This window comes from Cyprinodon tularosa, unplaced genomic scaffold, assembly GCF_016077235.1.
Source record: "Cyprinodon tularosa strain WSP-4 unplaced genomic scaffold, ASM1607723v1 ctg879, whole genome shotgun sequence".
Taxonomy (NCBI): Eukaryota; Metazoa; Chordata; class Actinopteri; order Cyprinodontiformes; family Cyprinodontidae; genus Cyprinodon; species Cyprinodon tularosa.
The window spans coordinates 31,014-175,192 of NW_024039650.1; the positions used below are offsets into that span (position 1 = coordinate 31,014).

General features: G+C 38.5%; 1 protein-coding gene, 1 long non-coding RNA gene and 1 pseudogene across 4 annotated transcripts; 2 read left to right on the forward strand and 1 right to left on the reverse strand.

Moving 5' to 3' along the window:
* Positions 1-13,279: 13,279 nt before the first annotated feature.
* LOC119775563 (zinc finger E-box-binding homeobox 1-like) lies at positions 13,280-105,832 on the reverse strand. 2 transcript variants are annotated; one of them, XM_038273582.1, is made up of 8 exons: positions 105,693-105,832; positions 42,836-43,015; positions 25,838-25,996; positions 24,569-24,771; positions 23,842-23,959; positions 19,791-21,544; positions 19,547-19,703; positions 13,280-14,139 (listed from the first exon to the last, which is right to left on the reverse strand). In XM_038273582.1, the coding sequence occupies exons 1-8, from the start codon at positions 105,748-105,750 to the stop codon at positions 13,568-13,570; spliced, it is 3,201 nt and encodes a 1,066-aa protein (XP_038129510.1). In that variant the 5' UTR covers positions 105,751-105,832; the 3' UTR covers positions 13,280-13,567. The 2 variants fall into 2 exon arrangements, with proteins under 2 accessions (XP_038129510.1, XP_038129511.1); XM_038273583.1 differs by lacking the exon at positions 105,693-105,832 and adding an exon at positions 96,437-96,620.
* Positions 16,181-17,288, forward strand: LOC119775564. 2 transcript variants are annotated; one of them, XR_005279667.1, is made up of 5 exons: positions 16,181-16,195; positions 16,294-16,357; positions 16,534-16,587; positions 16,790-16,816; positions 16,914-17,288. It is a non-coding gene; the product is annotated as an uncharacterized LOC119775564 (long non-coding RNA). The 2 variants fall into 2 exon arrangements; XR_005279668.1 differs by lacking the exon at positions 16,181-16,195 and having other exon boundaries at positions 16,339-16,352.
* A 24,700-nt stretch (positions 105,833-130,532) lies between the features above and the next one.
* Positions 130,533-130,650, forward strand: LOC119775567 (annotated as a pseudogene).
* The last annotated feature ends 13,529 nt before the right edge of the window (positions 130,651-144,179 follow it).

Genomic DNA, 144,179 nt, shown 5'->3' on the forward strand with positions numbered 1-144,179 from the left:
TAGATGAAGACAATAATTTTGCTAATTCAGAGAGTTCAACTGGATCAAAGCAGTCTAAACCCGGTTCAGATTCCATGACTACCTCAGGTACAATCGCGGATAGAGGAGTGCTTATGATCTTATTTTTAATAAGATCAATCTTATTTATAAAGAATCCCATAAAATCATTGCTGCTAAGAGCAGGTGGAATGGACGGTTCAACAGAGCTATGGCTCTGGGTGAGTTTGGCAACTGTATTAAAAAGAAATCTAGGATTATTCTTATTCTCCTCTATTAATGAGGAGAAGTATGCTGCTCTTGCTTTACAAAGGGTCCTCTTATACAGCAGTAAACCATTTTTCCAGACTAGGAAGGACTCTCGCAGGCCTGTGGAGCGATATTTTCTCTCCAGTTTCCTAGCATTTTGCTTCAAAGTACGCAGCTCTGCATTAAACCAAGGAGCAAGCTTTCTATTTTTAACGGTTTTCATTTTCAAAGGAGCTGCGTTGTCTAAGGCAATACGCAGAGAACTAGCAACCCCATCAACAAAATCATCAACCTGTGAAGGGGAATAAGCTAAGCTTTTGCACTCTGCAGCACTGCTCAGTGACACAGAGCAGAGAGAAAGTGAAGCAGATTCTTTAAAATTTATAACTGCACTATCTGATGAAGATCTACTAAAATTGAACCTTCTTTTGGGGGAGGAGAACTCTGTTAAAGTAATCCTGAAGGTTATTAGAAAGTGGTCAGAGAGGACAGGGTTGTGAGGAAATACTGTTATTTCTTCACATTCTATGCCGTATGTCAGCACAAGATCCAAAGTATGAAGATGAGAATGCGTGGGACTATTCACATTTTGAACAAAGCCAATAGTGTCTAAGATAGCATTAAAGGCTGCTCTTAAGCTATCGCCTTCAATGTCAGCATGGATGTTAAAATCTCCCACTATGATGACCCTGTCAGTATTTAATACCAAATCAGAAAGGAACTCTGAAAACTCATCTAAAAATTCAGAGTAAGGACCTGGTGGACGATACAAAGTTACAAAAAGAAGAGGTTTTCTTGCCTTGAAATTTGGATCAGGGAAATTAAGGGTTAAATGTTCAAAAGAGTTGTAGGTATTAATTGTTTTGGGAGTAATCAGTAAGTCAGACTGGAAGATTGTTGCTACTCCTCCTCCTCGCCCAGAACTTCTGGGGATGTGAAAATTTAAATAGCTTGAAGGAGTTGCCTCATTTATGCTCACATAATCCTCTTGCTGCAGCCAGGTTTCTGTAAGGCAAAACAAGTCAATGTGATTATCACAAATCAAGTCATTAACTAGTAGACTTTTAGAGGAAAGCGATCTTATGTTAAACAGACCGCATTTAATTGTTTTAACTTTTTCCCCAATTGGAGTTATTTTGATTTTAATTAGATTATCATGATTTACTCCTTTGGGAATCTTTGCTAATTTATTAGATTTTGGTCGTGGGCAAGACACTGTCTGGATGGAGTAAAGAGTGGGTAACAGTAGAGAAGCTGCAGAGATGTGTGTTAAACTACAACTCTGCTTCCTGGTCTGCACCCTGGGTGGTCAGGGTTTTGGAGGACTAATAAATGTGGCCAGATTCCTAGAAAGAAGAGCTGCACTATCCAAAGTGGGATGGATGCCGTCTCTCCGAATCAGACCAGGCTTTCCCCAAAAGGATTGCCAATTATTAATGTAGCCCACGTTGTTTTCAGGGTACCACCTAGACAACCAGCGGTTGAATGACGACATGCGGCTAAACATGTCATCACTGGTCAGATCAGGGAGGGGACCAGAGAAAATTACGGAGTCCGACATTTTTTTGGCAAACTTACACACCGAAGCAACACTAATTTTAGTGACCTCCGATCGGCGTAACCGGGTGTCATTACCACCAGCGTGAATAACAATCTTACTGTATTTAACCTTATCCTTAGCCAGTAGTTTCAGGTAGGATTTGATGTCGCCCGTTCTGGCCCCCGGCAAACATTTGACTATGGTCCCTGGTGTCTCTAATGCCACGTTTCTGACTATGGAGCTGCCAATCACCAGAGTGGGCTTCTCAGTGGGTGTGTCAGTGAGTGGGGAAAACCGGTTAGAAACGTGAACGGGTTGGTGGTGACCAGTGGGCAGAGATCCACGACTACGCTTTCTGCGTACAGTTACCCAATCGCCTGGCTGCTCAGGCACTTTTGGAGGACAGCTACGTGGGGGGCCTACTTCAACAGCCTGAAGCCTGGATTCTAACTCTGACACCCTCGCCTCCAAAGCTACAAAAATACTACACTTATTACACATCCCATTATCACTAAAGGAGGCAGAGGAATAACTGAACATCTGACACAGAGAGCAGGAGAGAGGAGAGGAAGAAGGAAGAGTTGGAAAAGAGTCAAGGGAGGGAGAGAGAGAAGCCATAGCAATGCTAAGCTAGCGCTAGCCTAGGCTAGCTACTTCTTGCTATCAGAAATAAAACCGTGTGAAACTGACAAGTGCTCAGTAGAAAAGTGCAGCAGAAGGTGCTATGTTTTAAAGTAGTCAGTTAGAGTTACTTAGATACAGAGATATCACAGAGAAAATAACTTAAAGCTACAGTGTGTAATAATTACAGGCATATAAAGTCAGAAATTTAATATATTATACATAACTATGTTATTTATCATCACCTATGAGCTCAGCCTTTTAACCATAATATTTGCGTTGCCTTAGAATTCGTTATTTATAATTACATAGGAGCGGGTCTCGCAGCCATGGAGGCTGACATCTTTGCGCTACGGCAAGCGCAGAGGCAACAAACTAGCGATTGCGAGATCTCCCATGACGCTCAAAAATAACTACCGCAAGTTGAGAGAGATTAACTGAGACGGTACTGAACAGTAGATGGCAGTATTATGCCTGAGAAGCGTTTAGTCTGCCTGAAACCAAAGAAGAAGAAGAAGCAGGTATACTGCGCCTCAGTAACAAGAAAGGTGAACAAGGCGGCAGGCGTGAGTGACTTTGCAAACTGTTTGGCACTGTGTGGCCAAACATCAGACGAATGGAGGATCATGCCTACTCTGTATCACAACGAAAAGCGGCGGACACCGAACCCCCGTCATCTAAGAAGCGGAAACACGACGAGAATAAACGCAAGCGTGACAAGAAACGGCAAAAAACACGGATCAACATTGGCACGGCATTTACACGATGGAAGTCACTGATGGAGGAAAAAGGTTTTCAAAGTGACGCTCAAGTTGCCAGTTTTCTCTTGGACAGGTAATTAATCCTACACACACAATTGTCTAATATCACTGCAGTTTTTGGAGTACAGGATGCTCAGACCTGTCTAAAACAATAACATGCTGCGTGATGATGCTGTTACTCTCCAGTATACTTATTCAGCAACGTCCCTGACGTTTCACAGGTAATGATTCAGTAATTTTCTGTAAAATAATTTTCTGGATATATACCTCGGTTACTTCTCTCCGGCTCCTTTGGAGATCTTCAAGCCTTTCCTCCTCTGCTCTCACCCCGCTGGCTCCCCTCTCTCGCCTGGCCCTAGCTGCACGGCCTCCCTGCCTTCGCCCTCGTCCTCTCCCTCTCCCTCGCGTTGTAACCCCCGTGCCACCAAAATGACTTGGACTCTGTAAACGGGGAATATATATTCTTCCAGCGAACACAATCTCGCTGTTAAACTAATGACTACAATTACTTCGTCTGTTTATATCACCATGCAAAGCAGCTCACCAAAACGTCACAACGATGTAGAAAAAATAACGGGTATATTTATTATCTTAAGTCTACATGAAATCTATACCCTACACAGACTAATGAAATACTATCTGTAAAATTATCTATGTAAACAAACCTCATCACTTGAGAGGGTAGGTGATGTGGACGTCGTAGAAGAAATTTTGTCCCGTAACGCTCGCCGTACTGTTGGGGGGGAGAAGCGGTGGGGGGGAGATGTTCATGTTGCTGCGGTCTGTAGTCTGACCGCTAGATGTCGCTGAAAATTACACACTGTAGCTTTAACTTCAGATGGAGATCCTCTGAACAGCTGCACACTCAGTTGCACACTCAGTTAATCCAAACAGGAAGTGAACCAGCACGAAGTGAATCCATTACTTTTAATTTAATAAAATGTATCTCTATATGGGCACAAGAAACAGTACATGCATCACTTCATACCCCATTTCAGATTTTTTTCACCAAATTATACATGTAATGAAGTATATATATCATTTATTGTAAATAATGTTATATGTGTTCAAATGTTAATTTTACTGAATTGTCTGAAACAAAGTTATCAATTCAAACTCAACAGATTATAAAGATTTGTTTTGGTTTCTTTCTTAAATAACACAATTCTTGTGTTATTTAAACGACTGAGCAGTTCTCTAAGTGGCTGGTCTCAGATGATCTTGGAGGTGAACATCCTGGATGTGGAGGTCCTGAGCAGGTGTGGTTACACATGCTCTGCAGATGAGAGGCTGGTTGGATGTACTGCAAAATTCTCTGAACGCTTTTGGAGACGGTTTATTGTAGAGAAATGAAATGAACATCCAATACGCGAGCAAAAGCCCTGGTTGACTTCCGACGGTTAGCATGCCAATTGCACACTTCCTCAAATCTTGCAACATCTGTGGCATTGTGCTGTGCCATAGAACTGCACCTTTCAGAGTGGCCCATTATTGTGGGCAGTCTAAGGCACACCTGTGCACTAATCATAGTGCCTAATCAGCATCTTGATGTGAGGTGGGACGGATTATCTCAGCAAAGGAGAAGTGCTCACTTTCACAGATTTAGACTGGTTTGTAAACAATATTTAAGGGAAATGATGATATTGCGTCTGTGGAAAAAGTTTCAGATCTTTGAATTCATCTCATAAAAAATGGGAGCAAAACCAAAAGTGATGCGTTTATATTTTATTGACTGTATATCTATCAAAGATCATGTCATGCAGGTTATATGATGGAGAAGGAGAGAAACGGGTAATTCTAGGTGGAAGTAGGAACAGCCATTTGATACCTTAATATTTGTTCAATTCAAACCATTAGCAAAATGTGTCCTTTTACCCCAAATCTATTAAATAATGCTTGTCTGACAATATTAGTGGTGAAGAACAAATTATTTTTTAGGATATATTTTTTGACAAATTACACATTAAAGAGTGGTTGTCATGTAAAATAGGTTTTATTTGTACTTAAGTTATATTATCCTGAAATAACAATAGTCTTAAAGTAAAAAGATGCGGTATTGGAACCCGTATTAGAATCTCAGGTAATTTCTTGGAAACATTTTTACCTCCGCCAAGGGGAGGTTGTGTTTTTAGTTAAGTTTGTGTGTGTTTTTCTGCTTGGTTGTCTGTGTACAGGATAACCTGAAAAGTTATGAATGGATTTTAACGTAATTTTTTCACCCAAGGTTTAAGGAACAATTACATTTTCATAATGATCCACATCACAATCCAGATGCAAGAATTTTTTTTAAAGATATTTTATCTTTATTTGTTGGAACAACCACTTCCCGCCTAAACCAGAGGGTGGCAGCAGTGACTACTGACAGGTTCAGCATCGCACTCAAAAAAGTCCAGAAGTGAACTGAAAACAATAACACAGGAAATGTGAGAGAGGCCTTGCTCAAAGTCTCGATCTGCTAATCAAACAAAAAAGCAGAGTAAATGAAGCGTGTGTGAGCAGAACAGACACCAGAGGCTGCAGACACACGCTGGGCCTTATTTATAAACTTATGAAAGGATTTCAAGGAAATTGTTACCAAGGGTGCACCTCATGCCAAGGAACAATTCATAAAAAATCGGTAATAATCCAGGTCCAGGTCATATGCCCGGGGCACCAAAAGGGCTAGGAATGCCTCTTAGCGCTGCTGCATCTATAAGCCTGTAGCCTATATTTCTTGATTTACTTTGGGTCAGAAGACCATGCTTTAGGGGGTGTGTCTCAAGTACAGATCACATAATTCTATGTGTTGTGAAGAGCATCCATGTTAAAAGGTCCGACCCAGTCTACAATTGAAGCGTTATGCTCCAGATGGATTATTTGTTTACTCAGAAGCAAATGGCACCCAGCTCAAGTTAGAAAGCATGACAACTTGAGGTGAAAAAACATAAAAATTTGAAAAAAAATCTACGAGAACAATCTACAATAACAAGCAGTTCAACAAGGGTGGTGGAGTTCTTTGTTTTGGCCAAAGGTGGCAGTGTGATTAGAAAACTCTGTGATGCTTCTTTTATAAATTATCTATTCACGTTTTTATAAATGGTTAGGATGTAATTTATTAAGGAATCACACATTAATAAACTATCTGTTAATCATTAATCAATTGTATCTTTACCATTTCTAAATGATGGTAGTTATTTGTATTTTGGCTGTGACTCCATCCTGTAGAGAAATATCAGCTGTGCTGCTGCCATCAACACCTTTGTTTCTAGATGTTGGAGATTGGCCTGTTTTCCAGTGTGGTCCTGTTTCTCTGACTGTGACTAACTGGATGTGCTCTCTTCATGTTTTGACATGGGAGTTGGCTCGAAGCTCATCTGTCTGACTGTGTTTCCTGGACGGGCCAGCCTTTTACAGCTGCTTTTTGTAACTCTGCTTCTTTCTACTTGAACCCCAGTCGGCCTCGGCAGATGGCCGCTCACACTGAGCCTTGTTCTGCTGGAGGTTTTCCTGTTAAAAGGGAGTTTTTCCTCTCCACTGTCACTACAAGCATGCTTAGTGTGATGGATTGCCTTCAAGTAAATAATTCGATGCAATCAACTGGTTTTTGTTAGATAGAAAACTTTGAATCAATTTGACTGAATGATCTGGTGAACTGTAATGGGCCTTGAGATGTACACCCCTGAAGCGGGCGTGCCAACCTTTTATAAAACCCTAAAGTGTTTACAGTTTGATGCTTTTTGTTCATTCTGAGACTGTGTTTTTATCTGGCATGAGCCTCAGTGCTGATCATTGTAACCATTTCTCTGCTTTTAGAATAAAAAGAGTTAAAGTATAGTCGAGTCATCCCTTTAGTCCAGGGTCCGAATCCGGACCCAACCTGATTTAAAACATTTGTAAATTACAGCATGTTTTACGACAGCAGTTTCCTATTCACTTGTGCTGCTTCTCCTAAAAGAGGGTAAAGCCCTCCAGAGCATCGGGCACCAGGCCACACATGATACAAATACTACTTTTAGACACAGCAGGCAAACCTATGGCAAGCCGGGCGATGGGAAAGAAGGAGAAGACGATGAGAAAAAGAGAGCAGAGAAAGTGTGGACTGCTGGAAGAACTGTGGTGAACTGGTGACAGAAAAGTGAAATGGTGCTCAAAGATGAATCAGCACTTTTAGAGGATGTTTGGCTCAACCTGCTGCTGTGAAGCAGGATTCTCCACCATGAACAGAATCAAAAATAAATATGGATCCAGGCTCAAAATGAGCACCTTGATATGTGCTTTAGAATGGCTTTGTCTCCATTCAAACCCAGGTTTAAAGCCTTGCAGGGCAGCATAAAGCCCACTGCTCTCATTAAGCCAGAAAAAAACAAAAAACAAAACAAATGATCAGTTCAGGTGTTTTATAAAATATTTGAATCAGAAAATTGTCTATATACCAAACTGAACAATTCAATTCAATTCAATTCAGTTTATTTATATAGCGCCAAATTCACAACACATGTCATCTCAAGGCACTTTACAGTTCAACCAGATCATACAGTCAAATTGATACAAAGTTTCCTATCTAAGGAAAACCAGTTGATTGCATTGACTCATTGACTCAAATACAATCCCCCACACTAAGCATGCTTGTAGCGACAGTGGAGAGGAAAAACTCCCTTTTAACAGGAAGAAACCTCCAGCAGAACCAGGCTCAGTGTGAGCGGCCATCTGCTGAGGCCGACTGGGGTTCAAGGAGACAGAAGCAGAGATACAAAAAGCAGCTGTAAAAGGCGGCCCCGTCCAGGAAACACACAGCCAGGCAGACGAGCTCCAAGGCAGCTCCCATGCCAGAGGACGAAGAGAGCACATCCACTCAGTCACGGTCAGAGAAACAGGACCACACTGGAAAACAGGCCGATCTCCAACATCTATTAACAAGGGTGTTGATAGAAGCAGCACAGCTGATGTTTTTTTTCCAGGATGACGTCACAGCCAAACAGGAACAGACGAGGCAAAGCTACTCTGAGGAAAAGCAGAGAGAGCAGAAGGTTAGAGATTGAACTAACAGATTCTGCAGAATAGGAGAACAGAGAGAGAATGAAGCAGAATGATGAAATGGGGGTCCCTATGTCCTCCAAAAGTCTAAGCCTATAGCAGCATAACTATAGAGATAGCTCAGGATAACCTGAGCCACCCTAACTATAAGCTTTATCAAAAATGAAAGTTTTAAGCCTAGCCTTAAAAGTAGACAGGGTGTCTGCCTCACGGACTAAAACTGGTAGTTGGTTCCACAGGAGAGGAGCCTGATAACTAAAAGATCTGCCTCCCATTCTACTTTTAGAAATTCTAGGAACCACTAGTAAACCTGCAGATTGAGAGCGAAGTGCTCTGTTAGGAACATAAGGAACAATCAGATCTCTGATATAAGATGGAGCTTGGCCATTTAAGGCTTTATATGTGAGAAGGAGGATTTTAAATTCTATTCTTGATTTAACAGGAAGCCAATGAAGAGAAGCCAGGATAGGAGAGATATGATCTCTCTTTTTTATTTTCATTAGAACTCTGGCTGCAGCATTTTGGATCAGCTGAAGGCTTTTAACTACAGTTTGTGGACTTCCTGATAGTAAAGAATTACAATAGTCCAGCCTTGAAGTAACAAATGCATGGACTAGTTTCTCAGCATCACCCCTGGACAGGATATTTCTAATTTTTGCAATGTTCCTCAGATGAAAGAAGGAAATTCTAGAAACCTCTTTGATATGGGATTTAAATGACAGGTCCTGATCAAAAATAACACCAAGATTTTTTACTTTATTATCTGAAATCAGTTTAATCCCATCCAAATGAAGTGACTGGCTAATCAGTTTCTTTTTCAGAGACTCTGGTCCAAAGACTATAACTTCTGTTTTGTCTGCATTCAGAAGCAGAAAGTTAAGAGTCATCCAGGTTTTTATGTCTTCAAGACATGCCTGTAATCTATGTAATGGGTTAGCTTCATCTGGATTTATAGACAGATATAGCTGGGTATCATCAGCATAACAGTGGAAATTAATCCCATGCTGTCTAATAATTCTACCAATTGGGAGCATGTATAAAGTAAAGAGAATTGGTCCTAGCACGGATCCCTGTGGTACTCCACAGGTAACCTTTGAGCGTGTTGAAGATCTATCATTAACATGAACAAACTGAATTCGATCAGATAGATAAGATTTAAACCAGTCTAGTGCTGTTCCTTTAATTCCAACAAAATATTCAAGTCTTTCTAAAAGAATATTATGGTCAACTGTATCAAATGCAGCACTAAGATCCAACAGGACGAGCACAGATACAAGTCCATTATCTGAGGCCATGAGAATATCATTAGTGACTTTCACCAGAGCTGTTTCAGTGCTATGATGAGCTCTAAAGCCAGACTGAAACTCTTCAAAAAGTTCATTATGGTGGAAGTGATCGCAAACTTGTTTGGCAACTACTTTCTCAAGAATTTTGGATAAGAAAGGAAGATTGGATATAGGTCTATAATTGACCAAGTCATCTGGGTCAAGAGACGGTTTCTTAAGCAGAGGTTTAATTACAGCAATCTTAAAAGCTTTAGGTACATATCCCTGTAACAGAGATAGATTAATCACATCTAAAATGGAGGAGGAGATCAAAGGGAATACCTCCTTAAATAACCTGGTTGGAACTGGATCTAACATACAAGTTGAAGGCTTAGATGAAGACAATAATTTTGCTAATTCAGAGAGTTCAACTGGATCAAAGCAGTCTAAACCCGGTTCAGATTCCAATTGTTGTCCTCTACTTCAAAAAATACTTACAAGATGTAAAAATACTTTTTTTATTATTTAAAAAGTCAATGTATAACATGGCTGCATAAACACCTCATTTTATTTCTGTGTTAAATTCTGTTTAAAGTAACAGATTATAATCAGATGCTGATTCTTTTAAAACAACCATATAACAGGTGATGCGCTGCATTACACTGGATGTTTAAGAGCCTTTTGACCAAATACTGAAACTGTGCAATCTGTTTTTTTACCTTTTAAATAGATTTAAATAATTTTATACCTTATTCAACAAATTTGATCATATTTTATGTGAAACCCAAAGGCCTGAGAGCAAATATTTTCTTTCCAGATTACTACAGAGCGGTGTTTTATTTATTCTGAAGCTTTTAGTGAAACTAAAACACTAAAGCACAGATACAGACAGGAAATCACTCAGTGATGCTTTCTTACATTTTATTGTGATGGGGAGTCATAAAAATGGAGCAAACCTAAAATAAAAACCATACAAAAAGACAGTGGATTTACAAAGGGTTGTATAGACAAATGTTATGCAGCCTTCAACAGTACAATGGAAATTACAAAGTTGGCACAGAACAAAAGAAGGGGCGGCGGAACGATGCAGATTTGGCTTCGTGAAATAAAAAGAGGGAGGATTAACGACTTTGTAACAAGATCCTTCATTAAAACGGCGACCACTCATGCGTTTAAAGTCACAGAATTCAGTAGCTTAATAACGACGGATGCACATGTAACAGTTTCTAGTTCTCACTTCATTCCTGTCTTTTTTCCTTTATTTACTCAGCTTAAAACAAAAGTCAAGTTTACAGAGTAAATTTTTATTCATTTATTTTTTTTTTCTATTTTTTGTTAAAACAAACTTCATCTCCCAGAACCACATTTTGGGATTCTTGTTTGTCTCTAGAGTATTTTTCATACTAAAATATATTATTGTATCAATTCAAACTAAAGTAATGTACACTACAATGTGTAATAAATAACTGTAAAAGAAAATACAAAAATAAGACACATAAATATAAAACAAAAATGTTTTCTTTAAACTGAACCAGAACTTTTTTTTTCTTCTGTGAAAAGGGTTCAAATACTGCCGTTATTGACAAAAACACATGAAAAACGAAACAAAAAGAAAATAAAAAGGTTAAAAAGGAACACAAAAAAAGCAAAAACTCTTGAGAGACCACATTCACCAATGTTTGTTACCTGAAGTGCAGTGCAGCTTGTCACATTTATGTCTGTTTTGAGGGAAAACAAGTGCACAAAAGAAACTGCTTTTTTCATACTAAACTAAATCAGAGCAACATAAACCTATCAAGAAACGCAAAAATAATTTGAAGTTTACAGCTTTAAAGGGAACAGTACACCATAAAGTGGCTATTTGCTCAAAGTATTTCCCAACAGCAAACCCTTAATCATGTCTGCAAACAGAGTTCGGCTCATTTTATCCACCTGAACCAGATGCAAGAACTTTTGGGACCAGAAATGAGTCTAAATGTGTTTTAATAAAAAAAAAGGACCAATGGGATTTATAGTTCTTATATTTCAATCCTTTTAGAAAGAATTTAATTCAACATGGATCCTCCTATCAGTACTGAAATGAACACTGGGTATAAAACCAAATATAAAAAAACTAATATGAATTTAATTCATGCTTTGGCCTCTTTAAGACGTCAGCACCAAACACGACCAAATGGAAATAAGAAAATCCTCAAACCTGGCTCCTCCTTCATCTCTACACTTTGAAATATAAAACGTCTTTCATAGAAAAATAATTTGGTCACAATCCATAAAAAAATACTAGTTAACAGGAGAAAAATTTAACCTTTAAGTTCTTTATGTATAATATGTTATTTCTATATACAATTCATTCAATTTAAAATTCATTTGTTAGGATGTCCTTGAGTAAAAACATGATTGTTTGACAGTATTAAGACAAAATCATTAAAATAAAGATTGAATATTAATATGAAAATTCTGAAACAGCTATTAGTTACATAAACCTTTATTTTTAACTTTATGTTAGAGGCTTAAACACAAGTAGAACCAGACTGCATGAGCTGGTTAATTAGTCAAACTACCTGGTTAGATTAGATTGGCTGCAATCGGCTGCTTAACAGACCGACTGGGGTTATGAAGCCGTGTTATTTTGATCAAATGGAAATGGACGTTGCTGCTTTGGATTTGATTGTAATTTTTCTGTATTTCAGGAAAAGTTTGGATCAAAGGTGTTGCATCAGGTCTAAATGGGTTTAAATGATTTAATACAAAGCTGCTTGGTTTCCCTCTGAGCAAAGATCCACATCATAAAACCTGTTCAGTTATTGCGTTACTCTACTTTGCCAACTAATTTTTTTAATTTAGAAAAAAAAATACGGAGTAGAAGTAAAAGTAACTGTGATACTGCAATGGTGAAAACATTTAAAAATACTTTATATTGTGACATTTAGCCGCTCTATGCAAGTTAACAAACATTAACCAACGTGGGTTCCGTGTAAATAAGAGGAAATTTATACTGGCTACATGTAAAGAAAAAATAACACTGTTCAATGGCACTTTTAACAGCACACAGGTCTTGCATAAGGCTGGAGGCATCGGGGTGGAGCAGGAAACGACCTGATCCTTCACATACACTTTAACTTCACATATAAGCTGATAACACTGACATGGAAAATAATGTCAAACCGAAAGCAGGAGAAGCTTGGTAGGTTGAGCGTGTGTGTTTCGGACCCGTAGCCGAGCCTGGAGGCAGACGTCTGCTCTGAAACATCCGGCCCATCCAAGCTTCGCTGGGCTGCAAAACAGAAGCACTGATGCTGGCTTTGAGGTTGTGACCTTTCCTTCCCTGATAGGACTAAATTTGGTTATGGCAAAAAGAAGCCGACTTCTCACACCCAGGCACCCCCTGTCCCGTCCCGCCCCGCCCACAACCCCGTCCCCAGGAATACCACGTTTTCCTTAAGGCTAACAGTTGGAACTGAAAACAAACATAAAGCTAGCTAGCAAAGACTAACACTAACACAGACAACATCTGGCCAGCTAGCGCACATATATAACACTGACGGGCATACGATGCATGAGGCATGTATCCGTAGGTAAACTAGGAATACTGTAGTGCAGAGGTTTTTTTTGTTCGTAGAACTCAATTCAATACTGATTTAGGAAAATTCATTGGCAATAAAAAGGTATAGAAATCTTTCTTTTTACAGGTTAAAATGTTTTTCAGGAACAGGAACAAGTTAGTAACACTGACTGGCTGAGGAAAAAGAAAACAAAAAACAAAAAAAACCCTGGGAAGTCTCAGTAACAAGTCTAACAGAATGATAGATAGTACTACTTCAAATCTGAACTTCTATAAACACTTTAAAACATGAATAATTCATTTTTCACAAATAGAAAAGTCACTGTATTGTTTTTTTTTTTCTGTTTATGTTCAGGCACACCTGGGTTTTTGTACACAGTAGTGGACCGTTAAGATTAGGCAACTTCCGAGACTTGCTGCTTCTTGACGTGGTTTATGTCTAAAAAGACTTTGATGACAACAAATCCGAGGCCGTCGTTTCCTTCATTTGTTTGTCGCCTCTTCCTCCGACAGTTCGCTGCTGTCCATGAGCTCCCTGATTGCTTTGTCCCTCTCTACTTCAGTCTGCCCCTTTCTTCTTTCCTGCACCTCCAGATTCCTCCGTTTCATGTTTTTTCTCCAACGTGTTGCCCTCCATGTGTTCGTTCGCCAACTCCACTTCTACCACATCGCAAAACAAATCCTGCGCATGCCCAGTCTCAACCTCTTCGTCCTCCTCGTCATCAAAGTTACCTTCATAGATCTCGCACTCACCGTCATCCACCTGTACCACCCGGATGTCGTCCACACACATGGCCTCTTCGTCCTCATCCTCACTCTCCCTCTCGTCTGAGTCCATTTGGGATTGTGGGGTGGTGGTGCGGCTGTCTGACAGAGCTCCTCCGCTGGGGCTGCTCAGATCCAGCTGACCTCTCAGTGACTCCAACCTGGAGCTCAGGGTCGACCAGTCCTTCTTGCAGTGGGAGTAGCGGTGGTTCATGTGTTGAGAGTAGGAGCCCGAGTGAGAGAAGCGCTTTCCACATTTGTCACACTGGTAGGGTTTCTCACCGGAGTGCAGCCTGGAGTGTTCGATCAGGTGGTGTTTGTGTTTGAAAGCTTTATTGCAGATGGTGCATTCGTGGGGCCGTTTTCCTGCAGGAAAAACAAGAGAGAAATGTTGAAAACACCAATGGTTTTAAAAGGGTTAAAAGCTAAAATGGTGAAATACATTTTCAGCACTTTTGTTCATCGTGGTTTCAATTCATTTCCTGCAACATTTAAAAGAAAGATAAACTTGATATTACTTTGTATTGAATAATTATTTTAATGCAAACTTGAAAAACCTTCAGATTTTGTATGTTTGGGGGAGTGTTGACCTAGCGGTTAGAGCAGTGCACTTGTGCTACTTCACTACTGTACTTAAGTATATTTTGGAGTACTTTATACTTTCCAAGAGTATACATTTTTGTTGAGAACTTTCACTTTTACCTCACTACATTTACGAACTTAATTGCATACTTTTACTCCAATACATGTTCAATGTTTGGTTTAGTTACTAAGTAAAAAAAACAAAACCAAAAAAAAAAAACAAATGAGAGAGCGAGAGAAACGCAAGTGTTTTGGTGTTTTGACCCCACCTACTGACTACAAAGTCGGGTCTTGCCTGGGCTTGTTCATCAGCACCAATAGGATACGCCTGTTTCGCAAAGCCAGTCTAAATTTATCCTATATTGTTTATATTATTTTAAGTGAATTTAACTTTCAAAGTTTACCAAAATGTAAATTCAAACTGCACATCTATTTTTACAGTAATTCTTATACTTATGTACAAGCCATTTCAGATACTTTAAGACTTTTAGTGGAGTAACATTTCAGTCAGTGACTTGGACTTTTACCAAAGTCATATTTTGGAGAGGTACTTATACTTTTACTTGACTCTGACAACTTTACAACACTGGACTCCACTGTGGAGATTTTTTTTTCTTGAACTGAGCATGTGAGACACTTTTCCAAAGGAAACAATACCATTTACATTTAAAATAGAAAGAAACAACTGCAGTTTTTTTTTCAAGTCCATAAAATCTGATGGTGCATTCACACCGAATGCATTGTGGGCATCAAAGCATCTGTTTTACATGCAAAGTCTATTGGGGACCGTGCGCAGGGGTCCAGCGGTGCGTCTGAGCATCAGGAGCAGTGGATAAGAGTGTTTAATGCTGGAGTTCAATAATTTTAACTTTTTACCAACCAGGAAAGTTTATCTAGGAAATAAATACATATAAAGGGGTTAAACTCCAAAGGTTTAAAAAAAGAAACAAAAAGAAAAAAACGGGAGAACTGATTGGTATGTACAAGGAAAAGAGAGCGAGCTCTGATCATTGTTTAATTTACTAAAACATTTTACTGAAATTAACTAAAAATGTTAAAACCTGCTGAAGAAAAATATTCGATTGTATATTATGGTACTTGCTAGCCTAGATAACTAGCCCCACCCGCCAGCGGCAAAAATCATTTTTGCCTGTGATTGGTCTAGCCTCGATCAATGCCCCAGGCCCTAGAACTGGCGGGCCAATCACAACGCAGATATGCGTTTTGAGTATTTGGATGCAAAGTGGGCGGGGTTTTAAGGGCATGACGACAAAGTTGCGCAGAGTTTGAGAAAGCACAACAAGGAAGACGGCGACAACTATTGAACAGTTCTCGTTTGACTCAGCTTTGGAATCAGTTTTGGAAGGATTAGACTTTGGGTTTTCGTTGAAACGTGAGCAGAAAGAGGCTCTGCTCTCATTTGTTTTTAAGGACGGATTCGCCATTTTACCGTCAGGCTATGTACGTTTTTACCCCACACTTAAGAACTTTATATTCACTTCCAGCCACTACGAACGGCGGAGGGAAATCCCCCACAGGCGGGCCGCATCAGAGAGTCTTCAGTGGGGATTTCCAGAGCTGCCAGCCAGTAGAGAAGGACCTCGCTGCAGCAAACAGAAAGGGGCGGGGACGGACCTTTCCGTCAGTCCCATACCTTATTTGGAAATGGGACTATTGCATTCCGGAAATGAAGGGGGCGCTATTTTCATAATCACTAGTATAAATGCCTTAAAGACGCGGGGTTAAGAGGAAAGGAAGAAGAAAGAAAGAAGTTTGAAAAGTTTTTGCACTGGTGTTCGGCACACGATCCAGAATGCAAAACCCACAAAATCAACAAAAGGTAATTTTACCTTCTTAAAATTTTTTTCACATAGTAAATTAATACGCTTTTCTAGATTCAGTTTTTTAAGAAAACCTTCAATTTGTCCTTTTTAAAAGGTCCAGAGAAGAACTACAAAAGGAGAGAAAGCGGAAAAAAGTTAATGAGAGGGCAAAATGTGAGGTAAGCTGTAGCTAAAATTCATCACTTTGTTGTTTTAAGTCATAGAATTTGTATTATGTCCATTTTTTTAAGTCTGAAAGAAAATCAGTATAGAAGAATTAAAAGGGTTGAAGCAGTTTTGATGTTATTTGGACTTGCATTCATCTTTCACTTAGAACATATCTGTATTTTTACAGACTCTGTGTGCTGATGACCACACCTATGCCAAAGGAGCCGAGGCACAAATTGAGGTTCATTTTTTAAATTTACACATAACTAGTAATTTTGATTTGTGTATCTTTATGTGCAAATGAGACTAAAACCCTAAATGATTTTTTTTTTTTATTAAAATTCATTATTTGGACAACTTTTTTTTATATCATTAGAGATGAAAGGATAAGATACTGAGAGATATAAAGTATTAATTATTGTTTAATGCTCTTCACCATGCAGGTAGAAAGGATACCGCCAATCTTACAGGTAAGATTCATTCATAATCATATGTATCATCCATTCTTCCTGTATTACACTCTTGCAATGCACCTGTTTTTTATTTTGTTTGTTTTTTTATTTTCAGATGCGGAGGAGAGGAGAGTACCCTCGTTACTACTGTGATGGCATACCTGGACTTTGCCCTGAGTGCCAACATTGAATTCAAAGAAAATATAAGTTGCTTTCCACAATCTGTCACATATTGTTAGTTTTTTTGTGACATGCCATTTGAAATCGTTTCTGATAAAGAATATTTACCTTTTGACTTGTGCAGTCCTCCTTTTTCATAATGTGTTCTTTCAATATTATTTACATTTTTGAAAGTTCCTTTTGTTGTAGCTCAGTTGATTTACATCATTTAGTTTTCATAGAAATGGTGTCGTTTCCACAAAGTTACATTGTGGCTGTAATTTGTTGGAGAGACAGTAGAACCAATAAAGTAGTTGTAAATATATTGTAACAGCGTTGTTTAACAATTGGAAAATTTTAAATGCAAGCAAAGCTAATAACTTGCAATATACAATGTTTCCTATACATTTTTGAACAATGACTGGAATCAATACAAATTTTCTTTACAAACCTGACATACAGACAAGTTGTTTATGTTTTAACAGTTAGAATCAACTTGTTTTATGTAATAAAAAATAAGTTGCAGAAACATATTGTTCAGATACAAACATAAGATTAAACGAGCAAAGCGAAGGTGTAATCAGGGTGGAGGTGATGGAAGCTCAGGTGAGGAGCAGTTGCACACATCAAGCTGGACTTTATGAAGGGTGAAGGACTTGAGACCGGCGCCGTTAGGCTGGGAGGGAGGCACCTGAGCAGGTGATTGGCTGAGCAGGTGAGATGAAGACAGACTTTATTCAAAAAGGTTTTCATGTAGAAAAAAGATCATTCTCTCTGGTGGTTACCAGTACAGTGTCTACTGCCGGGATCAGAAAGTTGAAGATTATTGCCAAATGAACTTTCTAAAACCTACTTTCTGTGCGAGTCTTTCCAGGTTGAAGCTACATTTAAGGTTTTAATTAATCACTTTGGGTTTTGCTACAATTGGATATTCATGTTTTTGGAGTGCAGTTCATGAATTTATTGCAATTGATAAAATTAATATGGTATTTCTAAATGGAATAGTGGGACACCAGTCAGTTTACTAGTTGAGCTGGAGTCATTATAGGAGATAATAATTGAGCCAGGTCACCTGCAACCAAGTATATTCTAGTTACCGAATGGCACTTGTTAAAAGTTCAAAAGTCCTTTGGTTTGTTTGTAAATTATATTCACAATGAGAATAATAAGAAAAAAATATTTGGCAAATAAACAACAAAAGTGCACCGTGAATGGACGTACTAAGTTGGCCAAAATTGTCGACTAAATGTTTTACAGACCAAACCTCTTTTCCATCTAGTTCTTATTAAATAAGCCAAAGGCTATTATATTTTAGATTTTAACTTATTTATTTTAAGAGTACCGTTCACAACATCAAAATATATTATTTGAACTTCAGCACCAGCATGTATTTGTTTATATCTGTTTTCTTAATCAGCGATGGACTGGGGATCTGTCCAGGGTCAGCAGCCTTCATGACCCCACTTGAGGATAATTCATAAAAATTAATGGATGGATAAATGTGCTCTTAATGTAATGTACATTTGTCTCCAAAATATTGATTTTATCTTATTTTTTATGACTTTTGTTAGAGATATATAGGGTGTAAGGATAGATAAATACATCTCCATAATGATTCCTTATTGTTGCTTATTTTAGATTGTTTGTTACTAAGATAATTTTAAATAAAGATTTCAAAATAAAAAAGGGACATATCACGTGAAAGACATGCCACGTGACATATCACGTTTTGTAGCCTTTTCTTTACTGTTTAATTAGTATTTTTAATGTTGAAAGTGTTCTTGGGTGTTTTGAAAGGCGTTGTCAAATAAAATACGTTATTATTATTATAATTATTATGAAACGGTCGGTACAGAAAATAGTGTCACTAGCGCCTCCGTCAGTTCCGGAATGAAATGGTCCCATTTCCATATAAGGTATGAGACTGACAGTGGTCCGTCCCCGCCCCTTTCTGTTTGCTGCAGCGAAGTGTACTTCAGCCAGTACGCTGGAGGTCTGGCGCTCCGAACTAGAAGTATAGGATCATAATCCTGATGAACTGACTGCACAGAGAATGCTTGGAGGTGGACTTTCTCACTTAAAAACATCTTAAAACTATTCTTCAAACTTATCAAAGTAAATAAAGCCAATCTGCCCTCTAGCTTGTTATGACAGTAAGGAGCAGATAAACAACTAGAGTTTAGAGGCGTCACAGCAACTACACCAGTGTTTGATTTTTTAACACCCAGATCGCGTTCGTTGTGAATGCACCACTATCATTTTACTTTAAGGGTAAAAGCACTAAATCCATTGGCAGATTATCTTATTTACAAATTAAAATTAAGGGTTCATTCTCTTATCTTAAGGAATCTATTTTTGCAGTTTTAAAACAAAATCTATAATTTCCTCTGTATCAGAGAGGAGAACACAACTTTTTGTTGGTTTGTAACATAAACTCTAAAAGAACAGCTTTAAAGGCCATGCCATGTTCTACATGCTCTCAAAGTTAGCTGTTTTAATGGAAAATAAAAAGTCGTTTTTAGGATGGCGCCTTAAGAGTTAAGGTTGGTCCATTTTGAATGTAAAGTGAATCTCAGTGTGAGGGAATACCTGTGTGTTCATATTTGTGTCTGAGCAGCGAGCTGCCTTTCTGGAAGACCTTGGAGCACAGATCACAGGGATAAACGCCGTTTTCCAGACGTCGTTTCTTGGTCTCTTGCTCCTCTGCCGAGGAGGCGCCGTCTGTGTTGCTCTCTGAACGTTTCTCCTGCAGAACAAAACACAGTTCCTACATAACCCCACAGAAGTTTCTGTTTGCACACAAGATCCAACTAAAAGCTACAGCAGGACCAACCTTATGGCCGTTTAGTACAACAGTCTTGGCTCCAGTGGCGTTGCCGGTGTTAGCAGCGTAGGTGTAGGTGAGCTGAGGGATGAGGATGGTTCGTTTTGTGTTGGTGTTGATGGCACTGAGGCAGCCCACTGTTCCCTGACCTGCGATGGCCACTAGGGTTGGCAGCTGGGCAGCAGTGACGATGTTGACAGGATTACTGCTCTGAGGTGTGGTAACGTAGACCGTCTGACCGTCCTTCCTCAAGCAGGTCAGGTTCAGTGGCTGCTCTTCCTGCTTCACAACAGGCGTGTTTTTGTTTTCTAATGGTGTAACATCATGTTTGGGAAGAGACAGGTCCAGAGGCTCTGCCTGGGAGTCCACTTCCTCTGGGTCTTCTGGCTCACTTTTGACAATAACAAGATCCCCACTGAGAGACGGGGAGTCCAACGGGGAGCTGATGGGTGGCAGAACTTTGTCTGATTCCTCCTGGGTGATGTTCTCCTTGTCATCCGAGGTGTCCTCCGAGTTGGAATTTGTGGTTTTAGTCTCTTTTGGGGGATCCGCCTCCTCAGTGCAACATGTACTCGTGTTTTTCCCAGAGTTCATCTTGATAAACCACTTCCTGACCACTTCCACAGGAATACTGACGGACCTGGAGATTTTTGCTAGCTCATCTTCACTGGGATTGGCGTTGGAGGAGAAGTAAGTCTTGAGGAGCGAGAGGAGGTCGTCCACTGGCGGCTCCTCCAACATCACGCCGGCTTCGCTGAGCAGATCGGCAAAAGACGGGTCCAACGCCGCCGAGTCCACAGCCTCACCATTGGCTGCTTTGTGATGCTGCAGTAGATGCAGCGCCTCCAGGTTATCGGGGCAGTCATCACACAGTAAACAAGTACTGGCGCTGTTGGCTTTAGGTACTTTAGCGGACTCTGACTCTCTCCTAGCCTCTTCAGTTGCTGCCTCTGTCTGAATGTCTTTGATAGGCTCCGCTGCCGGGGTTTTCTTCACACTGAGGTCTGTCACCTCAGGTGTTTGAGGTCGATCTGGCTTTGTTTGGGCTGGGGTGGCAGCAGTTGCGGTGGTGACATCTGGAGCAGAGGGAGGGTTGTTTTTGATAAGGATTGGTGTGGGCAGGGTGGTAGCATTGGTGCCGGCTGCAGGACTGATGCTGTAGTTGATGATTATCTTGGTGGTACCGTCGTGATCTACAAAGGCCGGCAGGCTGATGATTTGCTGCTGTGGCTGCTGGACAACGATCCCCTGCTTCCCCTGTGCCACAACGCCATTGGCTGAACCCAGCACCTGGCGGAGCACATTTCCATCCATCGCCACCTTAAGCACGCTCTGCAGGTCATTCAGATTAATGCTGACCGGGGACATGAGGCCCACCGTTGGTACCACCATGGCCACGTTTGGAGGGAGGGCCGTTGCCGGCTGCACCGTCCCTCCGTTCACAACTCCATTACTCCCCGTCGGAGTTGCTGGTGCCGGCATGACCGGCTTACACTCGTATTCCACAGGTTCGGATTTGATCTGTGTGACGGGCAGCTGCTCCTGGAGGGGTTTGCTTTCAGTCTTTTCTTTGACAGCCACCCGTGCTGGAGCGATTGCAACAGGTTTAGTCTGAGTGCTTGGAGACGTGGTCTTAACCACCGTTACAGTCACACTGTTTGGAGTCGTTACACTCACACACTTCTTGCTACTGATGTGGGAGCTGTAGGAGCCAGAGTGGGAGAATCGCTTCTTGCAGTTTGAGCACTCGTATGGCTTCTCACCTGGAAGAGACAAAGATGGCAAATCATAAATTGGTAAAAGGTGTTTTAATGGAGGTTCTTAATTGTTCATTCAGCCATCAGTTGCCCTTTGATCCTGCTACTACTGGACTGGGACAAAATATTGGCCCAGATATTTTTGGTGCCAGTGGCAACTATAGTTGGATGAAAATAAATATCTCTGTTTATATTGATGTAAAGATGGCAAATATTGCAAAACAATCATTTTAAGCCTCTTTGAATGTCGGTTGCTAATGTTAATTCTTGGCTGCTTTAGCGGTGCAGATAAAGAGTTCATGCAAAGTGAAGAACTGTAAATGGTCAAATGTTTCAGCATTCATTAATACCAGGAGGAGGGTCGAAATTTGCATTTCTTACAAAACTATACTGATTTGAATAAAAAAACAATAGTTTAGTTCTCTTGCAAAAGTGGTTTTGCTTTCACATTCGACCTTGTAGTGATCAATAGATCTGTAAATGGAACGAGGGTCATGTTCATTTACAGATCCCCTGTTTCTGGAGCGAAAACACTCCAAGAGAAGAGCAAATCAAGTTGATGGCAACTTAAAAAGTTAAAGGGTCATTATCTTTCTTATTCAGTTGATTGGTTGCAACACGACATTACACTTATGTTGTTTTATATATTATTAAATGTGAATATGTCAACATTGTTTCACCTGATATGAAGACAATACATGCAGTAAAACAAATCCATAAAAACACACTATTCAGTCAAAATCTACAAAATGGCTCTACTCTGGTTCTGCTTCGGCTGGACAAAAAACGAATAAGCTAGTCTTTGATCGGTTCTTTCTTTCTGTCTCCGGTTTAAATAGATAAGTCGCTGCTACACAGTGGTACTGGGGAAAAAAACTGCAGCAGGAAGAAGTTTGTGTGTACCAATAAAAATAGCAACAAAAAAAAATGTTTTTTTTTTGTGGGCTACGTCTCAACCTGTAGAAATAAACAAAATAATTGCTCTTAAAAAAAAAACAGCTGAAGGGCTTAGTCTGCCTTCGATAGATTTGTCCAATCGCCCAATCTTACAGTCTACGACTACACTACCTATACAACTGTGAGCCTATAGCTCCATTTACATTAGCCTCTGAAAGCCCATCTGTGTTGAGCTTGTTTCCCTGCTGTCATTTGCAAACCACGCTAAGATGGTTCCTCGCCTCCTAGTGGCCATCTACAGTACTACTGCTCCCTAGAGGTAAACAAGCAAACCAACATGGAGGCGCCCGTAACATTCAAGAAGTTCGTTTAAGTTGTTTGCGGAGAGTCAGACAAAGAAGGCAGCCTTTGGTGAATTTACTTGACAGATTTGGCTTTTGGGAAGAGGATACGACAAACAATATCAATGAATCACAGCCGCAGGAAAAAACGATAGAGGTTGAGGTTCATTACACTGCTAAGCAGAATCATTACTGGAAATCGTGATGCACGGATGGGAAGCTAGTATTTTTCTGAATGTCTGAAGTTTCCTGATTACGAAGACTGACTGTAAGGAGATGACGCGGTCTGTTCACGCGCTCTTTGTTATCTGAGAACTATGCAAGAACGTAAAGGCGCCGAGCCCTACTGATGAACTAGTACCATTTTAGCGTTTTTCTGTTGTGTCTGGCACGGTCCGGTTCAGTTGTTCAATTCAATTCATTTCTGTTTATTTATATAGCGCCAATTCACAACACATGTCATCTCATTTACACAAAACAGTTACCTCGGTCACCGTGCTCGGGCCGATCTCGGCATGGTTTCAAAAGGTAAGTGTAAATGGGGCTTATGTAGCAATACGAAGAATCACATTGGTTTTTGGAATAAATATTAGATAGTGCTTTTTAAACCTCATCCCTGCCATTTAATATAAAGGTGCATCCATTTATATGACTCCATTTTCTTAATTCTGGCCGATACTTCGATGTAAATCTGTTCTTTTCCACAGATCTTTTCTACCTCTGCAAAGGACTGAAAACCAATGCTCTAAACATAGAAAAAGATTTTATCGTTTCACAGGTACTAACTAATGCCTTTCAGTAAGATGATATTAAAATGTTTAAAGAGTTTTGTGATCATATAACAACTGACTGCTAAAAGAAAAATCTGCACTGATCAAATCAGAATCAGTATTTTAGGCTTTTAAAAGATCCAGAATCAGTGATTAGCAAGAAACCTGCAACCGGTTCATATGTAATTAAATAAATTCCCCTTCTTTAAGGAGGAGTTGAAAAGAATCAGCCAGCATCACTTAGCAATAAGAGCTAAAGCGAACGTCGATTCCTGGGATCTTGTGAGCTCCTTACCACTGTGAATGCGCAGGTGTTCCTTTAGGTGGTGTTTGTATTTAAAGGCCTTTGAACATTCGGTACACTTGAACTTGCGGGTTCCTCCTGATCCCGCTGAGGACTGGGAAACGTGACGCTGGAAGAGAAAACAGACATGCTCAGAGAATCCGTTTGCATAAATATTTTTTTTTTTTCCTTTTTGTGATGCATTTCTGTATTTTTTATTAGTTAAAAGAAAAAAATACAGAATAAACTTGATGTGAAAGACGTGATGATTGAAATGATTAAATCCATGATGTGGCACATTGTTGGTTGATGCTGGACGTGTTTCACAAGGTATGAACCATTTGATTACTGATTAGCTGGCTTCAGATGAATGAGAAAGTGGGTTGAGCCTAAAGATGGTCGTACTTTGTCATGTCAGGCATTGATTGTTTGGACCTGGTCAGTCTATGTCTCAGTCAGGACAGAACAAAACTAATAAACATAGTTGATCCAAAAGTGGCCTGCAGTTTCTTTTAAGCATGTGTCAGATTATATCGGAGTGCATTTGCTGCATAATTACAGTTTATTGTGGGAGGAATCGAGATTTAAAATGATTAAATAACAATTACTGACTCATGAAAAGATCAAATCCTCCTGAAATTAGATGTTATTCATTTTCCAAGCTGCTTTCAGTCTCCCTGTGGCGTCCTGTGCCTTGTTAAAAGGTGCGAGTTGACAACTTGGGGCTGTGAGGTGTTACCTGCTCCCTGTTGCCTCGGTGGTGGCTCATGTGCCTCTCCAGCTGCGAGCGGTAGATGAAGGTGTAGCTGCACTGCGAGCAGCTGTAGTTGTCCTCACTGGTCTCGTGGCGATACTTAATGTGTTCCTTTAGCGAGGCGTTGCGTTTGTAGCCCCGAGAACAGTATGGGCAAATGTGCAACTGGGAGAAGCTGTCGGGCGTGCCTAATGAGAAGAAAACATGAAGTGAGACGTTCTTGAGGTTTGCCTTTCTTTATCTGATGAAGCAGCCTGTTCTTCTCTTTCCAGAAGAGCTGACAAACATTTTATTATGTCAACAATGCTCCAGCAAATTGGTGTCAAATATAAAATGGCTCATTTCTAGTTTTGCTTCTGCTAAAGCTGTAGTTTCCCTAAAAACAGAATTAGTTTTTCGTTAAAGTATACCCCATAATTAAATCACTGAAATCCCCTCTATTTCAAAATCAAAACATAAACTTGTCAGTTGGAAATCAGATTACTCTATAAGTGAGAAATAATTATGGTATTAGTTTGATCTCTGTTTTAAAATGTCGAAATTAGAGTGCATTAGAAGCACGCAATCTTTATGGATCTTAAAGATGCTTTCATTCATGGCTACTTACAAATAGACACAAGATTGCAGTTTATACAAAAAGTTAAATATAAGCTACTTGAACAGAAAACCAATAGTTATGTTCTTTTAGGAGGGACAGACTAAAAATAGAGCAGTCATAGATGGAGGTTCAGGAAGTTGTAGAACAGCAGAGGAGTTAGGAAAGTACAAGGTAATTAAAATTAAGATGGATTGATGCATCTATTTCTCTTTGAAATTAAGAAGAACAGAAAAAATCTTAAACGGAGCTTCTTAGTAATTTCAAAACCCAAATGCCTGACATGTTAAAAGCAAAGTTTTGAGGTGGCAGGTAAAAAATGACTTGGAAGAATAAATCCAAAGCTTTGAACTCCAGGTTCCACCATAGTTTTACTGTAATATACAGAGCTGCTTTATGCACTGATTGGACAGCAGCAGAGGTAAAGAGCCTCACTTTGATCTCCAGTTGAACCCTAAATGACACTAAATTGATCTCTAGTTGATCACTAACACTGCGCTTCATTACCCACTCTTAAATTAGTAGTTAACAGTTGCTCTCTCCAGTTGCTCAGTTCATCCTATTGATAAAGAAGTTCTCGTTTTGTTGGAATAGTCATCAAGCAATCAAAAGGTTTGTTATTTTTTATGTAATCATACTGTGTTACAGGGTTTTGTTACCGTTTTCATCTGCGTCTGCTGTCTCCGTCGGACTCTGTTCGTCTTCTGGGGCTTCAGGATAAATGATGGCTGTATCTCCCTGCTGGAGAATCTTCTCCACAAGAGCATCCTTCACCTCCTCTTCCTCCTCCTCCTCCTCTGACACACACTCCTCCTTCACTGAAATGCAAACAGAATGGGAGTTTTTCAGCAGGAGTTTATCCAACAAATGTTTAGACATGATCACTCGGATAAAAACAGCTGGATGGAAGTTCATTTCATCTTTGAGCTGTGTCTGTGCCTACCTGATAAATAAAAAAAAATAAATAAAACTATTTCACTGATGTATATAAAGGTTTAAACCTTTTACTTTAGCTTTATTTTTTTTTCTGGCAAGGATCCAACAATAGCAACAGTTCTGATTTAATGTTCAATTGAAAAACCACCACTAGGGGGAGCCAAATTACTATGAATAATTTCCTGAGTTGAACATCAGTCAGAGGTTAAAAATTAGCCTTTTACAAAACGTACTCTGATTAATATTTTCAACTATCAACAATCATTTTAAGGATGATTTAATAAATAAATAAATAAATAAAAACGGTCTCATAAACATAAAAAACTCAGAAAGTCATGTCTTTTAATTTCTTAATGTACAAGGCAATAATGTGCCTTTTATACAGGGCAATAACTACTGAAATGTAATTAAACATTTTGGCAAGCTTTAAACTTTACATTTTTTAAAGCTATTGAATGGATATAATATCCCAAGTTAAAAATTGCTTTTAACAGAACCACCTGCATGTGGAACTTGTTAAGATAAGGAAAAATGTCGCTAAAACATCTTTTATTTTTATGTTACCCTTTAAGTAGATCAGAGAGCTTTAGAAAGTTAATTTACTAATCCAGCACTACCTGTTTCTCTGATGTTTATATATGTTAACACAGAGACCCATATCTCTAAGCCAATCCTTTAAATAAAAAGACCTCATTTTAATAAGGCCAATTTTTTTGGGGGGGTGATCTTAGTTTTTGTGATCTTTTTGATTTGGCATTAAAAGTGAAGTCTGCAGTAAAAAAAACATCTTAAAAACTCGTAATTTTGGGCTACGCTGTATTTGATTCGTTCAATTTCTGCTCTAAACCATCAAATACTGAAATTTGGAATCGTTTACTATGTTCTCTTTAAAAAGTTTACTTTTATGTTAATCCAATAAATGACATGTTTTGACAAACTACAGGAACATTTGGGGTTTGAATATCAACCATAATAATTACAATGTTTTCTAATAATCTTTAGCAGGTAGCTACATTATTTTAGTTTTTTAGGTTTGAAAAGCGATTAGGAAATGAGTTTAGTGCCACAATGCTAAAAAACTAAACTTCAGCTTCTTTTATAAAGATCTCAGCACTTAAAATCAGGACTTGCATGATCTCCTTTTAAAAAAAACAACCATCTGCTTTTAACTACAAGCTGCAGCCTGGAGCAGCGGATGAAAAAGGAACTGGGACAGAGAAGCTACTTCATGTTCTGTGTGAAAACACTGATAATGAGCAGTGAAGTGAAACTGCCACAACTGCTGCTATGGAAATGATGCATTATAAATGCAGGCAGAAGTGGAGCTGAGGGCCACGCCTCTTCCTGCTGAGCTGTGTCAGGGACAGGTGCAGATGTGCGTGTGCATCGAGGTCTATAGAACCTGTTTATGCTGAGCCCTGCTTGTGAGAACCTTGATGAAGAGGCAGGATCAGGCCAAGCCCTGTTAAAGCTGGTTTTTAAACACTAATCTTAGCTTCCCATGATCTCATCCAAAAGCTTTCTAAATCTCATTTCCCCCCTGAGACTCAGTCAGTCTACGTTTCTGGGTTCCATCTTTACCTAAGTGTATTCACTCCTCCATCTTCCCTTATTACCCTTACTCTTATATACCGTAAAATATTCTTTTTTTTTAATAAAAAAAAACTATGTAATGCTTGTTCTAAAAATAAAACATCAGAATAATAGTGTAGTTCTGGTTATATGCACTTATAACTTATGCACTGGTGAGGAAATAAAGAGGTTGACTGGCTTTATGATGCAGGCAGTCTAAATCAGGGTTCAGCAAATTATTTAAGCCAAAGAAACTTTTCTGCTCTTATAATCTGTGTCTAGAGATATGAAAGACTCTTAAAATGATAAAATAATGAGTTAGAAGGAATCCCAAGGTGTTAATAGATGCTCCAGTGTCTCTTTAGTCTTCAGCAAAAGGACAGAAATGTTGGACATTCTCCACTCTCTTACCACCATGTATTTAATAGCCTCTGCATATTATTGAACTTTATTTTTCTGAGAATGTATGCTAAGATCTCCTCCACTGTCATTATATTAAAGCTTTTCTTTTCCATTTTTTTTTAGAAAGTAGGTCAGAAATGTTCTCTAGGGGCTATATTCCTCAAAACATGAGGAAAATTATGCTTATAAGCAAAATTTTGGATCCATCAAAGTGTAAAGAATCTGTTAGTTCAATCTCTAACGTTATGTTCACTCTGCTTTTTCTCATAGTAGCTTTGCCTCGTCTGTTCCTGTTTGGCTGTGACTCCATCCTGGAGAGAAATATCAGCCGTGCTGCTGCCATCATCACCTTTGTTTCTAGATGTTGGAGATCGGCCTGTTTTTCAGTGTAGCCCTGTTTCTCTGACAGTGGATGTGCTCTCTTCATCCTCAGACATGGAAGCTGTGTGTTTCCTGGATGGGGCCGCTTTTTACAGTTACCTTTTGTATCTCTTCTTCTTTCTATGTTTTTCTATCTCTGCTTCTGTCTCCTTGAACCCCAGTCGGCCTCGGCAGATGGCCGCTCACTCTGAGCCCGGTTCTGCTGGAGGTTTCTTCCTGTTAAAAAGGAGTTTTTCCTCTCCACTGTTGCTACAAGCATGCTTAGTGTGAGGGATTGCCTTCGAGTCAATGAGTCGATGCAATCAACTGGTTTTCCTTAGATAGAAAACTTGGAATCAATTTGGTGAACTGAAAAGTGCCTTCAGATGACATGTGTTGTGAATTGGCGCTATATAAATAAACTGAATTGAATTGATGGAAGCACTAAATGGGCCTGTAAAGGGGAACTGATAATATCAAACCCTGTGAATGGAAGGGCTGATTTTTTTGTCAGCTTTCCCACTAAGAAATTATGACCATCTGATATAACAAAAGCCTCTAAGCTATCAAGCTGGTTAACTTCTAAGTATTTCAAGGAATACAATTCCTTGACCTCCTCTAACAGGTCATGCAAATGTTACCAAACCAGCCAGATAAGTTCCTTAAGTTTGTTTAGTTCCTTTGTAAACCAGCAGTTTTTTCTTCCATCCAATCTTCTGTCTAGTTTCATCATATCCGTCCAACACAGTATCAACCCGTCCTCCTCCATGCTCGGATCTTACCCCCTCCATCCTGCTGACCACACCTCTCTGCATATTTTCCCACAATGGCCCACAATTAAACTTAATGCCTCACAAAAGTTGAGGCATTAATGACAGAAACACACAGTATGACATAAGAATGGAATGAAAACAGGAAATCATGTGGTGGACTTAAACACATGTGCACACACATTCTTAATAAGCGCACACACTAGAGGACTCACACACCCTGCACTCGCGTACCTTGCCAGAACCTGTCACTGAGAGCCGTTGTTGAATTTATAAAGCAGGATGGATTAACGCTGCAGTGCTGCCCAGACTGCAAGGGGGAGTAGTGTACGCTAATCTCTCACCAGAGGATCGATTCAACAGCAGCTGCTCTCCGTTTTACCTCCAACAGGGAGGGAGGAAAGTGAAGGAAATCCAAAAATATCAAGCCAGGCTTTTCAAAGCTTTCCACCGTGGCTCTACAGCACAGCAACGTTCTCATGACTCTTCCATGACTTCTCCCTAAACGACCACCAGAGCTCCTCCGCATGCAAAAACCTCCACTCCTTCCTGGTTTGTTAATGTTTCTCTAAAGGAGGGAACAAACTGGACTTTACTGCAGGTGCAGCTGGAAAACTTCAGGTAGAGCCACAAACACGCGACTCATTTCCATATCAACTGTGGAAGACAGATAAGAAGAGTGGAAAGAAAAAAAAGTGCACTGCCTTTAACTTTTCAAGAATTAACTAAATCTCTTTATTCAAAATGGGAATTACAGGGAACTAAAATATAGCAACACTTTTGTTGCTTCCATATTTCATGAGCTAAATCCAATTATCTAAAACTTCTTAACTACGTACATAAAATGCCTATTTCTCTCAAATATTGTTCCGAAATCTGTCTGAATCTGGATCAAACTGCTTGTGATTTACAAGACCTTCCTCCAGTCAGTAAAACTACACAACCTGAGGGGGCGTTTGTTGTTGCCAACTTAATCTATGGGTCATTTCACAGCTTCCTGTATGGCTCATCTGGTCTTTAGAAATGTTCACGTATTTCTCCATCATCTTTCAAAAATAGATGTGATCCCCATTTCTAAACCATGATGAAGGAGAGATCTCTATCACATTGCAGCACCAAAAGGCCAGGAGAACTACGGCAGTGATTTAAATGGTTTCTATCAGCGATGGAGAGAGAACTGCACAGATAACCAAATCTGTAAACTTGGGGTATAAGGACACCTGTGCAAAAATCACACTAGTCCAAGCAGGCAGTGGCTTTTTCTATGCCTCAGCAAAAAGCCTATTCAAGAGCTTTTATTCAAAATGTCAACTTTAGTGTTTATTTGATCTGTTTAGTGCTTCCCCAATGAAATGTTCTTACAAACCAAACATTTCAATTTTATTTAGTCTATTTATATAGTGCCAATTTACACATGTCAACTCATGGCACTTTGGGAGACAATTCCACCAGATCATACAGTAAGATTGGTTCAAAGTTTTCAAAAGAAAACCATCGCCACGCCCAGGAAACACACAGCCAGGCGGACGACCTCCATGTCAGAGGATGAAGGGAGAACATCCAGCCAGTCACAGTCAGAGAAACAGGACCACACTGGAAAACAGGCCAAGCTCCAGCATCTATTACAGACGTGTTGATGGCAGCAGCACAGCTGATATTTATCTCCAGGATGGTGTCACAGGCAAACAGGAACAGACGAGGCAAAGCTACTATGATGAGAATAGGCAGAGAGAGCATAACGTTAGAGATTAAACTAACAAATATTGCAGATTGGGAGACTAGATATAGAATGATGAAATAGGGGTCCCCATGTCTTCCAGCAGTCTAAGCTTATAGCAGCATAACTATAGAGATAGCTCAGGATAACCTGAGCCACTCTAAATATAAGCATTATCAAAAAGGAAAGTTTTAAGCATAGCCTTAAAAGTAGACAGGGTGTCTGCCTCACGGACTAAAACTGGTAGTTGGTTCCACAGGAAAGGAGCCCGATAACTAAAAGATCTGCCTCCTATTCTACTTTTAGAAATTCTGGGAACCACTAGTAAACCTGCATATTGAGAGCAAAGTGCTCTGTTACAATCGGATCTCTGATATAAGTCGGAGTTTGGCAATTTAAGGCTTTATATGTGAGAAGGAGGATTTTAAATTCTATTCTGGATTTAACAGGAAGCCAATGAAGAGAAGCCAGGATAGGAGAGATATGATCTCTCTTTTTAATTTTCATCAGAACTCTGGCTGCAGCATTTTGGATCAGCTGAAGGCTTTTAACTACAGTTTGTGGAATTCCTGATGATAAAGAATTACAATAATCCAGCCTTATAGTAACAAATGCATGCAATAGTTTCTCAGCATCACCCCTGGACAGGAGATTTCTAATTTGTGCAATATTCCACAGATGAAAGAAGGAAATTCTAGAAACCTCTTTAATATGGGGTTTAAATGACAGGTCCTGATCAAAAACATCACCAAGATTTTTTACCTTTTATCTGAAATCAGTTTAATCCCATCAAAATGAAGTGACTGACTAATCAGTTTCTTTTTCAAAGACTCTGGTCCAAAGACTATAACTTCTGTTTTGTCTGCATTCAGAAGGAGAAAGTTAAGAGTCATCCCAGTTATTATGTCTTCCAGACATGCCTGTAATCTATGTAATGGGTTAGCTTCAGCTGGATTTATAGACAGATATAGCTGGGTATCATCAGCATTACAATTAATCCCATGCTGTCTAATAACTCTACCGATTGGGAGCATATATAAAGTAAAGAGAATTGGTCCTAGCACTGATCCCTGTGGTTCTCCACAGGTAACCTTTGAGCATGAGTAAGAGCATGAGCATGTCATTAACGTGAACAAACTGAAATCAATCAGATAGATCAGATTTAAACCAGTCTAGTGCTGTACCTTTAAATCCAACAAAATATTCAAGTCTTTCTAAAAGAATATTATGATCAACTGCATCAAATGCAGCACTGAGATCTAAAGGCCAATTTATGCTTCTGACGCATAGCCTCTGCAACCGTCAAATCTGTCTCCGTGCGCGACCACCCCCCCGCGCAGAGGTTCTGCAACCATCGTTGTGCATCTCAAAAAACTCCTGAATACGTGTCGGAGGGTCGTAAACCTGCGCAGACCTCAAGTGGAAGTGCGCAGACAAAAAGCAGCTGTAAATGGTCCTTGGTATGCCTTTCCGGCTGTCTCTGTGGTCGTCCTTCTTGATTCGGTGCCGGGGCTCACCCTTTTTAAAAACAGAGGAGTAATAACAACAATGGGTAACCACGGCGAGGTTCGGAAGTACAACCAATTGTACAATGCCTCAGACATGTTGCTTTGGAAAATAAACACTCTCGCCGACGCCCCTGAAGAAGTTCTCGCGAGTTCTTGAATAGGCTCCCCCTAGCACTTTGGCAGGAAACTGCTGTGTGTCCCTAGAAATTCCAGACAGATGGTGCAGAAGCATACCAGCAAAACTGGTTCGCGACCAGACGCAAGCAACATCTGATGTGTGCCTTTACAGAAGTATAATCCGCCCTTAGTCGATTATCTGAATATCTCATTAGTGACTTTCAGCAGAACTGTTTCAGTGCTTTGATGAGCTCTAAAGCCAGACTGAAAGTCTGGTAGGAAAAGCAGAGTGCTAATAAATCAAGAGCTACATGAGAGCTTTAACAGGAGGCTCTTCTAAGAGAATTGGGACAAAATAGGTGGATGTCCCATCAATTTATCATTAAATAATACAGAAAATAGCCTATGATTGTATCAAACCTTCCCTGTATTGTTACAATACTTGCAACACTGAACACAAAGGTTTAAAGGTTCTCCTGCATGGAAAACTACACCTTCTGCAATTGAAAAATAATAAACTAAAGGCAAAACTTTTTTTGAATGCTTTGCAGATACTGGTTATTTACCTTTTTATTTTGTGGCTGATTATAGCTCAATAACTAAAAATGGTTTGTTTAAAAAAAAAAGGGGGGGAAAAGAGTTGATGGCGGGAAACTGGTTCAACAGATTATGCTACAGTCGAGGCCTACAGAATGGGGGTGCAAAGTCTAAACATAATTAATACCCCAAAACATTCACTTTGTATTTGGATCATTCACAGGAAAATAATCCCAAAAGGAAAAGGCATTCAAGGAAAGAAATCTCACTGTAAGAAAACAGCAAACTGAAAATAAATCTCTATTTGAACTGTGAGCACACAGAGGAGAGGATTGAGCTAAGAGGGTAAGAGGGTATGTTTGAGAGGGAGCAGCTCTCAGGAGCACAGCTCCCACCATGTAAGGCTTTATTCAGCAACAATGAAACAAGGCTTCAGAGAAATGAGTGTCACATTCTCCACGTCTCCATGGTTTTCCAGTGTTTCCTGTCTAGCTGTAACCAACTGCAGCCACAATGAAAGCAGATGCTTGCATAGGCTGAGAAGTTATAGGAGAATTGAGAATTAAAAAGACAATGAGAAATGATAAAAACCTAAAACCAAACCCTAAGCCAGTCAAACTTTGCATGTGAATAAGTCAATGGTTCTGCCTCTGCTGCTTAAATATTATGTCACTCTTTCTCTGCTAAGGTAATCAATTAAAATGTAAACTGTTAGGATATTTATCATTCATGATGTGTGAGTTTTTTACACCTTAATATTAGCTGCCTGTTGCATGTCAGAACTGATGTTTTCCACAATAGTTTATCTAATTAAGACAGTTATAATCTTAATTTTGGTACATAGCAAATATTTGGATAATGGAATGAGAGTGGTGTCCTTCAGCTAACAAAAATGTGTAATATTTTGATAAGGCTGGAGCCATGGATGTCTCCTCATCTGCTAACGAGTATGACGTAATGATGTGATGATGTGGCAGACTGGAGATGTATAAAATGCCTTTTTAACTGTTTATCGGGGCCACTTCCCAAGAAGTGAGCCCGGGGCTATGCAGCTGCCTTCTGTAATTCTAAGCCAGGGGACCCAAACGTTTTCCAGTCCACAAACTGATGGCGAGATGGAGCGTGGACCCCCTAATTATATATATTCTATGAAACTGTTTTATATCAAACTGGTCCTATAGTCACTCTATTACAGATGGAGTAATGTAACGAAAGTAATTCCTCCCTGAGATTATTAAAGTCTTTATGATTCTGATTCCTGGTTGATGGGACAGGTGTTGTGAATGAAACGGTGCCCAGCTTGAAAGAGCTCCTGTGTGTCGCTGAATGTGTGCATTGATGACTGAAAGACATCTTCTGCCTCCATTTATCTGTTTAGTGTGTTGAATTCATGTTAATGTGCATTTAAAGCCATTTAAATTAGTGGAAAAAACTGCAGGGGGAATATAAAAAAAAAAGTCTAAGCAACATAAAACTTTCGTGACCCTCATGCAGTACCTCATGGACTCCCTAGGGGTCGCGGAGCCCCTGTTCTAAGCAACTTCTCTGATCTGAGTAAGATTACAATTTCTATCAAAATCCTGCTGTCATGTTTCAGGGTAATTTAATACATATAAGTTATTAAGTGTCATTTAAAGAGTTTTTCCCAAGTGAACTCTTTTAAGGAAAAAGAACCGGAGAGAGAAAGCTTCAAGATGTAAACACACAGAGAGCCTATCTTTGACAAAACTCATACATGGAAAGAGTCCTTGTTCCATATCTGAAAATCTAACAGCTGCCTGGAGTTCAAAGCTGTACATAAAGCAGACATATCGTAAATTCATGCTCATCATGTGGCGCAAAAGTATTTATTTAGGCACTTTTTTTTAAATACTTTATTACTAAAATCTTTAATTGTATTAATTTTCATGCAGAAGTGCAGCTTAGAGATACCTCTTTGCAGAGATGAACAATAAGCAGCAGCACTGGTAATGATGGCGCTCATTTATGAACGTCATTATTAGCTCAGTCAACACTTGCACTCCTAAAAAGCATGTAGATGAAACTACACCTGGATGAATAATTGCATTTGCAACATTATCACAATAGGGTAAAACGAGATTTTCTAACTGCAAAGGCCACAATTTGAAGGGTCAGGTGATCGGGGGTGACTTGCTAACAAAATACCACAGAGGGAAAGTCGATACTCGTATGCAAGTAACCTGCTGAACAATGGCCTCAGACTCAACAAAAACCTTCCCTCAGGGATTATTAAAGTATTTCTGATTCTGAAAACAAATGAAGGTCTGGTACCAAAGAGAAACAGTACGTCACTTTTGTGGAAGACGCTGCACAACATCAGGTGTTGTGCAGGTAAAAAGACATTTGTTTGCTAAACTTTTACTGCACTTTTGGATGTGTGATGCAACTGATTGGAGATCAGTTAATAATATTTTGGTTTTATTTTGGTATCTTATTTTGTTTCTTTGTTTATTTATAGACTGTCCTGTTAAAATCCGGCTGTGCTTTAGGAGTGCAGTCCATATGTTTATGTATCATGAAACATAAAAAGATGATGATAAGGTAAAGCCACAGATTTGTTTCCATCATTGTTGTAATCTGAGCTTTAAATAAATCTGATTATTATGAAACAGATTTGTTTGTATATATTTAAAAATATTATTGCACGTAATCGCAATATTAAGCTAAAAAATAAAAACGCAATTAGATTATTTTCCAAAATCGTTCAGCCCTAGATGAAACTGGATGCATCTGTCAACCAAACATAAACAAATATTTAATAGACAAATCTCAGACTATTTGTTGCACAGTGATTTTATTAATGAGGAAAAACAGGATCCATGATCCATCCGTTGTTTATGAACATTAGGTCCCAATCAGGACCATTGGGAGCTGGTATTGGAACATCCTGGATGGAAGATAGATCATCTGAGGATTAAGATATACAACTAATGAGACAAACATACACACACTTCAACCTGGAGGCAATGTACAATCTGTAATTAACGGTGCATGTGTTTGGACGGGGGGTAGTAAACCAGATTAGAGCGCTGTGAGTCTTGGTCGTACCTGCCTCAGCCATTATTGGCAAATCAGTGAAATTTGAAAATATTTTAGATCTAGTAATGAGGAAACTGAATTTTTAGGGGCTGGTAGGGCAGAGGAAGGAAATTATAAGAAGTCATCCTGAAGGATGTTTGTAGTTTGCCTGATAAATAACACTGTGATAGTCTTGATAGTTTGATCAGGTGTCAGAATGAGGTCTCCCAGACGAAGGTTTGAAAGTAGGAGACAGAAAAGGATGAGCATCTGGCTGCTTCTCCCTGAGGCTGAGAGGAGGAGGATCTGTTGATCTGATCAAAGACCGCACAGATAAACAAACTCATACCACTAGGCTCTAAAGCATCCGTAATACAGCTCGCTCACTGGAGCCTAAATGATTGCATTAAATCATGGTGCAGATATAAAAAAATCCACGCAGTCCTCATTTAGCATATTTTGTGTGTTAAACACGTGTGGCAAAATATATTTCCTAAATCAGTGTATGTCCAACTCTTTACTTTAGATACTTGAGGTTTTAAAACAAGCGTTTAGCATCTTTTCTGTTTGCACTGCATGTCAGTGTAATACAGAAATACATACTGCCGTTTCTATAATTTATATATATTATTTATTATTTATCTGAATGGTACGTTGGTGTGTGATTTATCATTGAATACTAGGGAGGCTAAACCTCCCCAGTATATTTAATAATTATTAATAATTATTGGTAAAATATGTATCGTAAAATTTCCTATTAAATATGTGCTAAATGAGCCTTAATTCATGAGTATGTTGCTCATTAATTAGCTGTTTATTCCGCTTTCTGAAGCGATCTCCCCTGCCGCTGGCGGTCGGCCTTTATGAGAAACTGGCGTACACCCCAGCAACCCAATAAATATTTAAATCCACATACTGGTGTATATAGTGATAACCCTAACCTATTTTGTAACAAAAACATGAAAAACTGAATTGTATTATGAATATCTGCAAGCTTGATTAATAAGCCAACTATTTTTCTAACTTCTTAAGCTTGCCAGTCAAAAAAGGCATGCTTATAATTCATAAGGCATTTTTCAAATTGTCACCGAACTGCTAAGCATGTTATCAACTTATATAAAGGTCCTGGAAGATGATGTGGAAATTGAAATCTGAAAGTAAATTATCCTGGGCTTAAGTAAATTAGATTTAGATCTATAAAAATAAATAAAAAGATAAAATTAAAAACTTCCCACTTTTCCTGTAATGAAGAAAAATAAAGATAATGAACTAACTAAAATATCTTTGGTTACCTATGTCGAGAGTTCGGAGTCCATCCAAACAGCGACTGAGCAGTAATAGATGTTTAGATGGAAAGTAAATCCAGCCGGACTCCTATTGCCAATTGGGCACAATTTATGAAATCTCGAATTTATCCTTGATAGTGAAAACTTAGAATTATATATTTGGTCACAGAACTACAGTTTTCCCCCAAAAAACCTCTCCTTATTTACATAGTCTAATCACACAGTATATATACAAAGCTAAGTGTTAGATAGATGCTTGAAGATTTCAATAACCGGTTGTCCAATCAGGGAGCTTCATATATTTTTGAAAAGGCTGCATTCTACAGAATCCAATAATATGCATTCTTTTGAGATAGACAGAAGCTCTCGGGGATCACAGGCAAGCGTAGCAGAGGTCATTGTGAATTACGCACAGGTAGAGTTTTAATATATGGGAATTTATGTATGGGAGCAATATTGTTGCAAAATTATTTGCAAATGTGTGTGGAGAGTTGTGTGTCTGCATCTAGATTTGTGTGTGTGCAGTGGGATTTGAAAATGTGTGAGATTTGTCTGTCTCTACGAGTATCTGCAAATGTGTAAAACAACTTGTTTGTAATTGATTTGAGAATGTGTAAAAAAATCCACAAATTTGTATTCAGATCTACAAATGTGTGTTAAGATTTGCATCAATCAATCACATTTTGGAGAGTCAAAATGCCTTTTGAGATATCTCAAAAGGCATCACCTGATTCCTCATTTAGAAGTAATGATGGTCAGAAAAGCTGATTTGATGATAATTGGCCGCCATAAGCCGGCGAGCCTGCCCTTAGGTCAGCAAATTAGGATATTACATATACGAATCCTCTTTATGCATTTGCAGATCTCTACGGAAGAGGATTAGGACCACTGAAAAGATAAAAAAAAAAAACTCAACTGATTTTTAAATATTTCAGTTTGATATTGGAAAATAAGTCAGAATTTTGACTTTTTTTCTCAGAATTCTGACTCTAATCTCAGAATTTTGTAGATGGGCACCATGAAGGAAGAGATGTGGGAGCACTCAGCTTCACTGACAAAGATGTCAGTTTTTTGGGAGGGCCAGTAACACATTGGTGGAAAATGATGGAATTAGGATTATTTACATGCCCGAGGGGTCCCTGGTGATGCTATTTCATTAATGGAAGAGCAGAAGGTGATTAAAACTAGAGAGCTAGCTACAGCTTGATGCTAACATGTTTGTTAGCTGTCAGAATTCTGAGATTAAAGTCAGAATTCTGACTTTTTTCTCATATTACACTAAAATAAAATTTCAAAAACTAATCCTCTTCCGTAGATCTCACACGGCAGAAGTGTAGCAAAAATCACATGTGTAAACAGAGCCAACCGAGAAACTGCTTGACTTGTAACCAATGATTTGTCTATACTTCTGGGTGTTCAAACAAAAATACTTCAGACTTAAGTGACTGTGTGTTTACAGACTGATCCACACATTTGTAGATTTTAGTACACATTTGCAAATCTTAACATATATTTGTAGATCTGAATACAGATTTGTGGATTTTTTACACATTCGCAAATCAATTACAAACAAGTTATTTTACACATTTGCAGATACTCGTACGGACAGACTAATCTCACACATTGTCAAATCCCACTGCACACACACACACACATATGTAGATACAGACACACAACTCTCCACAAACATTTGCAAATAACTTTGCAAGAGTATTGCTCCCATATGTATGCTGATGAGACTAAACTTTTACCTAAATAATAGGCTGGATATATTCCAGAGACTGACTTTTATTCAGATGGAAATAGGTTTTGATGAAAAAACAGCAAAGGTAAGATATATTTACTTTGCTTTTTTGGGTTTCGCTGATGTTTCTGGAGGACTTTTTTAAGTGATCAGCTGAAAATGATCAGAGCTTTGCTAATGAGCTTGACTTTGATGGATTCGGTGTCCTGTGGCCTTTATATAAGCAATGCATCACTGCGCTGCTACAAGCCCACAGAAAGACAAACTGGGTCATTAACTGCATTTTGACTGTCTGAGAGCTTTTCGGCATGGTAGAGCTGAAGTCAGTGGATATTACTAGTAGAGACAAATGATAACTGTGTGTAAGTCTCAGGGTTAGTGAGCTACAAACTTATTATTGTTTTAAAATAGCTCCATTCCCCTTTAAACTGGGTGCTCTTGCTTACTAATGTATTGCTCATAATGAAGTATAAGAAATTGGGCCAATGAAGTACAGATGCTTACATAAAAAAAAAGTTGGTGTTATTATTTTGACAGTCTAAAAGTGAAACCAGCTAATGTTGCTATAAGGTCCATTTGGCATTTAAAACCTGCTTTTGTAGTTATTCAACACATTTCATACATATTATCTTTTCTTCTCTACTTTTATTTTGTTGCTGCTAATTTTATTGACAGCTTGTGGACACTATTTTATTTCTGCACCGTTACTGAGCCACTGCAATGAAACCTGGTCCAGATATATATGTTGTTGAATCAAATCTGGATGACAATAAAGACAAGTTTAAAGGGATAGTTCGGTATTTTTGACATGAATCTGTATGGCATCCCCATCACCAGTGTCATGCAATCACACTGACTTACCCCTGGCAGCGTCCTGTGAGCAGAGTTATCGTCCAGTTTTGGTCAAGCCGAAAGTAGTCCGGCAGGTTTTTAGGACCAGCGAAATAAAACTTTTCTCTTCCCAAAACATTATGTGTTCAAAAGAGTGATATTTTTGCATCCCAAAAACATTGTAGTGGAAAAAGTCACACGTCGTTATCAATTGGTCCTATTTTCTCTCTGTTCGTATCACTGCGCGCCGTCATTCAGACCGAGCGGACCGAGACATGCATCTGGCTGTTGTTGAGCTCGCTGTCTGAATGACGGCGCGCACTGATACGAACAGAGAGAAAATAGGACCAATTGATAACGACGTGTGACTTTTTCCACTACAATGTTTTTGGGATGCAAAAATATCACTCTTTTGAACACATAATGTTTTGGGAAGAGAAAAGTTTTATTTCGCTGGTCCTAAAAACCTGCCGGACTACTTTCGGCTTGACCAAAACTGGACGATAACTCTGCTCACAGGACGCTGCCAGGGGTAAGTCAGTGTGATTGCATGCCACTGGTGATGGGGATGCCATACAGATTCATGTCAAAAATACCGAACTATCCCTTTAAGCTCAGTGTCCATATAAATGACCCTATCTCATTTTGTTACCTTTATGGTGAGTTTAGGCTTAATTTCTTCCTCCTTCAGGTATATGTTCATCTGGAATTTGAATGCTTCTTGTAATTATTGCAGCTATATAATGTACAGTATAAGGGCATTACTTTCCATTCAATGCAATGAGAGGGATCAATTACCAGACTAATGCGGGTTACAGGTGAAATGATGCATGGAAACAAAAGCGATTTTGCTTGTTGGAAGGTGGTGTTTGTTCCTGATGAGGATTTTGAAGCACGTAATGGCAGCAGCCTGATGGGCTGTCATTACAGGGAATGTGAAGAGGATTTATGAAACGTTTGAAGGTTTTGAGCAGATTATACAGGAAAACTGCCTCATGACTGTCAGCTAGATTATGCTTTAGAGTATTACTGAGGTGTGTGTTTCCAGTGTATATTCCCAGTTCCTCAGTTTACCTCTTAATCTTCCTTCTTCCAAAGTTCTCACTTCTGTTTGCTCTTTATTTTTCTGATGTGGAAATGCAGCAGAACAGCTGTGATTGTGCTGATAAACAAACCTTTGAGCACATTAATGTACAGAACCCAGTGACCATACTGTGCTTGGCAAAGGGGAAACATCATATGACAGAGCTGCCATTAAGTGTGCCGACCTATGATAATGTCTTTACCCATAAACCTTAAAGATTCATTCAAAGCTGTAATATGGATTAATTTGCTACTCCTTTGTTTGGGAACGAATAAGAAAACTGGTCCATGATAAATACAACTTGTATAGTTTTAACATAAAATATGAACCTGTGCAGTTTCTAGATACGTCTTTTGTGGCTTTCTGAGGAAATGTTCTACAATATTGCACAAACTTAACCCTAAACTCGTTTCCCCAGTGCAGCACACTTAGACAACATTTATTAACGAAATTTCATATAGTACAGCTTTTCAGACAGTACATGAACATTTCCATTCCATAAAGTGCAGCAGATATGAAATCTAAGCCGTGTCGGTCGAAAAAAAAAAAAAAAAACATGATGAAAAAAACATTTATTAGTTAGTTAGTTCAGAGCATTAATATACATGGCAGGGCTCGATGTTAACCATTGCCTGATCGCCCGGGGCAAGTAGTTTTTATTGTGGGGAGAGTACAAATTTCATTGCATTTGCCTGCCGGGCAAGTGCAATGATCGCAAAAAAAAAAAAAATTATCACTCAAAATTTCTTTAAAATCACCAACATCCGATGAAAGCGACCCAGATGCGTTGCCGACGCCATTTTTGTTGTTTTGTACACATTCTCGCGTGATTTGAAAAAGCTGCGTGATTTTCCGCCAGATGACAAGATTTTTGTCCAGGAATTGGCTTGAAACAGACACATTTGCATTTGCACTTAGCAGGCTAAAAAACAACAACAAGGCAAAAAAATGTAAGTACAGTAACACACCCACCACCCAGATAACCCTAGATTAAAAATTATCGGTCAGGGATTAGGAAAATGGGCATATTTGTATGCCATGCATTTCTTGTTGCTGCATTTATTTTGTCAGGGAAAACTAATCCTGAGTGAGTTAAAAGTCAGGGAATTCTGAAATTATGTAAGACTGTGGAAACCCTGTATAAAATAACTATAATGATAATCTAGAAAAGTCACATTATATTAATAGTATTCTCTTGTATAAACATACCATGACTCTAAAATAAAAGTTATTCATTTGTGACATTGACTTCTGTCTTGTGATTTATCTTAAGTTTTTAACCTGTCAAGTTTTTTTTTTATTTTTAACATTACAATTATAATTTCCAAGCACACAACAGTTTAAAGCAAAGTTTAGTTTGAAGAGAATGTGCAGGAAGGATTGAAAAGCATGTTAACACGGTTATGTAGGCTTGAGTTCATTATCTGATGCATGCATATACACAACAGGAACCTGGAAACTTAAAAAATACTGAATTACAAAAAACATTTAAAAAACAAACATGTTTAGTTAATATATATAAAAATGAATATTAGGAAACATATTTATCAAACATTATACTGGGCAAGTAAAAATTGTTTCTGGGCAAATGAAATGTAAAAGTCACTTGCCCTCTGGGCAAGTGATAAAAATCCTTAATGTCAACCCCTGCATGGTGTAGTATTTTTGGTTTGGTGTTATCAGAGTGATGCAGAGAATCTTACAGTGTTTTTAAGTATAAAATAATTAAAAACATATTATTTCTATCATCTAACCTCCGTTCCAGGAGCCATTGTGGGGTAATACTGTTATGGTGGCATCATGGCTCTCCAGCGCTGTGGCCCCATTGGCTTCTGTGGCATCAGGCTCCAACAGGCTGTCTTCCTCCACAATATGTAGCTTGTCCTCATCATCTGAGTCTGAACTGGCCTCCAAGCCATTGTTGAAGTTTGTTACTAGAAATAAAAAAAACACCACAGCATTAATATCAAATCATTTCCAATCATTTAAGCACAAAAGAAGATGGCATCATGATTTCCAACAGGAGCAGGTAGCCTATGTGTTTCCCATCTGTTTCCCACATTAAACGCAATCAGCTGAAGTATGAGTTTGGCATCTAAAATGCATGACAGGAAACTCCCTCTATGCGCTCATGTTTCCAATCAACACAAGCTGAATCAAGTTGACTTTGTGTGAAATGTGATCCAGGTTCTGCATTTGTTCGTATCCTTAAAGTTGAAAGCTGGACCTTAAATATTTTTTATTATATTGTAACGGTAAGATCACTCAAAAACTACCCATTTCTTTCATTCTTGGGCTTGTAAATGCAAACTAATTTTTTATTGTGCTATAGCTGTATTAAACAAGTCAAGGAAAACATAAATTTGTATGAGAACTATAATCTAATTAACCTAAACATAGAAAACCAAGAAGAGTTTCAAAAACCAAAGCAGGGTGGAGTCAATAAACCTTTCAGCAAGAAATTCTGAGGGGTAATGCAGATTATTCCAGATTAAACCTGTCTGACAATTAGTTTCCATCCAGTGAATGCATCAGGTCACCTTTACTGCTTGATGATTTTCCTTATTTCGACCCCGCTGATTTTTAAACCCCTGGTTTAATGTTTCTAAATATTTATTTCACGTCATGTGCTCCATCCAATGCAGATCATTGCTGCCATCCACATCTAGTGAACACTAGTGTAATTGGATGAGTCATATAACGCAAACACTCATTAGTTAGCTAAAGGAAATCATCAGAAGCAAGCAGGTATTCTTCAAACTGTAAACGTGAATTGTCTATGCCATGCTACAATGTAGGATTCAGAAAAAGATGTTGAAATGTCTGAAAGGTCGGACACAGGCGAGAGCGTATCGGGTAGGGGTGTAAATAATAATCGTTTTGTATCGATGCATCGATCCAAAAGCAAGATAATCGATTAATGTTTTTTTTTTTTTCCTCCGGTCTATTTTTATCCATTTGCTCCTGGGCGTAATTCTCCCTCCCGTGCTGCGGTGCCGCTAAACCCATTTTGCCCTCCTACCGCGCTTCCTGGTTATACTCTTTTACAGCAGTTTGTTGCAGTAAGCTTCACACAGACATTTTTAAATTATGCTCAGTATTGAAGCGTGGTCTGGGCTACACGCTGTGGGTCTAGATACAGCCGAGGCGATGAGGAAGTGGGGGCGAGTTTAGTCCGACGACGGTGGGAAAAAAGAGCGGAGATTCAGCTGGAAAAAGGCTCCCAGCGGTCTCGCGCACCTCGCTCTTCTAGCGGGTCAAACTTCACGAGTTGTTTTCCGCAATTTCGGTCATAAAAACAAAACAAGCCGGCCTCCTGTCTGCAGCACTGTTTGCGGTCAGCTACAATCTGGGAGAGGAGCAGCGGAGCGTCTCTCAAGGGGCGGTGACGTCAACACTGGAGCCTTCTTCTTCTTTTTTTTTTAAATGGCGGTTGGCAAAGAACTTATAGGTGCATTACCGCCACCTTCCAGAATGGAGTATGGACCAGACAAACTATTATATTCTCTCCCTAAAATACCCGTTCTTCTTAGAAAATTAAAAATACTACCAAAAACTACATCCCCAGATGACCTTTGAAACAATTCCCTTATATGTAGTTTATTTTTATTCCTGTCTAACTCTCTACACAACATCTCTCTTTTCTGAATATATTTATTACATTCTAAAAAAATATGTTGGACAGTTTCTCTGGAGCCGAGGTATTGCATTCATCTCATTACACTGATATTGTGCAGTATTTTTGCAGTATTTTTTGATGCAACTTTTCTACTTCTGTTATTTGCTGTTGTTTCTAAAGAAAATGCATAATGATATTACAGCTTTCATTGATTTATTTCAAACTTGAAACTTTGTTTAGCCTGTAAGGTGTAAAAAAAAAAAAAAATAATAATAATAAAAAAAAATTAACCGATTAATCGATTAATCGAATCGAATCGTGGTGTATTCTTAAGTATCGAAAATAATCGAATCGTTGGGTCAGGAAATCGATACTGAATCGAATCGCCATGATGGATGTGATTTACACCCCTAGTATCGGGAGATGGAGACCAACAAGACCTCCCTCATCCTTGGTCCTATCTCAAAGAATATTTTGAAATAGTCGAAAAATTGAGCTTTCAATTCATATAGCGGGATCTGGCTGTTTTTTAAAGGTTACTTTATACTTTTACACTTTAAGGAGTTTTTGGAGCCCATACTTTTTCACTTTTACTTGAGTAAAGAGGTCAAGTTGATACTTCAACTTTTACCAGAGTGTTTTTAAACTGCAGTATCTATACTTCTACTTAAGTAACATTTGGTGTACTTTTGACAACACTGCCTGAGTTGACCTAAACCAGTACTTCCACAACAATTGTGTCTGCCTTAAAACAATAAAATCTGCTCACCCCATACTGGTTTTTAAAGTTTCCTGTATTGTGAGCAGTTAGTTTAAGAGATGTAACCACATTATAAAAGGTTAATTAACAGCAGTAAATCAGCTCATCAAGTTGGACAGAAAAAGTATTTGTATTAAATCTAGAAAAAATGAAAACCTTTGTATGTATTCTGCATTTTTCCATTTTCAGGTGTGCATTGAGATATCCTGTTAGAAGCATTGAGATTAGGGCTGCAGCTAACCGTTATTTATAATCTGTTGATTATTTCTTCAATGAATTAACAGATTAATAATTGGAAAGCAAAAGGTGGTAAAGGCATAAACCAGGTATGATTTTACTGAATCAAACCAGGTGAAACTAAACAAATTTTCCACTTCAGGAGAGCTGGGCTGAGTATTTCGACAGATGAAAAAGCTTTCTATCTTAAATGCAAAATGTTTACACATATTTTTTTTACATGATCACTAAATTAATAGAAGGTTATTTCAATAATCAATTAATCAGGAATAATCTGATTGTTTCAGCTCTAAATGAGATAATCATCAGTAATAAAACAATCACCAACTGAAGCATACAGACTCTAAAACATGTCATTTCCTAAAAGAAACCAACTCTGAACAATAATAAAGCTCAAATTTCAAAGTATACATTTTACATTAAAATTGTCTGTAAAACTGTTCCATCCACAACTCTTACAGTCACTGGTTTTAACGTCATCTCTTGTAAAATAAAACATCCCATAAAGCACCAGATTACTATTTAACTTCTATGGATAGGTCTAACAAATGAAGCAAAAGCAAAAGTAGCTAAATAATCTCTAGTTGGAGCTCAACTCTGCTCGTATCTCTGCTTTTGGTTTGAAGTAGTTCTATTTTTACTGATACCTGCTTCCTGGCTTCAAGGATTTTGTTAGATTAAGAGATTTCAAGAGAAAAAGGCAGTCTTATTTCTTTGGGGGGGGAATCCCTTTTTTAATATAATAGCTCCTTCTTTTGTAAAGAATGAGGAATATTTAATCACAGAGCAGAGAAAACATTTTCAAACTACCTTTCTTAAAGAGAAAATCTCTTGAAATAAGTTAAAGTGAGAGCTTGAAGTTGTCAACAGAGCTCTGATTAGTGGATCCAAACTTCTTTCATATTTTCCTTCATGGCTTAAATGTCACATAATTCCTGGCTGGTCCCAGAGATTTAAATCAGAAGCTATGATAAGAAGGAGCGAACTGAACTCTTTTTTGGCACAGAAAAAATGCAACATACTCCGCCTGCCTCAACATCCCTCAGTCTGGATCTAGGAGCGAAAAAGTTCAACTTTGACCTGCTGAGAACTTGTAAAAAAGAAGAAAAAAGCCAAATGATACCCAGCAGGGAAGAGATCCTTTGAGAAGCAGATGTGCCTTTACACACTGCTGCAGTCAGTGATTTTGACTGAGGGGTATGAAGGTTATTTTGTTTCAAAACTTTATTACGGATATTAGAACATAGAACAGTAAGAAATGATAAGTCAACATTGAACACAAATATAGATTTAATTACTACATTTGACTTAGGAAAAAGTATAATTTCTACTGGGTGTAGCCTATAATAAATATACATACAGTCCATTTACTATTTCATTTTGATTACAAGAATATGGTTGAGAACAGTTTTCAATGATATGAGAACTTTTAGTCTACGTTCACATTGCAGGCCTTGATGCACAATCCCAATTTTTTGTGAAATCTGATTTTTTTGAGTTGCCGTTCATATTTCCAAATATATGCGACTTGTATGTGGTATTTTGTGTGAACTGCAGTCGTACAACTCAAGTGTCCCACATGCGCAGTAGAGGACGCAATGACCACACAAGCTAGCATGGTCTGTGTTTACGTTAGTTAACATGGATGGTAGTGCTGAAGAACATCTAGCAATCTTTCCCAACCATAAAAACACAATCTTTCCAAGACGGTTAAACATAAATACTGGTCTCCACATCATCATCTGCCATGGTTGTTGTTTTTTGTGCCGCTTTTTCATAGCAAGACCCAGAATAGTGATACTTATGGCGTTCAGGTCGGATAAATGCGACTCGCATTTGAAAAGATCAAATCGTATTGGATTTAGGACCACATAGCCAAGTGGCCTGGATCACCTTGGAAAAAATTGGATCTGTGTTGTTGAGACTGTCATGAAAAGATCAGATCCAGGTCGCATATGGGCAAAAAAATCGGATTTGTGTCACTTCAGGCTGCTGTGTGAACGTGGCCTTAGACGCTGTGAAACGAAGAAATTTTTTTTAAGGAACGTGTTGAAAGGACTAGACACCGCTGTCGGCGTCCTGTTTTGAAGCAGTATATCCGTGCAGTCGTATTCATTGATTTGTGTTTGAGTTAAGGAAAAAAACACATATTTGAATTTGTTTTGCACCATTTGTCTTAGATCAACTGTAGCAAACTGAATGGAAGACATTTTTGATGTGCAACTCACAGAACACAATTTGTCGACTAGCACTCAAGAATTTGAAGAGGTGTGAATTTATTTTGTAATTGTAACAGATTGAAAAAAATCTACAATTACAAAAAAACACAGTTACAATGCACAAATAGTTTTGCAACAATAGATGTGGACCATTTGGAGCAAGACTGAGAATGTAAGAGGCTTTTGATGTTCAACTTGGAGAACAGAATTTGTTTACTTGTACTTAAAATCTGAAAAGGTGTAAAAAAAAATGTACTACTGATTTTTTTTTTTTTTTTTTTTTTAAATTCTACAAATGCAAAACTTAGAATGTAACTTTCTCTACAACTTCAAATTCACACCTACAATGCACAAATAGTTTTGAAACAAAATAACCTTCATAGAGGAGCCTGGTTTCAATGGAAACTCGATGTGAAAATGGACCAAATCAACTGGTCTGACTCAACAGGGTTTGTGTGTTTTGTATACGCCAACAACATGGAGCCAAGTGGGGCCTTAGGCGATAATGAGAAGATTGCTTTAGTAGGTGTTTCATTGTCAGCAGCTGTGCAATTGAAAACTGGTGCAAATACATGTGTGGAAAAAGGTGTGTGTGTGTGTGTGTGTGTGTGCTCTCTGAAGGAAAGCTGTACATCTCAGCAGAGTTAAAGCAGACAGCTAATGAGGGAAGCTCAGTGTGCTTCTGGCTCAGTCTGACAGCAGCACACAAACACACTGATGCAGGACAGACAGACACCATGACCACACCCTGACCAAACTACCAAAAACACACTCATTAGCCTTCCAGGTAAAACATAAAGCCTCATGGGAACAAAAGTGTCATAGACCTTGTGGCTGTGAGCTGCATCACTACGATCCTGTGTGGGTAAAACGGAAAGAATAATAATAATTGAACTTTATTTATCTCACTGGAAAAACGATCTAGAAATAAGTAAAAAAAAATTCTTAAATTAAGTTGCTTGACACTTAATTTTAGTAGGTAAATGAGATAGTTTACCAATGGAATGAGTATTTTTACTCTTAAAATAAGATAATTAGATAACGTGCACTTGAAATAAGACAATGCAATTGTGTTTTCTTATTGTAAATGTACCATTGGCAAACTGTCTCTTTTACCTCCTCAATCCAAGAACAAATGCACTTATTTTAAGGAAAAATAAATTATCTAGATTTAGATTTTTTGCAGTGCTCACATTCCAGAAATCTATCACTGCATTTAACCCATCCCCTTGGAGAGCTGCCATTGTGGGGGGTTAAGGGTCTTACTCAGAGACCCAGTGTGGGTCTGTGGGAGTGGGACTCAAACTCAGAGCCTCAAGATTCTAAGGTCTATGTTCTAACCACTAGGCTGCCACTCCCCATCTCTGCATTTAACCCATCGCCTTGCAGTGTGGGGTTAAGGGTCATGCTCAGCTACCCAGAATGTGGGGGTCATACTGGGTACCTGCAACCTTCTCAGAACAACACCATGCTCTAACCCACTAGGCCAACACATCCAAACTGGTACTGAACCGGTATTGATCACAATAAAGAGGAGAATATACCATCTGGAGACTGTTTCATTGGTTTATTTCAAAATTCATGGAAATTTAAATGTAGAATATGGAGGCCAAACAGGGAACTTTTTTGCAAAAATCAATGATGTTCACTAACAGGAAAAATAAAAGCTTAATTAAGAGGATCCCATTTTTTTTTTTTTTTTTTTTTTGCAGAATGCCTTGAACAATAAGGAACCTTATTTTAATTTGTATCCCCTTAATACAAACAAAGGGCATGCTTTGTATCTGGAGAGTTATTTCCTAAAAATGAAGGTATTCTTAATACACCATAAAGCAAATAGTAGCTGCTTTTAAGAAAGTTTGTAACATGCATGGAAACAATAAAGCCCCAGGTTTCCCTTTTTATGGTGTATTTTATCACCCATGTTATATTATATTTGCCTTTTCTAGAAAACCTAAGAAACAACTAATAATTAACATCATAGTTACCAGTTATATTCACTTCCTACTTTTTTTGGACCAATAACATCATCTTTCAGTCCTTAGTGCTGCACTAAAAGTATTATTTTACTTTCCAGTGTGCTGTAGTTCCTCCTACATGAGACAGAGGGCAGCAGAGGAAAATAGGAATGATTTGACTCCAATGGGAAAACTAGATTCTCTGTGTAGGAGCAAGTAGACAGAGAGACCTGTCCACATCATCATAACAATGCATCAAGTCAACTGTTAACTCCCATCTGGAGCTGTGCAGAGAGCGAGGCAGGAGAGAAGTCTAGACAAAAAGCCTTCTTCCCCTCCTTCCATTCGTCTCTCTGATCTCTTCTCTTGTCCTTTTTTATTGCAATGAATTACCTGATTACTAACAAAGAATAGAGAATTATTTTAAACTTTAAATTAACCTTTATTTGCAGGGATCAACATCAAATTCCAGATTTGTAAAAATGTGTTTTTTATAACACCAATAAGTTACTGGGTAGAATTTCTAATTTCCTTTTCCTGAACTCTATTTGACCTGATCAAGGAAGTGGCATAGAATGAATGTATGCAACAGAAGAAAACTGCTTCATAATCGAATACGTAGTTAAAACCTATTTTTTTATCACTGCCTCTGCATCTGTTACAGGCTGTCTTTATCTGAAAATAAAATCTGACCACAGGAACATGGAGAGCTGCAAACCATCACACAGCATGGCTCTCACATCAACACGTGACCACCAAGCGGAAATCGTGATTGTCCGAAACACCGCATCACATCCCTGACTGGACCGCATGGGCTGAGATGTGGGTCAAAGGGCAGCGCTTGTGCAGAGAGAGTGGGGGAGGGAGAGTGAAAGGGGGGAGGGCTGGGAAGAGAGGACTCCCCCTGCTTCTATGAGGTACAACATCACTTTAAACAGAAAATATATCAAATTATAGCTAATTCGTTACTTATTTTGCCATTTGTGATTATTTTATAGTTTTTCCTTTCAGTCAGATAAAAGTAGATGATTAGATGAGGTGATTGGTCAGCAGCTGTCCACTTAGCCAATCAGATGGCAGAATTATGTTCACATGTTGTACATGAAAATCAGACGCTAAGTTCCTCACCAAGAACTCCTTGAATGCTATATTTATTAGAATAATACTGCATATTTTATGCACCTTAAATTCAAACACTACTAGCTCAGAATAAATAGCTTAAACCACATATTTACATACATCAGAGATATATAAAAAAAAAAAAAAAAAAAAAAAAAACTTTCCCTCACCCATCGTGGGCGGTCTCTCACTTTTTTCCTGCAAGCTCGGGACCTCTACCAGAGGCCTAGGTGCTTGAGGGAGAATCTTTGCTGTTCCTAGAACTGCACTTTTCTGGACCAGGGAGCTGCTGTAACCACCTATATACGGTATATACATATATGCATATATATGTAATTCCATTAATGTCCCACAAAGGGGAAATTCACTCTCATTGTGCGGTATATATATATAGATATAGATATATATCTATATCTATATATATATATATATCTAGATATATATATATATATATCTAGATATATATATTAGGGATAGGACGATTTATGAAAACCGTCCGAACAGTTCGGTTCGACTGTCTCGGTTCGGTTCGTGTGTGTTGCGTTCGGTTCATGCGCTGCTCCTTTTTCTCATAGGCGAAGCGTTTACACTCCAGAGCAGAAGGTGGCGGTACTGCGACCAAAGCCAACCACCGGTAGTAAACAAGAAGAAGCGAAGCAGCGTAGCCGGTAGTAGCAGGGGAAACAAATCAGTTGTTGTGGAGAATTGTGTCGGAATGGCGAGTGGGAAAGAACAGGAGTTGGAAGACGCTCCAGCAGCACTTTATAGGTCTGCTGTATGGGACCACTTTGCATTTAGAGTGACCTACGATGACGGCGGAAAGAAAGTTGTGGATAAAAGTGCAACAGTGTGAAAGCATTGTGCAACACGTTTGGTTCATGCTAACAGCAACATGACCAACATGTCATGCTAACCCCGAAATCCCTCATACTCCGTCAGCGCTCCACCCCGCTGCGCTCCAGACCGGCTGCTCAAAGCAAAGCCTACAGCCCCCACTGTGGCTCCCGCCCGCTCCCCTCTGAGTCCCTTGGAGATGGTAGAGAGCATGTGCTAGATGATTAAATTCAAAGCAGCAAAACATACGGAAATGATCCATGGTTTCCGCGAATCATTAAAAATAATTACAATCCATTATTTTTGGAGGGATTTTTTCATTAATTTCATTAATTTTTATGGGATTTAGGTGTAACAATCAACATGTATCGAACCGAACCAAAAACCGTGACCAGAAACCGTGAATCGAACCGAACCGTGGATTTTGTGAACCGTTCCACCCCATATATATATATATGATTATTTTTGTATAGTAAATGCAAGAGTAAAAGAGATGATATCAGAGGATTTCATATTGGTTTTTTAAGTTCAGAAACAGCATACCGGTATATATCCCTGTATTGTGTCAGATTAACATTTCAAACTGTCTTGTTTCTAATAACTCTTTAAGCTTCTCACAATAGCAACAAACTTTGAAGTCAATTAGAGTCATTGTCATGATGATAATACAACCAATACTGCACTGTTCTGGTTTCCTAATCATAGTCACATTACAATAGTTATTAATTTTTATATTGTTTCATTTACTTATAAATATACTATTCAAGTAAATTTTTTGAATTGGCATACTTTCCTGATTACAACCCCCAGGCATTAATCCTTAAAAACTGATCTCTGTATCCTTCTTTTATCTTAAAGATTATTTTAAAAAATCACAAACAGCCTCATGGTGGTGCTACAGGAAAACCAAGATGTCCCAATATGTCAGGCTACACTGACCTGCATCATTTAATAACCAATAAAAAAACAATACCTCTTGACCAAAGAGATAAACTACAGTAAAAAACATGAATGAATCCTTTAAGCTAATCTATAGAATACATAACAAATAAATGATAATAAAGCAACAGCTTAATCATCATCTCTCCTACAGCTGAGTAAACATTAATTACAACACAAGCAAATAGTAACTGTTTACTTATGATGTCTGTAAGAAATCCTGATGACTAACAGGAGTGAAACAACTGGGTGTGTAACAAGACCACTGCTAGTTTTCTTGGTTTGTTGTGTGTGTGTGTGTGTGTGGGGGGGGGTTGACCCAGTGCAGCTGTGCAGCACGGGACCTCTGCCAAACCCCTAACAGACAATTACCCCTCTGTGAGTGTGTGTGTGTGTCTGAGAGAGAGAGGGAGGGAGGGAGACAGAGGGACACAGGCAAACAGAGGAGAGTACATCACTAAGGCTGCCTGCCTGCTAATAGATGTGACCAGACTTTACATGGTGAGCAGCTGCAGAGAGTCGACCCACTTAAAGGGGCAGTCACCCTTTTTATTTCTGTCCTATTACACCAGCCAACGTCAGCTTTGTTCTGCATTTATCATTAAAAACACAGCATTGAAAGCTTCCTGTAGACACAGGCCAACATACTGTCCAGCTGATATTTTTGGCCGATTCTTTAGTTCATTTACTTATAATAGCAACTTTGATTTAGCATCTAAACCCATCCATCTGACATGCCTATCCCTGCTGGGGTGGTGAGGGGTGCTGGTGCCTACCTCCAGCTGTCAATGAGTGAGAGGTGGGGTACACCCTGGAAAGGTCTCCAGTCCATTGTAGGGCAACACAGAGACAAACAAGTCAACCAACCATTCACACACAGCTTAGGAGAATTTAGAGAAGCCAGTTACTGTAACCTAACAATCCTGTTTTTAGACTGTGGGAGGAAGCGGGAGTACCCGGAGAGAACCCACGCATGCACAGGGAAAACATGCAAACTCCATGACAACAGGGCCATTAATCAAACCCGGAATCTTCTTGCTGCAAAGTAGCAGTGCTACCAAATGCTCCACTGAGCAGCCTAGCATCTCAGCAATAAATTTAAATTAGTGACAATAAAAGAAATTAATCAACTCTTTTTCAATATTTTTCTTCCATGGGATGTTTAGTGATAAAAATCACATGTGTAGCTCCTGTTCTGAAGAAGACCATCTTAAATGAGTATTTTTTCTCATGAGTAGTGTTACTGTTTGTTTTGGCATGATCTCAAACCTCTACAGTTAAATAATGACAAACTCAAGGAATTAATCAAGAGGGTTTTATTGTCAATTTATCATTGATAGACCTTTGGACCAAAGGCATCGCTATCAAAACAAAACTGTATCTGTATTCTAATTTAAATAAGGCTTATACAAATTAGATGGAGAGCTTCTAATAATATTGCTTTCTAAGTTTGGATCTCAGTTGGATTTAGTTCTGGATTTTGATTGGATTATTCCTAAACCTGAATCTGTTCGATCTAACTCATTTTACCGCTGTTTGTTTATAATGGTTCTCATGCTGGAGGATGAAGATGGCCTCCTCTCTGCAGTCTTGCAACAGTTGCAACCCCTTTTGCCCTGTATTCAAATCAATCAGCTTCTCTGCCCTGCTGAAGGGAAACCACCCCTGCAGCATGACTGTGCCAGCTAAAATGTTTAAGGGTGGGGTTGTAGCATTAAATGTGATAATGCAGAGTTTGCAGATACCAGGAGAATGTGGCTAACTAAACAGTATGTAATAGAATAATGAAATAGCCCTGATGGTGGAGGAATATTCGCCACAAAGTTAAATCTAGTGCTCAACAAGTAAAAGCAGCACAAATATATTCTAAAACTATAGAAAAATATTTTGTAATGTTCAGATTACTGGAAAAGCATTTGATTTAAATCCAATAAATAACCTGAATGAGGGCTGGCTTCAGCCTTAAGGCTGGAAGTTGTTAACCATAAAACACTGAGTCATACCCTGATGTTCCCATTAAAAGTAGGCATTGTGAGGTAAGGCTGAGGCTATGTCACCCACTCACACACCGAGAAAGAGAGGTGTGGTTGCACATTTCCTTGGCACATGGTTCCGTGTTTCCATGCCCACCTTACATTTATAAAGCTGAAGCCTTCTGGACGAACCAGCGGTGCAGAGCTCTCAGCTCGCAGAGGAAAGCCCCTCTGGTTGCAGCCAGCAGTGTAAAACACAATCCAGACCCCGAGCTCTGAAACAAACAGACCTGCCACGTGTTCTCTATGTTCTTCTCCTGCAGCATGACCGTGACTCTCAGTTATTCTCTCTGCTAAATCTATGAAGACCAACCTGTCTGGGGCTTTGTGTTTGGATGTGAGGCCCGGTTAATCAGCACTCTCCAGCTGCTTCCGGCCTGGCCCAGGTGCTCAATCAGACCTTTTTCACGTTGTTTCCCACCCCCCCAGGGACTGTGCACCACGTGATGAGCCTCCTTATTCTAAATAAGACCAACAACCTACACAAAGACAGGATTTGAACATTAAAATGGCTTTAAGCACACGCTACACAGCTTAAAGGGATTCATAACCATCCTGTCTAAGACCTCCTTCATAAGTGTGTCTGAAATATCTCAGTTTTTAATAAACTCACTCACTGTACAGCTCTCAATGCAATCCTCTGTTTACAAAAGAAAATTAACATAAACATTATTGCCTGTATTTGTATATTTCGTCATGTAAAAAGAAAACTGTTGCCAGGATGTAACATCTTAATGATTGGAAATCAAAAGGAGTATGTGTATTTCCCACTGATAGAAATGCTGGAGTATAAAAGTGTTTGACTCCTCTACAATCATAAAGCTCCTTGAATTAGCTCAAATCTCAAACTATAGTGTTAGATAATTACATTACAGGCGGTGTGCCGCCGTTCTGTAACATTTGTCTACAGTAAAAGCTAAATTTAGGACCAGAATTTCTTTCTGCTTATTATAATGGTACATTTATTTATTATGACTCAAACAAGTAACTGGATTATTGTAATTAATAGATTGTTGAAATAATCAACTAATCTAGTGTTCGTTAAGTCATTCATTAAACAATTAAGGCTGTTAACTGAACACTAAACCCACTCAGACTGCTAATTAGGCCCAAGTTTTACTAAACAAAATGTGCATTTTTACTATAAAATTGTCCTCGTCTGTAAATACGGGTTCATTAAGAATACTTTAGGGGGCATTGTGTAATATACTTGTATTTCTTATTATCATATAAATAGTATTATATACCTGGTTCAAATTATGTAAAAGAAATTAAAATTTTTCTATATAATTATAAATGGTTTAAATGTAAAATAGTCACAAGATTAATACCTGCAGCCTTTATCATTATGCAACATTAACCACGAATAGTTGTCTTGACAACAACAAAAGGTACAAATTTAAAGATGAACTATATGTTGCCATTAACGGGAGTATCAGCCCAATTTAGGTATTTGTTCAAACATGAAACATGTTTATTTTCCTCAGTTTGGCCGCGTGGTGTTTGACTGGGAAGGTGTTACACTTAAAATACTGTTAAATTAATGAGCCCTAAGGTGATGCTCTGGTTGCATGTCAGGAGGTGATTGCTTTTTCACTGTGGCCAAAGTGTAGGAAAATACATTCAATGCATTTAATATGGGTGGATATTAGTTATTGATCATAATAATATTTATGTTTGATATGTATATTGGACCAAATTGTCATATGGGAGCATTCCTGTTAATATGAAGCAGAGGTCACGGATTAGCTGACAGCGGTCTGGATCCGGACCCAACCTGATTTAAAACATTTATAAATTACTGCATGTTGTCTGACAGGAGTGTCTAACTTCACTTGTGCTGCTTCTCCTGTTTGTACGGTAAAGCCCTCCAGAGTGTCTGGGACCAGGCTGCACGTGATACAAATTAGCCAATGAGCTGCTGTCAGTCTGGGTTGCTGCTGCTGCTACTTTTAGACACAGCAGGCAAACCTGTAGCAAGCCGGGTGATGGGAAAGAAGGAGAAGATGATGAGAAAAAGAGAGCAGAGAAAGTGTGGACTGCTGGAAGAACTGTGGTGAACTGGTGACAGAAAAGTGAAATGGCGTGCTTAAAGATGACCCTGAACATTTAGAGGATGTTTGGTTCAACCTGCTGCTGTGAAGCAGGATTCTCCACCATGAACAGAATCAAAAATAAATATGGATCCAGGCTCAAAATGAGCACCTCCTTATATTTTAAGGATATTTTACTGCTCCTTATATTTTAGTGTTAAATGCTTTTTAAAGTATGTCTCTGGACCTTTACTGGTTGATGATTTTCTTTATTCAGACCCCACTGATTTATAATTGTACCCCTGATATAGAATATTTAAGACCTGAAAATCAACAGGTTTAAGTTAAATGCATGTAGGAAAAGTTTTAAATTGAACAAATTATATAAAGTTTGACGCTTTCTTCAGTTAACAGAGAAGGAGACAGCCCAACATATAAAGGTTGCTCTCATGGATTCATATCCCTAAACTTATTGATAATAGCTTTAGAAAGGACATGATTTTAAAATGTGAAGCTCCTTTCTATATATTAAACCTTACATACAAGCTGTTTCAATAGAGAAGCACTATTTCTCAGGACTTGATGACTTGAAGGTACCCTGACGAATGTGACTGTGCAGAGAGTCGACACTTCACCTGACTTCTGTTTTAACTGCTGACTTCAGGATTGTAAAAAAACAACTTATTTTAACAGTTAATGTAGATTAGGACTGGATTAAAAATATAATCTCCAACTTTTTCCTACCAAATCCGACTGATTGACTTTTTCACTCTTACTTTTTATAATAAAAATGACGGATGACATATATTACTTAAAAATAAAGAAGCTTTTTTTCCAGTCATCCTTTTTGTAAAGCAGACAAATAGTGAAGATATAACAAACTAAATGCTTTCAGCTAGTTGTGTTACAGTTAGATAGTTTATAAATACACATTTAGAGAAAAAAGCAATCAGGTGATGTCATCCTGAAAAAAACTCTAGATTTGGGTTTCTCAGTCTAAGAACGACTGAAAAATTATTCATCATCTCAAGATCTTGTTCCACAAATGTAAATAAGAAATCTAACCCCTTTACATTTTAATTTAATGTTTGTAATGTTTAAACAGTTCATATTAGATTGTCTCTTTTTTTTTTGTAGAGTGAACACTCATCAGGTTAATGCTGTGAAAACTGGTCCACTCTAAATTTCTCTGGTTTGCGATGAGTCATGCTCTACAGGGGGTGGATGTACATCAGGGTATTACATAACCCTCTCTGTTTTGATCTCAGCCCTGTTACAGCTGCATGGGAAGAAAAAAAAAATCACAAACTTCTCTGCGCCTCTGTACGCCTTCAACATCTGTCTAATTAGAAAGAAATAATCCGAGACTCACATTCACAAAGGTAGGTCAGGAGTTTGGTAGAGAAACAAATCTGAGGAGAGGTTTCTACCCAGATATCGCTCTGGATTAACTGAGGTCACATATAGTTAATGGGCTGATCATCAGCTCATTTATAGATGAAGGAGTTCCTGCTGTTTGCTGCTGAGGAGCAAAAGCTATCAATGAGGAAAGACAGCAGCACTGAGGCTGGAGAAGAGCTGCTTTATGCTCATTTCCAAACTATTTCAACTCTACTATTGTAAAATTAGAACAATTACTAACAACACTATACAAAGGATAGTGGTGGATTTTTGAAAAGATCCGCCCTCTCCAATTTAAAATAAAAATGCTCATGCACAACCCTGTACCTGCTCCTGAGAGGGAACGCCTAATAAACGCGTGCAGGAGCATGCATGAACCCATTTGCACACTCTGTCTAAAAGTTGCTGTTTGCATCCCTCATACAAGCTTACTTTCCAAAAGAAGATTTTGCAATTTTACAACTACGTCACACTCACCACCGGTAAGTAAAAATGGGATCGAGCACGTATGACGGCCTTACGTAAACATATCAGCAGAATGATTGACAGTTAGGAGGACCACTTATTTTGATGATCCAACCTTAATTAGAAAATCTTTCACTATACCTTTAAGATTAAAGTCAATCTTCGGAACACTGGAAGTCCCAGGAAATTCAACACATGGGACAAACAGGGAAAAGGAGCTCCTTATATTTCCATAGCCATACTTCTTTTTATACACAACACCCCATCAGCATAACATTAAACACAGCATATTACACATTGATAAAAATCGAAATCCAGATAAGTCATTTTTTGGAACAATTTACAATTTAAACTTAAAATAAGAAAACACAATTGTATTGTTTTATTACAAGTGCATATTATCTAATTATCTTATTTTAAGAGAACGAATACTCATTCTATTGGCAAACTTTCTCATTTATCTACTTACATTAAGGGTAAATACATTTATTTTAAGAAATATTTACTTATTTCTAGATTGTTTTTCCGGCGTAGCGCTAATAGCTTTATGTATTGTAGAGAATAGTGGTTGAAAACTGATGAGTTGTGCTTGTTTTGATCTTATAGAACCCATAGAGTTCATAGACATGGAGTCAGAATGAACTCCTCTGTTAACTAAAGCATTCTAGGGTCAAATGTACGGCCATCTGTTCAACAGCTGAAGCTTTACCCAAATTGTCATCAGCAACACGTTGATCTGAACCTCAGCAGCAATTTGATAAAAGAATGTCTGTCAAAGAAAATAACCAAGATGTTTGAAAAGCAAAGCAGAAGTCCAGTTCTCCATCTGATTCAAATGGTGGGGCTGAGCAAATGTAAATCCCTTTATGGTCCCACAATGGGGAAATAAAGTCTCTGCATTTATCTCAACCCCTTGGAGAGCAGTGGGCTGTTATCGTGCGGCGCCCGGGGAGCAGTGTTGGGTTCAAAGTTTTGCTTAGGAACCCAGAGTGGAGGCTGCAGGGATCGAATAGGATACTTGCAACCTTCTCAGAGCACAAGCGCTCTGCTCTAACCCACTAGGCCAAAAGTCCCCAAAAACCAAAATCCCAGAAACTAGGAGAGAAGAAGAGGACAAACCTGCTTCCAAACAAGGTGAGAGACTCATCAGACCGACTTTCTTTCAGTTACACTAGACTGCAGGATGTATTTTTCCCTTTTTTTTGCAGACGGTGAAAAAAGTTATAAAAACTCTATTTTAGTGGCCTTAGCTTATTCAAGCCAGGTGATGATAAATATGCTGAACACCTCCCACAGTGAACCTCTAAATCCTTTAAATCATCAATAGGAAACAACCAAAACACATTTTTGCTAGCCCAGTATAAGAAAAGGAAAAGAAAATCACAAAGACTTTGGGATAAAGCTGTAGACGAGGGGAGAATAAAAACACTGATGAGTCAAACAGCGTACTGTAGGACAGAAATGGAGCCTAGGCGGAACTTCAACTGAATAAAAGACAACTTACCCATACCCGCCTCTGTTACAAGCCAATCAGTTCTGAACCACACCTCCACGAAAGCCGATCAGCATCCTTTGCTCATCTTAAAAGGTCGCCAAATCCACGTCTTAGTCTGCTACCCAAAGCCTTGGCAGTGGTTGCCCCATGTCAGACTTTGACTCAGATAACCCAATTCAACCCACCTCCCGCCCCTTCACCACCATGCTAGCCAAAGCTTCATCAGAGGGTCATTCCTCATGGACTCTGACTGCATTCCCTGTCTCAACTCAACCGGTCCGACAGAAGGCCGCCATGTTGAGCCTGGTTCTGCCAGAGGTTTCTTCCCAAAGAGGAGTTTTTCCTCTCCACTGTCGCTCCACGCTTGGTCATCATTGACAGGATCATGTAACCTGTGTTATCTAAGCTGGACTCTCATCTTCCAGGTCCCAGCGTGAATTACTAGTACCAGCTCATGCAGTCCACTGGATGTCAGCTCAAGCACAACGTCTCACCAACCAGTAGGCATGGACCGACCAACTTCATCCATCTCCAACTTTTACTCCTGTTTATGCATATCAAAGCAAAATAAATTCAGCGCTAATCTTTCCTGCCGAGGTCTAAGCATCAAAGACTAAAGTAATTGTATCAATAAAATTCTTCGAATTGTATTTCTTTTGTGGGAGTTTTTCAGATTGAAATAAAACTTAGCCTTTACTAAATGGTCTACACCATATCTGTTGGATTTACAACAGAAAAGCAATCCGGGATAGCTGTGCCTTTCACACAAAACACAACCTTACTTTAGCATTAGGTTCCTGTTCATTTGCATTCCAAAAACAACCAGCATTCAACAGCTCTACCTCTCAAGACTATATTTAGGCTATCGACAACAACAGTTGATGCTCATAACAGCAGACAGGATCCTGCGATCAAATAAAACAAATATTCAATAAACTTTAATCCTTTATATAAACAGACAGGAAACTATAATTCATGTTGTTTTCCACAAATCCTTAAATGCCAGATAGAAAAATTTGCCATACAATCAATAAATTGTTTATTCCTCTAGATGTAAAGGTTTTCTCTGACTCCTGGGTCTGCAGAGGGAGAGAGTGATCCATCAATGAGATTCAGCTTTGACAGTCCCCCTCCATGGGTGGCTTACTGCAGCATGCCTGACGGTGCATGTGCACATGAGGTATGATATTCAGCAGGATTTAATTCGCTCTGACAACAACTGGGTCAACTGCTAAGATTATTCTGTTTTGGGGTTTTCTTGCACATGTGCGCTCAGAAACACAGTATAAACAAAGCTTTGACCTACATTACAGCACAGCAGTCTAACCTTGTCATATATATAGTTGTTTTTTTGTGTTTCATGGTTAAGAAAGTAAACATGAACAGGGTTACATTTTACTGTAAACGGACATCCACTGAGAAAGAGGAAGTGTAAAATTGGGAAGTGTGACGTGGTGAGTGGTCACTTCCTGTTTACCTTCCATACCTTACATCTTCCTGACTCTCCTGTGAACTAATGCCCTCCTGCTGAAGCTGAGCCTTCACTCAAAACATCACAGCTGATTACAGAGATTCAAACATTACACTAAAATCACCTTAGGTGTAAATTAAGAAATCATGTCAGACTCTGTTACAGGAGATAATGACTTAAAACACTGCAGATTCCAACCTGTTGGTCATCATAATTCGCATTGATCAGCATAGCTTTACATAGGTGAAAGTATGCCTGTGTCTGTACTATTACACCAAAATTAATTATTTTAATGTCTTTGCCTTAGTCGGTGCAGAAGGTGGTGGGTATGAAAGAGGTGATCATGCATTTGACATTCGGACAATCCTAAAATATCAGTCAGTTTTCTATTGATTGGTGACCGGTGTTCGAGCTAATATTGCAAAATCAGTTTTCTCTCTGTCTTACATTATTCTCTATGTTATTTCCCTATAGAAATAATTTTTATTTCATTTCATTCCTTTAAAATAACAAAAAAAAAATCAGAACTTATTAATTTCTAGCGCAGTTTGAAAACATGCCTATTTAGTGTTGCCTATGACGATTAATAGCATCTTCACTACTTTAATATATAAGATGTATTTTTATACATTAGCATTGATTGAATTTGTTTTATTGTGTTTCTATTGTTGGTGTTACTCTAAGTCACATTGAGTTGCTTTGTGCATGAAATGTGCTGTATAAATAAATTTCCCTTGCCTTTTTCTGCCCTTTTTTTACAAAACAATAAATTACACAATTTATCCTAATTCAATGCACTTCATCTGACTTAAATATGCTCTGATTTAATCTTAATAATAGTCACAAACCACTAAGTTGTTCTATAGTTTCATTCTAACTTAAAACACATAATGTAATACATTTTTTTAATAGTATGACCTTATTATATATATACTGAAATACTTACTATTTTTATATATACAGTATGTGATTCTTTAATTTCTTTGTTGAGATTGTTCAATAATTGTACACCATTTACTGAGAATGTTTAGGAATGTTTATTGGTAAAACATCTTTGTTTACTTCATACAGTATTTCTATAACTTTCAAATCAACTACATCCTACATTTTTTTTTAGATTTTATAGTCAATAAATACTGTAATGATTGGAAGGTGCTCTGAAATGACTATTAAAGATAATTTTCAAAGCTCTTTTTGTAAAAGAAATAATGGATGTATAGAAATCCATAAGTTTCTTCCCCACAGCCATTAGACTGCTGAATGTTGTGTAAAATGGGTAATCGTATTTATAAAACGAAAATAATAAAAAAATAAATAAAAATGTATGTTAGAACTGTAAATATAGTCATATATTTATATTACTATTGTTTTTAATGTATTTATTAATATTTTTCAATGCTGCACTATAAAGTTGAAATTGTCTGGAGCTGTTTTAAATGAAATTTCTTTTTGTTTATATTCGTGTATGCAAAATGACAAAGTTCTAAGTCTCTAAGTCTAAGTCTAAATCTGATATTACATTGAATGAATTTCAAAAGCCCCCCTAATCTTCCTCCACATTTCAGGTCTCTCTATGTATTTACTTCTTAGAAATGAACATGGCCCCTGAAGGAAAGTGTCCCAGAGAACTAATAATGCATTAAAGCTAGCACATTAAGTAAGACCAACACCTGCACAACTGGAAACCCAAACACACACTGTAGCAAACACAGAGATGGAAACTCCCAGCACTTTCAAATACACACCGTCTATTTTTGTGTAGATGTATGTGAGAGAAATGCAGGATGTGCATCACCGAACCTGCAGCGTCATAGTCACTCACAGGCTTCCGCCCACCTCATGCAAAGGCGTTTTCTCCTTTCCTTCATGTCCATGACCTCCTACTCTGTCTCACTCTAACAGTCTGGCTGGGCGTTTCCCCACCCTCGGCAGAGTACAACCTAAATTTAATTTAATCTTACAAGACGTGCATTAATCTGCCGCTTCATGAGGAATGCAAACTCCAAAAAACACTCATCTTTTCCTGCCAGGGCTGCAGCCATACACCATGACCACCTGGATTAAATGCTTTCAAACAGTAATCTATCATGGAGTACGTACTGGATACACTGAACTAGTTCGGTTCTACCACCTAAATATGAATTATATCAGGGATCTAAGTGGAAATGCTAACACAAGCTAACATTAAGCTAGATTAAGGTAAGAGAATTTTGAATAAAAATATAATAAAATTATATTGCTAAAGAGAAGGATGGGATTTAAATAATAAAAACTTCAATTAGTAAAATATCCAGTGTTGTTCAAGAAGATCCCTCTGATTTCCTGTCAATCAAAAAAATAAAAAAATAACAGAAAAGTGGCTGAAACTGAAAGGTGACAGCGAGGCTAACAAAGGTGTCTACTTAATTTCTCTAACCAAAGCCCTAAATTTCAACATCTTAGTTCAAACTACATTTAGAAAGGATATAGAAACTAAAGGAAGCAAATAGAAGATGACAACAGTTGTGTCAAAAAAATTAAAGCGAACTATTTTAGATTTAATAAGATTATTTTAGATGTAAGAATCCAAACCTTCAATAAAAATTTTGACTAATAATCTGCTTCTTACATTTGATCAAACTCTTACAATAAGTTGCCAATCACCTTTCATTTAAAATACTAGTAATAAAAACAAAAAACTACAATTACCTTTACTAAAATTAAACCTCTTGTCAGAGTTTAAATCTGACAGCAGAAGATAATGTGTGCATAATTTGGCTGTGGTGCGTAACTGCTAACTACAGGCTTACTACAGAGCAAACAGCCAAATAAATTGAATAATTAATTTAATCCACCACTTTCCTTTATCTTTTAATCCTTTGACGGGGTGTAGGAGTGTGGGGGCAGTGCCTATACCTGGGCATGAGGTCACCGGTCCATCCCATGACATCACAGAGACACAGAAATAACAACAATACAAACATACCAATAACTAAGGAGGATTTACACTGAAAAATGAAATCTGCTGGATGTGTTTAAGCATCTTTTGTTACTTAAAGACTATTGTTTCAATCTAAACATTACATGTGGATTCAACATTATTGGTTCATGAAGTTAAAGAATGTAATTGTGTAGACACTATATATTGAGAAACACTTTTTATATTAAAATGTTTAATTTAACTTGATTAAAACAGAATAAATCAGTTAGGGTTTCCTCACGACAAGTTATCCTAAGATTAAAAAATTAGGCTTGAGGTCAAATGTTAAAGAAGCTTAAACTGTCCCTCAGAGATAAATACATTTCACAGGAGAAGACACCGTATCTCTAGATCCAGATTCAAAGTCTATAAATGATATTTCCACCAAACAAATGAGACGCCTTTAGTAATCCAGAGATTACAGGACTGATCCCCTGAGGTTACCTAAAACCACCCACCCTGAGTTTTAATGAATGAGTTGTGTTAGAGTGAACAATTCAGTTTTGAATTAACTAAACATTCTTGATTGCTGCAAACAGAGATTAAGCAGATCCAACAGGTTTATTTCAATGTAAAGCGACCAATCAGCCTTACAGTCACACCTTTGGATTCTCCAGAGAGAACCCATGCAGGCACAGAGACAACTTGCAATCGCCATGCGGAATGATTGCAAGTCAGATTTGAACGCAAAACTACTCCACTGTGTAGCCAACCAGTCTACTTCAGCTTATCCATATTATTACATTAATTGCAGTTAAGCAAACAGTTCTAATATTAAGTTCAATTAGGACTGTACGTTTAGTAGATACTCATTCTAGATTCTTTTGCATCTGTGTATCAAATTAGAGCAAAAATAAGGGTTACAGGATAATAAAGTGTAATAATGAATATAAAATATTGCTGGCCTTCTGTTTTAAATAAAGCTATCAGTAAATGTGCTGATATGGCGGAAGGTTATCATGCCTTTAGGTTCTCAAACCAAGTTCATGCCCGATCTAAGAATTTTCTCAACTGAGCCCTAGTTAAAATGTCTTTTTTTTTTAACTGATCAGTTTTTCACCTTTTAATGTTTAGAAAGCTAATAAAGAAATGTAAATGTAAAATCAAAATGTGGGAGTACTTCAGTACCAGGAGCCACACAGGAGAGAACAATTGATGGAAATGACCTTAGACTAGTTATTATTGAGAAAGACAAAAACACTACAGTGCATCTAAACTTTCCCTCTGCCTTTTTAATCATTTAATCTTATGTCTTCACCTCTGAAACTTTAACAATCATTGCCCTGCCTGTGAATGCACGTCTACAAGCTGCTTATTTCATGACAGGTTATGTGTTTCTCATGGAATCACCCGCTAGGGACCTTTAGGTGTCATTATGATCAAAAATAGTTATTTCCACACGGAAAACATTACCTGTAGTGAACAGGTGGTACTTATCTTGTACTGATTTCCGTGTCTACATTACTGCTGGTAATATATTAGCTAAAATGGAGGTATTTACCAGTCTCCTTTACTGATTTTGTCTATATAATCTGGACAAGATGGTTAGAAAACAAATACTAACAATAATCTCTAGTGACCTTTGTTGCCAACAGCAACCCTCTCATTGGAGTAAATTTTATTTTTGTTAAAGCCAAAGATTTTTCTGCTGAATTGAAATGGTGCAGGAACACATTACGCTGTCATTACACTTTCAAACTTTTCCACTTTGAGTGCAGAGTTCACACGCTGTCCTTTAGGTCCCCACCTCATGGCATTCTGGGTTGACTGTTTGTAATCGTTAAAGATTTCCCCAGACACTATTATCTATTATTTCAAGCAAAAAAAAAAAAACAACAAATAAATGATTATCAATAAATTATCCTAATTTGTGCAATTGTTAGATAAAGCGTGCTTACGCAAATTTCAATCAATCAATCAACTTCATTTTCAAATACAATTTACATTGCAATAGAGATTTCAGTTTCAGTACAAACTCTTCATCACAACACGTCTCATACATTGGGGTGGGGGCTGAAAGGGGTGATGGCTTTACTGAGGCCAAGAACGCTGCCTTTGGTGCGTTCTTATGACAGGATACAGTTTGAGATATCAAAAAAGCCTCAGCACAAGAAAAGCACATGTAACACGCGACAGACATTTTAGCAGAGGGTCACATCGGAGGCGGAGTCACATGAAGTCAATGTGTGCATGATGAGTGCGTTCAATTTGTCCGTGAAGGCTGTCCAAAGGCAATTGTATCAACAGATCTGGGCGCATCCACAGATGTTCGCAGGTAGGGGAGGGTGGGGAGCAGTTCTTCTGTGACTTTTTGCCATTTACATCCAGGGAAGACTTTGATAAAACTTATTGTTTTGAGAGCAGGCTGCACAGGAATTTTCCATTGGCCTTGAGTCTTTTCTTGCTGGCTCTACGTGGCGAGTCTAATATTCCAAATGTGTTGGGTTTTTCCACCTTGAAGCGAGCGTGCACATCCAAGATATTATCCCATCTCATCTTAGAGTTCAACCACCACAGCCAGCCTGCATTCAATCGCACCCAGCATACGGCTCATCTCCCAATCTTGCTTGTTCACAGCCTTTGTGAGCCCGTCAACCGCTGCCGGCAGACTGATCAGTGCCCAAATTGCCGCCAACATCCTCTGTAATTGTAGATACATCAGGTGTCCTCAAATCCAAACAGGAGAAATCATAATCATAAAACCAAAAATCCATACATCTTCAATATCCTCCACTGACAGCATTGTGAAACACGCCATCCTCCAAGCCTTCCATGAGTCCATGGTGTATCCCACAAAGTATGTCCCGGCAGGACAGGACGGGTCCCCTTTTCCCCGTCTTTCAGTTGAGAAACTTTCATCAATTGCATTGTGAAACCAGCTGACCAGATCCATTTTTTATGTTTGGGTGAAATGAAGAGAGGGCTCAGAAAAGGCAAGACACAGCAAAGCAGGGACAGAGCAGGGAGGTGCAGGAGCAGCAGGAAAATCATCTCCTTCAAGAGTCAGTACAGAAACTTACAGAAATTTAATATAATGATGTGTTTTATCCAAAGACAAAACTCTTTCACTTCATCAACCTGATGGTCAACTACAATACAGGTGCAATGAAAATAAAACGGAGAAGGAAAAACTAAAACATGGTAAAATCCCTGTATGTGATTATGTGCTGTCTGATCACAGACAAGATATTCCTTAAAATAGTTGTGCTTGTAGCTAGCAACAGTGCTTTTCTGGCTTGTAACTAAAAAAAAAACGTTCTTCTCAGGTGTGCAATCTCACCCACAACTTATTTAATTTTTTGAGACAAATCTAAAACAGCACTACCTTAAGGGTCATTGCATGTTTCACTGCAGAAATGGTTCAGTTAAAGGTGAAGTTACAGATCTTGGGTTCAAAAGAATTGAGTCCTAAAAACAGACCTTGCAAGACATTTCTTCTAAATCACACAAAAATAAAGTGATAAATGGGAATAAAATAAAGGGATAAACAGGTATTGGCTATTAACATGCTGCTCTGACCGGGTATGCTCATCTGACAGAACACAGAGGACGGCCCAATCCTCTGACCTTCATGTTATGTTTAAGGAAACTGTTGACATTTTAAATGGACTCAGCAGAAATGCTCTATCAAAGAAAGTAAACTTTACCGACAGTTTTTAGAGATTCAGAACAAAAAGTTAGCCACTCCTGAGACCCAACAAATCATTCCGGTTATAAACACTAACTTTCATGTAAGCATCTAAAATCTTTAAGAAAATATGGTGCACATGTGCTGGAGGTTCTCTAAGCAGCTAAAATGCTGTGTTCAGTCCAAAATCACTGTGATTGTCTTTAAACAACAGTTTCTCTTCCACTGTGTGCCTTCTTATAGACAAAACAAACAGGTAAACACATGGCAGACGACTCATTCCTGAAAAGAGGAATGTGTGTGTTTTTATTTGGTTGTTGCAGCCTAATTGGAAATGGCTCTGTTTTGCCACTGCTAATAGTTACGATTCAGAGGTAGTACCTGCTGTTCCTGACTCCCAGCAGCGTCACAGCCATTTTACTTTTCTCAATGTAAAACGTAAACCTGAGCAGTGCTTCCACCCTGGAAACCACAGACAGATGAGTCATCATCTAATGAATGGCTGATAACAGTTCATTACTTTCTTTGTTTGACGGCTGCAAAGAGACATAAAGAAAGGGGGTAAATATTTAAAGGTAGGTTTCTGACTCTGTTATAGACTAATTAGTAGTTACAGTATGACTCTTTAACACATATAAAAACATTGGATGGAAACCAGAGCTCTGAACTAAGGACCTATCAGTTTATTTTAGCTTCTAAGGACTGTTGAAAACCTTAACCAAAGCATTTGATTCTCTGTCCTTCATATTATCTGCTAAATGGTGGAGGGTGGTGCGTGTGTTTCTGTTTAGGTGTTAGAAGGTCAATAGCTGCTCTCAGGGAGGATTCTCTTCATATCAGACTAGAATCTGTAGACTCAATACGAAAAGAAACGGTCCTAATCTTTAGCCAACCGGAAAAAAATGTAAGCACCACATTTTAACCTCATAGCTTTTAATTACACTTTATAAGAAGAAATAGATATGTGATCAAATTAAAGGAATTATAGAAAATGTAGAGTAATCATGCCTCCTTGAATTTTCCCCCCCAAAACATTTCCGAACATGAAAATTAAAACTTTCCAGCTAAAACCCTTTCCCAGCACAATCTAAACTCGCATGTCTAATATTATTATTATACTTGTTTGTTCTATAGGCTGTCTAATAGATAACAGCATTTCAATGTAAGGGTTCAATGTTTAGTTTGACTACTGGAAACTATTTCTTCCATTCATTAGTTTACATAAACGTTGCAAAAACTATCTAAAAATAAGTAAAAAAAAAAAATCTTAAATTAAGTATATTTAGCCTTAATTTGAGTAGGTAAATAAGATGTTTTTTCCAATGGAATGAGTATGTTTACTCTTAAAATAATATAATTAGATAATATGGACTTGTAAAAAGACAATGGATTTGTTTTTTTCCCTATTTTAAATGTAAATTGTCTTGTTCCATTGGCAAAGTGTCTCACTTACTTCCTCAATTCATGAAAAAATTCACTTATTTTAGGAAAAGTGACTTATTTAGATTTACATGTTTTGAAGTGTAGCATATAAACCAGAAAAAATATGTATATATTATTATCAAGATGCTGAGAAATTGGAGTAGATAATCTTTTGACTAATTACAAAAAGATAAAGAATGTTAAGAAAGAAAAGCACATGGAACGATGGCCTTTTGTGGAGCAGTGACTGCTACTGCTGTGGATGCAAAGTCCGAGTCAGGTCGATGACTAAAGGTTGATTAAAATACGACATGACTGTTCAGACTGCAGGGGCTTTAAACACAATTGAATGTTAATCTGAGTGAATAGCACATAAGGAAGAGGAATAATTCTGATGCTTTTGGAGTGAAAAGATTGGCCGTTCAGACTGCCATGTAAAACAAAATGTGGATGTGTGAACGCAGCTCAGTCTAACCAAATAAAACTAAAACACTGTTAAAAAACAGTTAGGAACCAAAATAAACCAGATTAATAATATTTCATATGTGCAGTTCACCTCTATATAATATGGATCTTATAGAGCAGCTGTTATTACATTATAGCAGGTGTCCAACGTTTTCCAGGCCAAGGACCCCCAAACTGATAGCAAGATGGAGCGGGGAACCACTAATTATATATATTGTATGAAATTGTGTTATATCAAACTGGTCCTATAGTCACTCTATTATAGATGGAGTTATGTAAAGAAAGTATTTTCTCTCTGGGATTATTAAAGTATTTCTCATTCTGATTCCTGGTTGATGGGACAGGTGTTGTGAATGAAACGGTGCCCAGCTTGAAAGAGCTCCTGTGTGTCACTGAATGTGAGCATTGATGACTGAAAGACATCTTCTGCTTTTATTTATCTGTTTACTACAGTTTTTTGAATTCATGTTAATGTGGAGTTAAAGAAATTTCAATTAGTGGAAACAAAATGCAGGGGGAATATAAAATAAAAGTCTAATCAACCAAACATTTTGTGACCCCAATGCAGTACCTCCGTGGACCCCCTAGGGGTCGCGGACCCCCTGTTGAAGAATAACTGCTTCAGTAAAAACATTGAGTTCTCTTTTCAATCATGACTAAATGAGGGGATTTTTTTTTTTGTCCAACATCATATTTGACATTCCTAAGAGGGGAATACTTTTATGAAAAATCAAAAAATATAAAAGGCTAGGGTTAATTTGTTTATGTCATGCAATAATCACTATAAAACAAAGGTTTAGAGAGTGAAGTTAATTGTATCTTAGTGGTATAAAATACATCTTGTTTCTGTTTCATACTCCTATTTCTAATTTCTTACATTTTATAACATCTAGAATCCCTAAACAAAATTGAGTATTTCACTGGATTTAAAGAAAATAATAATAATCAGATCATCTCCCTTTGGCTCATCAATAAGTGCGAACCAAAAGTTTAGCTCCTAATCTGTTTCCATAGTAACTTAGTGATGTGAATCAGAGCATGTAGGATCTTTTTGTTTCACCTTTAAAACTCTTAAAGGATAATCCCATGGCCGCTGCTCCCCTCCCATGTATTCTGAGGCAGTGTGTTTTACTCACCCTAACTCTCTCCTTTTAAGCACACTGTGTCTTTTAGGGAGCACATGCAGAATTAATCTCTGGCCTCACCTCACATTTCCACTGAGAGTTTGCATAATAGAAAACACCACTTCTGTCTTATCAATAATGATATTGCTAAGCCTGATTTATGCCCCAGCAGGTGCTGCTTCACTTGTTCTCCCACATGTATGCTACATTCCCTTTTTTTTTTCTCTCACCTGCTCAGTATTCATATCACACACCCAGCCTCGCCGGCACAGAACTCCTTGAAAAAAAAAGGTCTGAGAACAGTGGACCTGTTCTGGTTACTAAGAGCTGCTGAGACCGGCTATAGCTAAGTATTGTGATGTACAAAACACAACATCTGTGAGTTTAACTGTCTCGTTGCATGAGAGGCGCCTCTCCAACACAAAGCTGCTCTGCAGGGGACCTGTGTATTGCCGTAAGCGGTTTCTGTTTGCAGCTAAGCTACAGAGAACTAAAGGCTCAGATTTACACAAACCAGGAGACTTCAGCTGAACCTGAGCTTTAGTGGGAACGTGAACACGCTGGTGGTTTTTCTGTCCTGTCAGAAATATCCGTCCAACTCTATATATAAGCAGGTTAAGAAGTTGAAACGTTTGGATGAAACACATTCCATTTACAGCACGTTTAACTTGTTAACTGGCCACATGAAAATTACCAAAACCAGCTGAAAAAGCATTGAAGTCAATCAGCTGCTGTTCCTTAACCCTTTGCAGGGCCTAGCCTGCCATATACAAGGCATAGTAATGGTGGACATTAGCCTTATTGTGGCAGCATGAGGCTCCAAATTAGAAACCACTACATATGCCCCATGGGCAGGATGTGACCGATTAAAGGGACAGTGTGTAAGAATTACCCCCATCTAGTGGCACTCTACAGGAATTACAAACAGCAGACTGGTGCTTCACCGTCAAGCATGTGAGACCTACTGCAGAAGCCACAAAGTGACACTATATCCTTCTGAAGGGAGCGACACATCAACCTCCGTCACCGTTGTCAAATCAGGTAAAATAAAGCATTAAAGTCATAGGGAAATCATATTTAAATGTCAAATCATTCTGGCTTAAACATGTGTATAAATGTACTCTTTATCAGATGATATTGCCCAAAATTTAGAAAAGTTCTATTTAAAGAAAAATATTGTCTTAAAATGCAAGCCAGTTAGTTCTACGTCAGCTTGTATACCTAAATTAGGCCAGTTATATATCAACGGTCATCTGTCAATCAATTTTTTCTACACCAAACCAAGCTTCTGCCGCCCTGGCGTCCTCTTCCACAACATCTTCATCCCGCTTTCCTCCTCTAAATAAAAAATGTATGACGGAGGAGACTCATCCACGACCTCCGACACTAAACTCTCCTCCTCTTGCATGTTTCCTCTGTCCATAGCGTTCCTTGACAGCGTCGTTTCTAAGTCATTTAGTGCTACTTGGTTCCAATGTAATTTCCCATTGGGAGCCTACTAGCACTAAGTTGCTAATTGGTTAGCTGACTAGATTAACGTTTAAAACCAAAGCTGAAAAAGTTAGCTCCCAGAAGTAGCGACATGTAGAGACGAGTGATAAAATATAAAGGATTTTAAGGCATTTATTTTATCAGGAAATACATTACTGACCTTTAACACGTTATATTTTAGTACGTTTACTATTTTTGGGTAGGGAAAAATGTCATTTACATCTTTTTAACAAAATAAAAGGACGACCCAGATGTATAAATGAGCTGATGGTGCATGCGCAGAACGCATCGTGAATCCAGGACGGATCAGGTAGTGAAACGAGGCACCGGCCACAATCAAACTTGCTTGCGGAAACTTCCGCCACAACAATCCCGCCCTCTTAATAATCGACCAATCACATTCACTTTATTCACTCGTGTAAAGTTGTGCACCACTTGAAGAGAATTCTGAACATCAACGGTTGGAACAGCCGCTTCTATACGACTTTAAAACACATCTAAAAACAGAAGTGAAAGAACCACACGAAAACGAGCAGGTTTGACTTCAGAGACAAATAACAGCAGCTGATAACTTGAATCGCAGCTCGTCCAGTGGAAGCTAACAAACAAATTAGCCGTTTCTACTGGGAGGAAAGATCCAGCCTAATCACTCTTAACTTATCAGCAGAAATAAATGATGTAACATGTAAAATCTCAGTGAAAACAGCTTAAAGAAGCTTCAACAGCAGCTGATAACTGTTGCAATGGAGCTCATCCAGTTAAGACTCCCAGTTATTTCTTCTCTTTCTTCTTTGGTTTGTTCTCTTGCCTCTCTCTGGACGGATGGCGTGCATTGCAAGAGAAGTGAAGGGTAGAATGATCCACCGATAACATGTTTTTACATACAGGTAAAAACACATAAGACTCATAAGTTTGTCCACTTTTCAGCCACTCTGTTAAAAACTTGGCATCTCCCATTGGGTGGACCACTCCCTATGTATTTGTAATTCTAAGCTCTGAGAACACTTTCATTTTTGATGTAATGTTACCAGATTTTTACCGAATAATATTAAAGCAATACTTGCTTTTTGCCAATAAAAAGCCTAATTTCTTCAACACTATCCCTTTAACAGGTTAACTTTGCCCCAAATGCATCACTTTTATCCTTCCTCTTTTCATGAAATCAGCATCCTCTTTATAGCCCACTGTAAGAAACGATCATATTTTTCCCACCTTTACCTTCTAAGCTTAAAAAAACCTATTTGGCTTTATCATATATCATAATCCTCCACAAATACATTCTAGGTGGATAGTGCTGTGATTTTAGAGAGCAGAGTCTAACGACTCTCTCATATGTTGACTTTTATGAGTTTTGTTTGCACAAAGATAAACTCTGATGATGTGAGATTGATATAAATGTTGAAAAATGTTTCAGTTGTTTATATTGAAAAGAGAAACACCATGCAGCATTTGATAGTGGTGACATTTACGTCTATCCTAGCTAAAATAAAAATCAACTATATTTGCTCCCATCTCTTCAGTTTTTGTACCTGTCTTTCATATTAATCTTTTTCTGAACCTGAAACATAATTACTCAACTAAAACATTAATATTCTTTCCATCATAGTCATCTAGCAGACAACACCCAAAGCTTACACCATATTACTTAATCAGACTACAGTGTTTTTGGCTCTGCCAGCACAGCACCTCCCATCTACTGTATGTCAGGAGTTGGCACCAACCGTTGGGAGCTCTGCAGGCAGCAATCTGGCATTGAGCCTGGGCTGGCACTGCAGTCCTACGTAAATGAAGACCATCCGCTGCCGTTTGGATATGGGACAGTTATGTGTCCTGCTTTGAATAGCTGTCATCAACAGGAGCGTCAAGCTGAGTTACCATGGAGCTATCAGAGTTTAGGGATGGCACTGCGGCTGATCGTGTGTTTTCAAAGTTTAACTGTGGGGAGGTTGCTGGAGGCTTCATGATACAGTGGTCGGTGTAAATTCATGTTTGAATAATCTTTGGTTTATTAGTTCACGTTCAAACGGATCAAACTTTTACGTTTAAGGCATCAAACTGTTTTGTTCCAGGCAGCTTTTTAAGCTTGAGCAAAGAAATGAGCGAGTAGCAGAAATCCTTCCTGAGTTCTTTTTAAAAAGCCCACTATCCTGTTCGAAAAGCATAATGAGATGCTAACCCAGTTCTACTTCAAAGCTGTGCTGTAAGAAAACATCAAAACAATAAAGAGCTTAGATTGATCTCCTCATGGAAGGCAGGGAAAGACAAAGGCAGAGTGCTAAACTTGGGTTTCCCAGCCGTCCAGGCAGCATATCACAGGAGACGTGCTGGTGTGCCTCTGTGTTTACAGCCACACACAATAATGGGAGGAGGGGAAGGAAAACAGAGGAACAAGCCGGACCTTCCCCTGCGCAGTTTAGCAAAATGTCAAGAAGGTTTAGATCGTCACTCGGCAGAAATATCATCTGGGTGAGGGTTAACGCTCCCGCGATCAATCCCAACAAAAAAATCCAACTAGATATTGAGGTTTGCAGTAGTGTTGCACCGATACGATACCAGTATCGGGCGGGGCCCCCATCCAGCACTAAAATGGTGGTATCGGTATCAGTGAGTACCGACAAATAGGGCACCGCTACCATTTCGAGAGCCAAAAGTTTATTCAACTATTGTCACCCATTCCAGGTAGGCAATAAAACGTTCCACTGGATCCACTTTGTATTAGTCTTTTTCCTGCTTCACAAAGGTAGGCAGCAGCTTGACAAACCCATGATGGCAATTATTTTACATCCTAGTAGTATGCAGTTCTTCATATATACACACAAACATCAATTTCAAACAGACGGTATCGGTATCGGCCAATACTGCACAGTAGAGACTGACACGGGAGTGGATTTTCACTCCTGTCCCGTCCCACTCCTACAGAAAAAAATTGTGTCCCATCTCGATCCCGGGCCAGAGTAGAAATCTAAATCCTGTCCCGTCCCACTCCTGGTGAAATTACTCCCACTCCCCTCCCGCTCCCATTCAGAATGGCTCCCGCTCCTGCACCACTCCCATTCTTGTTGTCTTCAATAAGATTTCTGCCAATACATTGAATCTGAATTTCTATGAAGGGTTAGTTAAATTCCTGTTTCTAACTAGTAACTGTTGGTCCCTCCATTATTGTTTTTGAGCGCGGGTGAAAAACTCAGAGTGGAAGCATTGTTGGTTTTTGGGTCGTGTAATTTTTTGACTCGCATTATAGTGTAGGCTTCAAGGAAAAAAACTACAAAATGGCGCCAGTACTGGATTTTTTTTTCTTTACATTTTATTTTATTTTTTGGCATCGATCCTAGTTTTTTTTTTTTATTTACTATTGGTTTGCTCCCGCTCCCGTCTGCTCCCGTTAATGTTTAATCCTGTACCGTCCCAATCACATGATCGTTACTAATACTGACTCCTATCCCACGGGATTCAAGTGGGATTCCCGTGAACCGTGGGATTCCCGAAAAAATGTCTGTCTCTACTGCACAGCCAGGTATAGGGCCCTATAAAATACGTTTTATTTTTTCCCAAATTCCGTTTTTTCCGTTATAATTTTTGAAAATTCATTTTTTTCCGTTTTAATTTTTGCGAATTCAGTTTATTTACCCTTTACTGTTATTTCAGTCATAAAAAGAATGTGCTTTTAATGTTAATGATTAAAATGTATGCAAATAAAATAGGAATGACCTTAGATTTATTGAGGTAAAAAAACACATTTACTCAGTACTTTTACCTTTACTATCACTTTACTTGGATTTATCACTTTACTTGGATTTTCACTTTACTTGGATTTAGTTTTTACATATGCATATATACATACATAGATAGATATATATACAGAAGAGCTATTTGTTTATATATTTTATCTCTTTTTTATTTTTATCTTTATTATCTTGTGTTGTTGGATGTGTGTATATATATATATAAAACCGTAACTGGAGCGTGTAACAAAAGTAATTTCCCTCTGGGATTATTTAAGTATTTCTGATTCTGATACTGCATGATGCAACATAACACTGCACTCTCAGTACTAACAAAATATTAATGGTTATCAACCACTGGTTATAAATAAAAGTGCTCCATTAGCTTTTTCAAGTGAAAAAATAAAATAGGACCTCTCAATTTCAGAATTATAAAGTATTTCATAAAGAATCATATTTTCCATACAGTGCATCAAAGTGCATAAAAAACAAGGCAAAATACAGCGAGTATGTAAGCAAGTGTTTCTCAACTTTTTCGCAGAAAACGGGAGCTGCGGAGAGCCGCTTTTTTTCAATGTTTTAATGGGTCGGGACGGAGCGGGAGGGGTTGTGTCGCACACATTTGCGTCCCCCGGTGTGCATTTCCCCCCGACGTACGTTCTTCTCCCACACAAAAACAATTTCATGTCAAATGTAGAAATTCCGCATTTACACTAGATTCCGCGTTAAATTGCCAATTCCGTGATCACAGAAATTATAGGGCCGCAACACTAGTTTGCATCAACCTGTGACACAAGATGTGCCACATCAACTGGAAACTGAAAGGAAAACAAGTATATCTCAAGGCCTTATTGAATTTGGACCTAAATTTCAGCATTGATGTAAGTTTTGGACTGGGTGTCTTAGGGGGCAGTGAGGCCTAAAAAGCAGTCAAGGTAAACCAGGCTAAGTCCCATTAATTGGTGTTGCTGTTTTTTAAGCTCGACTGAAAAATAGTAATTAACCTGAGTAATAAAAACAGCTAAAATATGAAGCCTGAAGACTGAGAGGGTTGGTGTGCTGCGGCTGGTGGGGTCTGTTAAGAGCTTCAGCAGAGGGCTGGAACGTTCCTCTCCTTAAGTGTGCCATAATATAATTGTGCTGAGGGGCTGCACGCCACGGGAAGAGGCTTTTATATCGAAGCCTGCCTCCTATAATGGTGTCAGGTGGTATTTATGGGACTTGTAATGGTGCTGAAGCTTAGGCACACCTGCTACGCTGGGAAGGGTGTTCAACTGAGACACGCAAACACAATTTAGGGACAGCAAAGCCCTCAGGTTGCTTCTCTCAGCTTGGTTAGACTGTTTTATACAGTCCCACTGCCAGTGGGACTGTATAAAACAGAAATCACTCCATTTCAGGCAAGTTTTTGGAAATGAATTCAAATATAAATGTCGATATTTACTTACTGTATTATTTAGAGGGATGTAATCATTGAAAAGCAGAAAACGATCATATTTTTGTTTAATTTTACTTTTTATTTTGCAATATTCAAATCCACTCAGAAACAATACTAAGCAGAAATAAATAGCTGTTTTTTCTGTAACAATTTGACACAGTTTAAAGGCTTCCCTTATGATTTAAGTAACTCAAATCTACTTTCAGTCATAGAAATTATTCTAAAAAACAAATTTTTTTTTTTTTATCGAAAACAATTGATTTTGAGTGAATCTTTCTTTTTTTGCTTCTTTTGCAGAGAATTATGCACCCAAAATAAACTTCTATGCACCTGGACAGCCTGTTCATTCAGTTAAATACATTTTTATCAATTAACCTTATTCTGCATTTAGCTGCTTACTGGATTTCAGGAAAACTGCACAAAAAATAATGATAATAATCTATCAAAAGTTGCTTATCCACCATAGTGATCACTAAAGCCTGCTGATCAACTCTTAACATGACCAAGCTGTGTTTCTATTCTCAGGGTAACCCTCAGTGGCGGTTGTAGATCAAATATACCACGGGGCCAGGAGGGGGCCCGCATATTTTAGATAGCTGCATAAAGTGACATTTCTATTCAATTAGGTTTGATTAAAATGTATGTCTTATTAGGTCAATATACAATCAACATTTAGGAATTTTGCATATTGAAGTTAAAATTACAGTTTTCTATAAAATCTGAATTAGAATTCAAGAAAAAATAATAAATTGAGCTGTAAAAATTAGAGCATTTTTTATCTGTTTGGAGAAAAAAAAGCATTTAGCAGATGAAAACTGAATACAAGCAATCACCTTATTGTTTTCAAACAATTAGTAAAACCGAATTTGTAAAGAAAATAAATGAAATAGATCCAAATGACCTATCAGTAACCATGTCTGTTCCAGCGCATATCATCATTAGAATTTCTGAGTATTATGTCTTCAGTACAGGGGCCAGGACATATTCTACAGGGGCACTGGCCCCCGTTGGCCCCTGTCTAGAACTGCCCGTGGTAAACCTATTAGGGGAAAAAAACACACGGCCAGATAGTATCTTTGAACCACTCCCCACATATGTAATCTTCTGGAGGCAGAGCGACTGGTGACTAATGAGCCTCTACACGTGCTCCCCTCAGGATGGTGAAGTAGACGCTGAGCTCAAATGAAGACGTCTGCCGCAGGAGGCAAGAGAAACAAACATTGCTAATGAAAAGCAGTTAAAAAAGTTAATGCTGTAGCCTTAGAGGGTAAACCTGTGCCAGTTCTTCTGTTCCAATAACACAAGAAAGAAAACCTGGCTGACAGGCTTTAAGATAGGTTTCATGCTTTATAGGAAACTGACTTATGCTGGTTAAGGTTCTCAGTCATCCAGGTCATAGTCATTCCAAAAAAAAAGGAAAATTAAACATTAAGCATTTAAACATTTACCAAAAAAAACATTTATCTCTGATATCCATCTTTTTAAATAACTGTTTCTTATTCCAAAAAGAAGATTTTCCAAAAAGAAAATTAAAAAACAATCCACTGGACTTTGTTTTCAAGTTTGAAGACGTTTCCCTTCCCATCTAGGAAGCTTTTTCAATTCAAAATGTCAGGAACAGAGTTGAGTTCCAGGTTTTATACAGCAGCCCATAAAAACCTTGTTTTTGTTTTGAAAACATGCTAATAGAAACCATTCCAAGGGGATGAACCCCTTCGTCCCTTTCTATTTCAATATTTCTGACATTTTCAATTGAAAAAGCTTCCTGGATGGGAAGCAAAACGTCTTCAAACTTGGAAACAAAGTCCAGTGGATTGTTTTTAATTTTTTGGAAGGAAATTGACTTGGAAAAAAAAAATCACTTCAGATAATAAGATGTGCACCTTTCTTCTTTCTGATTGTAGGAGGAAAAGCATTGATTTTTTAAAGGTCTGACGTTCTGTATTTCCCTTTAACTACAGCTCTGGCCTCCATACACAAACAGACAGCATTAGCACAGGCTGAAAAAGATGAGCAAGTGGGTTCAATTGTTGCCCCACATCTCATGCAGACGTACAGCTGACACCTCAGTAGTCGCACCGCTGCAACGGCAGCAGCCCTGATCCATGAACTGCTTTGATCAACACAAGTGGAGGATCAGGGCGGCGTTCTGAATGACAGCACAGGAGACTCTATAGTGAAGACTAAGAGCTCAGCAGTAACAAGGCACGCAAACTGTAGATGATAACAGAAAAGGAAGATGGCACAACCGGCTGAAATAATGTCAGAAATTAGACTAGGGTTCTGACAAGTCATTTAGTGTCTATAAAGTAGTTTCCTGAAAAAACAAACATGGCATAGAGCTTTATGATTCACTAAATGATGTCTTTGATTAGTGATTTCAGTCTACAGCTTCCCACAATGGCTTTAGATAAGCCATTCAATTCAGTTTATTTCTATAGTACCAATGCACAACATGTCATCTCAATGCGTTTCACAGTTCACCAGATCATACAGTCAAATTGATTCAAAGTTTTCTATCTAAGGAAAACCAGCTGATTGCATCGACTCTTTGACTCAAAGGCAATCCCTCACACTAAGCATGCTTGTAGCGACAGTGGAGAGGAAAAACTCCCTTTTAACAGGAAGAAACCTCCAGCAGAACCAGGCTCAGTGTGAGCGGCCATCTGCTGAGGCCGACTGGGGTTCAAGGAGACAGAAGCTGAGATACAAATGGCAACTGTAAAAGGCGGCTCGTCCAGGAAACACACAGCCAGGCAGACGAGCTCTGAGCCAGCTCCCATGTCTGAGGTTGAGCCCTAATGCAACCCTAATGAGCATAATTAACAGGATTAAAAAGAAACAAACATAAGTAATAGACGATGAGCCGTATCTATCACACTGACAAAGAGTGAAAAGAGTAAAAATATCACCAAAGGTTTTTATGAGCAAGATTCTACTACTGCACTACCTTATCCTTCTCAGTAAATTTTATTTATAACATTTTTAAAGTATAGCATATTTAAAGCATTGATGACTGACCAAAGCACCAACATCTATAGTTACACAATGAACAGTGCAACAGGCTAACTGATACCGCAACACCAAAAAATGTTAGACTGACAGGGCAAAAAAATAGTTTTTTTATAACAATATTTCAACCGTTGCTCCATTTTAAGGCAATGCTGATATTTTGTATGAAATGTTCCTCGTGTCTTGCTATGAACCCCAGTAAGGTGGTAAAGACCCTTACAGTCCCAGCTGTGCTTCCATCATGTGGCTTCATGCCTGCAGCCCAGCACTCCTAACACTCGGTGAGCCGCCTCAATTACAGCAGCCGGCGCTGCTCCATCCATCCATAGGCTGGGGGAAATTTATCGGGGCAGGGTGGCATCCATTAGCGCTCCTCCACGGGGGCAGGACGGCCTCTAGAGCACAGCACTCAGAGAGCAAGCTGGGGCCCCGCACTTTACCCTAACAGCTTCATCGAGTCTGGGTCCCCTGAGCCCGACATACACGCTCACACTGAGGACATCCATAATCTCTGGAGGGCCCAATTAGCAGCCATCACCTGTAATTCAATAACTCTCTCCCCTCCTCTCCAGCTCCTTCCTTCAGTCCGCTGTGAATTAGCCTCCATGCTTTGGGAAACACAGAGCCTAATTGTCTTCAGCATTAACAAACAAATCTAAACCTCTACTGACAGTTCCCCAGATTTAAATACATTTACATATCTTGTCTGGAAGCACCTCCTCTGGCCTTCTTTGAGTTGCAGGCATGTTAGACCTTAGACCATAGATCAAGCTTAGAGAGCACTGGATGGAGAAGAGACAGAAAGCATTCACAGCTCCACTCTGATACTAATCAACCTCTCTGTTACCCGTACATGAAACCTACTGGTTGGTAGAGGCAATCAGAGCAGCAACACCTTCATCTTCAAACGCTAAAGTCATATCGCAAACGACTGCTTAGGTTCCACTAAATGTCAGCTGTCTACTTAGAAACCATGCTTTCAGACTCTCTATAACAGTATACCTGTGCTTTAATTTAAAAGTTAAAAGTAGCTGTGAAACCGTATTTATCTATTCTGGTTGTTAAGACGTATCATTAAAGCAACATTTACTGATATCATGGCCTGTTTGTATGTTTTCTATGGTTACAGATGCATGGAAACACAACAAGTTGTTTTGTTGATTTCATAGTCGTCTGTTCCTGTTTGGCTGTGACTCCATCCTGGAGAGAAATATCAGCTGTGCTGCTGCCATCAACACCTTTGTTTATAGATGTTGGAGATTGGCCTATTTTTCCAGTGTAGTCCTGTTTCTCTCACTGTGACTAACTGGATGTGCTCTCTTCATCCTATGACTGGGAGCTGCCTTGGAGCTCGTCTGCCTGGCTGTGTGTTTCCTGGACGGGGCCGCCTTTTAAAGCTGCTTTTTGTATCTCTGCTTCTGTCTCCTTGAACCCCAGTCGGCCTCGGCAGATGGCCGCTCACACTGAGCCTGGTTCTGCTGGAGGTTCTTCCTGTTAAAAGGGATTTTTTCCTCTCCACTGTCGCTACAAGCATGCTTAGTGTGAGGGATTGCATTTGAGTCAATGAGACGATGCAATCAACTGGTTTTCCTTAGATAGAAAACTTTGAATCAGTTTGACTGTATGATCTGGTTGAACTGAAGAGAGCCTTGAGATGACGTGTGTGTTGTGAATTGGCGCTATAGAAATAAACTGAATTGAATTTGCACAGTGACAATAGAAATACTTAAATAAGCCATTGTTCAATCAATGTCATCCCCCTACATTATATTTGTGTATCTCCAATTCAGTAGTAAAAGCCACTAGGCGATTGAAAAAGATGTGCTAGGATTTAGGCGAGTTCTCTGGGTTAATAGGGAAGCGGGGGGGCAGCCAATCAGCTGCCAGCTGGCTCTGAAAAAATGTGTTCTTGTCTAAAAACATCTTTAAAGTTCTTTTCTGGTCACTCTAAGTTTTTGTTATCAATTCTTTGATGACCATTTTTTCCCCTAGCAGCATTTTTTTAACAGTACTCCATAGTTTTTGCGTTTTTTTTTTTCTGTTAATGTTTAATTATTAGTATTTTTTCAAATGGGAGACAGCTGTATCCAAAAGTACTTACAAATGTGGATATAACAATGCTGTTGCTATTAAAGCACCCGTGATATTCATAGAATATAATAAGTTATCTTGCTGGGGGGGCATAGAGGCTGTAAGCTGGCCTGCAAGCAGATAAGTATATACACATTCACATAATAAGATGCAAATGCGAATTACAGTGGTACCAACATTATCTGCTTCAATTTCCGGCTTCAATCACAAAATATTCCCTAAATGGAGAGCTGAGTAAAGAAACGGGAGACAATAAATCATTCTGCAGTGCTTCTAATCTAATTCTCTGCTCCTCCACTCCCACCTGTCCTGCTCCTGCTGCCGGTCCCTCTGCAGTCTCACGAGTGTCTTTAGTAAGTCTGGCCCCTCCTAACCCACCTGTCCATCTCCCATGATTAATGTCTCCTGAGAACAGTGGCTCTGCTCAGAAGTCCCCTACCATCCTACTACCCATTTAACATTATTCTGTTGAGCTTTTCCTGATTGGAGTAGAAAATACCCAGAAAGATTTAACCAGAAACAGTTTTATTTCCTTGAAAGAAAATCCATCCTTCAGAGTGCACTTAGAAAAAAGACCTAAAGACCCGTTATAACCAGAGAAAAGCCAAATAAGGTTTAACAAATGTATGTACATGCCCCTCCCCCACCTTTTGCTAAATGATACTCCTAATAAGCAGCAGCTAATATCAGCTTTTTATACAGAACAGAAGGAAAAGCACTAAGCACATTTATCCCCTGAAGTTATGAATAATTGAAGTTTACTCAAAGCTTTTTTTTTAAGTCTGTGCTTCCAGATCAAAATACAAACAACTCTCTGGCTCCATAGGTCCCAGAGTAAAACATAGCTGAGCAGAAGTGTTTATCTGTTGATGAAAACTGCTGCTCAGCTAGTAAATAGTACAAAAAAGGTAGGATATCTTTATGCATTCCTTATAGAAACTAGTGCAGCTATTGTTTATCTACAAGTGGGCTGGGAGGAACAGTAAAGGCTGATTTATACTCAGAAACCAGGTCGTCTGCGTGTCACAGTTAATGCAGATATGCCTCCACCCCTTCTGCAGACACTCTGCTGCATCTCTCCAAAATTGTAGGTGAACGCAGACAGGAGGCCTCTGATTGGTCAAATCTACATCTAAATCTACTCTATGCGTATTTCCTGTTTAGTACCTTACCTGCTTGTTTTGTTTGTATGACCGCCATTGTGGAAAACGACTCGTGAAGATGGACCAGCTAGAAGAGCGAGGTGCGCGAAAATGCTGGGACCTTTTTTCCACCTGGATCCCCGCTCTTTTTCACCCTCATGACCCTTCGTTGTCGCACAAACTTGCCCCTTGTGTTTTTCCACTTCCTCACCGCCTCGGCCGTATCTACACCCGCAGCTAGTTCGCGCTTGTCCCTCTTGCGTTGTGGCGTGGAATAACACGCTTCAAAATAGGGCATAAATAAATCGTACCTGCGACAAGCTCACTGCTAAACTAAGGGTGTGCAAAATAATCGTCATGACGATGCATCGCGATTCTAATTTTCGTGATCTACTGCATCGATTCTTGAAGGCAAGAATCGATTCTTAATTTAAAAAAATGAACAAATAAAATGCATTAATGGTTGGCGCACATCAGCCAAACCAAGTGGAATACAACTTCCAGTCCAGCAGATGTCGCTGCGGATGTGTTGATGCCCGAAATATACATTTGAATGTTTTCGATTAATTGGTTTAAAGGACCACTGAGGCCATGTAAACGGCACTGATTAGCCTTATTTTGTTATTTTAGGTTTGATGAATCCTAAGATCATTTTGTCAGTGTGTCCACGACAGTAATAGTAATATTTGTGTCCAGTATTTGTTTTCATGGCAACACCTCCAAAAGTTGTTTCAATAAATACAGCTATGTATGAATTCAGTTGCTTTGAGTTATGTATCAATTGAAGACATTATCCAGATCATACCCAGCCAGTCAGCCACTGGTAAGGGCTGTATCTTTTTCTAACAGTGTTCAGTGAAAATATTGTGATGTTTCGCAGTATCGTAATATTTCAAGTATCATGATGCATCGTGATAGAATCGCATCGTAGCATGTGAATCGTGATTCGAATCGAATCATGACTTCTTTGCCAATACTGACCCCTATGCTAAACACGGGAGTGTAACCAGCCCTTAAGCAGTAGGAAGTTTTTTTTGTTTTGTTTTTTGTTTGGGGGGGTCTTTAAAGAAAGGTAATTGTACCTTTTTTTCTTGAGTAAATATCGTAAAACATTAATGTTTTAACTTAAGGATTCATCCAAAGTTAGTCTGAACTTTTTATACAAGCCCTCCTTCTATTATATAATTGTTGTTGTTCTAGGGCTGGGCGATAATTCAATAACGATATATATCGATCGATAGACGTGTGGCGCAATAGAAAAAAAGAGGGTCGATAAAAGTTCGATAAAAAAGAAACGCAGTTTTCCTTCCTTCTAATTGTAGCCTAGCATGTAGGTTTATGCTAGTCACTGCTTCCTCCCAACCAATCACAATCGCGGACCCAGGCACGCCGTCACCAAGCGCCGCCCTCTCAAACCACAACACAGAGCACATGAAGCTGTGCAGCAAGGAGAGGCGGAGGATATTGTTCCAAAGAAGGGTTTCTGTAGTTCGGCAGTCTGGCAGTATTTCGGTCATGGCAAGTCGGACCAAAAACAAGCCACAGTCATCTGGAAAATGTGTCAGGAACCAGTGAAAACCAGTCTGATAACGAAACCAACTTTTTTTTATCATCTCAGCCGCTCACAGCCGCAGGAGTAGGAGCTTTGTAGGCCCCGGTGCGGCTCTCCTCCGAGGAATCTTCGGAAAATATATATATATTTTCAGTTCTGGGCAGTTTCCCACGTAGTTCTAACAATTGAGATAAAAATGCTGAGGGGCCAGAAACTTCAAAGTAATAACTCAGGTTAAAGCAGGAAACGGGAGCGGCGGCGGCGGTGGGGGGGCATTTATTTATTTGTTATATTTATTTTGGTCACTTTTCTGGTCACTTTAGTTTATTCTTTGTCAGTATTTAATAACATAACTCAGGTCTCTTAAGTTATTTTTCTTTAAAACAATTCTGTTATGGTTAAAAAAGTTGGTTAAATAAAGATTTCATTCGAAGTCTGTGTTTGTGTTTTTTATTAAAATTAAATCATTTAGCAATATTATAAAAAGTCCAGGCAGAGCTGCACATAAAATATGGTTTCAAATCTTTTCAATAATTATCGATATCGATCAATATGCATTTTTTTTTATCGATAAGCTTTTTTTCTATATCGCCCAGCCCTATGTTGTTCTATTTTTCATTGTTTTGTTATAAACCTAATCAAAGAGTTTCCCACACCTCCTGCGATCCCCTTCAGTGGCCGACACGCCTGGGATTCCTGCTGTAACAGCGCCCCCTCTACTCTGGATTGGTGCCTGGAGGCGGGCAGCAGCTCTGAGCTGAGTTTTTTTTTTATCCACTTTGCCTTTCAGGCTGAAGAAAACAAGAGAATTGGGCTTGCAGGGGTTTACAGATTCTACCGCCACCAAAGAAGAGGGAGAAAAGCTCCCCACTGGCTGAATGTGAAGGACTTTCTCTCCTTTTTCTCTCTTAAAACAACTTTGAATGGGATTCTTTCTGCATTGAAAAGGAGGCCTGCATCCTCACGTCTTCCACACAAACTCTAAGATAAAACTTCTTAAAAAATCTATAAATGCATTCATTAGCTGCTTCACCACAAGGTGGCTTTTAGAGAGTGGGCTCTCAACAAGCACTGAGAGGGGAGTTTTAGCTGGGAGCTTTTTCAACACATGAATATTCAGATGCTTGAATGAGAAGTAGGTTCTGTATCTAAATCAGCAGAGCCAATCTAAAAAAGAACCAAGCAGTTCATCAGACTTCAGTTCCGGTTCCACGCTTAAATTTTGTTTAAGATTAGCATTCTGCATTAAGAGCTCAGAGCTATAACACCAGATACAGTCATGTTTTCATTAAATAATCAGTTTATTCCTCAATTACCTCCAAAATACATGAAAAGATAAAAATGATGAAAAGCTTTATATTAAAAAAAAGTTTAAACTTTTCTAAAGAGAACCGAAGTTGAACAAGCTCAAACTGAGTGACACAATTAGTTGCTCTCGGTTTCATTTTAAATCAGAGGGCAGGACGCCATTTCCCTTTCACCTTGACTAAAAATAAGCCTGACGCTGAGAGTTCACAGGCAGCAGCACAGGCCAGTCACACCTGTGCAACAGCCGACACCTCTCTGCTCGAAAAAACGCTCTCCGTATCTGTACCTCAAATGTGACACCTTCACTCCACAGACTGTACAGAGCATAAGCATTCGCACTCCTTCAACTTCTACACATCTTCTCACATTACAAACACAGGCTTCAATATATTAGATTGTTTTTTTGTGTATGATAGATTATTAATAATAACAATTGAACTTTATTGATTGGAGAAATTTTGCCTCTGCATTTAACCATTTATAGGGCAAGTTAGCGTCTTTGATCACTTGCATTCCTCTTACAAGTGGAGTTTCCCCCGTCCCTCGGTGAGGTCTAGAAGCACAAGATCTATATCCAGCCATTCAGTAAAGATACTGCCATATGGCTGTACATCTTATTTTGGCTTTTGACCAATTTGATGAGCTCTTGAATGATATATAAGTCAAGAAAAAATTTAAAAAGCTAATTTGAAAGTTAATTAGTTAATAACAGTTATATTTAGGTTTGTCAACAAACCAACAGTATCAGCATTAATGCCTCTAAGGTTATGTTGTACCAACAAAAAATGTGTTTCTTTTTTTTTGTTTTCCTTAATATATTTGTGCAAGTTGGTGTTTCTTGTTATTGCATTGATTTTTGCCAACAAAACCCATATTTTTTTTTATGTTACAAAGGTAATAAGGTCATGTCATGGATTCCAATAACATTATTGGCTTGAAATGTTGATTAGCAAAGTATTTCAATGACTAGTGAGGGTGAACCCATCCCCTTGGGGAGCAGTGAGCTGCCATTGTGCAGCTCCCTGGAAGCAGTGTGGGGTTAAGGGTCTTGCTCAGAGACCCAGAGTGGCAGTCTGTGGGAGTGGGGCCCCAACTCAGATACTTCCAAGTTCTATGCCAGAAGTCACGGATTAGCGGACTGTGGTCCGGATCCACCTGCTTACTAATTCGGACCCAACCGGATTTAAAACATTTATAAAATATTGCATGTTGTCCAACGGCAGTTTCTAACTTCACTTGCACTGCTTGTCCTGTTAATACAGTAAAGCCCTCCAGAGTGTCTGGGACCAGGCTACACGTGATACACATTAGCCAATGAGCTGCTGTCAGTCCGAGTTGCTGCTGCTGCTACTTTTAGACACAGCAGGCAAACCTGTGGCAAGCCGGGCGATGAGAAAGAAGGAGAAGACGATGAGAAAAAGAAAGCAGAGAAAGTGTGGACTGCTGGAAGAACTGCAGTGAACTCGTGAAAGAAAAGTGAAATGGTGCTCAAAGATGACCCTGAACATTTAGAGGATGTTTGGATCAACCTGCTGCTGTGAAGCAGGATTCTCCACCATGAACAGAATCAAAAATGAATATGGATCCAGGCTCAAAATGAGCTCCTTGGTATGTGCTTTAGAATGGCTTTGTCTCCATTCAAACCCAGGTTTAAAGCCTTGCAGGGCAGCATGAAGCCCACTGCGAACATTAAACCAGAAAAAAGAGAAAAAAACAGCGGTCAGTTCAGGTGTTTTATAAAATATGTGAATCAGGATATTGTCTTTATACTGAACTGAACAATCGTTGTTCTCTACTTGAAAAATACACTTTAGATGTTAAAATGGAAAAATTTCTTTTATTTTATTTTTTTTATTTTATTTAAAAATTTAATGTATAACACGGATGTATAATCACCTCATTTTATTTCAGTGTTTAAAGTAACAGATTATAATAAAAAAAATGTCTCCTGACCTTTACTGGCTGTTGATTTTCTTTTTTTATTCGGACCAAAGCTGATTTCTAATTGGTTACCTCTGCTCTATGCCTTAACCACTAGGCCGCCGCTACCCTCAACATGGAGCAAAATTCTGACAGGAAATTGATGTGTGACTTTAATATGCAAAACAGTGCAGTGTTTATGTAAATTCAGATTTTTTTCTTCTGATACCTGTAAATAAAATCCAATGTAGCACAGGAGTCGCAGAGAGCGGAAGCAGAGCCTAACTGTGCGTAAATGAATCTAAGCATAGATCTAACTGTTAAGGCCTCAGAGGTTTGATAGAAAACATCAAACCTCTGAGGTTCTTGAGAGGTTTAAAGCAGAGTTTATTTATAAATCCCAAACAGTCATAGTTTACCACCTGAAGCAACCAAACCAAGACATGAACATCGACCCAAACTCAATTTAGTGTCCCAGAAAGAATAAACTAGAGCATCTATGGACAGGAAAACATTAGTTGTGTACTCACAGAAAATTTGGCTTCTGATGCAAGAAGTTTGCAGATTGCACACAAACCACAAAGGAAATATTTTAAGGTTTGGAAATTTATTTCATTTGCATATAATCAGAATTTCACTAAACACAATTCAAATTGCAGACACCTACAATTTTAGTTACATTTCAAAGAGTATGAAACTACATTCCTTAATTCAGCCCTTTAGGCGGCAGTAATCCACTAAAGTTTGCTGAACACAAAGAAACGAAGGGAAAGTGTTCAGCTAGCATGCAGATCCTAGCATGCATGTAGAAGTAAGCACCTGTCTGACAACAACAGACTCGCAACCACAGTATTGGTTGAATATAGCGCCAATTTTGATTTTTGGCTAAATCGATCTGCCCTAATTAAAAAAAAAAGTTTACTGATTAGATGGTAAAAAATTTAAAACACCGTTCCTCCTCATCATCCTAAATAAACCACCACTACAGTGGAGCACGGTGTTAGCATCATCATGCTGCGGGGAATCATTTCTTCCAGCAGGGACATGGAAACTGTTCGGCAATAATGAGAGGATGGACCTGGTTTACCATCCACAGGGCTGATCAAACCTTCACCTTTAAGCACAACAACTTAAATAATAAATGTAGAGCAAGAATTATAAAAACTGGTGTTTGAAGAAACATCCAATTTAATTAAGTCCGATTTTTTTCCCCAACGAGCATTAGATTTACTCTCTAAATGTAAAAAGACGGCAGAGGTACGTGTAACATAAAATATAAAATAGACTTCCACAAAACACGGTATAAAATGCTGACTCAGAGCTAGCTGAACACAAATTCGCGCCTCATTTTTGGATATTTACTGTAAATATTTTGTAATATTAGTCATATTTATGCACTAGTTTGTGTTATAATGTCACATAAAACCCTAATAAAAATAATTAAACGGGAACATTTTGGAAGGGTTAAAACATTTTTTACAAAAATCTTTAGGATATTTGATAAATGTTCATTTTGGGAAGTATTTACCTTAAAAGGAGCTAATAAATAAAACTCAAACTCCATAAATACAATAAAACTAATAAAGTGGAACATTTTTTACTTGCAGTTTCAATCAGATGCGTCGGATTTACTCTGGTTTTATCTGACACACAACAGTAAGACTGTGACTGTTGATCATTTTACCTCTGAGGCTACATGTTAATGCATGTAAACCCAAACAAAAGAGCTTGTGTTGTTATGCAAAGCTTAAAGGAAAGTAGCAGTTTCCCACATTCACACTCAAATCCACAAACACACACATTATACACTCTCCTCAATTAGTCACAGCACCAGCATCACTGGCCACAATGCACCGCCCCTCTGCACCATAAAAGGCAACGGGGGAGGGGTTAATGCTGACTTAGTGAAGACATCCTGTGGTGCTTTGTCATTCCACAGGCCCACTATTGCAAAGGAAACATGCAGCCCCAGGCGCTTCAGCATGAGGAGAAAGTCACAAGAATAATCACAGGTTCCAGATCAGTTCCTGACCCCCATTTCAAACAATCAAACACGCACCAATAACATACTAACATAACACCAACGGAATACATATAAAATTATGTACATTCATTGGAGACGAAAGAGAAGATATACCCAGGATAATGCTACAATAACAAGTTGGATTAGTGTAACTGCATTTTCTAATCAGAGCACTAAGGTGAATCAAGTCTATGGAGAATTAAGTTAGCTGCAAATATGCTTAGTGTTCCCTTGGAGGCAAGACACTCACATGACTGCTTTGCAGGGTTTAAACAGCTGGAAGCAGAGAAGCTCAGCTCAGACTGACTGTAGCACATTCATACGCAGAAAAGAATCATTTGGGTTTATTCGAAGAAGGTGGTCTAATAAATGTCCTCTGCAGAATGAACTATTCAATACAGATTTGATGTGCTGAGCTATGCTAACCTTTAGCAATGCATTACAACTTCAGGAGCAGGTTAAAAGGAACACACTGAGAAAATGTTCCTTATCTACCACTCAGGCAGCAAACTGATGTATTCTTTACTATTTTAGTCTCTTTAAATGTAGTTATTTGGTGCAAAAATAGATACAAGCAATCACTAAAAATTCTTCTAAAGTCTCCTCTAGATATAACGCTGTACTTTGGAAAAACAGGACAGTATAAACTAAAAAAGGGAACATAAATAACACAGATCCAGCGAGTTAAGTTTTCACTTCCTGTAGACAGAGGGCGGCGAGGAGCCAAGCTGTTGCTGACTCCAGCCTGGGAGGTGGCCGCTCTGTTTATCCTGTAAAGGTATGTTAACACCAGGCTGCATTCCTCCAGTCCCTAAATTGCAGTGTAAGATTACAGCACAGTCAAGCCTGCATCCATGAATATACAAACATGGAGCCCTTTAAAGGTGCAGGATAATGAAGCCACGACCAAAGGTAGCAGGACTGCAGTCGCTTCGTTTCCTTCAAACTGTTGGAATAACTCTGGAAGATCTGTTTCTAACAGCAATGTTATGAACTTAGGTAAAAAGGTCAAAGTTAGGATTTTGGGTGTTTATATATGAATCTAAGTTGAGTTTTCTTTACTTGTGGAAATCATATTTTTAAAGGGCAGGAAACTATTTTTACTAAATACAATTTTTTAAAAGTTAGCAGGTAACTTCATTAAATTTGTGTCCCTTTCCATAATAAGTTGTCTCATTATGGACAGCATTTGGTAAGCTACTAGAGATGCAAGTATTATAACATAAATAACATTCACTGTAATATCCATCTTTTTAAATAACTGTCTTATTCCAAAAAACGAAAGTTAAAAACAATCCCCTGGACTTTGTTTCCAAGTTTGAAGAGGTTTCGCTTCCCATCCAGGAAGCTTTTTCAATTCAGAATGTCAGGAAGAGCGTTGAGTTTGAGATTTTATACAGTAGCCCTTTACCATAAAACCTCGAACTCAACGCTATTCCAGACATTTTGAATTGAAAAAGCTTCCTGGATGGGAAGCGACACCTCTTCAAACTTGGAATCAAAGTCCAGGGGATTGTTTTTAACTTTCTTTTTTTGGAATGACTGTGACCTGGATGACTGAGAATCTTCACCAACAACTTTTTGTTATGCACACTACATTTCAGTCATTGCTTACCCATATTAGACATGCGGAGAGTTCTGATAAGCTGAAACTCTCTGCACTGGTGGACTAATGGTTTTGTAGTTGTTAACACACCATATTTACTTCACTTTGCCCTGAGGGAATACAATTAAAAGAGTAAAGAAAATTAAACTGTGAATCTTTTACCTTAGGTGGAGACATGTATGTTAGTCATAAAGCTGAACAGATTGCATAGATTTGAAGGCTTGAAAAATTAAAATCATTTCTGTCAAACCTAACATCATCTGAACCTTGAGTTTCAGTTTGAGGGTGACAGCTCTATGATGCTGGGCTACCTTTAAGTAGCTCAGATTTATTATCTAAATTATTCAGATGATCTAAGCATTGACTGAATTCATCTACATTAAACATAGATTTTATGAAACAGATTGGGATTCATACAAACTTGTATTCTGTTTATAAAAATACAATGACAGGAAACTAACTGTTAACAGCAGGCCTAGTTTAGCTTCAACAACTTTTACTAGAGCTTAGATGCAGCTAAGCGAGTTTATATGTATTAAAATAACTTTTCATCAGACTAAATCCTCAACAACACTACTATAAACAATCTTTAAACAGAGAGGAATATTCCAGGTCGGGTAACGCTCGTGTTTACTATTCTAAATTTTAAACAGAGGTAAAGAAGAGATAGAAATAGCATGCATTAGCCTAGCTTCCTGTAAGTATGCAGAAATTATTATTTTATAATAGATGATGTTCATTTTATTGTGACAGCACATGTGATCAAATAAAGAACTGCATACCTGTGCAACTTTAAAAAGTAAAGTAAAATATGATGGGAATGAAGAGACTGTCAATAGCAGAGATTATGTTTACTTAATGGGGGAAACTATATAAAGTTTAGTTAAATACCAAAATAAATAAATAAATAAATCACTATTTCAGCATAGCCTTCATTTATTTAGAAATAAATTCTATTTTAACTGTCAAACAGAGCATAAAAATCGGATAATATCTAGTTTAATTTCATATACTCCACTGGAAAAAGTATAACCTAGCTCAAATAAAAAAATGATGTCCAGATATTATATCTAAAATATTTGAATTCACAGAATCTGAATTTAATCACGAGTTATGACCTGATTCTTTTATGTTGACGTAAACAATAATACTGCACTTGACCCAAATGATTTGCTGAACATTTCATTTGATGAACCAAACTAATATATTGAAATTGAACCAACCTAATTAATTTACCTGAAAATAAATTAACATGAATTAATGTTTTAATGTTCGACACCAGTTAATTAATTTAAATATAACCAAATTATAATTTTCACATTTCATTTGACTTTACTTCAAAAATAATTTCTATTTCCAATCTTACAAACTCTATAAAAAAAACACCAGGGAAACAGATTACAAATTTATTACATATTACGTATTTATTAATTGTTAATATAGCCTTAAATGGTGTGAATGCAGGTGATGTAAAATGATGTTAACTAAACTAACATGCAACAACAGCCCTCCTGCTCTTTATAATATCTAGCTGCCAGTGACGGCCGGGTATCCAGCATTTAACTCGAATAAATCTCCCATCTGTACCTTCAAGCAATGTTTGTTTAGCTCTGGATGTAGCCCGGTTAAACGAGCGAGGGCTTTTGGATAGCTAACGTCAGCAACTCACAAACTGATAGTAGCAAGCTACATTGTAGCCACAGCTGCTCACATACAGAAGCGAGGCTGCCGTACACTGGCACCACCACTACTCTGACCTCCATCAGTAGGCAATGCCACAACAACACTTAAAGCCGGAGCTTAAACCATCAACCCTTCGCTTTTAGGGCAAACTCCTACACCCAAGGCCACTGTCGCCCTCTCACTTGGACTTGATCATATGCTCTGATGGCATGCAAAGCTCAATTCACATGTGACTCAAACAAAAAAACTACCTCTAGGTCATGAATATATATAAACACATTGAGAGAAATCAAAAACTTTTTTTGGGCCATTTAGACATGTATTTAGTTCAGGTTAAATCAAACTTGATGTCTCAAAATCCAAAAAAGAATGAGTTACACAATCAAATCAATAATTTTATCCAGTTTAAAGTGACAGTCATTAGTTTGAATGAAGAGCTACATGTTACACATTTGTGAGTGTGATAATAAAAACTGACCCGTGCATGTAAAGTGTTTTTTAAAGTCATAGGGAGGCGGCTGTTCCAAACGTTGCATCCAAATTTTTCCGAGTGGTGCACGACTTTACACGAGTGAATAAAGTGAATGTGATTGGTCGGTTATCAAGGGGATGGAAATTGTTGTGGCAGAAGGTTCGCAAGCAAGTTTGGTTGTGGCTGGTTTCTCAGAAGCATCTTGCTAACCAGTTAGCAACTTAGTGCTAACTGTCAAGGAACGCTATGGACAACGGAAACATGCAAGAGGAGGAGAGTTTAGTGCCAGGGCGGCAGAAGCTTGGTTTGGTGTAGAAGGCTTACAGCCGTACATGTTTGAGCCCTCGCCTCGCAACGCTGCCAGTTCTGTTAGCTCTACGCCTGCTGAAGACACAGACGTCCATCCCTGTTAACACTGGGACGGAACTCAATGGGAAAGGAAAGGATTCTTATTTCCACCTTTGCGTATATTAGCTGCGACATTTGAATCAAGATGCTATGACCTAAAAAATTTGATTGGCAGATGATATATGATTGGCCGAATTTAGGTGTACAGGCTGACGTATAACTAACTGGCCTTAATAAGATAAACAAAAAAAAAACAACAACACAGGTTTTAAGACAGCATTTTTTTAATATGAATTTCTAAATTTTGGGACAATATTGTCTGATAAAGATCACATTTATATACATGTTTAAGCCAGAATGATTTGACATTTCAATAGGATTTCCCTATGACTTTAATTAATTTTAATGCCAATTATGGCCTTAATTTAAAAAAATACTAATTTAATAACTTTTAATGACCCACAGAAACCCTGATATAGTGATAATAAAAAGTGTGTAAAATAAAAAAACTAAATAAATCAAAACCTGCAGGTTCTGAGATATTCCAGCAGGTATCAGCAGCTGGTTGCCTCATTAAGGTGGACTGGCAGGGGGTCATGGGACCCTCAGCTCAGACTAATGAAAATCAAAAGAGGCGCCTGTGATCCAGCTGCCAGTGTCAGGTGGAATCAAAATAAGACCGACACACGTCTGAAAGGAGGCGGGCTGAACGCCAGAGAGAGGAGGAGGAGGAGGTGGAGGAAAGCGCTGCGCAATGACAAACTGAACACCTTTTGCCATCTTGATTGGGCGCCTCGGTGGATCTACCTCCACCATGAGACGCCTTTTATGATTTAGGAAGAAAAAAAGAAACGTAATGATCAATATGAAAGCATTCAAAGCAGGATTCGCTCCTTTAAATGTCGAGCAAAACAACAGTAATTGCACCTTTATAGGTGTTGCATCACCTTGCGTACCTGGCTGTCTCCCGTCCAGGAGAACAAACCCCACCTTCACTGCAGCAGCGGCTCTGACCGCCATTCCCTCCACATAAAGCCACCTGCATCCCCGCTGGACAATAGATCCTAATCGGATATTTTTAATAGAAAAAGGGGCGATGTTGTATAGAGGTAACACTGGAGGAAAAACCACCTTATGCAGCGCTCCTTTTTGCACACGCATGCACAGATTTACAGAGAGCGCGTGGGGTGCGCGCGACCAGACGCACATAAAGCAGCACATAAAAGGAGAGATAAAGCATGCACAAGTGGGTCAGAAATGCCATAAATCCCGCGAGAACAGAGGGAGGCGAGCATCCAAGCGAGTCTGGCATGACACAAAAAAAACTACCAAAATAATAGAAAAATAAAAGAATCCGCCTCTCTACCTGCACAGGTTGACATTTGGAGCGCTAATCCCGGCTCGGTGAGCCCTTTAAGAGACGGAGAGAGGATCCTGAGAGCCGCAGGTGGAATTTGTGTTTATTTCTAGCGCATTTGTCCGCCCCGCTATCCGCGTTCAGGTAAACATGATGATGATGATGGTGGTGATGATGATGATGGCTCCTGTACAGACGCACAGTCACCGTCGTGGCGTCAGCAGCAGGGAGAAAAAAAAAAAAAAAGGTGCTTTCCTGCCCCTCCGGCTCAACCTCACACACCCAACGTTTTATTATAATGGAAACGGTTCTATTTGTGGGGTTTTATCATTGGCTGGAAGGCGCTATGAAGAGCAGAAGGCAGGTAGGAAACGGACCAATCAGAGGCTCTGTCTCATTGCCTAAATTTAAAGTTATCACACCCATCCCTGGAGAAATTCTATTTATATTAGGGCTGCAACTAACGATTATTTTAAAAATCGATGAATCGGCCGATTATTTTTTCGATTAATCGATGAATCGGACAAAAAATATTTTTTATATTAACCTCTTTATTCCAAAATAAACATTTTAGACAGAACAAACAAGCACACAAGTACAGGTTGCTCATTAACTGTACTGGTGCAATATGAAAAATAAATGTTTGTGTTAAAACTACGCAAACTTACATGAGAAATGTAGCTGTACATCCACAAAATATAGGGTACTTTGTTTCATAAAGCGCAAAAAAAGACAATTTTGTTTTTAAAAGCCTCTAAGGGGTTCAAACAATAGGCCCCCCATTTCAACAAATTAGTTTTTTTTAGACTAGAAGAGTACTGCCTTTTAAGACAGGAAAGTACAGCAGTTAAAGTTGCTACTTGAGAAAATACTGAACCATAGAGATAAAAATAGCCCTGTGATTCAAATTATAAATTGTATTTGGAATAAAAATGAGAGAACTAGGGGTGCTAAAAAACACATCCTCCAAAGACAGATATTTACATGGGAATGTGGCAGATAATTAATTGACATATTACTGATCTTGCTGGATTTTATTCTGCTTTACTTCTATAAATTGCAGGATCATCTTTACTTTATCTTTGCCAGAAGATTTAAACTTTAAAAGTCTTGCCCTCATAATTTGCAAGTTAATTTATTTATAAAGTAAATATAAACGCTGCTTAAGCTAATTCAAATGAAATTAAAAGTAAAATAAGTAGCCAACCTTATCACTGTCTGTAACCTACTAACAAGCTAAGGAAAGCATCAGATGAGCTACCTGAGAAACTAACGTTACGTTTCCCCACTTTAAAACCAAACAAACATGGTGGTTCAGTGCCATGTTAATTTCTTTTGAAAAAAGTTGCATGTTATCACTTTTTTCGCTTTACAAAGCGCAGGCTATTTTAATTATTGTGATCAATTTGCGCCGTCAATCCCGGTGCATGCGCGCTTCATTTGCAGTCTGGACGCTGAGGCTCTGACTGAGAGGGACTCCTGCGGGAAAACGCGGTTGGGGTGGGGGAGGCGCCCCACGGCAGAGTAGGAACATGCATGCTTTCACGTAAGAGTCTCCAAAAGCCGCCAGTGACACCGAAAAAAGTCGCCAGATTTGTCGCTAGTCGCTTTTTTGAAAAATAGTCGCTGGAGGGGTCTGAAAAGTCGCGGAGTTGGCAACACTGCACCTGCGGCGCTGACTCGCTCTGCCGTATTTTTTTTTCTTCCTCTTTCAGTCAAGAGGCAGTGATGACGGCGCGGCGGATGACGCAATAATCGCGCGACACAACTAATCGATGATGAAATTCGTTGCCAACGCTTTTAAAAGTCGATTTTTATCGATTTTATCGATTCGTTGTTGCAGCCCTAATTTATATTAAGCTAACACTTCTTCACAGAAATAACCCTCCACACAAAAACACGCAGTGAGAATTTTATTATCCATATTTATTTGTTAAAATAAAAACAAATGGACAAAAATCCAGTTTTTGTGACGTTTTAAGTCGTAGGGAAGTCATAATTAAATGTCAAATCATTCTGGCTTAAACATGTATATAAATGTAATCTTTATCAGACCATATTGTCCCAAAATTTAAAAAATTTCTATTTAAAAAAAAATCCTGTCTTAAAATCTGAGTTTTTTTTCGTTATTTTTATGCAGGCCAATGAGTTATATGTCAGCCTGAACACCTAAATTCGGCCAATCATATACCAACAATCATCTGTCAATCAAATTTTTTAGGTCATAGCATCTTGATTCATATGTCGCAGCTAATATACACAACGGTTGAAATAAGAATCATGTCCTTTCCCATTGAGTTCCGTCCCAGTGTTCACGGGGATGGACGTCTGTGTCTTCAGCAGGCGTAGAGCTAACAGAACTGGCAGGGTTGCGAGGCAAGGGCTCAAACATGTACGGCTGGAAGCCTTCTACACCAAACCAAGCTTCTGCCGCCCTGGCGTCCTCTTCCACAACACCTTCGTCCCCGCTTTCCTCCTCTAAATAAAAAATGAATGACGGAGGAGACTCATTCCCGACCTCCGACACTAAACTCTCCATAGCGTTCCTTGACAGTGTCGTTTCTAAGTCACCAATTTAGTGCTACATGGTCCCAATGGAATTTCCCATTGGGAACCTACTAGCACTAAGTTGCTAACTGGTTAGCAAGATGCTTCCGACAAACCGGCCACAACCAAACTTGCTTGTGAACCTTTCACCACAACAATCCCGCCCCCTTGATAATTGACCAATCACATTCACTTTATTCACTCGTGTAAAGTCGGGCAACACTCAGGAGAATTCGGAAATGCAACGGTTGGAACAGCCGTTTCCCTACGACTTTAAAGCTACCACACCCATCCCTGGTGAAATTCTATTTATAAAGCTTCCCCTTCTTCACAGAAATAGCTCTCCACACAAAAACACACAGCCAGAATTTTATTAGCTCACACTCAGATAAACATATTGGATATTTGTTTGTTAAAATTTAGAAAAAGAACAAAATCCAGGTTTTATGGCGTTTAAGAAACTGCAATTGCAAGTGAAGAGCTTTGGTATTCCAGTTATAAATCAATAAAATGAGTGGATACAGTCATGGAAAGAAAGGATTTATCACTTTCTTTTGATGGTATAGGTATTTTACCTGAGCAAACAAAAATACAGGTGATGTAACAGAAATTTCCATGAATGTATGTGATATTTTCACTACTATAACCTCATTAACCCTTTATAGGGCACAGTGAAATACTTTGAAAATCTAAATTTCAAGCCAATAGTGTTATTTGAATCCAAGACTATACCTTATTACCTTTGTAGCATAAAAAAAAATGTATATATATTGATGGCAAAAATCAATGTCAATGTAATAACAAGAAACACCAACTTGCACAAATATATTAAGAAAAATTACAAAAGAGCTTCTATAAGAAATTCATGAAAAACACTCTGAGTGTGAAAGACACACCCTTTTTTTGTACAACATAACCTTAGAGGCGTTAATGCTGATACTGGCACGTAAATTTTTGTTTATAAAGCTAAATACAATTGTTAACTAGGCTTATTTACTTTTTTTAACATTCAACTGTTTATTAGCATTTTTCACAGTTGTTTACATACACAATGTACATGAACACTTCACATGCAATATAACATAACACTGAATATAACCTTTGCTTGGAAGCCATTTCTCTATTTCACCTTTGTCCCATCTGGTTTATCTAGTTCTTTATTTTTTGTCTCCGTCTTTTGTCTTGAATGTTGTCTTTTTTATCCACTTTTCTTCCATTATAGTTTGCTGAAGTCTCAAATGATGTCAGTTTTTCCATAATGTCGATTTCTTCTATTATTCCACCTTTTTTCTTGACTTTTAAACTTTTTTTTTCTCCCACTTAATTTACAGTAGGTAATATATCATTCAAGGGCTCATCTAAATGGTCAAAGGCCAAAATAAGATGTACAAGCATGTAGCGGTATCTTTGCTGAATGGCTGGATATAGATCTTGTGCTTCTAGAGCTCACTGAGGGACGAGGAGGACATTTTTAAAGGGTATGCAAGTGATCAAAAACACTAACTTGCCCTATAAAGGGTTAACTTATACCTGGACACTACATAAGATCATAGCTTGCCAGATGTAGCTGCCAACCATGGTAGATCTCCTTCAGTTTCCACATTACTAATGTTACAGCCAACTTCGCATGTGTTATATGAACAAGCTAAAAATGTAAGTTTTTTTTTTTAAAGTCCTCAACACCTCAGAGATAAGCCAGTGGCTAGTTGCTATATCGAGCATAATGGCATATAAAGAGCATTTAACCCAATCCTAATAAACTAAGCGTTCCAATTAGGTGCTTGTTTTGCAATTTTCTACCTTTGTAGTTTCAGTGCTTTGCTATTTGACTTGTTCAGGTACTAAATGCAGCTGTCAGCCATGGAATAATACCCCAACCGGGACTCAATTTGTACCAGCCAAAGGCAACGGCCTTTTGGCAGCCCTTTAATTAAAGGAGTAGTAGTTATGCAGTTTATCTTATGCATTTTACTCCTAGTCAAAGCCATGTTAATAAATAAGCTTTGTGAGCCTCAAAGATGAAGTCTTTCCCTTACATCTAATGTTTCATTAAGGTTGTAACATGTAGAATGCTAAAGCAGTGAGGATATTCATGATGTGAAAAAGGCATGACCAAATGGATTCAAATAAAGAGCTCCAAACATGTTATTACAGAAAAAAACTCTCAACATCTCAGCAGTTTAGTGTCACTGAAAAGCTATTATTTTGCTATCAAAATTAAGAAAATACTTGCGATACATTATAGCTTTATTACACAAAGTTAAAATGTTTATTTCTGCTAATCTTTATAAAAACCCAAACCTTAGTTTCTCAGGCAGATAAAGGAAGATATTTAAAAAAGAAATAACAGTCTACTGAAAAGTATGCCAATGTTCTGTACAGTTCAAACACCTAATAACTGGTCAGGCCTCCTTTTTGCATGTATCACTGCATCCATTTCACCTGGATGGATTAGATCAACCTGTGGCTCTGCAGGCAGGTTACCAAACCCACGTTTCCTTTAATAGTGACCCTAAGCTCATCTGTAACGTTGCCTCTGCTACAGTTTCATCTTCCTATTGGCTATTCAACAAATTTTCAGTAGGATTTATATTTGGAGAATATGCCATTCCATCCAACTTAGTGATGCCATGATCATTAAAGAAGATATCAGCCATTTTGGCAGCGTGGGAAGGTGCCAAAAAGAAATCAGCATCTTTACAAAGCCTGTGAGCAGAATGAAGGCTTTAGTGCCACAGATTGTCCTGATTGTCCTAGATTCTCTTCCCATCTACTCTTGAATCTGTGTTGGTAATTTGTTTCCAAATAAAATGCAGGTTTTACTTTATTCTAAGCCCAGGACAGGTGTTCCTGGTATTGTCTCTGTTTAAGGAGAGGTGTAACATAAATAATGTGTCAGGGATTTTCCTTGCTCTGCTAATGACTCCATCCACAGTTCATGTTGTATGAATCCGACACAAACTCCTATATGGGCTTTTCTTCTCTATCTACCAACATCAGTCCTTTTATCTTGCAGATTTCTTTTATTTAACCTTTATTTACCCCGGAAAAAGAAGATTAAAAACCGGTATTTCAAGGGAGTCCTGGCTAAGAGGCAGCAAAGTTACATAATAAACAGAGATACATTAAATTAAATGACAGGTACATAAAAAAACACATCAAGTAAAACAATAATGTTCTTCAGGTGATAAAAGGATGACCTAGTAACTGCCTTAATCTGCCTCTAAAGGCTCAGGTCTCGAGATTTCAGCCATACTGATGTTTGGTTTCTAGCTGTAGTAGCTGAAGCTGGGAGCTAACTCTGGATCTCTCTGGATATGGAAACATTTTAATCAGAATTGTTTGTAAATCATTTTTGCGACAATGATATAAGTGGGAACGGTATTTTAAAAATGCATTACCATCACAATTTTCTCTTTGAAATATCTCTATCCTGAACACCAGAAAGACCAAGGAGGTCCAGAAAGAGTGGAAATGCTCCTCTCTGCATACCAGGGGGAGGAGGTCAGCAGAAAGTTCCTGGGCTCCTGGACTGAGAACTCCTCCCACCTGGTGAAGGAGGCTCAACAACAGCTCTTCTTTCTCAGGAAGCTGACCCTCTGCTCATTTGCCTCACAAACTGAAAGCATCCTGTGTATCAGCATGATAGTGTGGTCATGGGAGCTGCATGCACAGGACACATCAAGAGGAACAGCAGAGGAGATTGTGGGACGCCATTAACCGGATCTGGACTCCATGTATGCTGCTCAGGTCCAGAGAAAGACCAGACATGCTGCCAAAGAACCAAACCACCATCAGGAAAACGGATCAGCTGCTTCACATCCAGAACAAGAAGATTTTAAAACGGTTTCTTTTGCAGAGCTGTGAGGATTACTCCCCTGCAGGCAGACACTCATCCCCCCACATCACCCCTCCTCTGACACATACACAAACCCCTGCTGACAATCCAACACATAGTTTTCTTCAAAGGATGCTTTATAACTCATGTTTTTCTTAAAAAGGAGTTTAATTTTCTGAGGACGTCTTCTAATGAGTCTTATTTGCGTTTTTTTTTTTATTTCGTTCTGTGTTTTATCTGAATATTTTGAGCCGGACTTCTCAACAAAAATGTATTATGATTGAGTGCAGCAAACAAATACCGCTTTAAAAGATGGCTACCGTAGCACAGCAGCTACATAAAGTGGTTTAATGCATTGTTTACGAAAATGGATTAAACAAGATTTCCAATAGTTGCTCATATGAACTATATGAACAAATATTTGCTCATATAGTTCATATGAAATATATGGGGAGTAGATGTTATCATTGTAAGAGTGAAGCTGAATTTCTTATTTTCCATGAAAACGATAAACGGTAAGACAACGTGTTTAGTGTTTTATGCACCTGTTTCGTCGTGAACCTTTTCCTTCCACTAAACTTTCCATAAACATCATTGGACAAATCAGTACAGCCTATTTTTTTAACAGCTTTTAGTGGCTTATCCTCTCTATCAGTGTTAATGATAGTCTGCTGGAAAACTGTCAAGACAACAGCCTTTCTATTGACTCTTTTTGGGCATTAAGTGTCTGTTTTCTGTATGATTAAAATACTTGTTTTAATTATTTAATGAAAAATAAGTTTTTAAGAAACTTAAGTTTGGGTGACCATTAGCTAAAAGGTATTATTCTAAAAATTACAAAAACAAAAGGCTTTATATGATGCTGGATGTACTGAATATGTTTAAATTATTGAACTGAATGACTAAAATACATAAGCTTCCTGATTTTCTATCTAATTGAGATATAAACCATCACTGTCAAGCTGTGTGGTTGACCCTTCTGCTTTTGCACATTTTACTAACAGCAAATTTCTGTATTAAAAGCCCCTTGCATTATTGGTCTTATGTTATATTCTAATTTTTTATTGTACAGTGAAGGATGGTGTTTCTTTGAGCTGTAAAGACCTGCCATTAAAATCAATAGAAACAAATACTTAATATACATTGATTTCTTTGTAATTAGCCAGTGTAATATGTGGATTATTTTTTTTATAAAATAAATAAGGTTATAATGACATTCTACTTTATAGATTCATCCACAGTATTAGTGCTGCAACTAACGATTATTTTGCAACTCGATTAATCTGTTGAAAATGTTTTTGATGGATCGATTAATAATGAGATAGTAAAAGGTTCGTTAAAGAAGAGTTTTTGTCAAATTAAACCAGGTGAAACTAAAATGTTTCCACTTGAGGAGTTCTGGATAGAGCATATTGACAGACAAAAAAAGATTTTTTTTATCTGAAATAAAAAATTATAATATATATATATATATATATATATATATATATATAGTTTTTTTTTTTTTTTTTTTTTTTTTTTTTTTTTACAAATTAGATATAAATACTGCTCTCTAAATGGGTTCCTCTGTCAGCTAAAGGCATGTTTTACAGTCTCCATACATATTTAAATGGAGGACCAGCTCTACCATATTTAAAAATAAATAAATGTTCAATAAATAAATACTACAATACAATAAACTAATAAATGCAGGTAGAAATTAAATTACATAGTAAAAAATAAATGTATATGTTTTAATTAGCTTCTTTATTTATTCACCTATGTAATAATAACCATATTTATTTATTGTCCCTTATTATCTTCAACTGAATTTATTTATAAATTTTTTTCCCGTATTTATTTATGTGCATGATATAATATTTTTGTTTTATTTTTCATTTGTATTTTTTACCCTATATATTTCCTGAATCCTATTTATTTCTGCCTTAAATATGGCAGAGTTGGTACTCCATATATATAAAAACAAGTTAAAAAACAAACAAACATGAAAGATAGTATGAGGGATGGTTTAATTAAATGCAAATGTGTGACATAGATAATTTTACAGCACCTTGTCATGTGCTAATAACACCCAACCATGATTAGCAAAGACAGGTGAACTCTATTTTTACTGATATAAGCTTCCTTGAAATAATCAAAAACAGTAAAATCCCTTCCTTCTTGCAGGTGCAGAGATCCTAGGAGACAAAATGTCGACTTTTAAACAATAGCTACTATAATTCAACTCTTACCTCAACAAAGCCACATGTGTTGCTTCAGTTGTGGCCATAAAAGCGATATGAAGAGGAGATAAATTAAACAATCCCACAACATTGAACACAACACGAACTCCTGCTTTCTCAATTTACCATGCGGCCACAAAAGCAACACAGGCGAAGTTCAATTATTTTGAACGGGAGGAGAAAATAAAAATAAAAAGCTCCGTCCGGCCCGAGGTGGCAGCAAGTTAGCATTGCAACTAACCCCGCAACAACCTCGCCCTAAAAAAAAAAATCACTAAAGTAGAGCGGGCCACGTTGTTACGTGAAAGCCCCTCAACCTGCCGCCAAGTGTTGAGAAAGTGCTAAAAAAGCAAAGATGGTTGAAAGAAAGTGGAGGAAAGTGGAGGATAGATCCGAGGAGGAAGCGCTCCTGTGCTTTTTCTAACAGGCAGGCAGATAACGGTCCTCTGAGGGCCAGGCAGCGCACCGCTAGGCGGACAGAAGGCAGCCAGGTATAACGGTACACCACCGCACGCAAACGCCCGTCAGAAAAAAAAGTCCCCGCTATGAGCTTCAACTCGCTCCCAAAAGTCCCCGAGAGGACTTTACCAAAGCGGGGAAGCTTCCGGACAGAGCGTCCGGCTCGCTTCCAGGCGGTTTGAGAAGAGTTTGGACTCACCGCTGCTCCTCCTCGGGTTCGCCTGTTTTCTGCGCTTACACCTGGGGCCATCCGCCATGATCCTCTCGCTGGGTCTGAAGCGCAGCCGTTCCGCAAGTTACCTCCTCCCCTCACCCGCCCCTCTCCTCCTCACCCTTCCTCACCCCTACTCTCATCCCTTCCCCCACCTTAGCGAAAAAACACCTGGTTTACGACACACCAGCAGTTTTTACGGCTCCTCGAACACCTCAGCGCGGCCCTTCCTGCTGGCCGCTCAGGGGTGGAGGTTCTCCGGACAGCTCTGCCAGGCCCGGCCCGGTACCAAACACATAGCATGGAGGTTAAAGGGTTGATCAGCACAGGTGAACATGAGGAAATGTTGCAATAAAGGGAGGAGCTGGTTACACAGTAATAACTTTAGAATAGGCCTGTATGAGAAAAACTCTTATTAGAAATTAAACCATAGTTCAAGTAGGATATTTATTTTTTAAGGGAAGGTGAGATCAACATTTTTTTAGCCCAATTTATTAAAAACGTCACTTTAGATCGCAGATAATTTAAATAGGAATTAAAACAGTCATCAAGGAACAAATAATTTAATATCTATCTATCTATCTATCTATCTCTCTCTCTCTCTCTCTCTCTCTCTCTATATATATATATAAATATATATATATATATATATATATATATATATATATATATATATATATATATATATATATATATATATATATATATATATATATAGATAGATAGAGATATATATAGAGAGCAGATATATATAGATAGATAGATAGATAGATAGATAGATAGATAGATAGATAGATAGATAGATAGATAGATAGATAGATAGATAGATAGATAGATATACTGTATATATATATTTATATATATATATATATATATATATATATATATATATATATATATATATATATATATATATATATAGATAGATAGATAGATAGATAGATAGATAGATATAGATATATATACTGTATATATATATTTATATATATATATATATATATATATATATATATATATATATATATATAGAGAGAGAGAGAGAGAGAGAGAGAGAGAGAGAGAGATGGGTATATATCTATAAAATGTATTTAAAATTGAAAAAATTGTTAATAAGAGAAGATTAATTAGATTAATTCACACATATGAAAGGTATTAAATAGGATTATGAAGTACAGAGAGGACATCCATCAGATTCCAGGAGCTTAAAAGGTTAAAAAGATATAATTATACAAGTTTAAAAGGTATGTATAGATAGATAGATAGATAGATAGATAGATAGATAGATAGATAGATAGATAGATAGATAGATAGATAGATAGATAGATAGATAGATAGATAGATAGATAGATAGATAGATAGATATAGATATATATACTGTATATATATATTTATATATATATATATATATATATATATATATATATATATATATATATATATATATATATATATATATATAGAGAGAGAGAGAGAGAGAGAGATAGATAGATAGATAGATAGATAGATAGATAGATAGATAGATAGATAGATAGATAGATAGATAGATAGATAGATAGATAGATAGATAGATAGATAGATAGATAGATAGATAGATAGATAGATAGATAGATAGATAGATAGATAGATAGATAGATAGATAGACAGATAGATAGAATTAATTTGGGTTAGGTAATGCAAATTGCTAATGAGACCACACCTCGTCCTTCCACTGTCTGGACAGCAGGTGGCTTTGCCTACAGAAAGTAAGAGATTTTAGAACACTTTGCTGAAAGATGCTCCATGCTTTTTAAGCTGACAATAGTGAAACATGAAATGGATGACCCCGGATTCACACAGAAGGGAAACAAAAAGCATTACTTGATGTTGCAGCGGTGTAGCGGTGTCTAAATATATCAGAACATAAAAATCCTCACATATTTTTTTCAGTCTTGCAAGGCAATTTCCCCAATGTTGTCTTGTTGCTTTGACAATATGGCATAAAAAATGGCAATAAGAGATTGGTTTAGCTCATAACCATTTAAATTAAAGATATGCTGCTTTGTAAGTCACTTCATAATTTTTCTTTTCTAATCTACTGCAATTTTTTTAAGAGTTAATGCTTCTACCCAAAAACTTATCTGCAATCAAAGCTTATTTATATACATTTTTACCAAATATTTTGACAAAATCTTTAATATTTAAGCGCTAAACTATTTATTTTTATAATTTCCATAATAAAGAGATAAAGGTTTGGTACTGACAATGTCACTATGCAGCTCTTACAACTTCATTTTGGTGCCAACCTGCTGATCAGGTCAAAGTAAGTCCCCATAACAACAAGCAGCTCAGCCCTCCCCCTGCATCAGTAATGCTTTAATTGAATCTCTTTCTGGCAGGATATGAAGCACTATAGAGTTGCCCCCTGCTACATCACATCTCTACAGGCCACTGTTGTCCTGCTGCCTGCAAAGTGAAAGGGGAAACGGATGCCATTATTCAATGCTAATTTGGTATTGACATGAATAGCTTCTGGGCTCAGGAGTCTTTCCTCCTCTTTTTAGTGATTTCATTCTTATTAATGCAGAAAAGTCCTCCCAAATGAAAGGTCATCCAGTGTACTACAGTATGAGTATTGTTAGAGGAAGAGCTGAACCTTCAGGCTAAATTCCCATTTTTAGGCTACTCTGCAGCCCCTCCAGAGTTACCACTGGGCTCTTGGTGGCTTCTCTCATTAATGCTGTCTTTCCCTGGCAAGTACTGGAAAAGTTTTGACAAAAACTGAAATGTGGAAGAGCTGAAAAATCTAAAAGAAAGAAAGAGAATTAAATAAATTAAATATTTGCTACATTATATTTTTTAACAGTTTTATATGTAAAAAAAAATTTTTCTTTTCGATTTACTGTGATATGATTTACAGTCTCTACATCAAAATGACCATATCAACGCTCTTTTTTTTTACCATGTTTTTTTCTTTCTCACAATGTTAACATTTGATCATTGCTGCACTTTAAGAAATGGAAATGTCATGAGAGCTGTACAAAACAAAATGTTGTTCTTTATACACTGCATAAACAATAAAGTTTTTCCAATTCTAAGTCTATTGTGCTTTCATTTGCCTTTGCTTGTGGTTAAAAGCATTGCTGTCATATTTCAATTACAGGCTACACTACTAAGAGTAACTCTGGTTGGCTGAAAAGGTTAAGATTATGCCGTAGTTTATTTCAATCTGAAAAACTCACATGGAGAGAAAGTACAATTAGAAAAAATGTATCTTTGGCGCTCAGACCTCGGCAGGAAATATAGCGCAAAGAACAGGGCTGCACCCCCCACCCCCCAGACCTGAAACTGGTGGTGGAGTGGAGATAGATGAAGTTGGTCAGTCTGCAGACTGCTGGTTAGCGAGACAGTCTGCTGAGCTTTATGGTGAGATCCAGTGGGCTGCGTGAGCTGATACTAGAGCTTCACTCAGGGACCTGGAAGATGGAAGTCCAGTTTGGATATCACAGGTTGAAAGAACCTGTCCATGATGAGCAAGCAGGAAGTGACAGTGGAGAGGAAAAACTCCCCGTTGGGAAGAAACCTCTGGCAGAACCAGGCTCAACATGGCGGTCCAGGAGGAATGAAACTCTGATGAAGTTTAGCTATGATGGTGGAGGAGGGGCTGGAGGTGGATAGAAACGGGGTCATCTGAATAAAGTCACACAGTGCAACCACCGCCTGCACGCTAGGTAGCAGACGAGTTACCGATCGGATGCTGATTTGGTTGCTGATTGGCTTTCATTGAGGTTTGGTTCAAAGCTGATTGGCTGTGTCATGGATAGATGAAGGCGAGTAATCAGTTTATTCAGTTGAACTACGGCCTAGGCTCCATAACCAGAGATGGCAAAAGTACTCACTTTCCGTACTCGAGTAAAAGTACAGATACTTGTGTTAAAAAATACTCTGGTAAAAGTGGAAGTACTGATTAAACTTCTTTACTCAAGTAAAAGTAACAAAGTAAAGGCTTGTAAATTTACTTAAAGTATAAAAGTAAAAGTAGAAACCACTTTTTTCATGCCGTTGCCTACATTTTAAATGGATGTCTGCCAATTGGACTAGATCTCCGTTGTGTTCATTTTCAATCATCTCGTCGTCCATGCTACTTTGCTAACGCCACCGCCACCAAGCTGCAATGATTTGCCGTGAATGAATACCGCCGAATCTGTTGATTCATCTTGTAGTGGTGCGTCAAATGCAACGTAGATTCCCATCCAATTAGATTGAATTTGGTATTGATGACGTGAAAAATAATAACGGTAACTCCATTGAAATGATTCAAAACTAAAGTAACGAGCCAATTTTTTAAAATGTAAGGAGTAGAAAGTACAGATATTTGTGTAAAAATGTAAGGAGTAGAAGTAAAAAGTCGCCATAAAAATAAGTAGTAAAGTAAAGTCAAAATATCAGAAAAATCTACTTGAGTACAGTAACGAAGTATTTCTACTTCGTTACTTCCCATCTCTGTCCATAACATAACCTTATGTTAGACCAAGGGTCACCAACAAAGTGTCCCCGGGCACCACGGAGCCCTTTAGAACTACATGGGGAGCCGTCAGCATCTTCTGAAAGTAGCACAACTCAGTAGTCGTATTTTGTGATTAATGGTCAGGGGTGCTTTGGTGTATTTTCTTTTTCCAAACAGAGGCAATAATTAATTTACCTTAGGATTTAACCAAACCTTACAAACTAAATCAGCTGACAGAGGCTGTTACCATGAATAATTAGGTTGCGAGGCACTTTGAAATGCTAATATAGGGCTAACATCTAGTGCTGACCTCCAACCGTGATCACAGCAGTGTTTAAGCTGGAACCAACATTAGTGCCTTTGATGCTTGTCTGCTGTTCTCACTCAAATGTCATCTGTTGGTCAGAATATGTTTGGCCTTTGAATTAAGGTTTGTCCTTCCAGGCTAAATATCTGTTTCTCTTGTATTTTCCACCAAGGTCTGGTGGTATGAAGAGTACCATCATGTATTTTCCATCAGTTAAAAAAACAATACAAGCCTCTTTATCTTCCTGTCTTTTTTTTTTTTTTAAAACCTCCAAAATGAAAAACATAAAATCAATTAACTTCCCCTTTACTATCCTGTGCTTCAGCAGAACTGAGGGGAACAGCAGCCAGAAGATGAGTAATATACTTTTGTGTCAGGATGACTAATGCGTGTACAGATCACTTGTCGGGATGTGTCTCTGGGGAAATGATGATAATAGTAAGTCCTCTCGCTAAGATGACACAGCGGGATGAGAGACAGATTATTTGTCTTCTGTCTAAGGCCCTTTCTACATTAAATACTGTTTCATTCAAATAATTTAAAAAAAGAATAGCATGAACCTTAAATAAAAAGGAAATGTTTTAGATAGGGAGTGTTAATATAAAAACCTAAATAAGGGCTCAGTTATATTCCTTAATATACATCATTCTTTTTGAAGCCCTCATTCACAGCAAAAAAGTAACTTTTACTTAGAATAACAGCATTTTATTTTAAATTGAGGATTAAAATTTAAAAGAACAATTGTATTATCTTATTTTAAGTCCATATCATCTAATTTTCTTATTCTAAGATGAAAAAAAAACATATAATTTCATTGGCAAACCATCTTATTTACATACTCAAATTAACCCTTTATAGGGCACTCAGTGAAATACTTTGAAAATCAAAATTTCAAGCCAATAGTGTTATTGGAATCCAGGACAAGACCTTGTTTGTTTTGTAACATTCAAAACATATGGATATTTTGATGGCAAAAATGAATGTCAATATAATAACAAGAAATGGCAACTTGCCCAAATATATTAAGAAAAATGACAAAAGTGCTTCTATAAGAAATTGAGGGGGGTGGGGGGGGGGGACTCCATTTGTAAGGGGTATACAAGTGATCAAAACAGTAACTTGCCTTATAAAGGTTTAAGGGTAAATGCACTTAATTTGAGAATTTTTTTATGTATTTCTGGATCATTTTTGCAATGTTTATCTGGGATTTGAAGAAAAAACTTTTTTTTTTTTAAACTTTGTTGCTGGACTTATAACCAGTTAGACTGCATTAATCTCTCACTGACGTGCTAAACTTGGTCTAAACCTTTTTTTTGGTCAGGTGGCTCAGATACCTGAGATAAGGGCAGTGTTTGACAAACCAAAGTCTGCAGGCTGTTTCGGTCACTCACAGGTAAACCAGGGTCTGTTTGTTCTTTGCTCTCAGGTGAGTGTGGTTGGATGATTTAGGTTCTGTAAAGTAAACAATGGAAAGTTTAAATGAAGAAATTAAGCTGTCTCGTTACCTCTATATATGTATGGGGGCAACGCAAATTTAAAGCCCTTTTTATTAAAGTCATCAAGCTGGGAGTCCATTAAATAATTTCTGAGTATCTTGCAAACATATTTCTATTATAGAAAATATTATAGATATTATATTTATTTAAATTCTACAGTAAAAATGTCCTAACGGTTGCTGTTACTCAGCCTTATCCTCCTCTCTACCTTTAGAGTGACTTTAAACTTCCCGTTCTGTACCTAAACCATCCTCTTTTTTATCTTCTCTCCCTCACTGCTAAAAAAAAGATATGAGTAGCATAGATAGAAATGGATTAAAATTTAGCTTAACCTGCTTCTTATCATATAAGAGTCGCCGATTAAGTTAACTGCCTTCCTAACATCCTCAGAGCTTTAAGCTGGACATGAGGATGGAGCTGCAGCTGCTGTTGTTTCTGAAACTGAGGACCATAACTAGTCACGCACCATTCGTCGGATCGGGCCCAAAGTTGGCACACGCGTCGGGACCAATGGGGTGATGTGTGCTTGTATATAACTTTCTCATTAGTCCGAAGGTTTGCGAATTATTAGCGAAAACGTCGCAAAAAAAATCCCATAGGAAATTAATGGGGAGAGCAAAAAAAAGCATAAAAAACAGCGCTTCACTGTGTCACCATACATTCACGTAGAAAAACAGTTTGAAGCTCAGTTTGTAGATAAATCCTTCGTCTATTTAAAACTGAAGACGGTATGTTGATAACTGCTACGGTTTTTGTATAATCAGACCTCAAGCGCCACAAAGTTTTAGCAAAATCCAGCCTTCTAGAGTGGAGCAACTGAAAAGCTAGAGTGTGAGGCAGCCGTTTTTTTAAGACCAAAAAACATTTTAAAATCGCCCTCACGGCCACATATTTATAGCTAGAGTCACCATTTTTGGTCAGTTTGTAGACTGAAATCTCTGGACCCACACAATGTCTTCGGAATTACGGTAGGATTAATACTTTTCCTTAAAAACCCTCCAGACCGACCTAAAGTCGATGAAAATCAGAGCATTTTTCCATTGGTTTTGGAGCAGCAGTGGGGAGAAAAACGAATGACATTATGTGTTTTAAACTCGTCATAAATATTGTTCTGAATGACACACATACACCAAAGTTGGCATAGATGGAGTCGAAGGATGGCTAACGCTCACGGTGAAAATTGTTTTTGAATAACTCATACGGTTTTTGCTCAGCAGTCGTTTGTTCGGAGGACATTTTAGGCACCAGAAAGCTAGGGGACAGTGACCTGCTGCAGCTAGCTCAATTAGAAGCTCTGGTGTGATGAAACGTTTTTTCTTTTTCTTTCTCTTCCCATTCAGGTTGTAGATGACCTACAGCCATGAAAGTTACTCCAATTGAAGACAAGATATAGCTGTAGCTTAGATAAAAATAATTTTTCTGATATCATTTATGGTTTTTACTCAGCAGTCGTTTGTTCGGAGGGGTGCTTTAGCAGCTTAAAGGTGAGTGAGACTGAGGTCCTGCAGCTAAAACAAAGGGAGGAGCAGGTGGGATCAACCATTTTGTTTGTGCTTCGTTTTGGGTTGTGAAAGACCTACAGACATGAAAGTTACCCCAGTCTGAGACAAAGGATAGATGTTGCTTTCACTGAAAGAATTTTTCAAATACCTTTTACGGTTTTTGCTCAGCAGTCGTTTGTTTGGAGGGGGAGCACCTGGAAGCTAGCTAACAGTTAGCTTCTGCATCAGCCTGCCTGAGTGCAGCTGCTGACATCTTAGTGTGAGGCGGCCGTTTTTTTAAGATAAAACATTTTAACTCGCCCTCACGGCCACATATTTGGAGCTACAGTCACCATTTTTGGTCAGTTTGTAGGCTGAAACCTCTGGACTCACACAATGTCTTCGGAATTACGGTAGGATTACTACTTTTCCTTAAAAACCCTCCAGACCGATCTAAAGTCGATGAGAATCAGAGCATTTTTCCATTGGTTTTGGAGCAGAAGAGGGGAGAAAAATGAATGACATTATGTGTTTTAAACTCGTCATAAATATTGTTCTGAATGACACACATACACCAAAGTTGGCATAGTTGGAGTCAAAGGATTGCTGATGCTCACGGTGAAGAAATTTTTTGAATAACTCATACGGTTTTTGCTCAGCAGTCGTTTGTTCGGAGCTGTTCCTCCCATTCAAAAAAGCCTGAGAGCGAAGGAACGATAGTGCTGCGCTTTTCTCTCTGTCACTGACAGGCTCGTTAAGCGTTGTCAAGGTAACCGTGCTTCAAAGAGATTTTACCTCTGCTGTTTTAAACAGCACATATTAATCTAATGGAGGGTGAAACCACTGATTTAACATTGGGAAATGGATACTATATGACTGCTGTCCATGACACTTCCCTTGCCACTCAACACTGATAGACTTTCAAAATAAGACTCCAGGGACCCTACAAAATAAAAGCCTCTATATTTTTTACATATATTTATTGCCCTATATGGCTCAACATTATGACCCAAACTCAACCCCATTTTAGAGAATAGACTCTAGGAGACTGTTTAAATCACACCCTATGGCAAATTTCAAAATAAAAGCCTCCCATTTCATCTTCATCTACTGCCCTAATAACATGGAAAAAAGAGTGATTTAACGATTGGAAAGTCATCAACTATCATTGCTGGGTCTGAACATTTTCTCTAAACACAACTCTGTTGGACTTTCAAAATAAGACTCCAGGGACCCTACAAAATAAAAGCCTCTAGATTATACTAATGCAATAATTGATGCAAATGGCTCAACATTATGACCCAAACTCTTCCAGGTTGTTTTTATTAGACTCTAGTGACCTTTTCAAAACACACCCCAGAGCAAATTTCACAATAAAAGTCTCCCATTTACTCTGTAATACAGCAGCTATTCACCTAATAACATGGAAAACCAGTGATTTAACATTTGGAAATGGATTCTATATCACTGCTGGGCATGACCCATCTTTTGATGCACATCCATGATAGACTTTCAAAATAACACTACAGGGACTCTACAGAATAAAAGCCTCTTCCTTATACACACTCATACATTCTGGCATATTGCTCATAGCCATTTGTAATTTCATCACTGCAATGGCTCTGAGCATGCGGGCGGAGCCCGCCATTGGTGATTTCATCACTGCAATGGCTCTTAGAAGGCGGGCAAAGCCCGCCAAAGGTGATTTCATCACTGCAATGGCTCTTAGCAGGCGGAGCCCGCCATTGGTGATTTTTTTCATCACCCACTGTGGTTCAAAATGGACAACCCATATTACCCTTGTGCATCATATGCTGTGCACGTCTATTTCCCAGATTTCAGCACAAGTGGCACACAGCTCTCTTTGCCCATGACCTAGCCCTCTTTCCTTCCCTCAGCAGCCCTCAAAGGCGTAAGCAGTTGGTCTGGGGAGCCCCAATGTCACTTGCCAGGGCCGTATTGGCCCAGTTACCCAGACGGGCAGTAGGTGGCCCCCCTCAAAATTTCTTTAGAAATTTTCTAGTTATAAATGTTAATGCAGATATATACACTCACCGGCCACTTTATTAGGTACCCCATGCTAGTAACGGGTTGGACACCCTTTTGCCTTCAGAACTGCCTCAATTCTTGGTGGCATAGATTCAACAAGGTGCTGGAAGCATTCCTCAGGGAGTTTGGTCCATATTGACATGATGGCATCACACAGTTGCCGCAGATTTGTCGGCTGCACATCCATGATGCGAATCTCCCGTTCCACCACATCCCAAAGATGCTCTATTGGATTGAGATCTGGTGACTGTGGAGGCCATTTGAGTACAGTGAACACATTGTCATGTTCAAGAAACCAGTCTGAGATGATTCCAGCTTTATTACATGGCGCATTATCCTGCTGAAAGTAGCCATCAGAAGTTGGGTACATTGTGGTCATAAAGGGATGGACATGGTCAGCAACAATACTCAGGTAGGCTGTGGTGTTGCAACGATGCTCAATTGGTACCAAGGGGCCCAAAGAGTGCCAAGAAAATATTCCCCACACCATGACACCACCACCACCAGCCTGAACCGTTGATACAAGGCAGGATGGATCCATGCTTTCATGTTGTAGACGAAAAATTCTGACCCTACCATCCGAATGTCGCAGCAGAAATCGAGACTCATCAGACCAGGCAACGTTTTTCCAATCTTCTATTGTCCAATTTCGATGAGCTTGTGCAAATTGTAGCCTCAGTTTCCTGTTCTTAGCTGAAAGGAGTGGCACCCGGTGTGGTCTTCTGCTGCTGTAGCCCATCTGCCTCAAAGTTCGACGTACTGTGCGTTCAGAGATGCTCTTCGGCCCACCTTGGTTGTAACGGGTGGTTATTTGAGTCACTGTTGCCCTTCTATCAGCTCGAACCAGTCTGGCCATTCTCCTCTGACCTCTGGCATCAACAAGGCATTTCCGCCCACAGAACTGGAAGTTTTTTCTTTTTTCGGACCATTCTCTGTGAACCCTAGAGATTGTTGTGCGTGAAAATCCCAGTAGATCAGCAGTTTCTGAAATACTCAGACCAGCCCTTCTGGCACCAACAATCATGCCACGTTCAAAGTCACTCAAATCACCTTTCTTCCCCATACTGATGCTCGGTTTGAACTGCAGGAGATTGTCTTGACCATGTCTACATGCCTGAATGCACTGAGTTGCCGCCATGTGATTGGCTGCTTAGAAATTAAGTGTTAACGAGCAGTTGGACAGGTGTACCTAATAAAGTGGCCGGTGAGTGTAAACTACACAGTGGGATTATAAGTAGAGACATCGTCTCTGATATAGCCTTATTAGGTGGATTGGATAATGAATGAATCAGGATCTAGATGACTGTTATGTATTAAACCAATCAGTTGACTATATCTATAAAGGCAAATATTTTAGATTGTACTTTGTGTATTACTGGGATTATAGTCCTCTCTGGATTTCTTTTCTTTTTTATATATTAATGTTTTTATTGAGATAGTAGTATGATAAACCAGACTAAATGTGACATTAAATGTGTCATACTCCAACTTCTACCAGTGTTTCTAAACTGCAGTATCTATACTTCTACTTGAGTAACAAATGTGTGTACCTTTGAAACCACTGTCCTTTTTACACTCTATCATTTTTTTAAAAACTTTTTTCCTTAACAGAAAAACACACAAAAACAAAAACAAAAAAAGTGGCGGGGAAGCCTGAGTATCAACAATCAATGACATCACAAATCCAATCAGACATCAAACTGAAAGAAAGCAAGGTTTACAAAAAAATCACTCACAACAGGTTTGACATATTCTGTCCACTTTGACCATATCTTGTAGAAAGTGTCCCTCTGCACATCAATGGAAAAAAGACAGTCTCTCTAATAAATATTATAAATATATTCACTATGTTAATCCAGTCGGTTGTTGGAGGTTCCTGCTAAAGCCATTTTCTTGTCAAGGCCTTTTTGCTCCCCGCCAGCAAAATGTACAGAAGTTTCTGATCATTATAGTTCAGTTTATCGACTGGTATGTTACACAGAAATATGCATTCAAAGGTTAAAGGAATATGAAATGCGAACATTTTCTGTAAATGTTCATGAATTTAAGACCATCTTCTCTGGATTTCACAATCCCACATAATACCTTTTTATATGTAAATGCCTCCATTTAAGTTATTTAATTGGATGACAGTTTCAGAACAGCCACTTTTCACTTGATTTGGTTCTAATTTACCAAAAGGTAATGTTATAATTAGACTGCTTTAATAACATTCATTATGGCTATAAAGCTAAGTATTTACAGATTTGCTTCAATTTCACTTTTTTATTTTTGTGGCAAAAGTGACTTTATTTGGGAATTGGAAAACAAGAGAAAAGAGTAAATCCTGTGGCAAAGGTCTTGGATTCATACCCAGGACAGAAGTTTTGGGGACAGATGGCCCTTGTAGTTTCAACCAGGACAGATGGTGGGTCAGCCTCAGTGGCGACAGGCCCATAGGAGGCGCTCGGTCGCTGCCCTCCCTAGATGTGGAGGTGAAAAGTCATAAATAATATATATATAGATTTTAAAAGTATTATCAGTGTCAGTTTTACTTAATAGTACGTGGCTACATGTAATATGAATTATTAAAACAACACTTCTACCAACTGACTCTCATTCAACACAGCATTTCCCTCAAAAGAACATATAATTTCTCTTCTTGGGCGCTAATTAAAGCACCCCTGAAGTGTCACGAAATAACCAATTGTATAATGTTGCTAGGGAAAATTAATAAACATTTGGCCACACATTATTGCCAAGAAGAATGGCTTTGGGGCTCCTGGAATTTTGTCCCCTGCTACAGTGATAGAGCTGATGTAGCTAGAAGTCAGTGAGTTAGAGATTATGGCGACAACGACAATTGAACTTGAAGAGCAGCTTTCACACAATTCAGTCAGATCTTTACTGATCTGATTTACCTTTCACAAGAAAGACAATGGTGGAAAAAATCCTTGTAAAGGAGCTAGGACCTGACAAGCCCGAAACAAAAATTTCAGTCTGAAAAACTCACATGGAGTGAAAAGACAATTAGGAGAAATTTATTGATACAATTACTTGACTTTGGCGCTCAGACCTCGGCAGGAAACATAGCGCTTAATTTTGATAGATATGCATGAACAGGAGCAAAGAACAGGGCTGTGTCACAGAAGAAGAATTAACAATCTGGAATTCACATGGAAAATAATATAATATAGTGTAGTTTTTCTAGGTGTTTGTTAATTTGCAACAAAAAATAAACTCTTAAATAAACACATTCTCAGAAAATAAATAGTTTTTATATATTTAAAAAAATATATAAAGCTGACTAATGGACTAATTATTACACAGATACATTATTTTTTTAGGTGTGTGACAAAACACAGATTTGCTTTCACAAAGCACAGTTCATCTTAATATTCATGAGCATACCATAAAAGGAAGAAAACCTGTCGTTTCATCTGGGGTTCTTAACCAGGCTTGCATTAGGGCTCATAGCAAATATGCCATTTTCAGCCCAATCAATGTTACACACCCTATTCAGAGACCTTAAGGACCAGCACCAAATACCCTATATAACCAACCAACTAGATGTTTGCAGCAAGATAAGTTTAACACTCTAACAGGGAGTGTTTTGTCAAAAAAAAAAGTAATTGTCTTAAATTGGGCAACTTAGCTTAAAAGGGCAGAACATCTCTTAACAGCATCTAACTAACCTATTTACTTTTCTGTAGTGTTGCACCGATACCAATACCAGGACCGGGCGGGGCCCCGATCCAGCACTGAAATGTTGGTATCGGTATCGGGGAGTACCGACAAATAGGGCACCGATACCATTTAAAAAAAAACAAAAGTTTATTAAACTATTGTCACCCATTCCAGGTAGGTAAAAAAAAAAGTTCTACTGGATTCACTTTTTTTTTTTGTCTTTTTGATGCTTCACAAAGGTAGGCAGCAGCATGACAAAGCTATGATGGCAACTATTTTACATCCATGTAGTTTGCAGTTCTTCATATATACACACACATCAATTTCAAATAGATGGTATTGGTATCAGCCGATACAGCACAGCCAGGTATTGGTATCGGGACCTAAAAAATGGCATCGGCGCAACACTACTTTTCTGCAAAGTCAAATGCATCGGTCTGTTTCAGATAAGCTGTTATTAAAAATGACTGCAAAAGTTGCTTTAAAAAAACATCTTAACTATATATTTAACCGTCAGTGGATTTCATAATGCGAGTTAGAAAAACTGTCTGGATATTTTTTTTATTATTCCTTAGAATAAGCTAAATGAATATAGAAATTGCATATTTTTTTGGCCTGATTTTACCACTGCTGTCTTGGAGTGACAGCAGTGGTAGTAATGGTACATAAGTGAAAAAAAAAAAAATTCTGTTTATTCTCTTAAGTATTCCTCATTTGGTGCATGCGTTGCTGCTGTTGCCTTGCAGCATTCCTGGTTCATTTGTCAAGTACTCGTCAAGCTCCAAACAGAAAACCTAAAATGGAAGCAACTTAATGAGAAATATGGTTCAGCAGCATGCAAGAATGAGCTGTTGGTGGAAACATAATACAAATGAAGATTAATGTTTTATAGCACCCTTTACATTTTGCAGGCTTTCATGGGTTCGTCTCTCTGTTCTGCAGATGATGCATTCACCTATAGCTGCTCAAACACACAATATATCGACAGCTTCCCTGTGAAACATTCATTTCCTGCACAGTGACCAGGATCCTCCTCTCATCAAGCTTGGGATCAATAGGCTCGTTTCTACTTCAGGTGATGGGAGTGCTGATAACCTGGTCTGTTTGCTCGCTTTCAGCACTGATAATGTTGAGCCTCCAGCAGTCAGCCCAGTAATGAGTCACATGCAGAAGCAGGAGTGACTGATGTCATTTTGCATCACTTCATTTTAGCTATGGATCAGAGACGCTATTTGTATTTTTATGCATGAAGTGTCTGTGGATCTGCAGTGCACTGTAAGCTTTAATATGTGCACTCCGACAGTGTGAATGTATGCGTGTGTAAAGAGGTGTTCGTCCCGAGGTTCTGCCTGCTGTGTAAGCCCATACCTGGGGGCTGACCTCATTTGTTGCAACACTGCAGCTCAGGACGCTCTGAAGTCACATGACCAGGCCCTGCCAAGTCCATATGGAGCTCAAGCCTCCTGCTGCAGACTCTGCTGCATTTATCTCACTGTGGCCTTTTTGTTAGCTTTGTGAAAAGGAAAACTTAAATTATTCTAGACTTGGATTAATTAGAGTGCAGTTTCTTCTACTGAACATTTTTGAAGTATTATGATTTCTGTAGAAATCATACAATAAAAAAAACTAAATGTTCTGTTCAGTTAGAAACTCCTTCCAACCACTAACTACTCATTTGTTGTTTATGTGTATCATACTTTTTTTTTATCAGCTTTTTAAACTTAACTATCTTTAGACACCATGAAAAAATATATTTTTAAAAGTCCTGCTACTATTAAAGTCCAGTCAAGGAGGGGATGTGCTGGTTTGGGAGAGAATGGAAATCTATATTATACTTAATGGACAGCTATGAACCTATATTAACCTACAACTAATAGTTGCTGTGGTGCCAATTTATTTAAATTTGATTTACTTAAAAATACTTAAAAAATCACAAAGGGAAAATAAATGCTTTAACTTGTACTGTAAGGGTTTTTCTTTAGTGAGCTGAAGATGTCGACGGCTGCAGGCAGGCAGGTCATCCCATAACCTATAACATGCTGGTTGCTTCATGACTATCTGATGGAGAGGATGCTCAGTGTTGTCCATAATTTTCTTTATTTTATGAACTCCAAATGCAGTTTATTGAATTAATTTGTGAATGTATTGAATCTTGCCTCTCTTTTTAAATAGGACCTTTTATATGTTGACACTTAGTGCACATAGAACTGATGTAAAGTCCATGCTGGTGTGCACAAACTTTGAAAATGAAACATATTTTGATCCTGACAACAGATTTCCCCGTATGAGCTATAGAGTTACTATGGGCCTTTTGGCTGCTTATTGAATTACTCTCCCTGGTCTTGGTAGGTTTTCAGTTGTTACACATTCTTACCATTTTAGCTGATGGCTTAAAAAGAGTTTGTGAGATAGGCAGAGGCTGGGATATTGCTTTTATAAACATACAGTAATCCGGCTTTAAACTTCTTCACAATTTCCCCCTGACCTGCTGTGGCCTTTGCTTTTCATGATGCTGTTTACTCATTTATGTTTCCTTAATAAATCTGAGGACTTCACAAAAGATTATAATTTATATTGACTTTAAATTTACAATTTAGTTGAAATCTGTACACAATTTCAGAACACAATGGATTTTATCTGGAATGGCATTGCAGAATTTTCTAACGATACAGCTACCTGTGGTCAAACTCCAAACGGCATCACTCTTCTGCTCGTTTTAGTAGCAAATTATGTTTATGTCATTTTGGTTCAAATAAAAAGGCTATTTTAAAGGTATTTTTTTCGTAAAAATTCAGAATATTTCTATTTAAATAATCAAATTAAAGGAGGCTGAAAAATTCCACAGATAGATTCCTACATATTTCAGATTTTTCATTTTTTAAATAATTCAATTTTGGGTGTCTATGACTTAAAATCCTGATAAGAAACACTGAAGATTTTCCTTTTAATGTGACAAAATGTAAAAAGTTTCGAGAGATATAAATGCATCTGCAAGGCACTGTAATGTTGGTTTCTCCTACAGGAAGGTATTCAGCAGCTATATACAGGGTTTTACCTAAAATGTGAGATAAAATGTTAACATAGATGTTGGTGGGTGAATGCAGGTATCTCAGCAGCACTAAGGGATCAATTAGTTATTAGAGACCTTCGAGGTACAGTTTTCAAAGGGCTAAAATAAAGATAATAGGAAGTAGCTCATAAGAAGAAGAGCAGAAAGGCTGAACATTTTGTCGGTTTCTATTTAAGTGTCTAAATTTTTAGATGTGGTAAAAAAAAAACTGTTCTGCTGTTTTTAGCCTTTTTGGGTATTGAACTTGGGCTGTTCGGTGGTGCAGTGGGTAGCACTGTTGCCTTGCAGCAAGAAGGTTCTGGGTTTGATTCTCATCCAGGGGTCTTTTGTGCATAGAGTTTGCATGTTCTCAATGTGCATGCGTGTGTTCTCTCCGGGTACTCCGGTGCAGGTACCAGATCTGCTCGGGTGGTCAGATCTGCTTTGGTCCTGCGCATGCCATTGACATTACACTACATCATTGGCTGAACGTTGCCATATGATGTAAAACATTGTGGTTGCCCAGACAACAATAATAACATCACACAGCGTCAGTGTGCTGAGTCAGGAGCACCTGTAGTGTTAGCGTGTGTAATGACCGATGAAGTTTTACCTGACCGATCAAAAAATTATGTTAATGCTGAACAAAGTAACTGTTAGAACATGATATAAAGGGGAAGAGCTCTGGCTAGCTGTGCTCAGTAGCTAACAGGTTAGCCTCTTTTAGCTCGGTCAGCTAGCCATATTAAGCTACACTACTTTAAAATACATGTCAAAAACAACCGTCTGTTTTCTACAAGTAAAATAACAGTTTTATTTGTCTAAAATCTCTCATTTTTAAGATGTCCCATTTGTCTTCCCTGCCCTCAGCTCCTAATAAAAAGAAAAAATATAAACTGAGACTTTTTTGTCACCTTGTTAATTCAATTCAATTCAGTTTATTTATATAGCGCCAAATTCACAACACATGTCATCTCAAGGCACTTTACAGTTCAACCAGATCATACAGTCAAATTGATACAAAGTTTTCTATCTAAGGAAAACCAGTTGATTGCATTGACTCATTGACTCAAATACAATCCCCCACACTAAGCATGCTTGCAGCGACAGTGGAGAGGAAAAACTCCCTTTTAACAGGAAGAAACCTCCAGCAGAACCAGGCTCAGTGTGAGCGGCCATCTGCCGAGGCCGACTGGGGTTCAAGGAGACAGAAGCAGAGATACAAAAAGCAGCTGTAAAAGGCGGCCCCGTCCAGGAAACACACAGCCAGGCAGACGAGCTCCAAGGCAGCTCCCATGCCAGAGGACGAAGAGAGCACATCCACTCAGTCACGGCCAGAGAAACAGGACCACACTGGAAAACAGGCCGATCTCCAACATCTATTAACAAGGGTGTTGATAGAAGCAGCACAGCTGATGTTTTTTTCCAGGATGACGTCACAGCCAAACAGGAACAGACGAGGCAAAGCTACTCTGAGGAAAAGCAGAGAGAGCAGAAGGTTAGAGATTGAACTAACAGATTCTGCAGAATAGGAGAACAGAGAGAGAATGAAGCAGAATGATGAAATGGGGGTCCCTATGTCCTCCAAAAGTCTAAGCCTATAGCAGCATAACTATAGAGATAGCTCAGGATAACCTGAGCCACCCTAACTATAAGCTTTATCAAAAATGAAAGTTTTAAGCCTAGCCTTAAAAGTAGACAGGGTGTCTGCCTCACGGACTAAAACTGGTAGTTGGTTCCACAGGAGAGGAGCCTGATAACTAAAAGATCTGCCTCCCATTCTACTTTTAGAAATTCTAGGAACCACTAGTAAACCTGCAGATTGAGAGCGAAGTGCTCTGTTAGGAACATAAGGAACAATCAGATCTCTGATATAAGATGGAGCTTGGCCATTTAAGGCTTTATATGTGAGAAGGAGGATTTTAAATTCTATTCTTGATTTAACAGGAAGCCAATGAAGAGAAGCCAGGATAGGAGAGATATGATCTCTCTTTTTCATTTTCATTAGAACTCTGGCTGCAGCATTTTGGATCAGCTGAAGGCTTTTAACTACAGTTTGTGGACTTCCTGATAGTAAAGAATTACAATAGTCCAGCCTTGAAGTAACAAATGCATGGACTAGTTTCTCAGCATCACCCCTGGACAGGATATTTCTAATTTTTGCAATGTTCCTCAGATGAAAGAAGGAAATTCTAGAAACCTCTTTGATATGGGATTTAAATGACAGGTCCTGATCAAAAATAACACCAAGATTTTTTACTTTATTATCTGAAATCAGTTTAATCCCATCCAAATGAAGTGACTGGCTAATCAGTTTCTTTTTCAGAGACTCTGGTCCAAAGACTATAACTTCTGTTTTGTCTGCATTCAGAAGCAGAAAGTTAAGAGTCATCCAGGTTTTTATGTCTTCAAGACATGCCTGTAATCTATGTAATGGGTTAGCTTCATCTGGATTTATAGACAGATATAGCTGGGTATCATCAGCATAACAGTGGAAATTAATCCCATGCTGTCTAATAATTCTACCAATTGGGAGCATGTATAAAGTAAAGAGAATTGGTCCTAGCACTGATCCCTGTGGTACTCCACAGGTAACCTTTGAGCGTGTTGAAGATCTATCATTAACATGAACAAACTGAATTCGATCAGATAGATAAGATTTAAACCAGTCTAGTGCTGTTCCTTTAATTCCAACAAAATATTCAAGTCTTTCTAAAAGAATATTATGGTCAACTGTATCAAATGCAGCACTAAGATCCAACAGGACGAGCACAGATACAAGTCCATTATCTGAGGCCATGAGAATATCATTAGTGACTTTCACCAGAGCTGTTTCAGTGCTATGATGAGCTCTAAAGCCAGACTGAAACTCTTCAAAAAGTTCATTATGGTGGAAGTGATCGCAAACTTGTTTGGCAACTACTTTCTCAAGAATTTTGGATAAGAAAGGAAGATTGGATATAGGTCTATAATTGACCAAGTCATCTGGGTCAAGAGACGGTTTCTTAAGCAGAGGTTTAATTACAGCAATCTTAAAAGCTTTAGGTACATATCCCTGTAACAGAGATAGATTAATCACATCTAAAATGGAGGAGGAGATCAAAGGGAATACCTCCTTAAATAACCTGGTTGGAACTGGATCTAACATACAAGTTGAAGGCTTAGATGAAGACAATAATTTTGCTAATTCAGAGAGTTCAACTGGATCAAAGCAGTCTAAACCCGGTTCAGATTCCATGACTACCTCAGGTACAATCGCGGATCGAGGAGTGCTTATGATCTTATTTTTAATAAGATCAGTCTTATTTATAAAGAATCCCATAAAATCATTGCTGCTAAGAGCAGGTGGAATGGACGGTTCAACAGAGCTATGGCTCTGGGTGAGTTTGGCAACTGTATTAAAAAGAAATCTAGGATTATTCTTATTCTCCTCTATTAATGAGGAGAAGTATGCTGCTCTTGCTTTACAAAGGGTCCTCTTATACAGCAGTAAACCATTTTTCCAGACTAGGAAGGACTCTCGCAGGCCTGTGGAGCGATATTTTCTCTCCAGTTTCCTAGCATTTTGCTTCAAAGTACGCAGCTCTGCATTAAACCAAGGAGCAAGCTTTCTATTTTTAACGGTTTTCATTTTCAAAGGAGCTGCGTTGTCTAAGGCAATACGCAGAGAACTAGCAACCCCATCAACAAAATCATCAACCTGTGAAGGGGAATAAGCTAAGCTTTTGCACTCTGCAGCACTGCTCAGTGACACAGAGCAGAGAGAAAGTGAAGCAGATTCTTTAAAATTTATAACTGCACTATCTGATAAAGATCTACTAAAATTGATCAAAAAATTAGATGGCACAGCTCAGTCTTAGAACACAGTACTTTTCTTTAAGACTGACAATGATTGTTTTTCTACTTTCGACCACATTAGATCACCAATGAAATGTAAAATAATAGCAAATATAGGTAATAATATGTTGAGACTCAAAAAGAGATTTAATCCTTAAATTTGTCCGAGTGGAGTTGCCATATATTGACGTCATAAGAAGGGGCAGAGCCTCGAACAGATGTGACTACTCGAGAAGATTTGGTTCCTACAGCGGCTCTCTCCCGCAGACCAAAAACATGACTGTTAGGTTAATTGGCTTCTCTAATTGTCCTTAGGTGTGAGTGTGTGCGTGAATGATTGTTTGTCCTGTGTGTCTCTGTGTTGCCCTGCGATGGACCTGTCAAGGGTGTACCCTGCCTCTCGCTCATAGAAAGTGATGGGAGTAATGGCGTTACCTTGTTTAATAACGAGTAATCTAACTAATTAGTTTGACTGTAACTATAAGGTAGTTACCATTGCCGACACCCCGTACTGCACGTTACTCAGGTCGCACAATGAACCTTTTTTTCCTGATAGAACTCGTGCACGCCTTGTCATGAGAGAGGGGAGGATGAGAATGGCTGATGTATAGAGAGATTACGTCTGTGAGTTGGGTAGGTGGGTGTTTCCGCTGACGGGTGTTAACGTACAGCACACACAGAGAGATGGAGAGTGAGGAGGACTCCAGCAGCAAAACAGTGTTTTCCAGATGGAAATACCGGTGTTACATCGAGCTGCGTTTCCCAATCTGATATGGTTTCCCCTGTATCGATTCACCGCGATTCACCGCGCAAGCGACAGAAAACGCGCATGCTCGCTAAAGGCACGTAACAGCCACCCTGTGCTCGTGCCACAGGGGAACTACGGAGAGCGTGAAGGATCAAATGTTAGCCTATATGGAGTAAGGTAGATAGATAGATAGATAGATAGATAGATAGATAGACAGACAGACAGACAGACAGACAGACAGACAGACAGACAGACAGACAGACAGACAGACAGATAGACAGATAGATAGATAGATAGATAGATAGATAGATAGATAGATAGATAGATAGATAGATAGATAGATAGATAGGGCCCCCCAAGTTAAGAAGAGGGGAACACTATTCAGACGGTGTTCATAGGCCCGTCAGATAGCGCTCCTCCCAGATGTCATTTACGTTGAGTTGCAATAAATGCAAAACACTTTGTAGGTACTTGCCTTTGTCGTCCACTCTATTCAGCTGGCTTTAGAAACACAAGACAAGAAGGATGGGGCCGGGTGGTGAGGTATACTTGGACGAGAAACGCAAAAAAAAACACAATAGTTGCTTTTACTAGTAACTAGTTACTTTTATTGTGGAGTAACTTTGTTACGTTTTGGGAGAAGTAACTAGTAACTATAACTATTTACTTTTTCAAAGTAACGTGCCCAACACTGCCCGTAGACAGCTTGAGATAGGAACCGGCACCCCTCACAGCCCCGCCTGGGGTAAGCATGACAGAAAATGGATGGATGGATGGATATTGAACTACAGAACAGAGATCTTCAATGCTGGTCCTCGGGATCCACTGTCCTGCTTATTCTAGTTTTTCCTCTCCCTCCAAACACCTGACTTACTGTAAGAAGCCAGTATAACCTTTGAAGGCTTCTAAGAAGGAAATATAATGACTTGATTCAGGTGTGCTGGAGCAGACCTTCAGAATATGGGCACTTGACTGATTTCACAGTTTGTGCTTTTTAGTTCCTACTGTGCTTAGCCTTCGCCAATTGTTAATACAAGATTTTTCCTTGGCCCTGAGTAGGACACATGTGCCAGCATATCCATCACAGTCAGTGTTGCACCTTAGCTTTAAGTATAAACACAGTGGGCTCCTGTGTAAGGTTATAAAAGTCTCTTTACACACAGGCATGCAAATTCTATCAAATTGAACCAGCTGCTGTGTCAAATCCATGAAATTGCCATGTATATGAGAGAGGATTTATGGAACCAGCAGCAAATCAAAGGGTATAGTGGTTTTATAACTCCTACACCTGTGATGTATTTATTGCTAATACGCACTGAAGAATATTCAGGCGTTAAACTCAAATATACATAAAAGCTGAATTCCTTGTAAAGGTGTGCTATATACTGTATGCACATTGTTCTGTAGCATTTCTTTTATACTTCCAGGATCCAGCAGGGTAACTTTATTTGCTAAGAACTCCCTCGGGGTGCAGCAGTGATTTCACCCAGCCGCAGTCCCAGAGTATGATGGGATACGGAGTCGTGCTCATTGTGAGCCGTGTAAGTCTCTGCAACGGCGCCCCATGACTCATCCAAGTTGACATTATTTAGGATGAAAGTCAGTCTTGCTTCCCATCAGTAATAACTGGAGGTAAAAGAAGGAGTTCAGGGAAAAGAGAAAAAAATCTCATGTTTTATTTATGCAGCTGGCAGAAAAGAATATTACAAGCTGAATTCAGGCGTGCAAGAAGACGTACAATAGGTGTGAAAGTTTGCATGGATCATCATTTTAACCTGATGGAAATTGCAATTTTCCAAGGGGAAAAAAATGGTGATGTTGCCAGCTCTCTGTTTGGAACATCAACATTTAACAGGAATATACAAACGGAATTATACATTAAACTGGCTTATTTTTTTTTTAGTTTTGCGGCATTAGTGGCTTGTTTTTTTCAACAGTACACTGACAGGAAAAAGGGTATGAGAGAGGGGGAGAGACATGCAGCAAAGGACCACAGGTTGGATTTGAACCCGGATCCATCACATCGAAGACTAAGGCCTTCATGCATGGGTCGCGCACGCTAACCGCTGGTCCACCTGCACTCCCCTGATTTTATTTTTTAAAACCATCTTTGATATCCTGACATAGTACTAAGTTTAACATTTACATTGACAGCTGTAATGCTGTCTAGACCAGATGTGCCAAACCTCAGTCCTACAGAGCTACTGTCCTGCAACTTTTGATGCATCCCCTTTTTTTAAACATCTGAATTAAATAAATGTTTTTTAAGCAGATTTCTGCAGAACTGAATAATAATGAGGGAATTCAGCCATTTGATTCAGGTAATGAAAAATAAATCCATCTAAAGTTTGCAGGTTAGCCATCAAGGCCTGTTGAAGACCCCTTAAACTACAAACCAGTAAACCAAAGACCAATTGTTATGTCTTATCTTTGCTGTGCTTGTTGTGTAATTGTTCACCTCCTTACCTGCAGTGTGGCTCCAGACAGGTGAGGCACAGGTATTCTTGATCACATTAGGAGAAGAGAGCCTAAAACTTAGCTGAAGCTCAGTGCTCTGCGATAGCCTGCCTCAGCACATCAGGCAGGCCTCTATTCTTAATGTTTTTAAATCTCTTGTAAAAAAACAACCATTTGGATTTGGCCTTTGACGCCAAGCAAGAGAGCAGGCTTTATTTTATCCTTTTATTCCTTTATCTATTATCCCATTGTATTGCTCTATGTGTGAATTTTAATTTTACCCATGTTTCATCTGTTTTTTCTTTAACCCGGGAATGTTTTATTTATTTTTCTTTGGTCAGCTGTGGTTGTTTTATAACCCCTAGAACCCTACGGACCCACTGGTGGGTCCAGCTGCTATGTGACTTCGTAATTTTAACAAACTCCCAGTATTGATGTAAAAAACACATTTGGCACAGTTTGGTGACATTTTTGGATAAATGTGCCAAAATGGCCCCTCCGCCTAAGAAATTTCTCACTAATACCATTCTAAAATAAATATGATTCATCTGATTGAGTCCAAATTTGGTATATTTTTACACAACATTTAGATTTAAAAGTCTGTACTACTTTTTTGTGCTGTAAATAATATTTTGGTAGTGTTTTGCAATGTTTATTTCAAAGAAAATTTAGGCGAGGTTCGAAAAAATGCAAAATATTTTGTATTTTGTCCCTAATATTTCAGGAAGGGTCAAAGCTACAATGGTGCTGACACCAGAAAACCATTCTATGACATCTTACCTTTACAGACGTACCAAAAGTTTCTTCTTAAATCTAATAGCTGTGAGGCTATAAGTGATTTACTTTTGTGTGTTTTTGTCAGGCAGAAATTTATTTATACCCCCTGAGGGTGTAAGAGGACAAGTGCCTAACAAATAACATTGGATTGAATTGAGAATATAGTTGGTCATTTTCTCTAAGGAAGATTACAGATATTTCAAACTCACTCCCTGTGTACTTTTGTTCCAAGCTTACCAGCATTGCTTTTCTCTCGCAAGACCAGTCTCCCTTTATTAAATGTTGTCTGCTACATATCTCCTGCTAAAGATCCACAAAAACGTGTCATTTCTGTGTTAATATGTGTTTCCAACAAAGCCTGTTCATGTCGCTCCTGCGCAATATTCTCTCCAACCTGTCTGCTAATCTTTAAGGATTCCAAACTCAAACTGGAGAGCACATAAAGTTAGTCACATTAGAAGCTGAACTCTGAAAAAGGGCTTATGGCCACACCGTCCTGAAATGTCCAATCTCGTCTGATCTTGGAATCTAAGCAGTGTTCGGCCTGGTTAATGCTTGGAAGGGGGACCGCCTGGGAATACCAGGTGCTGTAAGCTTGGGGAAGTGATGGCCTTGTGGTCACAGCATAGAGCGTGGATGTCTGATGTTCTAAGTTTGAGCTCCACTCCCACAGACTGCCACTCTGGGTCTCTGAGGATGACCCTTAACCCCACACTGCTCCCTGGGTGCCGCACAATGGCAGCCCACTGTTCACTAAGGGGATGGGTTAAATGCAAAGAGTTCATTTCGTTGCTCTGTACTTGTGACAGTGTAATGACAATAAAAAAAAAAAGCTGAAAAAAAATGCCTTACCCTATCATCCATGATGGAATGTTTTTATAGCAGCAGTCATCTCCAGCTTTGAGTCATATCCAAACATAACCAGACCAGGTGGATCTACAAGAAAAAGCAGAGAGAACATAACATTAGGGGTTGAACCAGCAAATACTGCAGAATGGAAGGATAGAAATAGAATGCAGCAAAAGGATGAAAAGTGATGCCCATGCCCTCCGGCAGCCTAAACCAATAGCAGCATAGATATAGAAAATAGCTCAGGATAACGTAACCAGGTCATCCTGAGCTATTGTTAATAAGCCCAAACTAAGTATTGCACTCCTCTTAGTAGTTTCTGGAACCTGCCTGACCTACAGATTCCCATATGTTTTGTGACTTATCTATGGACTCATTAAACATTTTTCTAACTTTTATTATTTTTTCATCTTTAAACCATTACTACATGATTTGCAGTGTCAGTTTATAGGTTCTGCTTCTTATTTCCGTACAATGTACTGTACTTTCTGTATAAAACCATTAGAAAAACATAGAACATGGAATATGTTATTGAATTACCATAATCTCAGCCTGGAAATGTTAAATAAATCCAAATTTAAATATAAATTTGTTAATTAGGAATAAATCCCCCTTTAAGAAAACACACATCACTGTTACAGTTATTGTTACCTAAAACAATATAGAAACCTATAGAAAATTAAAGCCGGGATATTGTTAACTATAGTTCTTACAATGTTCCCTAGAATGTAAAAAATATAACATTGAAATAGGCCATGATGAAAAGATTTACCCTAAATTGAAAATCTTTTCAATACACCTATTTATGTGCTTTACTAAACACCAAATAATTCAACTTTTTATGAAACATTAAAACAGGTTAAATGAAATGTTGATCTCCTTTAGTGCTGGCCTGGTGTGTCAGAGGGTTTTTGGTTTGAGACGGCTTCAAATATCAGGTTCAAACCCCATAGCATCCCATTCTGGGTCCCTGAGCAAGACCCTTAGCCCCAGTTTGATCCTGTGGTACTCTAAGCCTCACATTCCTCCCTAGCGGGCAGGTTAAAAGCAGAGGTCAAATTTAATTGTAATGTACATTTGTAGTGACCAATAAAATATCAGTATGCTCCTCTGTACCTATTAATAATATTTGCTTTTTACAAACATGCTGTATATGAAATATTATTTTCTTTAAGGGGGAAATGGTTATGAGATTCCTCTTAGTTTAACCTGCTTTAAATTTTAACACTAAGTTTACTGAAAAAAGAATCTTGACAGCAGTTTGACAATACCTGCTGTACTACGACAGCTAGTCAGCTTACAGCATACCTCCTCACAGACTTACTTAAACCACTGTGTCTCTACGCCCTGAGTACCATTCATCAGCATACAGGTAACATCCCGCAGGCCCATCCTGTCATTGCTGTTGGATCATCCTCCTCAACACAAACCTTCCCAGCCTCCATCTCCTCTTTTTTGACACTAATTGCAAATGGTTGAGATCAAACTGCCTCTTTGGGTTTCTCTCACTGCAAAAATCTCTTTGACACTTGACAGTCACTAAAAGGGGGGGTTTACATCTCACAATTCAAACCGACATGCAGTACCAAGTGATAAAAGCCTGATTTATTATTTAAAACTACTTCTTTTCAAAATACCCATCTCCGTCACCTTAAACCTTTACCTTCACCCCGTTGCTTCAAAATCACTTTCATCTTTGGCATGTGGTTAAAAGAAGAGATTAATGGAAACATACTCTCTGCATGTTTTGCTTTGCTGCTTTGGAATGTTATCTGCATTTTTATCAATAAAGACTCCTCCTGCGAAACCTGTTAACCATGATGTGTACTTGCTTAACCTTGCAGAGTACCCAGGCAGGGTATACTCTGCCTCTCATGGAAGGACAGTAGGGGTGCATCCTGGACAAGTAGCAAGTTTATCTCAGGGCAACATAAGGAGACACAGGAGAAACAGCCAAGCACACAAACTCTCACCAAAGGGCCAGACAGCCCATTTAACCTGCAGTCGTGTGTTTAAACTGTGGGAGGAAGCAGGTGCCTAGAGAATAAGTTGGGATTATCTGGATATACATGCCAAATTACGTTTCAGAAAAGTATAAACACATTAGTAACCATGGTAATTTATTCTGTGCAACTAGCTACTACCAACCATGCTAACAGGTAGGATTACTTAGGCCTGGCGGGCCCGGTACCAGGCCCAGCTGACACCAATGGCTTTAAAATTTCTGAAACATGATTTTTTTTTTTTTTTATTCACAAGTACTTTTTGTTTTATAGCTATGTAAACAAATAATAGCAGGTATTAGTTTTGAGCCACACCCCCTAATGGCCAGCATCATTGCAAACTAGAGGCTCAGACCTTTCCAAGGTGGGGTCGGAGGTAATCATGCGACCATTTCAGGTGATGTAACCGGTTGCTCTGTTGTTCTTATTTTCTAATCAGTTTGGTGATAATATTGGTAAATTTCAATGAAACAACAGCTAAATCTTAGGAGCAAAGGCTTTGCCTTATGCAGAAGGTCTCCAATAATGTAAATCAGCATATTTGTCTAATCAGATTCCCTTTTATGAGTTAAAAGAGATGCAGTTTTGCACATTTGGCATTGCGCAAAAATCACATTTCCTCCTAGCACCCTGCCCACTAAAACTTTTGTGAAACAAACATGCTTAAACTTATTTAGTCCAAATTTGCTTGAGTTTTAGTCAACATATGGATCTGTAAAGACAGAGGTTTCATCCGCAATTTCAAATGGGTTTTCATGGTGTTTTGCAGAGTTTATTTTGGAAAACAATTTGGCGAGGCTAAATATTTTTCCATTTTTTCTTGTTTAATCACCTATAAATCAGACATGGTGACATTTAAAATAGTGGTTCCACCTGAAAAATATCCCTCAATGCCTTTCTGTCACACAAATGCAAACAATTCCAATTTATAGTTTAGGAGTTTTAATTCACATATGTCATTTCAGGTGGAATTTGATCCTCAGGGCTTAATGGGTTAAACCTGGGCACTGATCTGCTTAGTCAGCTGTGACACCCATCATAAACCAACATTTTTTTACTATTAAGATCATTGGCGCAAACATTAGGAGACATTAGCTCCATCTACTGTGGGCCGTACTTTTGGCCAGAGTACCTGATCAACTGAATTTGTGATATAACAGACCAATGACCCAATATTCAACCAGACACAATCTACAGTATTTAACCAATTTATTAATTTCAACAAAGTTAACAGGAACCCAGTCAGTAGTAACAGACAGGGAGAGAGATCAGGTTAGTTGCTGGGTTGGATCTCAATGTAAATTGAGCAAACAGAATAAAACCAATAAAGTTCTCAGAATCCATGTAAGAACGAGGATACTGAACTTGAGTTACAAAACAGTGCTCTAATTTCTGCTTGGTTCTGTGGTGACGTCACTGTTGGCTTTTACTGCTTTGAAGGAGATTGTGCTGCTCACAAGAGTAGATAAGACAGATGAACAATCAAGAACTGACTTTGAGGCAGATACTCTATCTTGGATTCCCAGTGTACAAACAGACGTTTTTGGTCAGGGGGCAGAAACAGGGTCAGAGCCGAGTGGTTAGAGCCAAGAGGAGGGATCCGAAGGGACAGGTAAGAATCAGTGGTTAGAGGTAAAATACAAACAGAAAGCTTAGAGTAGTCCGGCAAGGTCAAGGTAAAACTGTGGAAACCGTGAGACAAGAGCAAGGTCTCAATCAAGCAGTCAGGCATGGAAGGAATGCTAGACTCTTCACAGTGATCGAATGATCTCAGAACATTGGACCCAATGTTCAAGACAAACAGTAGTAAAGGTCAAAGCGTTTATTCAAGAACAAACAGAACGTTTCTGGGGCTGATGAACAAGCAGGAGTCCGAAGACAGTTCAGGTAAAAAGATTAGAACTGGAACAGACAAGCTCAGTGGTTGAAGACAGGTCAGGATCAGGTAATCAGAAACACTAAGGAAATGCTAAAAACACTCTGAGATCAGATTGGAACAGGCAGGCTCAGTTGAGATGCAGAACATGTCAGGATCAGAAAATTCAAAGCACCAGGGACCTCTAAAAATACTCTCACCACTGGTTTGCGAGAACAAGAATAATCTGGCCTTATGACTGGATGCAAACACCTTAAATAGAGGCAGGAGCAGGTGGACCAGATGAACTGTAATGAGAAACCAGGCATATATATTTCATGCTCTGAACTTCCATATCAATGCATTTTTTGCACCATGTTTTTTTCCCACACTGTTTACATTTGATCACTGCTGCACTTTAAGAAAGGAAAATGTCAAGACAGCTGTACAAAACGAAATTTTGTTTTGTATACAGTCTGTCTATACAAAATGGCAATATAGGTTATCTATATTTAAGTCTGTAAGTCTAAGAGTTAGACAGGTGAATCATGACAGTTTAGGCATTTAGTTGTCTGTAATCCATAATCTTTTGCTAAATCAGTGAATCAGTGATCAGCCTTATGGCTCATAAAAGAAAGTGCAGAACTGCATTATTTTAATTGCTTACAACTGTGGAGCCTGGCTTGGCCTTTATGGATCAGATGAAGCCAGGATGCTCTCCTCACGTTAGGTTCAGTCAGGCTTTATCTCAGCTTTTGTGAGACTCAGGAGTACCAAGAGAAAATCTAGACATTCAACTGAAAACATGCAATATCCAGACAAAAACACCCCAGACCAAGATTTCCACCAGGTACCTTCATGTTTCAAAACAACAGTGCTAACAGTTGCTTTACTACCTGCTGAACATCGCTGACTAATATGAAGATAGGAGGAAAAGAAAAAGACATAATAATCTACATTGATCCTTTCACCAAAAATCTTCTTTTTTTTTTTTTTTCGTTTAAGGGGATTTTATAAAATAGTTCTTTATTGAGTGGAATGTTAACACAAAACAAAAGTAAACTTGGGGATTTTTTGCACAAAAAAAAAAGTAAAACTAAACTTGAGCAACACTTAAGCTCGGCAGCTGGATTCTCTCACACATTTCTCTGTAAGAGACAGTCCTGGTTCTTCGTGGATTCTACTGGACATCCTGAAACCTTCATTACTAAAAAAAAAAAAACTATTTGGAAAAGTGTTCTTTGATAAAAAAAAAAATTAGGCAGCTGCAACCTGAATAGGAGACCATTCCTTAAGCATCTATCCCTCTGGTTTCTTTTCTTGCCACACATATTGCCTTGTCTTTTCTATAAAAAGATTTGAGATTAGTCTGGAAGGGAATAAGTGTATTTTGTAAAGCATTAACTCCCGTACCATCCTGTGAATTAGGTAAACATTTTACTTGTGATGTGCACCATACATAGACCTAGTAATACATACAGTAATGGCTAATAAAATTCCTTTATATGTACTAAATGTTGTTTTTGATGTAAATAAAAAATCAATTCTCTGCTCACCGTCTATATCAGAGGTAACCAGTTAAAAATCAGCGGGTTCCGAATAAAGAAAATTACCAACCAGTAAAGGTCTGGAGACATTTTTTATTATAATCTGTTACTTTAAACATAATTTAACACTGAAATGAAATGCACCCATGTTATACATAGAATTTTTAAATAAAAAAATTATAAAATGCGCCTGGATCCATATTTATTTTCAATTCTGTTCATGGTGGAAAATCCTGCTTCACAGCAGCAGGTTGAGCCAAACATACTATAAATGTGCAGGGTCATCTTTGAACACACCATTTCACATTCCGGTCACTAGTTCACCGCAGTTCTTCCAGCAATCCACACTTTTGTTCAATTGTCTCATAATCTTCTCCTTCTTTCCCACTACCCGGCTTAACACTGGTTTACCATCTTAACAGGAAAAGCGGCACAAGTAAAGTAAAAAAACTCTTGTCGGACAACACTTGGTAATTTATAAATGTTTTAAATCAGGTTCGGTCCGGATTAGCCAGCAGGTGGGTCCGGATCCGGACCGCGGTCCGCTAATCCGTGACCTCTGGTCTATAGTTTCTCCTGAGTGAGGACGATTCAAATGTTTCCAACTCCTCCGTATTAGCCACCATTATGCAATGCAGAGGTGAGTGAATGTTCAGATTGACACAAGATTAAGCCGTTTGAGTTTTTTTGGTACTATATACACTCTTTTTATATTGTCAGTTGTATTTTTATCTTTAATGGCATCTTTTTTCTTTAACTCTTTGTACTCTATTTAAGCTACTGGAACCAAGATTACCCTGAAGGAGTAATCCCAAGGGATAAATAAGGTTGAATCTAGGTCTAAGTTTTACTATTTGATAATCACTGCAGCATTTAAGTGATTACCATCTAAATCCATCAGGAATTTGACATGTTTCTTGTGTTTGCGTCTCTAAGTTGTCATAGTTTTGACAGAGAATTTTCAGACACGTTCAAGATGGAATCTCAGCCAACCGTGTTTAACAGAAGATCATATAATAATTGCCTCAGCTGTAGAGGTACACATAGGAAATGCTGTGACAGTATTTTCACCAGGCAGTGTATCTTTGGTGAGATGCTTAAATAGTCAATAGAAAATCTGTTTGGTTGTAAACAACAGAAAAATTGTGTTTCATCCTCAGCTTCCTTAAAGCTGCATTTCACTGCTCTCTGCAAAAAGTCATATCTTGCATATCAAAACTTACTGGAATAAGGATATATATTGAAAAAGAACCACCATGCATTTTATCGTTGAACAAAAATTAACCATGCATTTGCATTTTCACCAAAAGCAGCAACAAGGTTTCCAGATGTGTTAATGCTTATGACAGAAAAGGTCTTGGAATAACATACACATCTTGTTCGGTTATTCTGTATTCAAAGAGGCTCTGAGCACTTCCCACATTTCTTTGACACAAGTCACTTCGTACATTTGCACAAGTTTATCTTCATGTTTAAACACCTCACTAGTTCTTTCCACCCTCAGCCTTGGCCTACATGCAAGATAAACACTGAAATACCAACATGTACCATCACCGTTTAATTAAGTCACTCCTGCAGCCGCTCCTGTCCAAGGCAGCAGAATGTCTCCTGCCTGAACACTTCCGTCAGACCACCTTGGCAGGAGCCTTGGCACTTACATGGGAAATGCATAAAGGATTTCATTATGAATGGACAAGCAGAGAGGCAGAAGAAATCGCTGTGATAATAGCATGATGGCATATTTCATTTCCAGATAATTGCACTTTGGATGCTTTTAAAGCACTCAAATACTAATTCAAATCCACAGTTTGTGATTGTTGTCACCTTAGAATAGCCTAAAAATGCATTTGGTAAAATAATTCTGGGTCAGATTGAGTTGACAGCTCTTTGTTTTATCTAGGCCATCAAAAAGAGAAGGAAATTGTTATCATGCACCCTTTAAGTTTCAACCTCATGGGAGCAGGAAAAAGGTATGTACGTTAAATAATGAAATGTGAAAAACAACTTCCCATTAATTGAATTGTAACTCTATGAACTCAGTTGGAAAAGAAGATTCAATCACAAAATGGAAAAGTTAATCAAATAACACCAAGTTCTGCAGTAAATGGGCAGGAAAAAAAACCTAAAAGTTTTACTGGCACATATTAGCAACCTGACTCATTTCAAAACAGGGGGGATTCTCAAGCAACTGAAAACAAAAGCAAAAGAAGAATCTGTGTTCACCTTCTGGTCTTCATAAAGAAAGGTGCTTTCCTTCAGCTGATCAGACAGATGATCAGAGCGAGTGCCAAGAAGCGGTGAAGAATCACAGAGATGATGGTTGTACAGGACGGCTCTAAACAGAGAGAATCGGTGAGATTCTTCCATGTACCTGTCAACCTGAAATGATGACTGACTTCCTGTGAGATGGAGAAACACTAATCGTTTCCAGCTGGACTGGGAAAAGTCTTGTGTGTGTGTGAGTGCTTCCTTCTAGCCGCAGGAAACCTTACACCTATGCTAGGTTTGGAGGATTGCTTAAACACATGTGGATCTCTGTGTTCACCTGGTGCGGTACTTTCCCTGTCAAAAAGAAGACAAGAAACCAGGACTTTCTTGAAGTCTAAACTCTGCAACTCCTTAGCATTTTTCTATTGTTATTCAACACACCAAAGGAAGCAACATTGCAAGATTAATAGGGCAAGGTGTAAAGAGCGTTTTTTTTTGTAAGGTAAATCAAGTGACTCTACATGAGAGATACCCAACTCCTGTTTCAATATCAACTGTTCTACAATTGTTAGATACACTCCTTTTTAAACAAACCTGAATGAATCAAACTAGTCAAATCCCCTCATCAGCAGGTTTTTCTTAGCACAGACATGGCACTCCTTTAGCAGAGACATGGAAACAAGTAATTTATTTCGTTTAGAAGTGTATAAGTAGGATGTATAAAGGAGGATGCTATCAAAGACTGGACCTGGTAACTTCTCTCAATCCAAGCAGAATCAGTCATATCTGATGCCAGAGCAGAACTCATCTTTCAGTGCCAATTCTAGCTTAGCTCAGAGATGAAACTGTAATCTGTGATGGAGTATTAGGGCCACAGGGAGGGAATAAAACATTGGGGAAGGAATTTTTCCTCCACTCTTTCTCACAAAGTCAGTAATGTTGAAATATTGAGAACAAAATCAAAGGAGAAAAAAAGCTCCTTTTCCGAGGATGTAGGCTTACAGACGTCGCCAGATAGTGGTCAAGCTGATGTCTGCCGTTATTCACATCCACTAACGATGATGATCGTCTTTTTTCTTCTAAATGTTTAACGTTTTTTTGTTGACCTGCTGTTAGCATTAGGTAGTTAGTCTATCCTCATAGCTCCCGTCCTTCAGGTTGACATGGCTCCATGGCTTCCTTTTCTCTGCTGCCTCTGTCTTTCTGCATCCACTTTCTGTGGATTTTATCTTTTACTACCAGCCAAACTGAAAATGATAAGCTGTGCAGAAGATTCCCCCTTTTTCTGCATTGTGTTTGTGTCACAAACAATCAATGGGGCTTTGTTGCAATGACTACCACATCAACATGGCTGTTTGTGTTTGTTCTGGCTATGCTTGTGCTGCTACAGCTGCAGGTCTTCCACCAGGGGTGTGGTTGTGGTTGAATGCTGCAGTCACACCTAACTGCAACCAGGTCATTATCCTCTGTTTACTTCAGCAGCTGTCTGATGATAACTCAAAACGATAAACAATTACCTGTATTCAAACAAAAAAAAATCTTCCTGAGATTCCTTGTGACTTTACTCATGTTTATTGTTTCTATGCGAACAAAACTGTGCATTTCTCCAATCAAAACTCCTGGAGTGATGCCTGACTGGCTGCTCCTGGAACAAGGCTTCCTTCCTGGTGGAGCCAAGCTCCTATCTTCTAGAAGTTCCTCTGAAATCCTTATCAGCCTCCATAGTTATACATGCACGTCTTTCCACCTAAACATCCTCAATGCACCAACAGCTGACATAGCAAAGGTGGACCTCGCATTTATTACCGCAGCAGCACTTCACCTCAGGGCTGGACTTCCCCCTCCCCCGTGTCCATGCAGGATAAAAAGCACAAATTCTTGCAGACATTAACACGGCATGTTTTTTCCCCACATTTATATGCTTCCTTCACAAATATTGTGTTTTTATGAAAGTGAATAAATAAAAGCTTTGAAAATGCTATATATTGTTGCTTCTTCTTGGAACTACTTTGGATTATGCTTAACATTTTAAGTCCAGTTTTAGAAATGTAAGACTTCTCTGAGACACATTTACATTTTGAAATGATATACCAAGTGTTGAAAATGATAAATTTAGCTTGGTTCCTCTGATGTACTGGCAACCTAAGGCAGCATTGTGTTTTTGACTAGAATCCACAGATAACGTTGAGGTAGAAGAACTATATATATATATATATATATATAATAAAAATCCTCTGCTGGCTCAATATTATTCATATTTAGGATACTTAGTGCACCAATATTAGTGCATTATCAATATGATACTTAATGCATCATATTAATGATACGCTCTACTATCTAATGATAGTGTCTACTGTCATGACTTTGCACTTTTTGGTTCTGTTTAAGTTTTCTTTTTTGAGATTTCAGTTACCGGTATACTTTTTATTCTTGTCTTTCTGTGTTTTCTAGTTTATTGGGTTATTTTCCATTTGGTGTTATTCTAGTTGTTTTTGGTTATACATTTTTTAATTCTGTTGTATTTCTTTAGTTACTCTCCGTTGCCCCCTTGTGTTTGTTTCCTTCCCCTTGGCTTCCTTCTAGATGTTTCCATCCACACCTGTTCCTTGTCAGCTCATTAGTCCAGTCTTTGTTCAATCTCCCATATATACTCTCCCTGTGCAGTTCCTCTGTGCTGGTTCCTCATCTTTCCTTGGCTCCTAATGTGTGTTTTCCCTGATGTCCCCTAGATCCTGGCTTCCTGCGTCATAAAACCTGCAAGACTCACCTCTGCCTCCTGGTCTCTGCATTTGGGTCCTCAAAAACCTCCACCAACCGTGACATCTACCTCTTTAAATTTAATTTAAGATGTACCAGAGGAGGTTCGGTACCGTTGTTGAAATCTTTAAAATTATGAAACGTTGTCTGTTAATCTGAAAATAAATGCATGAACCTGCAAGAGATTTAGAGAGACTATTCTTCATTTAGAGTGAAAGTGAAACCCTTTCCTGCTGGGAAACACTTTGCCCTCCACAGTTGATCATCAGCATCACTTTAGCTGAATCTGATGAGGTTTCTTCCTGTTAAAAGGGAGTTTTTCCTCCCCACTGTCGCTACAAGCATGCTTAGTGTGAGAGATTGCTGAAGAGTCAATGAGTCGATGCAATCTAGTGGTTTTCCTTAGACAGAAAACTTTGAATCAATGTGTGTCTTGAGATGACATATATTGTGAATTGGCGCTATAAATAAACTGAATTGAATTGAATCAAGTCCTCAGTGGACAACAATAGGTAACATCAAAACAAACCACACATAAAAAACATTGCTCAGTTTAGATTATCCTTTCATTTGAATGTTTCTCCTCAACAAACGGCTGCTTTCCAATATTGGAAACAACTGAAAATGGAGAAACATGTTACCTCTCCAAACCTGGCCTGCAGAGCTCTATTTTCAATGGAAAAAATATTTAAATCTTTGCTGACAATCCCCTGGGTTAGCTCTAAGGGTAAAGAGAAGCAATCTTAAGCTCATCAAAATTTCTCTTTATTCAGGGAAGCGCTTCCTCTTGTAATCCTGTCATGTATGTTTCATAACACCGACATCCACCCGGTTCTGTCATCTCTCAAATCACAGTATGATTGCTTTGATCTGACAGGGGGAAAAAATGCTCTGCCTCTCTCTGGGGGAAGACAAAAGCATTTCCCTCTAATCTCTAACACACATTCAAGTGTTTCCTCTGAAGATATATAAGCAGTACTTTTAAGTAGAATTGGAAATAGCTCCTATTGTTGGTTTCATGTCATATGTTGCATCAGTAGTTTGGAGTTTACTTGTGAATACATTCAGACTTTTAGGATTTCTAGCTGAATTCCCCTTGAAGATCCAAAAAAGAGTGAACTCAGGTTAGATCTATTCAGGCAGAGGGAGGTCGAGCATACTGAAACCATTAGAAAACCTGCCTGCGTTTGGATGTTTCTCAGCCTCTTTAAGTACAGGCTACAGTCAAACTGTGGCGCATACTTTAGATATCAGGCCGGAGGAATGCGTGTGTGCATTTCTGCCATGCTTCTTTCCATCCATAGATGTGTTTTCAAGGTCTCAGAGATGCAAGGAGGTCCGGTTTGCAGACCTTCTCCACATTAAAGCCACATGTGAGTGTTTTCCTTTCCTTAAGGCATGGGATACCTGCAGCTCTCACAACGACACACACATCCGACCGGCTCCAAGTCAGAAAATTAAAAGGTGAACACTCCATGGGTGTTCATGTCCTGATTTCACTTGGAATGAAATAATAATCAAATCATCTATTTTTTAAAACGTTGATATGTGCAAAAGGAAAAAGAAAATGAATGGCTGCACTAGACTGAATTTCTTCTACTTTTTGGGGAATGTTCCATTAAAACACACAAGTCAATCAAGGTCCTGAGCAATGCCAGGAAAATATGGGATGTTGTTTTTAATATTTAACAAATCCACCTTATGAGCTGCTCCATCCTGGACTACTTTTTATTTATACTAAAACCCAATATAAATCAACATGGAACTTAGAATGAAACTTTTGGATTTAGTATACACGCAAACTCAGCTTGGGATGAACAAACAGAGAGGAAAAAAAGAACACAGACATTGTTAAAATCATGAACATTCTGAAGACCTAATATTGTTAACCACCATGCCCCAAATGATGCACCTAGTAAATGTTTTCTCCTGTGATTGTGATAAATATTCAGCTGTTATTCATCACATAAGAAAGTTGGACCTTCTTTCCTACACTGCAAAAAATTTAAATCTAAGTGAGTCATTTTTTCTTAAAATAAGTACATTTTTTCTCGAATTGAAGATGAAAGTGAGACACTTTGCCAATGGAACAAGACAATTTGCATTTGAAATAAGAAAAAAAACTATTGCATTGTCTTATTTCAAGTTCATATTGTCTAATTATCCGATTTTAAAGCTACAGTGTGTAACTTTTAGCAACATCTAGCGGTCAGACTGCAGCAACATGAACATCTCCCCCCCACCGCTTCTCCCCCCCAACAGTACGGCGAGTGTTACGGGACAAAATGTCTTCCACGACGTCCGCATCACCTACCTTCTCAAGTGATGAGGTTTGTTTACATAGATCATTTTACAGATAGTATTTCATTAGTCTGTGTAGGGTATAGATTTCATGTAGACTTAAGATAATAAATATACCCGTTATTTTTTTCTACATCGTTGTGACGTTTTGGCGATCTCGCAATCGCTAGTTTGTTGGCTCTGCGCTGCCGTAGCGCAAAGATGTCTGCCTCCATGGCTGCGAGACCCGCTCCTATGTAATTAAAAATAACGAATTCTAAAGCAACGCAAATATTAAGGTTAAGAGGCTGAGCTCGTAGATGACGAAAAAATAACAAAGTTATGTATAATATATTACATTTCTAACTGTATATACCTGTAATTATTACACACTGTAGCTTTAAGAGTAAAGATACTAATTTCATTGGCAAATCATCTTATTTACCTATTCAAATTGAGGGTAAATTTACACTTAATTACACTTAATTTAAGAAATTTTTGCTTATTTCTAGACCGTTTTTGCAGTGTAAGAAAGATACAGCATCATCACTGACAATGTTCTCTCTCTGACTGAACGATGTAGTTTCTGATCCAAAGCAGAACTATGATAAAGTGTCTTTTCGCTT

Excerpts from the sequence above, each read along its gene's own strand:
- LOC119775563 (XM_038273582.1), bottom strand. The coding sequence starts at position 105,750 with ATGGCGGATGGCCCCAGGTGTAAGCGCAGAAAACAGGCGAACCCGAGG. Across the intron at positions 43,016-105,692 it reads GAACCCGAGGAGGAGCAGCG|TAACAAACTTCAACAATGGC; the intron begins GTGAGTCCAAAC and ends TTTTATTTCTAG. Across the intron at positions 21,545-23,841 it reads ACACCTGCGCATTCACAGTG|GTGAGAAGCCATACGAGTGC; the intron begins GTAAGGAGCTCA and ends TGTCTCTTCCAG.